The sequence below is a fragment of the Lepisma saccharinum genome, chromosome 28 (assembly GCF_977018435.1).
Source record: "Lepisma saccharinum chromosome 28, izLepSacc3.1, whole genome shotgun sequence".
In the NCBI taxonomy this organism is placed as follows: domain Eukaryota; kingdom Metazoa; phylum Arthropoda; class Insecta; order Zygentoma; family Lepismatidae; genus Lepisma; species Lepisma saccharinum.
This window is the reverse complement of record NC_139256.1, coordinates 10,160,560-10,304,738: the sequence shown is the minus strand read 5'-3', so window position 1 is coordinate 10,304,738 and position 144,179 is coordinate 10,160,560.

Genomic DNA, 144,179 nt, shown 5'->3' with positions numbered 1-144,179 from the left:
CAAACAAGTGTCTCAAGACATTTCTAAAAATGTGTACCAGTAACTTATTAGGATGAAGGTAGACAATGTTTCACATGAAAAACAATCTGGCTTTCGTAAGTTCACATGTTACAAAGTAGTTGATGACATCTTACGTTCCATGGAGGAAATACTGCAGATCTAAGGAATTCATTTGACAGTGTATGACACCAATCTACAAAGGAAAGCTTAATGAATATTCGTACATAACGCAGAATTTGAACCTGAAAGCTATAGCTTCATCAAATTTTTCGTTTAAGTCTACTTTGTGTTCAGATAGGCTAATCGGAACTGAACATGTAGGATCCGTACCACTGTGCCATATGCCTCCACCATCGATCGAACCCGAAACAACTTGATGACAAGGTGACAGCATTACACGGCATCGGAGAGCCCCCTTCCCCTGGCTTCGTAGTTAGCACGCTTACTAATCCATCACGGAGGATGCTTATTGAAAATAATATGTATTTTATTCTAACTCACTTTGGTTTCGTGCCTCATTTTCTCTGTTATTTCTTTCGAATTGTTTCCGGTTTTATGAATTTTCCATATTATGCTGCGTTTCGCTTCCCGTTTAATTGTTTCGCGGAAAACCTCTAACTAACTAACTAACTCTCTAGCCTTCTTAAACTCTAAGGTTTATGGCTGCAGCAACACAAGCCCCCGTCTCTTCCATCCTTACCGATTTCCTTTAGGTCCAACTTAACGTTAACCATAAGGTTCCCAACAAGAATCCTGTAAACTCTTCTTTCCTCTCCCATTTGTGCCATATGGCATGCCCATCTAAGTCTTCCTTATTTAATTATTCTACGAGGGTTGCTATTTATGTATCCGGAATAACAAACAAAAATAAAGTATGTATCATTGAAAATGTTCTATTGTTTTACAAAATATTCTCAATGATGATCGATGCACTTTTGTATTCGTTTGAACCAATTCTCATAGCACTTTGTCCATTCCGATTGAGGTATCTCGAAAACATGCATTTTGAACGCATCAGTCGCTTCTTCTGGCGTCGAAAATCGTTGACCACGTAGCTTATTCTTCACGTACGGGAACAAAAAGAAATCATTGGGTGCTAAACCAGGGCTATACGGCGGATGACTCATCACTTCAATGTTTTCACCGGTCAAATACTGAGTTGTTTGGACCGATGTGTGACAACTCGCATTGTCATGGTGAAGAATGATCCTGCGTCGCTGGTTGTTTTTTCTGATTTCCCCAAAGACTTCTGGTAAACAAATGGTTGTGTATCATTCAGAATTGACGGTTCAACGATTCTCTAGTGGCACTGTAGCCACATGTCCATTTCCCCCCCCCCCAAAAAAAAAAACAGGCGACCATTTGCTTCGAAGTGCTTCTTGCACGAACAACTTTTGTTGGGTTTGGCTCATCTTGGAACACCCAAACCGTCGACTGCTGTTTGCTTTCGGGCTCATATGCATAGATCCAAGATTCGGCTTTTGAAGCACCACGATTGTATTTTGTGAGTATTTGTTTGCACCAATCGACACGAGCCTTTTTTTGAGAGATTGTCAAATTATGCGGGATCCAACGCGAACAAACCTTCTTCACGGATAAATGTTCATGCAATATCTTATGTATGCTAGTCATACTAATGCCCATGGATGCCTCAATCTCACGATATGTCACATGACCATCTTGCATTATCAGTTCTCGCACAGCATCAATGTTTTCTGGCACAAGAACCGATTTTGGACGGCCTTCTTTAGATTCGTCCGGGAGCGAACGACGGCCACGATTGAATTCACTAAACCAGTGATATACAGTGCTTTTAGATAGTGCTTCATCGCCAAAAGTCTAAGTGAGTTGATAGATGCACTGTTGTTGAGATAATCCACGTCGAAAGTCGTAGAAAATCATTGCTCGAAAATGTTCTCGAGTTAATTCCATTGTTGGTCTCCGATGAAGTTTTCAAGTCCCTGTAAGAAACAAAAATAGCATCCGTAAGCACAATGTTCTGCGTACATATACCATAGAAATGTCCAACTTTACGATGAATATATTAGATGATACCTAGCAACATTAGTGTTGCCAGTTCCGGATACATAAATAGCAACCTATGTAATAATATCTGAACATGAATGCAAATTATGCAGTTCTAAATTATGTAACCTTCTCCACTCGCCTGTCTCCTTATCACTTTTAGGTCCAAATATTTTTCCAAGGATTTTATTTTCGAACACTCTCAATTTATGTTCCTCTTTGAATGTAAGGGACCAAGTTTCACATCCATATAATACTACAGGCAAAATTACTGTTTTGTATATTTTAACTTTTAGTTTCTTTAACCTCTTTTCTCTTTAATCCTTTTGTAGCTTATTCCTTTGTTTAGTTCGCCGTTGATGGTTTTTCCTTCCGCTCAAAATCTTGTGGCGCTTCTGTTTCGTACTTGCATTCTTTCAATTGATATTAGCTTCATTTCTTGAAGCTTCTATCCTCTTTGTTTTTTGTTACACGAGGCAATTCAGAGTAATGCTAACACCACCGAAACCACCTTCTAATTGAAAATGCTTGGTACGGGGGTGTAAAAGTAACATTTTCCTAGCTGGGAGCTACTGGGGTAACTGCTTACGGAGGCAAGTTTACCTCAACGCTACCCTTTTACCCATAGATCGGTTCCTGCTGTTTGAGCAAGGTGTGGCTTCCGACGTGGTTTGTTAATCTTCCCTTGGGAATTATTTTCCCAGAGTTATCCGGGATGCGCAGTTTGATGTTTTCAAGGCGATTTTGATGAACCCGCATCAAACAGTAGGAAGTAATTTCATAATGCATTATTACTATTATTACTTATCAAGTTAAATAAACCTTATATTTATCGTCACTGGCGTGATTTTTTCGGGAGGGGCTGGAATTGTAATGTGGATATTACATAGCTTCGTTCTAGGGGGGAGGGGGACACCTCGTACAATAAAATATTTCGTATGTTTGGAGCTTCTCACTCTGTTAAAATTGTACTCGAAGGCAGCAATGTAAATCAAGAGTCATTTTAAGGAGGTTTGCTTTTAATCTTTCGTTTTCTTGTAGTGCTAACGGATTTTATTATTTTTTTCAAAATTTCGGAAGGGGCTGTAGTCCAGTGATGTGCGTCTACGCGTAAACAACGCTAGTCTACATTCTACTTGTAGACTATTTTATACACGTAGATGACGTAATCTATGTAAACAACATGGCGAAAGGTATTAACTTAGCAAAGCGCGCCGTGGAATAAAAAGAATATTATACTGCGTATCAGTTGCTGATGTGTGAGGAGAACTTTTCATACTATTTCTTCCAAATTCGAACAATTTCTCACCTAGGAAGAAACCTAATATAGGTAATATTCTAGTGTTTTATGGAGAAAAGACCACTTTTGCTTCATGACTGCCATCTGTTGTTGTTTTTTGCATACTATTTATCTTCTTCCATAGTTGAGAGAAGAGAAGATATTTTTGTTGTAAATAGGATTCTTTTCAGTTTGTTAGGAACCAGTATAGTTGAAAATGTCACTTTTCTTTCATGAAAGCTTTGAAAATTAATTTTAATGGACTTTAGATTGTCTACGTAGTCTATGTAAACTACAACCCAATGTAATCTACGCGTAGATTACGTGTAGACAACGCATGTAGACGTAAACTTATAGTCTACGGCACATCACTGCTGTAGTCCCATCAGCTCCCCCCTGCGTACGCCAGTGTTTATCGTTATATTCAATAGTTACTTTTCGCACTGGAAAACGCTATCGTGATCGTTTTTTGTTTTAATATTCATGTTTTCTCCTTCAGGTGCTGTTCGAGATGATATATTCATGTGCTACGTATTTTTATCTCATCTCTTTCGTACTGTGTGCTCTTTCATGTTACATCCAGCGTAATAGACTGTTAAACCCATTAAAAAACTTCCTGTGCGATTACACTGTATAATTGCTTTTAGCGTCGTATCTTTTTTTCTTGTTGTCTCGTTTCGATTTGCTTCTCGTTGCCTTTTTTGGTATCCTTTTGAAACCATGTTCAAATACCAATTTTCATGGGATTTCCGAAGTTAAAAATTGCGATTCCAATCGCATTTTTTACTCTAACTGTCCTCCCACTGGTCTCTGTCACATTGTTCTAATTCCCACCTAATTTGCTCCGGCTTCATTGTTACAATGCGTGGCGAGTTAACAATTATGGATTTTGTTTGTTCCTTGACGCACAACAACTGTTCAAGCAGGAGAAGTTGATTGATTGATTTGATTTATTTTACTTAGCTTTTTGTGCCACTTTTGGCTAATTTGCGAAGATGAAGATGATATGATGAAATTGATGAATGGACACTCACAAATATCCACGCCCAGGCCGGGATTCGAACCCAGGACCCGTAGCGTCGTACCGCGATGTGCTAACCACTCCGCTACGGGGGCCGGTAAGAGCTGGAGAAGTAAACCTAGATCTTTTAATATGTAAGTGCTAATCAACAGAGTGTGCATTTTGACATATGCACATTTTTCCCTCGGCGTAATTTCGTATGTTTCAAATACATTACCTCGATTAGCCTATCTGAGTATAAAGTGGACTTAAAACAAACTTTAAATGAATTACTTTGTTTCAATGTATGTCAACCACCTTATCAAGTTTTTTTATGTACAGGGTGTTTCAGTGTGATATCTCCTTTTTAAAACAGGTCTATGTTTGACTGAAAAACAAGACATTAACGTATCGAACTGTAATGAGAGGTTAGTTATCATTGGGAAAATTACTTACCGTGCTGAAATTTTCCTCCATTCTTCTCGGAGATACACTTGAAACCGTTTCAACTTGTTATCTGATACTGGTCTCAACATGCCTTCGTCAACCTTAGAAACATATTCCAATCAGAACTATCATGAACATCGTTGCGTGTCGATAAGCCCTTTGTGTGGCAGTAAAAGAGTTGGTAAGCCAGTAATGCTTTACAATAACCACACGCTGCTGTGCAGTATGCGCCATCTTACAGCCTGTACTGTGATAAGAATGGACATATTAACAAGGGAAAGCGTTAAAGTCTAAACTAACACCATCTATTATCATCTAGAGAAAGCTCCTACATTTTGCGCATCGTTTGAACGGCCGCAGAATTATACTAATTAAAAAGTACAACATTGTGTAGTGTGCAACCTATTGATGTACATATGAGATGCTAGTGCATATTTTTAACTTCCTGTTAATATAATTGAATAATTTTGGTGTTATAGTTGAAGGTCTCCAGTGTAAAACATGGTAAATGACATTTTGGTAATTTTTGAGTTACAAAGTAAAATGTGCCATCCTTCAATTTTCGAGTGAAATTGCCTTGTCATACAATTTCCATTGGTCTCAGTTGAAGCCTTGTGAAATTGGTAAGCACAAAGCAAGAACAATTTATCTACAGTATAGCTTCTAATAATCTTTTTTCTTAATACACTCAGAAATGACCAAAATGTTACTTACCGTGTTCGTAGGCGTGCGTGGACCCTCAGGTTAGGAGAGGGGGGGGGCAAAAGCCTTGATGAAAGTTCAGTCGAGAAAAAAATTCACGGGGCGCCATGGCATTCTCTTTTACATTTTTTTTAAAATTTAGATCGTTCGGTGCCTAGGGCCAACTCCCGCCGTCCACTAGCTATGGCTCTGAACTTGACAAGACTGTAAGACAGGGATATATTGCAAGCGAAGCGAGCAAGAAGATTTTACAATATGTATTTTTATTTGCATAAAATTTGATATCGAGGGGGAAATTGCCCTTTGTGCCCCCTGCAGGTGCTCTGCAGAAATGCAAGAAAGACGTGAAAACTAATTCCATCTTGAGTACTATTAGATTTTACTAGTCTTGCTTTCTTTTAGCCATAGTAATTTACATGAATGCGATAATTTCAAATTGCAGTGGTGTTTTTTTTTAGGGGGTAACGATATTTTCGGGGTATGTACCGCATGGAAATGTATCTTGCTTGTTGCTCCGTGGAAAAAATCTGCAGATATCCATGATTAGAGGGGGAAATTTCTCCCCCCTGCCCCCCCTCCGTGCGCACACCTATGACGGTTTTTTACACTCGAGCCCTTCAATTAATATTCAGCCTTCTGGGTTTTAATATCTTGTTTTATCGCCAACTTATATTTCTATTTGCAGAATTGGGAGTGCATCAGCATAATGGAAATCCTCCACCATATTGAAACGCTTTGACCGGTTTGTCTGAAATGCAACACCCAACCACCCATTTAAGGTTTCTACAAGCTACAAAATTTTCGTCGCAAAATCTCTGAATTTACAGCAATTAGCGTGGATCATTAATTTCTATCTATCATGTTTGCGGTCGTCCCATACTTTATTTTTGAATACCGTTCACTTGGACATCTGCATATTAACAATTCAGAAACTAATGCACGAAACAGTAGGAAGTAACGGTGTTTTGTCATTCTTTTCAATCGCTTTGCATATACGGGAGGACTGAGGTTCAGTTCTGAAAGTCAGTTGTTCTGATTACGTCTTATGCTTGGTTGTCCTAAGTTATTAAAGCCTAACGTTTGGATGGTTATTTTAACGAAGACCAGGGGTCCCGGTTCGAATCCCGGTTTGGGCATGAGTGTTCTTTGTGAGTGTCCCTTCATGAGTTTCATCATATGATCACTCATCCTCAGCTTCGCGATTAGCCAAAAGTGACAGAAAAGCGACACTAAATAACAAAAATCAAATCCAATCAATCCATTGTTCTCCTCTCACATCTCCGTCGCGATTAACCTCGCTACACAAATAATTGACGTAATGTAATCAAATCATTTTCAGTGGACGGATTTAGCCAATGTGGAAGGTTATTATGAAAGGAAACAGCGGTGTGTTTCCGAGCGTACACGGAACTTTATTCCGCTCTAAAATCAAAACCACCACAAGCGTCGTCTCTCCTTTTATTAAAGCTACTTCAAAAAAGCGTCGCCTGCGTGTTTACGGCGCCTTTCTCCGTCCTCCATCCGTCCAAAACATCCATATCCAACTTCAATGCGAGGGCTATTAACGTAATGGGGTCTAATCCGGTGGACAAGCTCGCTGTCCGCGAGACAAGGACGTAACTAGATTGCGACACAACTGCCATCTGGAGAGCAAGTCGGTAGGTATAAAGCTCACACCCGCGTGTCTCCGAATTGCAAGGGAAGCGTCAAACTAGACGAAATTGTCCTCCCACTTCTACCTTTGTGAGGAAAGATCAAAGGGGAAGGGGTTTAATAACTTTAAAAAGTTTCCCAATTTGCAAGCGCGTAAAAATTAATGAATTCCTCGCCTCCCAGTAGCTCACTCGTCTTTGCGGGTCTCGTGCGTCCATTTCCCCCACACCCATAAAGATGTTCCACACTCAGGGTACGATTGATTTTCAAGTATATTTCTTCTGAAATATGTTTTTCTTGAACGAGGTTAAACATATGGTGCATTCCATGGAAAAGTGCCCCTGAAACTATTTTTTTGTAAATTAAATGTATTGCTGTAATTTTATCCTATCTTGTGAGTCAACAATCTGAATTTGTCTTTTGATAAAAATTCAAGTATTATACAGCGTGTCCCGCTTATACGTATAATAAAATAAAAAATCACAACTTTTTTATTTACCAATATTTTTTGTCCAAACTTTGTACAAACATGTAACAACTCAGAATTTTTTTTTACAAATCAAGAAAACTAGCACACTTCCACATGTAAACCGTTAGTGGCACGGCAAATGTCAAATCGGTTGTCAGCCTCAAGCCACACGTTTTGAAGCACGTGCGGGGTAATGTTGCTTACTGCAACCACAATTCTTTCACTCAAATCTCTAACCGGTGTACAGTAAACTTTGTCCTTAACACACCCCCACAACAAAAAATTAACACAGTGAGGTCTGGTGACCGTGTGGGACATTCAATAAAATTCGAACCTCTTCCTATCCATTTTCCATTGAAGTGCTCGTCCAGGAAGTCTCTAACGAGATTTGAGAAATGAACCGGTTTCGCGTAACTATTTTTCCCATTTCTTTATTGAAATGTACAATGGAACTACTTCTTTAGCACCCAAACCATAACGTGCACGAAACGTCTGTGCATAAGTGTCACAGACTTAACTTCAGACAACGTTAAAACACAAAACACCTTTTCTTGTGGCGACCACATGACGAATGGATACTGAGGAACTGATAATATCAGTTTTCCTGACATTCTGGCTACTGCGCATGCGCAACTACCACTGAATGTGTTGCTAAAAAAAATCTGAGTCATTCTTTAAAATGAAACAACAATCACATCATTCTGACAGTTTGTTTAGAAGTTATGAATTTTTCTTTTATTATACGTATAAGCGGGACACGCTGTACATACAGTAAAACCTCGTTAATCCAGACTAATGGGGGGATAAGTTGTACGGTTTAACGAAAGTCCGGATTAACTGAAATAACCTAAAAGAACAGTAGAAAGTGCATTAAAACTCCGTTTATAGCAACAAAACACGTTCATTATGGTGTATTTAAAGGGCATAGGCATAAATACACTATACAGCACAATACAAAGTCTGCGGGAAACAGAATTTCATCAGTGGTTGACTGCCTTTTTTTTGGGAAGTTCTCTTGTTGACTTCTAGCCACATTTAAAACCTTACAGTCTGCTCTTTTTTTCCCTTTTGCCTGTCCGGATTAAGCGAAGTCCGGCTTATCGGGCTCCGGATTAACGAGGTTTTACTGTAATTAAGTTAGAAAGTAGAAGATATTTTATATATTATTTGTTTATTTCAACTTTTTGATTTACTTGTTTTTCCTATTTTGTCTCACCAGTGATATCAAGAATCAATTAATTTATCCTTTAAGGTTATATTTCCCTCTCAACTCCACTAGAATATTCAAAGGTCAATTCTCTTCACTTTTTGTCTTAAATAATTTATTTTTCCTCATTTGACAATTCACAGAAATTAAAATAAATTTCTTATAAAGTGAAGAAGTGTTTTGCGTGTTCCACCCATGACACAAAATTGTTCAGTTATACGTAAATCTGGGAAAGTATTTTAAGGGTAGCTACGTTTAATCACTGTTAAGTTTCATATTTCATTGCACAGAAACTGTAAGAAAAATTTTACTTCACTATCAGAAGAATAGTTACTTTAATATTAAAAAGGTAATCCTGGTGTCCCACCAGTGAGAATGGAATGCCTCATGTGCAATTTAGAAGCTAGTTTGATACCCGGTGGAGGTACAATCACCAGAAATAAAAATGGGTCACCTAGATCCTGAAATACTAGCTTTCTTGCAAAGGCGTAATCTGTGTTGCCTAACTCTAAGGCGATAAGTGGATTTTAGTAGCAAATTTCCAAAGGCAACTTCTACCAACGCCTTGCAGAGGAGCGAATATTTCAGATTCTAGGTGTTTCATTTTTATTGCTGGTGACTGTACAGGGTGAGGCAGTCAAAAGGGAAGATTTAAAAAAATCACAAACAAGACAGAGAGCAAATATTTTTTTAACATGAATGTACTGTACATGAGTGGAAATTACTAGTGTACCTGAAAAAAAAAATCATTTTTTTAATATGGTGTCAGTAAGATGGCATCCTTGGTTTTGCACGCATTTTTCCTGCCTGCCCTGGATGACTACGACCCAGATGAAGAAACACTCTTCCAGCAAGTTGGTTTGAGTTGAGTTGGTGTTTTAAGTCCACTTTGTGCACAGTAAGGCTAATCGAGACTGGACCTACAGTTTAAAGTTGAATCCGAACCACTATATGCTTCCACCAGGTATCGAACCCGGGACCCCTTGATTACAATGCGACACCGCTACCACTGCGCCATCGGGGAGGCCCCCAGCAAGATGGTACAACTGGTCATACTGCCAGAGTATACCAGATCGCTGTAAGGGAAATGTAGGACATGCTGTCCCAAAATGTTTGTGACTGTCCCTTCACCCATCTTATCTTACCACCATCAATCCTCATCTTCGCGATTAGTCAAAGGGACAGAAGACGTGAAGTAAAATAAACGAAATCAACCAATCAATAGCAAAAATTATTTACCACAAGAATAATTTATTGCCCTTTTATTGACTTCTTGACCTACTTATTGATTTCTTTACCTTTTCTTGACTTCCATGACTTTCTTGACTGACAAGCACGCTGAAAAACTTTGTTCTCTATAGCCCTGCTTTACTATCAAATTATATTGAATATTGAATGAGAATGGGCAACACCTTGTTCCATCAGTATAAACCCTAAGGCAAGAAATTCTGCTCAGGCATTGAACAGTGAAGTTATCAGGAAGTGGTTCCAAAACTTTGTTCATTAATTGCTTCCGTTTGTTCGTTAACAGGACAAACTTTTTTTTGTGCAATGACTGAATCAAAATAAATGTCGCTATTGAGTTTGGAAGCGCAGTCCATAGACTTGTAACTTGCATGATTTTTTTGTGTTACGTATTGTCTTAATTAATATGTGACACTTAAAATGTAGGACATTTATGATATTTTTCAAATTCCTTCCGGGCGTAGGACATAAGGCTAAAATGTAGGACATATCCAGGAAAAACCGGACGTCTGGCAACCCTATGCCAGAGTGTCTATGGATGTGCTTAGACTCGCATTTCATGGTCGTCTCATCAGTACATTCGGCGATATTCCGTGGCCTGCCCATTCACCCAACTTGCCAGTTCCTTTGGGGTTACCTCAAATCCAAAGTATTCAAGGACAATCCTCCAAGAACCAGAGATGATTTGAAGCAGCGAATTCGGCAAAAGATCTACAACATTCCGTCGGAGATGCTGCAAGCGTCATGGGCGGATTTACTCTGAGACTCCGACAATGTGTGCAAAACCAAGGACGCCATCTTACTGACACCATATTAAAAGAATTAATATTTTTCAGGTACACTAGTAATTTCCACTCATGTACAGTACATTCATTCATGTTCAAAAAATAAATAATATTTGCTCTCTCTATTTTTGTTAATTTTTTAAATCTTCCCATTTGACTGCCTCACCCTGTACATATTGTTTCGAATCCCACTTTAAACTGTAGGTCCATTCCTAATTAGTCTTTGTGTGCATGTTCCAGATACCGTTACCTATCGAAAGGAACAAGTTTCAGTTAATATTTTCTGATGAAAGGGTTCCTAAGTTTTCCATAAGTTACTAATAAATGAATGTATTCCCCCTTTGCACTATTAATTGCAACATAAACATTGTGCGTATACACCTCTTGTTATTATTTCCTTAGGCGACTTTTCATTTTTCGTGCATATATTCCCCCAAACGACGGGCGCCACCCCCCCCCCCCTATTTCTTACTAGCTGATTGCCCGGCGTTGCCCGGGTCTTTATTTATCCCAATCTTCTATTAAAGTTGTCCGTGGGAGAAACTCAACATTACTTAAGAGACTGCCCCTGTGACTTGCTGATCGTGATCGATAAAAAGCAAGTCAGTCTCTATCCCTCTCTCTCTAACGCTCTAATGTCATCGTGAATGTCACCAATAAGCTTAGCGACTCCGAAAATAATGGATTCGACACTAATGTAGGTCGTTTTTGACATTTTATTTCTCACCCTCTCTCACCCCGCATGCCGATAGGTGATTAACTTGGAGTTGAATGGCATTCGTAGTGTCACTATTCATCTTAGCGACCCCACACTAATATCGGTCGTTTTCTATTATTTTTACATGTCACCCTCTTCCCGCCCCCGCTCGTAGGAGTGCCAGGGGTGCCTTACCCCCACTGTATTTATTTCTAGATTGTAAGTGATATGTGTACCAATTTGGTTGAAATCGCTACAGGCGATCGAGAGTTCTGGTGGAACAAATACACATATATACACACATACATCCATTTTATACGTATACAGGGTGACTTGTAATTAGATGTATTCCCTGAAAGGGGTTAAAGTAGAGACAATTTGCAATAAATTTGACCATATGATACCCCGTCCGAAAATTAGTAGTTTTCGAGATAATCGAATTTCTATTGTTTTTTAAAAAAATTACAATTTTCCACATAAAAAGATGAATGGAGAAAAATACTGCTCATTGTATGGCACTTATTTCAGCGTTTTCTGATAGCTAACAAATAAGTGGTTCGTTGAAAAAAAAAAGTTTGTCTCAAATAACAATCACATGTAAGTAACGGGCGGGTCTAAACTTACAAGTGGTGATAAAAAAATACACTCTTAGTTTACTAGGCAACGTATTAATAACAAAAATGGTATGACACGAAGCGTACAAATTACTTCCTTGTGTCATTTGCTATCCACCAAGGTACAAATGTTGCTAACATTCACATTTGTGTACAAGAAATAATACTTCATTCATCTTCATGTGAATGCAATCAATGAACAATACAATTAAAGAACATTACACGTCTTGCTCAAAGTGGGCACCTCCGTTACGAATGCAGGCACGGAGGTTTTTACGGACATTTGGTCTCACAACTCGTGATGTGATGGTGTCCTTGATGTGTTGACCAGCTGTTAAGATCCTCTCCCTGAGCTCTTCCTGCGAGTTTACCGGTGTCTTGTAAACTAAGTCTTTCATGTGGCTCCAAATGTAGAAGTCGCAAAGCACAAATCGGGGGATCGAGCCGGCCAGGAAATCGGGCCGCCTCAGCTAATACATTTCTTTGGGTAATTTTCATCCAGCCACTGTCGCACGCCCAGGCAGAAGTATGGATGGGCGTCATCAACAATCATTTGATCGAGCCATTTTTCCTGCCCCAAATCTTAAATGGCATCACTTATGAACATTTTTCGAGGAACGGGATGGCAATGTTGTTGGAGGATGTGCCTCTAGCTACAAGACGTGACATGATTTACCAGCATGATGGCTGCCCAGCTCGATCCCCCGATCAATTTGATGCCTTGCGACTTCTACAATTGGAGCCACATGAAAGACTTAGTTTACAAGACACCGGTAAACTCGCAAGAAGAGCTCAAGGAGAGGATCTTAACAGCTGGTCAACACATCAAGGACACCATCACATCACGAGTTAAGAGAACAAATGTCCGAAAAAACTTGCGTGCCTGCATTCGTAGCGGAGGTGTCAACTTTGAGCAAGACGTGTAATGTTCTTTAATTGTATTGTTCATTGATTCCATTCACATGAAGATAAATGAAGTATTTTTTCTTGTACACAATTGTGAATGTTAGCAACATTTGTACCTTGTTGGATAGCAGATGACACAAGGAAGTAATTGAAGTAATTTGTACGCTTCGTGTCATACCATTTTTGTTATTAATACGTTGCTTAGTAAACTAAGAGTGTATTTTTTTATCACCACTTGTAAGTTTAGACCCACCCGTTACTTACATGTGATTGTTATTTGAGACAAACTTTTTTTTCCAACGAATCACTTATTTGTTAGCTATCAGAAAACGCTGAAATAAGTGCCATACAATGAGCAGTTTTTTCTCAATTCATCTTTTTATGTGGAAAATTGTCATTTTTTTAAAAAAAACAATAGAAATTCGATTATCTCGAAAACTACTAATTTTCGGACGGGGTATCATATGGTCAAATTTATTGCAAATTGTCTCTACTTTAACCACTTTCAGGGAATACATTTAATTACAAGTCACCCTGTATATAGATTACATAAGCGTGACTGTTTGTTTATTGGGGTTCTTGTTTGAAGTCCACTTTATGCACAGAAAGGCTAATCGAGAACTGACCTACAGTTTAAAGAGGGATTTGAAGTAGAAGTGCTTCCACTGGATGCGTGGCTATTTGTTTTAAATGGTTGGATTTATTATTGATAAGAATAAACTGAAGTTACTGCTGCATAACATAATAAGTATAGCCTATTGCAAAATCATGTAGGAATTTTAGCTAAGATATTCCTGTTATTTTGCTGTTATTATGTAGATATTAAATAAACACATACCTACAATAAATGTGTTCTTTAACAGTAAGACTTGCAGTATTTTAAAAATATGGCTATTATTTGTCGTCATGGAAACTGTAAATATACAACATTGTTATTGAGGAAGTTGTAAAGTAGAAGGCGCCAAAAATCCACCTCGCTCGGGTGAAAAGTTTATTTTGAGTTGTGCCTGATATTATTTACAGTGTGATGAGTTCAGTGTGATTACTTTCTTGTTTGTCTTCTGGGTTCCTACTAAAAAGTCCGTTCTTTATAAGTGACCGTAGAGTGTGTCGAGTTGCTCGGTAGGCATGCGCTATATACATTTATAAGGATAGATCTGTTCTTTGTCTCTTCAATGGACTGGTTCTAATTATTTTAATATTTATTTTATATGTTCATTTTAAGAGTAATTTTATTATTAATTTCTTTAAACATATGTTTATATAGCTTATACACAAAGCCCGAAATGTATCAGACCAAGGTTGGTGAATCAATCGACACATTTAAACGTATAATTTGAGTTTGTTTGAAATGATTGAGGACTAAAAGTGGTAAACGTTGTAAGTGCCAAAAGCGAAAGTGTTGGGAAATCGCAACGTTCCGCACATCAGTCCGTAAGAACGTGCACACTAGTGACCTCTTTACACGCCCTTTGAACTACTTAGAGGGTTACCAGCCACATTTCACGTTTACCACATTATGAAGCATGGCACATTTCACAGTTTAAACGGTGTTCGAAATATTGTGGCACTTACAGCGTTTACCAATTGTAGTCTTCGATTGTGCCTGATCTTCTTTCTCAATTGATGCGTTTTCAGAGCATGACGCAAAACAGGAGCTGATAAAGTGTCCTTTCATGCAGTTCTGTGTATATTTTGACACCAAAAAGTGCATCAATAGCTCTTTATGCACTGTAATGTATCATTGAATTAAACATATTTGTGTCAATTGACTCATTTTGAGTTCTGTGTATAATTAAAGCATAACTTTGAAGCTGTTAGGAAAAATATTAGATTATGTAAACATTTACTTCTTGAATTACGGTATGTGCCAAAATATACAGTACTGAAACTCGCGCATCTCGAACACGTGGTTGCGTTTGTCGACGGGGCATAGCTCCAGCTGCACGTGTTCGCAGTAGTGAAAAGGAAGTTGTGTTGTGCAGTTGTTGTTGGAAATGGGTCTCTCGACGGAGGAAAAAGTATTCATAGTTCCGCTCATACGGAAGCGGTCGTGAAGGTGGACCGAGTTTGAAAATAGTGACAGGTCTATACGCAACCCAAATGACAATCGTCCACTCCACATGCCCTAACCTAACCTTAGGTTTCCTGACAGTTATGCAACCCAAAAGGCACGATTGTTATTTGGGTTGCATATAGACCAGTCACTATATTGTAACATGTCTTATACTTTTGTTCAGCTTTTCATTTCAGTACTGTATATTTTGGCGCATACTGTATTTAAACTCTTTTTTACTTTGGAAAAGGGAATGTAATTTTTATACCATACTCTGTCCAGGGAATATCTGGAGCAAGCGAACGAAAGCAAGTCTCTGCGTAACTAATCACTCGAGAGGACTAGACCAATGAATACGTGCGAGGGAACAGGATTTCGTGGAGGGGGAAAGCCACTGGATCTCCCAGCTGTTTGTATCAGCGTGTACTGCTTGGCTCCGCTCACCTACTTCCTATCTTTCTGCGCGATGTTGCTCCAAAGATTCCAGGAATAGAGAGAGCATAAATAAGTTATGTTGGGGGGGGGGGTCCGTTCAAATCATATTCTCAGATAAAACAGATAAAAAGCCTTTCTGCAAGAGCTTCGTAATAGTTTGTACGTAAAGGTAAAGCAACTGCATTCGTTGTACAAAAAGAGAGGAAAACATTTGGTGGTTGAAGTTATATTATTGCTTGTGGTAAATTTAATTAAAAGAGCAACAATGTTTAGTCTAGACACATTCCTTGCTCATGTTATCTCCGACAGTTGCGTAGGATTTTTTAGTTTTTCCTGTTTCCATGGCATCCAAACCGCAAAAACCGTAACAGTTCGCCGCGGATATCCTGCGGTAGTTCTCTTCGTAAGAGAAATTTAATATTTCGCGAACAAAAGTTAGAGCTATATAGATTCATGAAGTCAATCTCCAAATCAATTTTTATTTAAAATGTCGAACCACGTATGACACTTTTCCTGGCTTACGCTTCAACTTTCAACTGATGTATATACAGGGCTTAATCTAAATAATCGAGCTGTCTCTATTCGAGTCATGGCGCTGAGGCAAAGCTTAGCTGTAGATTTCTGGTGCTTCATTCAGTATCATCTCCACGGTATGTGGAAAAGATAATAGACCTGGATTGGCTTGGGTCAGAATTGGGGGTTGACCATAGGCGTAGCTAGAACTTTATATTTGGGTGTGCACAAAGAAAAGAAATGAGGTCTTGTACCTTTTTAATAACATATTTTGCAACACAATCACTTGGTTCATTAACTGCACTGATGTTTGTAAAGGAATATAAATTCACCAAATGACAGTGTTGAAAATTTCTGAATATATGTAGTAGAAAAAAATCAAATTGCATAGAAATTACACACACACAAAATGTTCATAAATGTTACAAACAAATACATCAAAATACACGTCATCTATAACAAGAGACGTCTGTCAAAGGGTACAATGTTCTTAAACTCATCAATAAATTCATTACATCCATAGACTAAGCTTTTTCCTGTTCCACAAATAGCAAGAGCAGGGCTTCCAATCTATCCTGCTTCTGAGTTGCTCTTAATTTAGTTTTAACTTGGGTAAGCTTGGAGAAAGCCCTCTCTCACACGTGCAGCTTGTGACAGGTATATAAGAAAAGCGCTTTAATACAGAGTAGAATGCAGTAAATATCTTCTTTCTCCAATGACATAAAAAAATCGAAAATCTATAGACATCAGCGATAATGCACACGTTTGTACCAAGTAATGACATTTTCAACTTCTTACAAACTGCCGCTTATTTTCTCTCTTATTGAAATATCTGTCTTTAATTCTCTTTGATAAAGCAGCCCAATAGGGTGTGCCTAGGCACACCCGGCACACCCCGTAGCTACGCCTATGGAAAGCGCAACAGGGAGGACTGTATGAAAAGAGGAAGCACAATTTGATATTCTCTCAAATGCAAAGAAAAAGAGCGTGCAAGAGGAAAATGTATGAATGAGTTTAATATTGAAAGGATAATGAAGTTGGTCACAAAAAATACCTAGGGAAAAGCGCAAAATGTAAATATTCCGAGAACACTCTTTCAGTATGTCTAAAAGTAGGGCAAATAAAATGTAGAAATAGGTATATCTACAATTCTTTATCAATAACTAATGATAAATTAGGACACATAGTAGAAGTGTAATTAAGGAGAGCAAACGAAGATGTGATGGTAGTGAGAAGGCTCGTCAGAAAGGCTAATGTTGAAAAGAAATCTTCGTGTATTTATAACTAGAGCTCGGAAGGTGAAGACTTATAAATTGCCAAAAAAGACCTTATATTTTAAAAAAAAAGGACATAAAAACGGAAAAAAGGACGTATAAATGTGATCCAAATTAATTAATAACTTCAGTTTTAATTATATATTTAATGAATATGGGCGGCACCTCCTTATCTGACTTGAGATCTTTGCAGGCGCGTGCTGTCTGAGCTTCAAAACAAGAGAAAGTTGCCACTTACAGCGCGACCTTCCAGACAAGTTACAGTTAAAGAACCTTGTACCGTACCTGCTTCAATCGTCCAAAAATGTTTTTCTCTCGTTTCAGGGATCGGTTCAAATATATTTCTTTCTTTCTTTTTTTTATTTCTTTACTACAGAAAGGATGTTTAAGAGGCGATGAACTGATTATGATTCGAATTGAGAATGGGCAGTAAAAACGTTCTTTACAGACCATGAGGAATATACTAACGCAGCTCGCCAAATCTTAGGTAACCACACTGTCCTCAAAGAAGTACCATTATTCCCTTAGAGAACTTCCATCCTAGTACGCAAAATATTCATATTGATATCAGTACTTCAAGGGAGAATACATTTCTTATTAATAACCAATATCATACGAACCCTTTCTTCATGGAATATAACTGAAACTTGTTTCGTTCATTAGAAAATGCAAACTTTAACTCGTTCCTTTAGGGAACATGAACTTAAATTACACTGGGAAACGCGAAATGAAACTTTTTTTTGGAACAAGAACTATTTTTTTTAAATTTCCTTAAGCGATGTCAAGCGGTACTTGTTTCTTTCATTAAGAAACTCGAACTGAACCTTGTTCCTTTCATTAGGAAGTGAAAACCGAAACTTATTTCTTTCATTAAGAAAATCGAACTGAAACTTGTTTCTTTCATTAAGAAAATCGAACGGAAACTTGTTCCTTTCATTAGGAAACGCGAATCTAAACTTGTTTCTTTCATTAGGGAACGTGAACTGAAATTTATTCCTTTCCGTAAGGGAAGCAAACTGAAACGCATTAATATTATCAGGAAATGCAAGCTTGAATGAGTTCCTTCTGTGAAAAAGCATAACTTCAACTGAAAATATATAAATTTTGGCAAAGACTTTCCAAAGATTGCTGCGAGATCTTTTGCTGTAAAGAAAAGTTGCTGTGAACCACAGCGTATCGGCAATCACATCACAATAACCATATTAGTTATAAATGTCAATGCCCATGCGTTGTAAACACGACCCCCATCTCTACAACTGCTATAAGAAGAGTTCTAGATTTAGTTGTTGGAACTGCCGGTAGAGGCACAACAGAAAAGACAGCACAATTCTTTCTTTCTTGTTCTTTCAATGATGAACAGAATGCTTTTGAACTCAGCTGAATAAAAGATACGCCAAAGCCTTGCTTATCATCTGCGAAATTTCTGAGATTAAATGTTCGAAGGATAGGGAGCTGGGTATGATGCAAACCAGCCTTTGATTCGTATGTCATTTATTAGGAGTGTGTTCGAGAGGAAAGAGAATCAACCAAGGAGAATTTAATAAAGATGAGCATTTCACAGCAGAACAAAATAAATGATGTGCATTCTTTCTCACAAGTTTCTAAAGGTCGCTTGGTTGATTCATCTATACTTTATTAACAGAATATGTAGAGCAATAAGTTATGATTTAAAAGCGTATAAGATACCAAGGTCGGTCTAATTGTTGTACACCGTATGCAAACCTGAATACAACCGTCTGGAACCGATGGGAGAAACGGATGAACAGCACATTTCCTTAATGCAAATCGTGCTCCAGGCACAAGTCCCAACACATTTACTCAAACGTTTCGACATGTTTCCTTGAATTCTCATTCAAATGTGAGGATCCAGAACAGGCTTGGTTGGTTGGTTGGTTGATATGGTGTTTTAAGTCCACTTTATGCACAGTAAGGCTAATCGGGACTGAATCTACAGTTTAAAGTGGGATCCGAACCACTATGTGCCTCCATATGGTATCAAACCCAGGACCCCTTTATTACATGGCGACGACGATACAGAACAGGCGTCGCGGTGGTTGTCCTTTCGAGAGTGATCCAGAGATGTCCATGGCTCACTGATCTCTTCAGATGCCTTGTATTGAACTCCCTCTCACCTACTTGGTCGTCTTTCTTTAGCGCCAGAGCTCATCTGTAATCTGAAACATTGTTGTTGTTCTTGAATTGTTGTTTTAAGTCCACTTTATGCACAGAAAGGCTAATCGAGACTGGACTTACAGTTTAAAGTGGGATCCGAACCACTATGTGTCTCCACCTGGTATCGAACCCGGGACCCCTTGATTACAAGGCGACGACGAATCTGAAACATTGGTTACAAACTTTGTAGCCACCCTGTGTAGTATGCAATGTTTTCAATCCAAGGAGAATATTTTCTGCACAGTTTGGAAATAACGTTTCTGGATGTTTAAAAAATCGTAAGGTGAGTTTACACCAAAATTACGGACCGTCTCGTGAATGAGACAACCTGTCTCTTTCTTGGTCTCGTATCGATCTGCCAAAGCTTGTCTCGCTTTCGTCTCGAGCGTAGAAATAATGAGAAACTTATTAAAAAATAAAGTGAACGTTACAAATAAAATCACATGACAGCCACTTCCTGGTGTATTCTAATAAGCCTCATTGTAAACCAATTTTAATATGAACCAACTTTCCATATACCTAGGCACTTTATTAAGGTGGCTGAGGCGGTCTTTTCAAAATCGAGACTAGAATCGAATCAGCTCCTTTAAGAAAAGGTGTTTGCCTCAATGCCATCTATTCGATGGGAATGTTTGTGCGGTAACACGCTGTATTGTTTATATATATACAAGGTTCATTCAATGAAACCGGAGATATGTTGTGGCAGAAATGCGATATAAAATAACCTAATTCAATTCAATCATTCAATCGAAAGAGAAAAGTATCTTTGATAAGTGTCGGACTCGTCTGGATTTTGGAGATCTCAATATACTCAATATCGTCTCCACCTTTCATTCTTGACCTTATTACTTATGCAGCTGAGGGCACGACCACTTTTACTTCTAACCCCGAAAAAAGAATAACGCAGAAATGAAATATATCTTCCGAAGGCAACACATCTTGTTATAAAAAAACAACAATAAACAACAACATAGATAACTCGGTTTTTCCGATGCAGCTGGTTCAGCAGAGGCAAACAAAATACTATCGCCGGTTAATGTACTTTCGTCGATTAACCTCCCCGCCTCCAATGTGAGGGTTGCATTAAAACATTTCCTCCCTCTTCGAGATCGGAACTCCAAAACAGCGTGAGATATCTTCTGCCTTTTTCGTGGAATCCCAGAATTGAATTCTTCTGAATGGCGCTTCAGAAAATGATTTAGGTCACCGAAAATGAAAGGAGCTTCCCATGCGAGAGAAAGTCCCCTGGATGTGGAGAAAGGCGGGAACAAAACGAGAGGTAGAAAAGCAGGATGAGTGAAAAATATAAGAATTTTTATCTTAAAGAAAACGAATGGTTGGGATGACATTTTTGTTTCCCGCATCGACGAGCTGTATCAGGGCAGTTTGTAGGTTTCGATCACACTAACTCTCTGGCACTCATAAACCCTAAGGTTTGTTGCTATCGCGACTCAAGTCTTGCATTTGTTCCTATCCTAGGCAAGGTTATTCCTATCCTTATCATCTATCCTGATTTTCTTCAGGATCCGTCTGAGTTTTGACCCATCTCCTTTATGTGTTAGATTTCACAAGAGTGGTCATTTAAATATAACAAGGGGTAAAATTGATATTTAGGTCGGTCGGAAAAGAATGAGACTGACTGTGTGAATGGAACTGTGGTGTGCGTAACTAGCAACCTTGGCCTATTGTTAAGCTGAAGTGCTCTGCAAGTTGGCACCACAGGGCGGGTGGTACAGTGTTTCACTCGCTCTCCGCCCCTGATTCTCGCTTATAAAAATCAAACTGTCGGTCATAGTGTAATAAAATTTACTACGGACGTACCTTGATGTATGAGAATCATGATGACGTCACAGCAAGTGTTGGAAGTGGTGGCCATTAGCATCAATGCATGTCTGCACATGCCTCTCCATGTTACAGACGGTAGCCACCAACACATCAGGGGCCACGGTGTCAATTTCTCGCCGAATGCTGTCTTGCACTTCCATGATAGTCCGTGGCTTGTTGCGATAGACCTTTCCTTTCAGCATGCCCATAAGAAGGAACCCGTTGTGATAAGGTCAGGCGATCTTGTGTTTGCCGTACTGTAACCACTATGGATAGGATTTGTATGACCTAGAAATCATCAAAATATGCAAAATAAAATATGCTCTTATAACCTAAAATAGTACAAAATATGCACTACAATTTGAAAAATATGCCCTTATAACTGGACTGTTTCAAACATCAATGTCCAACATATGCTGAGATATTTTCACATACGTACTATTTTCAGTTCAATTTATGGGCCCTGAGATGCAATGCATAATGAATATCTGTAAATTTTCAAATAAAAATTAAAAAGATTTTGCTGCAGTAAAAAAAAAACTATTGTGAACATGGGAGTAAGAACGAATCCACTTCGAAAATTACTATATTTCTTGAAAAAGTGAAAATATGCTGAATATGGCCGAAAATCCATCAAAATATGCTCTATCACGCAGAAATAGCCAAATATGTCAAAATATGCCCTTAAAAAGCACCTTAATTTAATTAGTTTCTCCATAATATGAATTTCTATATGTTTAGGAAACACATCATCCTTACCAAAATAAAATATGCTAAGTCATGATAATCCTAGCCTTAATAATCACGAACTACTGATTACAAGCACGAACTTTCAACCGAACTCGAACAAACACGAATAACTATGAGATGCGTCACAATAGCAGGGCAAAGAAAGAACTCGGACTGAAAGCACACGTCCTTTAACGCGGTGCTAGAGCCGCACCACTTGCCGGCGAGATCTGATATACGTATCTCCTGAACTCAAAAGCATATCGCATTTGGTAGCTTTCGAAGCCTGAATTCCGTCAAGTTTCTCTTCGGTATACTCTCTGAGGAACACTGCAATAGAGCTACCTCTGATCAACATGTTGTCAAGAACAGATCCATCGTGTCGGATGTGACACCTCTCTGTCTGTCACGAATGTTAGTATTTGCTTTCATACGAGTGGATGTGTCATGATGTTTTTAAAAGTTATATTAGCTTCTGTGTAGTTTGCTAAGGTGGTAAGTGATAAACCTATAAGTGTTGAGTGTTGATTTTTGTTATTTAGCGCCTCTTTTGTGTCGCTTTTGCTAATTTTACCGGGTACCGGATCCTGACATCAATTATACGGGCCGCAAGAGATTTTTGTGATTTTAGTTTTTGCAGACATTTTCACTAACAAAATATTTTATAATGAAAATATTTGTATTAATTGGATTTTTTTGGTGTTCAAAATGCAACATGCCAATCAAAAATTAGCACTTAACGAATTAATTTAATGATGTCCTGAAGAAACTACATCGAACCATTACTTTTATTATTATGTCGACATTTATTTATTTATATTCAATTAGAATTGTTGTTTTAAGTCGACAGATAGGAACTGGACTCACAGTTTAAAGTGGAGTTCGAACCGAAGACCCCTTGATTACAAGGCGACGACGTCATCAGTACGCCATCGAAGAGGCCCTTCTAGATAAGGTAAAGAAAAGATAATGGTACCCCTGTGCGTGTGCACACATGCCGTGATGACATATGGGATGATGTGGAGGTGTATTCTTGATCTCGGCCATAGTTGGGATGATGTGATCAGCATCATGCTCAGCCACCTTTACACGCCAGGTTCTCCCCAAGTACCCATTATACGAGGTTGGGAGGGCATCAGAGCCGAACAGAAAGCGGGAAATGAGTGGAAAAATTCCTGGTCAAGATCACCCTCCCCCGGATTCGAACCCTAGTCTTCCGCGTATAATCCAGATGCTCTACCAACTTTAGTATCCTCCGTCATTCACAATTTTCTCAACTTTCACACATATAAATTTTTCACTACATTCTCGGTTTCTCTCATTACGGACAAACACAAACATCCATGTCCTATCCGGGATTAGAACGCGGGGCCCCTGCCTTCGTAGCGCGGTGCGCTGAATTAATGTATAAATATTAAAATATTAGAAAGGCATTTAGGAGTAACATTTCTGGGACCAGGGGTCTAGTTTGCACGATATCACTTGTCTTGATTTTCTTCCATTTATTGACATATCCACCTCTTAGATTCTTCCGTGCACATCCAAAATTTCCTTCACCGTACGAAAAGTTGCATCGCGAGAGGAGGAAGAGACCAAACAATATTTACAGTCTCATTTACTTATTTACCCTTTGCGAGTTCTCTTCCAAGTCATACGACTGGAAGCGTAACGCTCGAATCCCCAGATGAGATTCCACCACGACTTCTCCCATCTGACTTGTTTGAATTATCGCAGCCGAATCGTATTTTTCATTCAAACTGACAAGCAGCATGGAAGAGTGACGTATTTCTGGGATGTGGGTTGGTTCTCTTTTATATATTTTTCTTTCTCTCCCACTGCAAGACTTCTGGGAAATTACACAAACGCCATTTTTTTCAATGCTAAACTCTACTGCCAAAAAAATAATAAAATAGATGTCGGTTTTTCAATTCTTTCTCTTGTGGTGAAAAGTTAGAAAGTTGATTCCAGCCGACTAGTATCAAGCGCTCTATGAGCTGGAATATGAATTCCACTTTGCGATGTCCACCCGGCCGTGTTCCATTCCGGGATGCAGTTTTCATACAGCTGGTGTGGTTTCTCTCTCTCTGGGAAAAAAAAACTATTTCACTAAGTCATAGAAATTTGCTCTGCTTGAAGTTGTGGAATTATTATTTTTATATGAAGTCATGTGAACTTTATTAAAAACTATTTGCTGAAGTGAATTTGTAAAGTTGTGGGTGTCTTTTTGCATGAAGTTAGGTGGATGAATTTTTTTTTTTTTTGCATTACGCTATGGTGAAACGCTCCCTTATGTAAAGCCGTGCAGAAACTTCTTTGTATATGAAGTTCTGATTAAACATTTTGTTGTTCGTCTAGAAGTTGTGAATTTTTTTTATGAAGTTAACACTATACCTAGTGCGTTGAACTGTGTCATTATGGCACAGCTGGATACGCCCCCATACATTCTTGATATTGGTCATGGTGATATAATTAGCATCACCCTCCATCACAAGTACCATTAATTGGAGGCTGGGCGAGTCCCAAAGTCACTTTATGAAAACACGAAAGAAATCCTCATTTGGTATCACTCACACCACGAATCGAACGCGGTTTTCCAGCAGGGTAGTCAGACCCAATATTGAATGTACCAACGCGCTTCTTTTGTGGTGTGAAAATCCAAATTTTTGAATTCGGAAACTTTTGTTATTGAAATTGCGGGGAAACTTCTATGTATGGAGTTGTGTACTATTCACCAACAGTTGCAGATGATGTACTTGATCCTATATTTGTTCTGCATGTGCCAGTATATCTGACTATACATCGCCATATAAGTTCTCGGTCACCAGTAAAAAAAACGTGGGTAATTTTAGGGAATGCAGCTCGGGAAAAGAAGCAGTTAAGTCAAGAAATTCAATTTTACTGCAAACAGTTATTTATGATTATTCTTTTAAAGCAAACATCAAAGACATAATATACATATTGGATCATCATTGTTTGGAATCTTTACAAGTTACCAACATAATATTTTCTTTGGTTTAATGAAAAGCGCATTTTCCAGAATACCATAGAATTCATCTGACGTTTTCTCCCCCCTAGTTGATAAGATATAGCAACTAATGTCTAGGTATTTAGCAAAAATCTTGAAGACTACAAATCTCTAATACAGGATGTCCACTAGTCAAGGAAGTCATGAAAGTCAATAAAAAGTCAAGATGTGGTAAAGTATGTTTGCTTCACAATGACTGATTATTTGATTTAGTTTATTTTACTTCACTTTTCTACCCCTTTGGCTAATCGTGAAGATGAGGATGAATGGAGGTCAGATAAAATGGATGAAGAGACAATCACAAATATATAGGGACGACATAAGATTATACTGGCTGTGAGTCCAGATGGCACTATTCTGCCAAATACAGTCCAGAATGCATTAATAGATAAAGTAAGTCTAATTCTCTTGTTAAATACAGCTTCAGTTTTCATCTTTTTGGTAGGTGTTTTTTTATTAAATAAATATTTCTTTTCTTAATTGCTTATTTCCAACTTTACCCAAGTAGGGGTCGGAAGAATGAAAGGTAAGAAAAACGAAAAAAAGGTCAAGAAGTCATGAAAAAGTAAAAAAGTTTGATATTTTGGTAGACACCTGTCATAGTATTAAAACAATAGAAAATAAACGGCCAAAATTTATTGGATCATGAAATAGCATCATTCCCGATTTATTACAAATATGTTATTTTTGCATGTAGATGTGCTTAGACTAGAGTTTCTGAAACTTTTTCCATGAAAGCGTGGAACATTAATTTCTTTGAATGAATAATTTGCATTACAAAATGCGCGCAGTTGGGAAACGAGCTTGCACATATCTTTTCCAGATCCTTCATGTAAAGCACCTTCATTTGGATTCCACAATGGATATATAACGGTAAGCAGCGTTTGAGAAGTAGAAAATCAATTGAAAATCCTGCGGTTCCGTCGTCAATGGCCTCCCACCAATGGCGTCACGCTCTCCTCCTCACCCTCCTGGCCGATCGGCTATCATTAAAGTATTACGGATTTTATCCCAGGGAACCTCCGATTACGTGAATGCCCAACACTCAGCGGCATTTGAACATGTTCTCGGCCGACCAGATGGAATTGAATTGCCGGGATTTTCCTGCTCTATCCGATAACCCCGTCTCTTGCTGGATTCGCAAGATTCATACGTCCCCTGTACACAAGGAAGATCCCATCTGATCCGCCCAGTAATATCCTAGTTTCTGGTTGTCTTTTCCTATGCATACTTGCTTCCATATTGTATTCTATTTCCTTTCATCTCTTCGACAAGTTTTCTAAAACATAAAAAATACGAACTCACTACATCCTTGTGTGTATATACACACACACAAGGCCGTATATACACAGAAATAAGAGAAGGGTTCAACATTCAGTAGTCAAAGAATTGTAAATTTTTTAACCTTAAAGTTATAAACTGTTAATACGGTAGTAATAGTTATTGCATTATATTAATAATTACATTTGTAAAAGCATTACATATTATTAATATCACTAAAGAGTTTACAATCAATCAATAATATATTTCCTTTTAAACACTTTCATTGTACATATAAATATGCACCTATCTAATATATAAAAATGTATGTATGTGTGTGTTTGTTCCAGCATAACTCTCGAACGCCTGGAGCAATTTCAACCAAACTCGGTACACATATCACTTGCAATCTGGAAAGAAATACTGTGGGGGCATGACACCCCTAGGGGTGAAGGTGGGAAGGGGGTGACATGTAAAAATAATCTAAAACGACCGATATTAACGTGGAATCTATAGTTTTCGGGATGAATAAGATGAATAGTGACACTGCGAATGCCGTCCAAGTTCATCACCCATCGGCATGGGGGGTGAGAGGGGGTGAAAAATGAAATGTCAAAAGTGACCTACATTACTGCGAATCCATAGTTTTCGGAGTCGCTAAATTCTTTGGTGAACCCACCCTTGAGCAAGCAACACTATAGTTATAATTCATTATTTTCCTGTCTAATGGACGATTGGCATAAATAAATACCCGGGCAACGCTGTTAAATCAGCTAGTTAACAATAAAAATCTCATCACCCGTACACAAGAAAACAGTATTCCGAAAGAAAACGAATTTTTAAATAAAAATAGGGCTACTTTTAATGTAATATTTATCAGGTATTAAAAACATGCAAGTTCAATATCCTTCACACTTCATTTCATCGTCTTGCGCTCATTCTAAACATTTTTACTTTCTTAAAGTTTTCCGAGAACTCACACAGATCAAATGAGGAAATTAATACCACAATTGATTTAATAGGTTCAGCTTGGTTTTGATTATTTTGTATAGTGGGGTAATGTATATACATTTTGCGTTTAGTTTGAGATCGTTTGAACGGCAGCATCTTGCTCGTGCCAAGTTATTTGAGTGAGGTTCAGTGGGTACAACCCTTTCGTTGGGGATTATGTACGGCTTGGCAAATATTTTGGGATACAATGTACCCCTGAACTCCCCGTTTTTTTGCCACGGACTGGGGCCTTCCCGAAATTTAGACAACTGACAGTACCCTACAATGATGCTTAAAGTAAAAACAGTAGTAGTGATTTTTTATAGATTTTAGTATGCTGAAACTAAAATAACATTTACTTTTGTTAGAACTTGTTTTAATCCAAATGAACTACTCAAAAATGTTGCATCGAATTCCGAATCCTGGATCCTGATTACCAATCCTGGCTCCAGAATTCTGGATCTTACATCCAAATCCTTAACAAATCATAATTATCTGAACGCATTGAGATGCGATATATGGGCAATCATTAGTTGTAACAACCCCAACACCATCTTTCGAACACGCCACTGCTTATTGCCCACGGATTGTTTAAATTCGCTCACGTGCAGGGACATGAAGACGTGCATATATACTTTCTTCCAAACTCTGCACTTTAGTAATCTTGCTGTTTACCAATCTTGACTCCAAGTTTCAAAAATAGCTGGAATGAATAATTTTTCTCGAGAAGAGAAACGTAACTTTCGTCGTATTTTTTCCAGATGTTTCTTGAAGGTGCCCCTTCTCACCTTCTACTGCGTGCAAGGTTCTTAAGAACAAGCAAAAATAATCTGCTACAGATCGTTTTACACGGGTTTGGTATTCTGCAGGAGGTATATTTGGACTACCTTTCATATTTTCCGACAGTTTCCGATTCCTTTCCGTTTGGATTTCTTTCGCCAGTTCCTGATTTGTTACTTCACGTTAAGTGAGTCGCACACGGGTTCTGAAACCATAAGGTTTTAGGCTTGGGCTTCACTTTTGGCACATAAATATAGCACAAATCCCTCCTTTAGCTGCATGACGTCACAAAAACAAATGTGAACATTTTAAAATATTAGGGTAACAAACCTAATTAGCCTAACCTACTAAAAAAACGTATAAGATCACTTACATTTTGTAGTATTAGTATGGTTATAGCCTCTGTTGCTATTCTTGGCGTTTTGTTTTCGTGACGCCATTTTAGGCAGTACTGTAGTGGAGGGTATACAGCGTATACCGTGCCCATTAGCTTATACCTTCTGCCAGTGGCGGCGGTTAGAGAGGGGGACCTGTTGCCCCCCCACACACTTTTTGCCACTCTTGCCTCCGCACTATGCTAAACCTATGTAACAAGGAAAATAAACTCTCCTTGCGCCCCCCAGTATTGGAACCCAATCGCCGCCACTGCCTTCTGCTACAGTGCGTAGCTACACTTTCTACTTTTGTTTCGTGTATGTAATTTGTCAAAAACTCCGGTGCTTACTCAGAAGTGCCTTTTGTTATCAAACCCAATGTGGAACTTTGACTTTAGCTACATGACTTGAGATTTCGAAGTATCGGGTAAGTCTTTTACGAAAGTCTCAGCAATGTTCTTGTTTCTCTTTTCACAACAATTGGCCACAGACTATAAAGGCTCTAATTGTTAAACGCTCCAATGGCATTTTTTTAAAGTTAAATCTTTTCATCCATATATTTAATGGAAACACAATTCAAAGTTAATGCAAATATGGTATCCAGTTAACGTTTCACGATTTAGCGTATACCCTGTGAAAAGTTTGGGACTACAGCACTGAAAATATGAAAAATATGAAAAGATATGAAAAAATATATTGTCGTGGGATTACATTTCAATATTAGCACCCAATTTCTAGAAACTCCTGACTGTATTCTGGGTATTATGTGGGCGTATACTTAGCCAACCCTTCATGTAGATGGCTAGCTGATGGAGAGAAGAGGGCAAATCAAAGGACATTACGTAAGAGAAATGAAAAACGAAATTGCTTCACAGCTGAGAGGACTTGGAAATCTTTTGAAGGTAGACGTTCATTAAAAGTCCTCTGCACAGAGGACCAGCCGCCAGGATTTCCGTGTATAAAGAGAGCGTCATATTTTAGTTGGGCTCCAAATTAGCTTCTTGTAATTCAGAGAAATGGGAGATTTCTTTTTGTGGAAGGAAGCATCTTTCCCTTTCTAGGAATGACCCGAATCTGGTTAATTAAAAAATATCTGTACGTAGTGTGTGTTTAAGCCTTTGTCACCATGAGATGCATTGGCAACAATCTCTAGTCCAGAAACTTGTAATGTAGTACACGAGTGAACTGTTGACACTTATGTACTTGAAAATAGAATGAAAGTAAGAGCCATGTACGTACAGTGTCAACCAAAAGTTTCAGGCGACGACATTTTATATAGGTAACCCAACTTACACAAGGTGTTGGTGGATTGCATATAGAGCTAGGATGAATTTCAGTATTGTCACATGCATAATATGTATGTGTGAAATACACGAAAGGAATTCAAACAAGTATTATGTATTTTGAAAATAATTTAGTATTATGTCGAATGCGATAAATTACTCTATGAAAGAAGTAGAGTTTCCCTACTTAAAGAAAATCGATTTCCTACTATTTCATCGCTGAGGAGTCTAAAAAAAAGAAAAGAAAAGGATAGCGGAGAGGGAAGGATAGGAGGAAGAGCAGAGAAGTGAAGAAAAGTGGAGATAGAAGAGAGGAGAAGATATGAGAGGGGAAAAAGGCGCTGAGAAGCAGAGAGGAGGGAAGTCGAGAGAAGGGGAGAGGAGAAGAAGAAATACGAAATGAGATTAGAGGAGAGAAGGTGAGAAGAGGGTAGTGGAGAGTATAGTAAAAAGAGAGAGATTAGTTTTCTAGTGCTTGTTGTTTCCATTGTTTCGCCATTTAATTGTATGTGTGTTACTTTTTTAATATTTCATTTCATTATTCCAATTGTATGTGTGTTACTTTTTAATTTTAATTTCATTATTACTGTTATTTTATGTCGCTGGTAGAGTAGTAATAAATGAACCTGTTGAATTAAAAATTTGTTCATCACAAACGTACTGTATGTGTGACTGATTGATTCGCAACAGACGAGAGTCAAGTTTGCAGTTCCTGCTAGAAAAAATAATTCCCTCAGCAGAAAAAAATAGTGCCATCGGTAAATCACAGTCATGCTACTAATCAACGATACTTCATTTGTCAACATCATTTAATGTAATTTGTGTGTTGTAAAGTTACCATACTGATTCGAATTTCAATCTTGTTGTTACAGTTATCATGTGACGATAATTATTAATATTTGTTTCATTTTGTGAACATTAATCTCACTCCTTCTACGCTAAATTGGACTTCAAACAATTTGTCCGCATTCAGTTACGAGGTTCAGCGCAACGGTGACCTAACTATTATTTTTATGTTGCATGCAGTACAAACAAGAAGGCAATTAATTTGTAACATAAATTCCAGGAAATTTTGAAACATATCACGTTACCACATTTTACATATTGAAGTTTGCATGTTACAAAAAAAGCTGCTTTGATTATTAGGGCACGGGTAGGTACGTTCAAAAATAAAGAAAGATTTATTTTGTGTGCTAAAATGTGAAAAATATGTACAAAATTTTTTGGCAACGTTTTAAAAATATGTTATGCATGTTGACGTATTTACACATAACAGTCAAGTTTTGTCTATGTTTACTGAATATTTCAACGTATGGGATGTATTTTTAGGAGAGTTTCTTTGTAAACTTCAAAGGTTTTCTGAACTTCTTAATTGTTATCAGATCAATATATGCTGATTGTCGAAACTGGATCATACCGGATTATTGTTGCTAGAGTTGTTCTTACCAGGTTACTAATTCGATTTCATAATTGAAAATCTTGAGACAAATTAAGATTTCTTTTAAAAAATTTAAAATTTGCTTAGGATTTTCTCAGCGAAATCTGTGTCTTATTCGACTGAGCAAATATTGAAACAAGTATAATGTTTGTTTCTTTGTAAACTTAAAAAGTTTTCTGAACTTCTTAATTGTTATCAGCTCAATATATGCTTATTGTCGAAACTGGATCATACCGGATTATTGTTGCTAGAGTTGTTCTTACCAGGTTACTAATTCGATTTCATAATGGAAAATCTTGAGACAAATTAAGATTTTTTTTTAAAAAAAAATAAAATTTGCTTAGGATTTTTTCAGCGAAATCTGTGTCTTATTCGACTGAGCAAATATTAAAAAAAAATTGTATAATATTTGGAAAATCCATGTTTTACGGCGAATCGAAATCTGTATTTAATCTCTGTTGGTTACCATGTTCAGAATTTGAAAGTCGAGCTTTCGCCCTAGTGATCATACAAAAACAAACTGTTGACTTGGTAAGACCATTGTTGGCCTGAAACCCTCAGTTTTGCTTTCTTCTTTATCTGTAATACTGTTTACAGTCTGTTAAAAAAATCCTCGCCGACTGGGTGGCAGAGTGCTTTAAGTGCTTTCAACCTCGGCAACGAAGTTCCCTGGGATCGAGTATCTATGTATGTATGGGTGTTGTTCGTGAGTGTCTCTTCATCAGTTTTATCTATTCATCGCTCATTCTCATCGCCGAGATTAGCTAAAAGTGTTAGAATGGGACACTAAATAACGAAAATACAAAAAAGCATACAAATACAAAGAAATCCTCACCATATATATACCTAGTCATATCATAAATACTGTCACAAGGTTCGCAGGAAATAGACACAAGATGGTTAGGGATATTGTAATAGTCAAAGAAAATGTGGTACATGATATGTGAGGAACACTATAGTTACTCAAAATGACCACCTTTAGCACGCACACAGTCATTCAGTCTTTGTGGACACGCATCAATTGCATTACGCACGACATCTACAGGAAAGTCCGCCACTGCCTTCACAAGAGAGTGCTTCAAACTGGCGATTTTGGGGTGTCTTTTCTTGCATGCCATTTCCTGAAGTACAGCCCACGATTTGTAGTCCAGAGGGTCATGATCGGGGCTACCAGATGGCTAATCAAAAGTGGAAATGAAATCCGGCACATTCGTCTGGAGCCACTGCTGGGTCGTCTTAGCCTTATGGGCTGGTGCTGGCTCCTGCTGGGAACTCCAGGCCTGAGCGCGAAGGAGAGTGTTCGTGTTACCCTTGACCACACCCTCAAGGACAGTCTCTTGGTACACCTTGGCCGATGTTTTGATGCCTTGCTTGCAGAAATGTAGCTCAGTGGTGCCCTCGTAGTTCACCCCCCACCGCACCATAACTGATGCTGGATGATGGCCCCGCTGGACCCTCGAAGCCTTGTCGGCAGTTTCTCTTAAACTCCTCGTATCTGCTCTGTCGTTTTGGGCATTGAATGCCTCATCCACATTGAACAGTTTCTCATCGGTGAAGAGGATTCGTCTGTGCCCATTTGCTACGTACCCCGCGAGCAGGCGCTTTGATCAACCTCTACAGCTTGTCACGTACCAGTTCCGACGACACAATGAAAAATGCAAGGAAGAAATGTTTCCCGAGAGCGACGATAGATGGCAGCGCGTCATATAAAGAACAGCAGAGTTAATTGTAGAAAATGGGACCGGAGAAGAACGATTATATATATTACAGTAAATGCAAAATACATAAAGGAAGAGTAAAAAAATTATAGAAGGAGTAAATAAAATGTTGTATATAGCCAATTAAGATAAATAAGAATATGCTCGTATATGAAACAATCAGGAAAGTTAATAAGTGAGCAAATGAATTCAGAAATCTCTCTCTCTCCTTTTTGATCCTCTGACGAGGAGAACATCGTCAGCTTTTGTATTTGTCCGTCCCTCGGTGGCGCTGTGTTCAATTAGACGCCCCGAAGCACTTACGGTTGCGCTTCCTATTAGACGCACTGGGCCATAGGCAGCGCTTGCTGTTAGCGATCCTGGGCTATTTCCCTTTTGGTCGTTACATAGGAGGTGGCGCTACTGTCAGTTTAGTCGACCCTACTCTTTCTATAAGTATAGATTGTATCGTTTGCCAAAGAAGCGGGGAAAGCGAGCGCATATATGTAATAAATAAGATTACGATTTAAAAGGGAAGAAATAAATTAGAAGAAGGAAAAGAAGAAGAAGACTTTTCCCAAAATAGAAGGAAGAAAAAGAAGAAGAAGTCTTCCAAAAACAGAAAGAAGAAAAGAAGAAGAAGTATTTTCCAAAATAGAAGGAAGAAAAGAAGAAGAAGCCTGTTCCCAAATCAAAGATAGGAAGGAAGAAGAAGCCTTTTCCAGAAATTACAAGAAATAAGAAGAAGATTTCCTTTCAAGAAGAATATAACCGACGTAAATTTGGAATCAGCATATATTTTAATGTATATACAAGCTTCGCTATATATTTTCTCTGTATTGTGTATAGTTTTTCAGAATATAGATCCGCATTTAACTACACTGCTGGACAAAGTAAACCGGACACTTGCATTCTTTATGATAACGCAATGGTTCGATAAAAGCTCTTATTCGAAGGCTAACTAAATGTTGCAGAAACTGAATTAAGTACGAATGCATAAACAAAGTCCGAGCCTATGAATGGTGCATACTACATGATCTGCCAAACATTCTGTGATATACCTGCGAGCTGTCGTTGCAATTCACATGTCAAATATTAAGGTGTCCGGTTTTCTTTGTCCAGCAGTATATATCCTCTGGCTATAAAACGCTTTCTTATTTGGAATTCTCGAATAAAGAACCTATCCCCTGAGATTAAGATATCTGTAGCCGTGGTATAAGTTTATTTTAAGAAGTGCACTAGAGGGACGTTGCACGCTTTATCGCATCAGTGAGGAAATGACCTGTACATCGTTTGTCAGCTTGCAGTCCCAGGTCACAATGTAACACACGAGACATGGACATTGTTGACATCTTATGGTCCCAAGCCAGGACTGACCGTCTCCTGACATGATTTCATGGCACACACGCCGCCACTGATTTCACAACCTCTGGAGTTTGTACTGTTCGAGCCCTCCCTGCGCTGGGCCGGTCGTTCACAGTTCCAACTTCAATGTGTCGCTGGATAGTGCGATACACGAATCTCTTTGAGATTTGAAGCTTCTGGAGAAGTTTGAAAATCTCACCTGCTTCTTTCCCTACCTTATGTAGTACAATGACAGCCTCTCGATTATAATTCTCGCCCCATTCCATCCTGATCTGTAAAACAATCACCTTCTCCCGTCTGCAGCTCACCACACAATGACTTAGGTCTTATAGCTCCCCATGGGCAGGTGCTGTCCTTGACCTGAGGGCGTTCAGCCAGCCTCCAAAGTTGTGACAGTATTTATTATATGACTAGGTATATAGGGTGTCCGACTTAGACCTTTAACATTACAAAAGAGCATAATTTTGCAGAGAAACCCAATTTTATTACCAAAATTTACCTTTTGGTAGAAAAACTCATGCATTTTTTTTGTCCCAGCACCAGCACTTCACACAATCTCGATATGACCCCCCCCCCCCCCCGTGGCACGGCAGATGTCGAACCGATATTCCAATTCCGTCCAGGTATTCACTAGCATTTGAGGGGTCACATTGTTCATCGCCTGACGAATTCTGTTACGCGGATCTTCCAAGTTCTAGACGGGCATACTGTAGACTTGGTCCTTGATGAACCCTCAGAAGAAAAAGTCTAGGGGGGAAAGATCCGGCGAGCGCGGAGGCCAAGTAAGTGGTTTATAACCTCTTCCTATCCATCTTCTAGGAAAATGCTCATCGAGAAATTCTCGTACAATGATAGCAAAATGTGCCGGGGCTCCGTCTTGTTGGAAAATGGTTTCTGGAGGCATTTGAGGCCCAGCGTAATGCTGAAGCATGTCTAAATAGTTCGTTCCTCTCACTGTTTCTTCAGCAAAGAAGAACGGGCCTATTATCTTCTATTTCATTAAACCACACCACACATTAACTTTTGGCGAGTCTCTCATAATTTCACGAAACTCATGAGGATTGTCACTTCTCCAAATACGGCAATTTTGCTTGTTAACTTTGTCACACGTGTGGAATGCAGATTCATCAGAAAAGCACACCTTGTCCAGAAAAGCATTCTTGTTCTCAATTTCGGTTAAAATTTTGAACGAAAACGTCTGTCTTTTAGGCTTATCATCAGGATCAATTCCTTGATGTAACTGGATCTTGTACGCCCGTAGACGTAACCTTTTGTGCACAATGTCATGGATAGTAGACCGAGGAATGTTGAGCTCTAAACTTGAACGTCTCATTGATTTTCTTGGACTTCTTGTGAATGCAGTGCAAATCACTTCAATGTTTTCCTCTGATACCTTCCGCTTCGCGTACTTCACGGCCACTGACACAACACATCCAGTTTCTCATAGTTGTTTATCCCACTTAGCAATACTCAAATAGGAAGGAACATTGTCGTGACGTTGAAGATTGAATTCACGCCGAAAAGCACGTTCAACAAGCTTCACAGATTCGTTTCCTGCCAGTGAAAGAATGCACAACACTTTCTGCTGAACCGTCAACTCCGCCATCTTGGAATTTATGCGTTACACGCGCATGCGCGTCACGTCCACTCGAAGTACTGGTGATTCTCGCAAATGGCCACAGTTGCCGGGCCCATGCAAACAATAAGTTTCATTTGAAATTGAATGTAACTAAAGTTATACTGTTTTGTAATGTTAAACGTCTAAGCCGGACACCCTGTATATAAAAATAGCTCTGCAATAAAATATTCGTTATTATGCAAATAAAATTAGATTACCCCTAACGAATTTACCCTAATGTTATTATCTAGCGATATATATATATATATGTAATAAAGTTGTAACGATCACTTTGATTTGCATAATTTGTTCTATCACAGTACAGCTATCGTGATAATACCATGCACCGTGTTAAAGCAGAACAATAGTTTAATTCCCTGGATTTGGTTGTGTCACTATTATTGTACAATGGAGGAATTATATTAAACTCTCAACAGACTGAACCAGTCGCTATCAGTGCGCAACGGACATTTCCTGCTGTGATTAAAAGTTTGGATTAAACCTTTAATGCTGCTGACGAGTGGTTTCAAATTGGTTTCTGATGGATACGAGAGTACTGGCCCTTCAACCACGGGAAAGAGCAGAGGTCAAAATATCATGCAAATCATATACACCAGTGTTTCGTAATCACGTTATTTTTGCATTCAATATGCTGATTTAACTGTTACCATACGTATGACGTCATATTCCAACGTTTCCAATCTTTGCTGCTTTTTACTCATTGCGAAAGGTCATGGCGGAGTGGTTAGCACACCGCATTACTACACCAGAGGTCCAGGATTCGAATCCAGGCCTGGGAATGGGAGTTCTTTGTGAGTGCCCCTTCATCAATTTTATCATATCATCACTCATCCTCATCTTCGCACTTAGCCAGAAGTGGCAGAGAAGCGAAGTAATATAAACCAAATTAATGAAACTTTGTGAAAGGTGTTATACTCATGTTTAAGTTACACAAACACAAGTCTGATCAATTTCTGATTGTGTGTTATAACTGTTATTGTTTCATATTTATAATACACAAGAAAATATGTTCGGAATGGGCGTCCTTTGTGAATGTCTCTTCATCATATCGTATAACCAGTGTCGGATCTACAAATCTTGCCCCCCCCGCAAAATATTGCCAAAGGCCCCCTCTACTTACCTACCTGTACACACACACACACACATACGTTTTTTTAACAGACGAGAATTGCTACAAATACTAATATCTGTAAATTTGACCATGCCTATTTCCTTTTGTCTAATAGGGTTTATATATATATATATATATATACACCCAAAAAAGCGGAACCTACGATTGCAAGATAGTGGAATTCAACAAAACGGTCAAGACTTGAATATGCTTTTATTGTTTGGCCCCACAAATTCTAATCGAAGTTAATTGGCAGGCTGGTAAATGCTAAAAGTAAGTTTCGAAGGTTTTGAAAATTAAAAATACTACACTGGTGAAAACAATTAAAGGGACAAATGGTTTTTAATGCAAAAACAAAAGATAACAACGAAATAACGCCAAACGTGCCCACAATATCATCCCAGAACAAAACAATAGATGAGAAAACAAACATGGGTACAACCGCCACCCATGAAAACCAAAAATACCAAATGTCCAGCACAGCAGCTGACCGACGCTCTGTCAGTGAGGCCAAAAAAAATATGTCTAATAGGGCGTATGATCGCCCCGTACAGCAATACAACTCTGGCATCGGCGACGCATACTGTGTACGAGGGTCCTTAGCAATTCCTGTGGCAACCGCACCCACTCTTGCACTAAGGCACACTTGAGCTCAGCGATGGTTGTTGGAGCTGGTTGGAGGGTTGCAATTGAGCGTCCAAGGGCGTCCCATACGTGTTCTATGGGATTAAGGTCAGGGGACATCGCAGGCCACGGTAATCGTTGAATATCCTCTGATTGAAGGTATTCATCCATCAACTGCGCCCTATGTGGACGGGCGTTGTCGTCCATAAACATGAACTGCGGTCCATATGCTCCGCGGAAAAGTCGCACGTAGGGTGCAAGGATCTCGTCCCTGTATCGCTGACCTGTCAGAGAACCTCTATCGAACACATGAAGGTCCGTACGCCCGTCTGCCACACCATCACGCCCCCTCCGCCATAGTGGTCCTTTTCGACAATGTTTGAGGGCCGATATAGACTTCCCGTTTCTCGCCAGATGAGAACACGTCTTGAGTCACTGTCCAGACTGAATCGCGACTCATCACTGAAGAGAATTCGCCCCCAATCATTATCCGTCCAATACAGGTGTTCTCTGCTCCATGATGACCGGGCCCTTTTGTGCTGCACAGAAGGGATGAACACTACAGGGCGCCTAGCATACAACCCACCTTCATGCAGTCTCTGGGCGACTGTTATGCGTGAAATTGATGTCCCTGTTGCATTATACAGGTTTCGAGACAGCTGCGTTGCTGTCGCGGACGTATCCCTCTTGGCGAGAAGTCGCAAATAACGGTCTTCAGCCAGCGTTGTAGCCCTTTTGCGGCCTTGACCACTGTTCCTGTGTCTGTGAACTGTTTCTACAGCGTGGACACACGTTTCTCGGAACCCCGAGGTCCCTACAACAGGTTGCCTGTGATTGGCCTGCCTCGAGTCTTCCAACTATCCTCCATCTTGTGGCATCATCTAAACGATGCCGACTCGCCATACTAACGATGGGTAAACACAGAAATTCAAAACACACGGATTGCCCAATGCTACGGTGTTTCACAATGTACTGCGGCTCCGATCCACGCCGAGCAACTGGGTACCTCTACACACATGCGATCACAGCGCCACCGCCGTACAACGTCATCGACAACTGCGTGGCACGGTTTGTGCGCAACACACGTAGCTATCGTCTGCTCCCTTCTTTGCTTCTCGCCGTTCCATATTTTTCTTTTCTTTTAACAAATACCATTTGTCCCTTTAATTGTTTTCACCAGTGTATAGGATATTCCATGTGGAACATTAAAAATGTAATTATTAAAAGTTAGACACTGAAAAAAAGAATTTCTTATGCACATACATGCACACACACAAATATACACTATTATCAATAAAAATTATTGTTAAATCATTTTCATACATACTGCTACACTGTGAAGTGAACTGTTCAATCCTTCCGTGTATACTACCCGCGTATTTCCGAAGTTTGACGGGTTGCCTAAATTCAAGGTGTTACTTTCCTAACCCAGATGCATTCCAAAACCATTGCATATCCTTAAAATCCGATTTGTATTAGATTAATATTTATTGGGTTAATTATGATTAGTACTGCTGTTAAGGATTTATTATATCAATATATATTTAATTGCATAATAGTTAGAAAATAAAGACTTACAATATTATGTTTTCAAGTAGAAATTAATTTAATATAATTTATTGCATTAATTTCGGCACCAAATAATCAACGAAATACAGAAGCTTATTCGTCAACGAGAGAACTTAATCAGTTTAAAAATAAAAAAAATAATTTTTCAATTTCTGCATTCATACCCATCATTAGGTTATCCTAACTTTAAACGTGAGCGAGCTGAAAATGGCACAATTAGGAGCCAGGATGATTTTAATGAAGAAAATGTTCCTTTTTTTCGTTGTGACCCAAAAGTTCTCTTCCTAGAATTGTGACTAACGGATCCCAACAGGGAGATGAAGCAAGGATTTGGTTTGTCAAAGGATGAGTAAGTGACAGTTTTACTTCGTTGTGCGCATAAATTAATATCCTGTGATAATATAGATTTAAAATTCAATGAATGGTAAACCAACAGTGTTGCAATAAGCAGGTATTAAACACTAGGAACATCTATTACAATGAGAAGGGGAGAGAGAGAGAGAGAGAGAGAGAGAGAGAGAGAGAGAACACAAAAATATAAGTATTACTTCATGTGAGACATAATTTGTTCCTTACATGTGACAAAGGGAACAACTTACATCAGGAATGAGTGTTTCTGTACGTGGTTGTGGGTGTCCAGTTGTGATATTTTAGATATATGCGTACTATAACACTACTACTGCATTGTTTTCGATGCCTTGTGTTTTTTTGTTGGCCACATGTGAATTACTTCCCTTTAGCTAAGGTTAGGCGAAACAGGAATTTCCTTCTCTACTAAAATTGCGGACTGCTATCCAATCTGATTTTCTTGTGCTGATAAGCCATTAGTTGAACGGGAAATTACTTCTCAAATATATTTTAACGGTTTCAAATTGACTCACGCTTAGAATACTCTTGTTTTATCCTACCGTGTATAATTGCATCATGGAGTTCGTCTCGAAATCTCATTTGTATAACTAATTATAATTTTCTGCGATGAAACGCAGTGATGAAGTTGTTCAGTTAAATTTTGATATTGTAGCAAAACATTACTGAGTGGATGACTCAATATCTCGCCACCGAGGCCCCAGTGAGCATGGCTGTCGCTTCATAATCAACATTCATCTACATCCTCGCGATTAGCTTAAAGAGGCAGAAAAGTGACGCAAAATAGTCTCAGAGTTATGAAGTATACATTATGATTAGCAGAGCGCGGTTGGACGCCATGGGTGCCAGGCTTGAATCCGGATGTTTCTTGTGATTATCCCTTAATTAATATCATCATAAAAGCACTATTTTTCATTTTTGCGATTATCCCAAAGTGGTAGGAGGCGAAGTTAAATATACCGAATGAAACGAAACGAATACAAATTCTCCTGGTTCATTTCCCGCGAGGATACAGTTTTTGCAGTTCGGTTTGATTGATTGAGTTGGTGTTTTAAGTCCACTTTATGCACAGTAAGGTGAATCGGGACTGGGCCTACAGCTTAAAGTGGGATCCGAACCACTATGCGCCTTCACCGAGAATCGAACCCGGGACCCCTTGATTACAAGGCGACGACGGTACCACTGCGCCATTGGGGAGGCCCTTTTAGCAGTTCGACTCTGACGACACGCTTTTATACTACAGTAAAAATTGCATATCCCGGAACCTCTGTAAGAAGGAAACCTGTAAATACGGAAAAAAAGTCCCCAGAACGGACCGATTTTATATCTGAAAATGACCTGCTTAAGGCGGAAACCTCATTAACGCGGAAACGGAACACTTTAAAGACCAACGAGATGTTTTTATTCTCAGTAAGACGGAAATTTCTTCCTTTATTTTTGTCCTTCGGAAGAAAACAATGCAATACTGTAAGTGGAACACGCCTCTGTTGCCACTCGCTTATCGGTAACATTGTCGATATGAAAGAATGCGCTACAATACTTTTAGCTGTTACGATTCCGTTTCTTTCTTTCATCTCTTACCCCCTTTCTCCACCTTTCTTTGTCTATTTCTCCTCTGCTCTTTCGTCATCTTTCTATTTTTCTTGTTATCTTTGTTTCTTTCTTTTCTCTTCACTTTTATCTAAGTCTTTCTTCACCTCTCTCATTCCATCTTTCAATCTTTCTCTTTCCCTCTATGCACATCGCGCTACGACGTCAGGGGTCCCGGATTCGAAAAGATACATACGTACAACTGTACGTTATTACAATACTGTAAAAAGTGTACCAACATGTTGTGTAGTTACATAATTGTAATCTCTGCTATGCTTATTACGACTGTATCGCATTTTTATTCATATATGTACATGCATTAGTACTCTACATTATAAGTAATGCGAAATGTAAATATGTCTTTCCATTATTTCCTTCAGCGCTCTATACTGTATTTAAAGTCAACTCTGTATAAGAAAGAAAACTGTTAAGACGGAAAATTTTGCTCGGGACCATAATGTTCCGAGATAGACAGGTTTTACTGTATAACGACATAGAGGTCTCGTAATGGTGGGTCATAATAGGCCACGTGTTCGTAATCTGCATGCAAGAGGGATTGGCTTTATTTTATTTTTGCGTGATCGTGGCGAAAAGGAATACTAGTTCTCTCGTCTTTCCGGCTCGTTTTAATTTTAGAATGAGTACAAATTTCACGTTGTTAGAGTGGACTTTTAACTGCGGAAGGGAAATGTTAGAGCCAGTCTAATAGTCCTTCACACGCACGCACGTGTAAGCGCTGCTCGCTACCGGTTTGATCAATGCTCGCGCGGTAAACGTAAGCAAGTTATTTATTATTGTGCGTAGCCGTGAGCGTGCGCACAGGGGAGCAAGCACACGCCGGAGTCAGTGTTGCCACAATGTGATGGCATAATTTCCCTCTTCAAGGGGAAAAATTTCCCTCTTTCGACTAATTTTTCCCTTCAACTAAAATAGTCATAGGTGTAATAATAATAATAATAGTTTATCTTAAGTGGTGATCCATATGTTCCAAGTTCGAACCTTGGCAAAGCATGAATGTATAATTGTGTTTGTTCCATCACTATTTCATGACGCTTTTAACCGATGATCTAGACAAGCGACGTAAGAAGCAAGATAGAAATTTAAATATATGTAGGCTTAAACTCAAAGAAATGGAAATAAGAAATGACAGCAAAAAAATGTGTAATGGAAGTAGAACCTAATATAATGTGCACTATTCAGTCTGACATCTTCAAATTTTCTTATTTTTTTCTGTATGTTTCATCGAAATTGTCTTTTCGCTTAAAATTTGGTCAGAATTTCCCACATAAAGGGTAATTTCCCTCCATGTGGCAACACTGGACGGAACGAGAAAACAGGTTTCTCCTTTTCCAGTCTCCCCGCGGGACAGAGTCATCTGGTGGCCGACGCGAGAAGCCCGGGAACGGCCGCGGGAACCGCCGTAGACCGTGCCGGCTGCTGGTGGTGTACGGTTGCTCCACGAGATGTCCCCGTGATCGAAGCCTGGTTCCTCTGGGCATGGAAATCGTGACCTTCAGTGAGGCGACGACCGCTCCGCCTGACGACGATGTAGAAGAATCATCCGCGTACTGGGAAGGCTTTCTCTGGAATGGCTCCGCTTCGACTCCCGGTTGGGACATGTCCGGGATTGACAACGTGACGGAGCTGGAGTACTCCGTCCTGGAGGAGATGCCAGGAGCCATGACCGATGGCAACTTCTCCGGTTTCGAGGAGGACTACGACAGGAGCGCGGATGTGTCCATGGACTACGACGGGAACTGCACGCTCGTGCACAATCTGTCTGTCTGTCCGAACGCCACTGGGCTGTCCGGTCTGGACGAGTCCGAACGCAACTACTGGGCCCTCATTCTTGTACTCTTCCCTGTGTTTACGTTGTTTGGAAATGTGTTGGTTATCTTGAGTGTTTACCGTGAGCGGACCTTGCAGACGGTCACCAACTATTTCATCGTGAGCCTCGCAATAGCTGATCTACTTGTTGCAGTCCTTGTCATGCCCTTCGCAGTATACGTTCTGGTAAGTACCTCACGTCCATTGCATGTAACAAATTTGTATCGCCACTACTTACCGGGAATTCCTTGAATTCCGCGAATTCTGCGCGAGTTTTTCTCCGTAGACGTGAAAATTTTGAACTTTATTAATCCAAATTCCATTGAATTTATATATATTTACTGAGGCAAGTTTTTCACCGTTTAACTTTTATTTTTATCGAGGAAGGAAAAAAAAAGCTGGTTCGAAAATAAAACAGAATTCTCTCAATCCGTGTACTTTGTTAGCGCCCTTTTCAGAACAGTCTCCATGACAGACGGAAGATCATTGCAAGATAAGATATCTTGAAGTTGATTAGTTTTGTCTAGAAATCAAAATACTTCACTGAACAATTTATTCTGACATATCAAGGAAGTATCTGCCTGATTATTTATAGATAGATCATACATTCTGTTCATCCTATTTACAAAGTTAATCCGTTACTGGAAACTGTGAGCCTGTGCGGCGTGGTTGCATACATTCAGAATAAGAAGCCTGAGTTAAGGAGAAAATTGTTCTTAGAGAAAAGATGTTACAATTAATGACCAGTATATTCTCTGAATGTTTTTCCAGTGCATAAGATGGAAACACTACATATTTCGAAACTCGAGACGAGACTCCTCATGAAGGAGAACGAGACAGAATCTTTATGATTGAGACGAGATCAAGAATGTAAATTATTTTCTTGTCTCCATACTTTACCCTCTTTCCGATATCGTACTCGTTCCACACTGCTTTCTGATATGGTACTTTTTAACGCTCTCGCCTTGTAGCAAAGTGGTCCTGGATTCGATGCTCGGTGTGGACACGTATTAGAGGTTCTCATCCCACTTTAAACCAATCTCGATGAGCCTGTGTACACAAAGAAGTGGACTTTTAACACACTTTACACTCTCCCAGGAACCCGGTACAAACCCAGAAACTGTCGGTTTGAATTCTAATTAGTAAGATTATCGTTGCGGCTAACCTAACAATTTAAATAAGAGACGAAGATGTGCTACTACAAACAAAACACACATTGCCATCGGTTTAACGAAGGGAGATTCTCAATGAAACGCCCATCGCTTCGTAGATCGAGAATATAACATTTAAACTAGTCCATGAGTCGACTATCGAACGTATTCGACCATCGAGAAATAATTTGTGACTAATATAACCACACACCTTATTCGACCAAAAAGAAAAATGTTAGTACAGTTATAGAGAATACGAGACGAATGGAAATCACACTTTCACATTCATTTGTGCACTTTAAGGTTGTTCTTGAAGCTTAGCAGGGTGCGAAATCCTGAGGGGGACAGGGGATTTCCCCCCACCAACAATCTTAGCCTCACAAATCCCCCCACCAAAAATTTACAGGGGGGAGTTATTATTAGTAGCAAACAAAAGATAAGCAAATACTTTTAATTTGAAATATACTTTTCTAAGAATAATATCGAAAACACACAAATTAGTTTGGTTGTGAGTGTTGAATGTTTTCTCTCTCAAGAGATCATTAACAAATCTACATCAATACGCACAATTAAAGTAAAACAAGAATGCAAGAAAATTATAACTATGAAATCTAATTGATTTATATGAACATAAAGCACAAACTAACAAAAATTTACACATAATAAAACCACGTCAACTATTTCATAATTTATTAACATCTATAACCCGTTAGTAAAGGAATTAGTTAGCTGCTTTGCAATATCTGATATGTATAAAAGTAACAAATTAATTTATTTTATGTAATTAATAATAATAGAAGCAGTAATAATAATAGTAATAACAATAATAATATATTTTAATTGAGTATTTTATTTTTACTTTTAATAATACACATATGTGGGGAGGGGGTTTGTAGATTAATAACTTTCTCCCCCCCAACAGTTTTCAATGATTTCGTACTCTGAGCTTAAGCATAAGTATACTAATTAGTGATAAATTTCCAAAAAGTAACGGAGTGATAGTTACTTTTTGGAGGTAGCTTATGCCTTGTCGATCACTAAGCCACCAGAAAAATATATCCTTGGCATGAAGGACACCCGGGTTCGTTCCCCGGTCAAGGTTCAATAATTCGATTTTGTAACTTGTAGATTCTCTCTATCATTTTCCCTGGGAATAAATTGAAGTCCTCTGTATCTATATTTGAAACTAAGGAAGATAATTACAATCCTTATGTAGCCAACACTGCGTTCACAATCTATCTCCCGAGAAATCAGTCAGTTTGTATTTGGATTCAGAAACTTCGGATTAATTAATAGAGGTATCCTTGATGGAGTAGTGGTAACGTCGTTGCCTTGTAATGAAGGCGTTCTGGATTCGATACCTGGCGGAGGCAGATAGTGGTTTAAATCCCACTTTAAACTGTAGGTCCAGTCGCTATTAGCCCATCTGTGCATAAAGTGGACTTGAACACTCAGTGGCGCAAAAGTCATTACCTGATTTTCTTAGCCTACAGCTTGGGTTTTAAATTAAACAAAGTAGTTTTTTTTGTGTTAAACTTTTATTGATACTTGTAAGTTTTATGTCCTCACTTTTTAAAGATAACAGCCAATAAATGACCACCATTCGATTTGATGAAAATGTTGGCTCTATTCATTGCGTTTTCCATGGTGTTGGAAAGAATCTGCCGGGAAATGTTTTCAATTTCTTGCTGAATATTGTCCTTTAGTTGCTGTAACGTCTCTGACTTATCACATAAACCAATGACTTCAAATATCCCCAAAAGGAAAAATCTGGAGCGTTCAAATCTGGGGACCTGGCCGGCCATGGCAAATCAACAAAACGGGATATTAATCTGCCCGGAAAAGTGACACGCAAAATTGTCACAGTTTTTCCACGTTCTTGTGCGGTATACTTATTCGTTTTCGCACACAATACATTTCGTGAGTATCTTATATAACTGACAAAACACTACTGATATAAACAACAAGATGTCAAATAGGATGATGACTTTTGCGCTACCCTCTAGATGATGCGGTACATACGTATTTAAAGTTTCCAGATCCGACTCTATTATGCATTAATTTTTAGAGTGACAGCTGAGCACGGAAATGTTGACGACTCAAGCGTTAACTAAACGACTTTAGAGTATTTTATCGACTCCTATCCCAGACAAACACGAAACTGGGTGAATTCAACTGACAACTTGATAAATATGAAGGAAACTCAGCGAGAAGAATATCGAAGCAGACCTTGACAATGTCTAGACTGTTTGTAGACATGGGAGTTGCCATGGTGCAATTTTTAAGAGAATATTCCTAAGGTTAACAAGGCAAATATTTTTCTCTCGTTTCTACGAATATTTGGGAAAAAAGTTAATCATGAATATGTGATGCTTGGTTGCGTGTATCCAAGTGAAAGATGCTCTTGTTATTCAGAACATTTACACGTCGACACTCACGTCGACAAACATACGCATGAGAACATACAAACATACGCTGATGGCGCAGTGGCAACGTCCTCGCCTTGTAATCAAGGGGTTCCGGGTTCGATACCCGGTGAAAGCACATAGTGGTTCGAATCCCACTTTAATCTGTAGAGCCAAAACCGATTTGCTTTTCTGTTCATAGGACAGGACTTAGAGACAAGCTGAAACAAAGCATGAGTACCACTTATTCTTTGGATACAATGAAATAACAATAACAAAAAGGTAAACGTACCCCTGTGCGTGTGCACACATGCCATGAAGACATATGAGGTGATGTGGAGGTATTGAGCTTTACATATTCTTAATCTCGACCATAGTTGGGATGATGTGATCAGCATCACACCCGGCCGCCTTTTGAAATATTGTTTGAAATAACAATCATACAATACAAACAAAATACAATAGCTACAATACAATACAAATACTAATAAAAATATATTAGTCTCGAGATGTATTTCATCTAGCAACCTGCACTGTTAGCAGTTACGGTCAAATTTAGCGTTAAAATTTAAGACTAAATTTACAGAAAAAGACGAAATCGTTATTTTTATTTTAATATTTTAAAATACTTTAACATAGATAATTATTATAAATTACAATTGCGTCTACCATAAATATACTTTTAAAAACTGAATAATTAAAATTATATTAATTAGGACATCATTTAGTGCACGTTAAGCATGCTTTTTCAAATAAGTAAGACGCGAGTAGAATTATATATATGTGTGTGTGTGTGTGCATTTTAGTTGTTTAGCGTCTCCTTTATTCCACTTTTGGTTAATCGTGACGATCAAGATGTGCCATGATATGATGACCCATGTCCAGGCCGGGATTCGAAGGAGGGCGACCTATTTATACATATACACATACATATATCACAACAATCAATATAAATACTAAAAGATAAAGTGTATCGAGAATTGCCAACTACTCGTGAAAATATGATAGAGCAAATCCAAAACGCTTGTGCAATAATTGAACCAGAGATACTTTTGAGTAGTGTGCATTCATTCGAAGCGCAGATCAATAAATGTATTGAAGTTGAAGGTCACCATTTTGAACACTTAATGTAATTGAGAAGTGAATGTAGTTTACTAGCCATCGAGATATCTAGAGGTAAGAATTGTCGAGTAATTTTGTATTTTCAAAATAAATTTATTTGTTTTACAACAATTTCAAGTCCTGGAACAAAAATGTTTTATTTTTTGAATTTAAATAAATTGCGAAATGAAATACATTGGTTTTAAAGTGTAAACATTCAAGAAATGAAAATTTGTCGATTATAGCGCCATCTATCACAAATCGAACAAATCGAAGTTTCAGACAAAACTTATGTATTTTTTCCCGTAAAATCCGAATCTGTAATAAAAATAGGGGTTTCTATTTGAAATTTCAAAGTTGCCCCCCGCCCCACCTACAAGAGGGGGAGGGGGTGTTCTTTTGTTGCATCACTAAACTTCCCCCTCCAAACTATCAACTTTTTATTTGGAACATTTTTTTGTAGGATGATTTTTTTCAAGATATTCAAATTATTTAGCTTAAAAAAATCACCCAGTATATTTGGTTGTTATTTCCAGCATTCTTTGTGCTGAATATAGAAGCTGAATAAATGGCGTATTGAACATCCAATCCTCCCCAGTTCTGTTCATTATGTTTATTGCTTAATCTTATCAGAGGCGAATTCTGATGTACTGTCGAATTGGATATTCCATACTAAAAAGATTGACTGAACCGTATCAGATCCTTCTTAGCATTAAAATGCTTTTTACCTAATCGCTAAGTAAAATGCTAATTTGCTTAATTTAGGCAACTTTTTTTTATCTAGCTTCCGTTTGGATAAATTGTAGGGTCAGATGCACGATAACGTTTTCAACAAATGTTAAGGTATTTTAATGATAATTTCTAATTTTCGCTGCTATGTACAGCCGCTGTTCACGGAACCAGTGCAATTCTAGGACGATTTAATTGAAGCGGCTAGATCGACTGCCCAAACTATCAATTCCCTCATAGCTGGCAGATGTTGCTTTCCACACAAGCGTGGGACAGTTGCGAATATACATTCCCGCTAAACGCTGCTCCTCTTGCGGTGCTGTGATTAATAATCACTTCCACGAAGCATAATGCCGTGCGCTGCTCGAGCATCAATTACATCTAACGCTGAAACGGCTAATGCAGAACTGAGAACAGATGTGTTGATAGACAAATTGTTTTCGGACGGATACGCAAGTTAGTATTAAAGAGGGAACTTGTGTTACACCTGAATATATTTGTGAAGTATTATTGGTTCAGCAAAAGGAAAGTGACACTCTCAACTTGAACAACTTGCATCCCAAAACCCGAATGTTTATATTGTTGCAGGAAGACAAGCACTTTCTCTCGCTCTCATGATCAGAAACTTGAAATCTATCTCAATATTGTCCTTATATCTTCGTCCTGGCCTTCGTGCAAGTCTTCTACCATCAGGCTATCCAGCAAGGAATGCAACATGTCTTGCTGGTCTGATTTCTCGTAATTTATTTATTCAAATAATAATCGAACCTGAATGTAGAGATCAGAGTTATGCAACTATTTCCACTTATGTGTCTCTTAGGAACGAATAGTTTTCTACGGGTTTTATTTTCAAAAACTCTTAACTAATATTAATTTTTGTGTAAAAGTCGTATCCATAATGCAACCGACAAATTACTATTTTCTGTATTTCAACCTTTCGTTTCCTCTTACGGTAAACGAGAGGATAAAATTATTAATAGGAGAGTAACGAATATCTTAATTAAATCGGCTTTTTTATTATATGGAGAATGACAATTATGTTGTATGCGGACACTTTTTCTGCTACTAAACTGCAATCATATTTTGCACACTGCAAGTCAGCGTATGGATATGTGAAATATAACTTCAATAAAGGATAATTGAATTGAATTGAACTTTTAGTTCCGACGCATATCATCGCTGTAGTTCGGTCTGATAGTTCGGCAGTAACGAGTCAATGGCGATAAGTTTTATTACATCAATATACGCGTATATATTCTTGAGTATGACCTATTTATTAGTGTCTATCTTCCTAGCACTTACAGGAAGACATCGATACACCATACCTGTTATTGTACCCCACTCATACAGACCGACCAATAGATAAAGTGTTATCTCGTTCTCGTCGCGCTAAGACGCCAGGGATCCCGAGTTCGAATTCTCGCCTGGACATGGGTGTTCTTTATGAGTGTCACTTTATCAGTTTCACCACATCATCATTCATCCTCATCGTCGCTATTAGCCAAAAGTGGCAGAAAAGCGACGCTAAATAGCAGAAACCAAATCAAATCAGATACAGTTTTAATTAAAATAGGCTACTATAAGGCTTTCCAATATCTTGTATTTCCTTGGATATCAATGTATAACAAATTGATTATTGAGATCCTTTGTTAACAATTTTGTCCTAAGATTAATTCTAAGTACGGTAGGTACTCCGAAGGCAGATCTGTTACAAGTAGGCTATCATGTGCTCCATATCAACAACAATATCATTGTCTTTATTATCTCCAGTTTCATCTATCGCAACAATTGGAGAGCAGAGAGAGATAGATCTGTTACAATCATCATCTACTCATTATCAACAACAATATCATCCAATCCCATCTGTCACAACAATTCGAAAGCAGAGAGATCTGTTACAATTATCATCTACTCCATTATCAACAATATCACTGTTTTCAGTGTCTCCAGGTAAATTCCTCGCAAGAATTCGTCACCAATTCATTCTCACAGATGATATTAACGTAGAGCCTTAGGAGATAAAGGAGAACAGACGCGTATGCGGCATTTAAAAATACATTAGATCAATTGGTATTGCATTCTGGAGCAAATTTGCGTGTGATTGAAATCCAACGGCACACGGTTGCTTGTGTCTATCCACAGCTGAATTTGACCAGTCTTTTTTGTGTAAATTTGTGCAGTTAATGAGGATCATGGTATTCCATTGTACGCACATGCAAATATTGTTATTTTACCTGCGTGAGACCGGTTTCTGCAATTATCTGTATGCAAAAACATTTGCAGATGCTAAAAATTCAAGGAATAATTTGAAAAAAACTGAACGCGCGTTTAATTTGTTCGTTTACTTGCACACAAAGAATTCATGAATTATTTGTTAAGGGCGTTTGTGTCTTCAAGATGCAGCGAGACAGGGTTTATACAGGGTTATGTACAAAAATTGGACAATAATGGATAAGTGATTAATTATAGCATCTTTATAACTATAGCCACACAGGAAAATGTCCAGATCTTTACCCGATTGTATCATGAAAGAATTTAGTAGTGTTGTCCCATCCATTCCTGCTATCTTAAGGAACTTGCGAGGACGCATAATAGAAGCTATCACACACAGTCGATCGGGATTCAGGGTTACGCATTTCACATGTGCACATTGAAATAGAGATTGGGGGCGTGGTTTGTGCGCGAATGCTCCCTATTGGCTAGCAGACTGCCTCAATGATAATCTACATTATTATATATTATTATCTGTATTATGGGATAGGAAACTGGCATTTCTTTCATTGACTTGGGCGAACACTTTTTGTAAACCACAGACTGCTATGCCCCAGCACAAGCAGAACCATCTGGTCGGGGAAGACAACGCACTCGAATAGTAATCAATATTCGGAAAGCGAATAGACTTTCTTATTGGAAATACTTTTAAAAATGTTGCGTTTGATGAAAATTCTTATACAATTACTAAATATATTGGGTCATTTTCCGGTTTTCGTCACATGCAAGCAAGAAACCTTAATTTTGACTATATAAGCTCGCATCTATTTGTTTTAAAAGGAGTTGTTAAAAGAACAGATAACAACACAAAATGAAAAGAATGGTGTTTCGAAATAGAAACGTAGATGGCAGCATAAGAAGAAAGAATGTAAATAAATCGTTGGAGGTTAAGTATCGATTTAGTGAAAGTGAGGCTGTAATAGGAACATGTACATGTACATGTACGTGGCCAGTTCAGGAGTCCCACAGGGGTCGAACCTAGGTCCCTTGCTATATTTAATTTTTATAAACGACTTGCCTGAACTACTCACAAAATCTGAGACATTAATCTTTGCTGATGATGTTAAAATATATAAAAATATCGAAAACGCTGAATGACTGTACAATATTACATGAAGAGCTGAATAACTTGCTTCAGTGGTGTGAAATTAATAAAGTCAGCCTGAACCTAAAGAAATGTAAACTTGTATCATTCACCCACAACAGACACCCTATTCAACATTCATACACTATTTCTAATGTGTTAGTACAAAGTGAGAATATCGTTACCGACCTAGGGGTTACTTTTGACCAAAAGTTAACATTCCAATCACATATTGCCCGCATTTTAAGCGAAGCTCACAGAAATTTGGGATTTGTAATGAGAATGGGTAATCAATTTAGAAAAAAGGAAACATTTCTCTTGCTGTATTATACGCTCGTCAGATCTAAACTCGAATATGCTTCTCTTGTTTGGAATCCGCAACTCAAGAAAGATATCGAAAAATTAGAAAAGCTTCAAAATAAATTTCTCAGATATCTACTATTTAAACTTGATGGTACATATCCAAAACTCACTCCTAGCAACATATTACGCGAAATCTTTAATATTCCGTCGCTCGACGAAAGGAGGCAAACAAGTCAAATAACTTTTCTCTCCAAGCTTATCAATGGTAAAATAGATTCTTTTAATCTGTTGTCGAATTTAAATTCTTATGTGCCAAACTGTATGTTAAGGCCCAGAACTGATCTCTTTCAAATCCCCCTTGGAAGAACCAAAATGACCGAAGCTGAACCCATGAGGAGAATGTGCAAGTTATTTAATTTAGTTTCTAAGAATAATCCAAGCGTAGACCTATTTAAATGTAATTGTAACATTAGATCTTTTTGCTGAATTTCTGTATGTTTTGTTTTGTTCATTGAATTTTGGTTTTCATTCAGCTTGAAAGGTTATATCCAATAGTTTAGCGTCATTTATTGTTGTTTTGTCTCTGTGTTCCCTATGCTTCTATAATCTAATAGTTAATTTCTCTCAATTATTCTTAAAAGTAAAATGTATATTGCATCATTCATATTTCTTGTTAATTTTCTTAGTTATGTTCTTGTTTATGTAATGGTGTCATCCCATATTGAACACTGTAATTGGGCATGCGCCTGTTGTGTTTTAATTAATTTTAAAAAAAGTAGATAATAGATGGGAGAGAAAAATATAAGTGGTTTTCAGCTTTCAACAAGTTCAAGGTTATAGTCAAATTGTAAGGCACGCCATAGAAGTACTCAATAAAGTGAAGGAAAGAAAAGTGACTCCAGCCAACCAGAAACTTCTCCATTACAAACAACGTCCCCAATCTATATTTCAATGTGCACATGTGAAATACGCTTCCGGGTTCGATATCTGGTGGAGACACATGTCACAGTGGTTCGGATCCCACTTTAAACTGTAGGTCCAGTCCCGATTCGCCTATCTGTACATAAAGTGGGCTTAAACCATCAATTCAAACAAACATAGTCGATAGGGAGGTAATGGATTGATTGATTTGATATATTTTACTTCGCTTTTATGCCACTTTTGACTAACCGCGAAGATGAGGATGAGTGATGATATGATGAAATTGATGGACACAAAGAACACTCATGACCGGGCCCGGATTCGAACCCTGAACCCGGGAGATACTGGAGAAAGTATTGGCTGAATCAGAATATCGTCTTGACATGTGTAGGGTTATCAGTGGAGAGCACATAGCGTGAAGTAAATTCTGTCATGTATAAACTTTCATTTCGTATTTACTTTTATTTGAATAATAGAAAACGCTTATTACTAGGGAGCGGAAGTTGATGAAATGTCATCTTTTTTCTGACATCTCGGAAACGATGCCCATTAGATACACACAATATTACACTTCGTCTAGAACCCAAAAAAGGTAATTTTAAAGTGTATTTTGTTTTGCCAATTTTCAGGTTTTAGGTCATTTTCCCCGATTTTCGGCATTTTCAGTTATTTTCCGCAATATTCCGAGTATTGTTTCGTCATATTTTGTCACTTCTTTTATTTTGATTATATCCTTGATTCAGTGTATACGACTTTTTCATTAAATTTCTGTAAAATTATTCGGTTGTTTCCATTGGAAATCCTTGTTGCATATTTTAATTGGATGTGCATCTGGTGCCTCTTTTTTTTAAAGAAAGATTGCATTTTGTTTAAATTCCTTTTCATTTCAATTTTTAACTCACAAATTTAATAGTAATTTTTTGCATTTTTTACGTCATTTTTCCTAATTTTTAGGGCATTCTATAGGTCATATAACTATATTTTTTAGGTCATCAACTTCCGCTCCCTACTTATTACAATAAAACATGCAGATTTGTCAATATCATTTTGAATGACCCTATAATATGACAGCCCTCAGTGGGCATACTGTAGACACATAAGAATTGTCACTTAGAAAGACATGAGTACACCTTCCCTCTCACTGTAATCGTAAGTACGCCATTGGCAAGATGAATGTCTCCGATGATTAATATGGTCCTCGTTCATTTTCCAATAGTCGACCGCAGAGATGTAGATTGAAGTTTCTGGAAACGACATTAACACATTTTCAATTTCCCTGTTCCAATTGATCACAGGCACATGCTGCTGGCGGGGGAAAATATCCAACTACATGACCGAACACTATCTCTCCGCCAGTGTTTCCAAATGTGTTCGTATAAAAGAGCCAAAATTCGTTATAAAAAATACTCTGGAAAGGCAACCGAGTAATATTAAATATAAGGATTAACCCATATGAAATATTTACTAGAGCTGAGCCGATACCTATGTCAGTGTATCGGTATCGGCCGATATATCGGAAAGTATCGGTTGAAATTCATCTACCCATACCAGCCGATACTTTTCCCGCATTTTGGTGTTTCACGGGATCCGCAAAAAATGCCGCGTGACATTTTCGCTGAGTATAATTATCCTGGAAATTATGCAAGATTCAAACTTTCATTTTATTTTGCACGAACACATATTCTTATGTAATTCTTGAATATTCTAAATCAAATGTCTTGGTAAATTGATACATAAAATTGTAGAAAAATATTTACACACCAATATTGATCAATATTTTGAACAATTTTTAATTATTCCAATTTTCAAGAATCGGTATCGGTGGGAATCGGTAAGAGTATCGGAATCGTTCAAAATGGCATCGGCTCATACCTTTAATATTTACGGATGTAAAATTTACCGATACTAATAATAGTGAATGCATTGTCCATCTCCTCCATTCAAAGGAGCCTAGCGTATCGTACTCAAGGTATTGGGTAAGAAGTATAAAGTCTTAGCATAGCAGGAAGCAGAGAAAGGAATGCAGAATAAGCAATTAGGCAAACGTTAGGGGAGTGACTTGAGAGACGGGGATGGAATGAGTGTTGGAATTGTCAGGAGGTGTGATCAGTTGGCGAGAATACGAGAGAGAGTAAGGTCTGCGGATTGTGAGAGAGAAGCAAAGTGGAGAACGATTATTGGACGATGGTGTGTGATAGAATCGATGTCTGACAGGGAGGTCAGACAAGTGCATTTGAGAGGACAAGTGTAGGAACAATATTCATATATTTGTAAGGCAAGTAATAACCTTTTCTAAACCAATCCATATCGGTTCAGTCATGGAGAGTATAGAACCTATATCTAGCTTGAGTTAATTTCTGTGGCCATTTCATTAAATGTAACCTCTTGCATTTATCACATTTAGGCCAAGCGAGTGATAACCATCTGAGAGATGAATGAGAAATAACTACATCACCCGATTCAATCTAGAGGTTCTTGGTTCGATCCCAAACGCAGCATGGGAGTTGCGTTACGCTAGTCTTAGAAAAAAAGAAACTGCATGTTAGAATTTTATTAAAAAAACAACAACTAAGTACTCGAATTAAATTTTTACATCAGTAAACAACTTATGATCACAGCAGAATGGTACAATCAATAAAATACACTTTATAGAAGTGTAGAATTCGTAAAAAAATTACATTTATTTTAGGTAACTTTGGAGCTTGCGAATGAAAACACGTCTCTACGCAAGTAGTAAATCGAGAGGTCTCGGCCAATGACTCGCGAGAAGGAAGTGAGTTCGGCTACCAGCCATTTGCGGAAGCGCGCACTACTTCTCTCCGTCAACTCTCAGTGTCCCCTTCTCTGCCTAAATGCGTGACCTTGCTCCAGAGATACCAAGTACAGAGTATAGGTTATTTTGCCTTTATCGACCAGTACAGGAAAAGGTCTAAATATGGGCCCCCTTTTTATGTTGTAATTTTCGGAGGAAAGAAATTAATATATTAATCGCCTGCCTTTTAAATGCATATCTATGAAATATATACTTAAATGTAATAGCATGCCAAAGTATAGAAGGTCTCCATTTTTCTTAAAAAAAAAAACAATTTCCAAAAAATGGTAAAATGATGGATTTCAAAATTGTGGTCTAAATATGGGCTACTAGTGGCAATATCACAAAAAGCAATTATTTTTTAAAAAAACAGTTATTTATCGCTAAAACATTATAAAATTCATATTCATGAATAATCTGTTGTTTTGAAAATCACGCGGAATGGGGAAAATCGAAATTAAGAAAAACATCCAAATATTTGTTGAAAATGTGATCTCAACATTAGATCTCATGTCATAGCCCACATTTAGACTATCACGCTATTTTTCTTCTTCAATTTATTTTCACTCCCTGTGATACATACAAACAAATCATGGCATTATAAAAGCCCACATTTGTTTTATGTACCGCTAATATCATAACCTATACAAAGCAGCATGAGAATTCAGAAAACGCTGAGTTAAAACATACCTGCAAAAAGTTTTCGGCGGTCGCAATTCTATAACAGCGTCCAAGGCCGAAACTTACCACCACTTCTCTTGCGAATTGGCGCCGCAACCTTTCTCCTTGACAGATAACCAGTTCCAATAGCCTCTGCCAGGCTGCAGCACCTGAGAGTAGTACTGGTAACTCCAAAACCCATATTTAAACCTTCACCCATATTCAGACCTTCTCATCTGCTCCTGAGCAGTGCTGGTCCAGTCGGAAGAGCGTCTGACTGTAACGCGAGAGATTCGGGTTTCTGGAGTGGATGCTACCAGTAGGGGATTCTTCCGATATTGTATAATTTGCATATGATATTGTGTCAACAATTCCAACTGAATTTGCACAAATATGAATGTAATAATGATGAAATCATACAGCAAAATTTCACAGGTTGAGAGACTAAAAAAGAACGCACGCAATCAAATCACGAGAAATGAATGTAATGAAATGTAGAATGGGAGGAAACAAAATTAGCGAAATTCATATGTAACAAAAGGACAAAACAAACATATGCAAAAATGTAGAGAATGAAGTTAACTAGATACTGGTAACAACAGAGAGAAACGTAACCTGACAAATACCACAATCGATTGAATGAAATTATTGAAAAAAATTGAACTAAATTTATGTGAAGGTGAAGGTTTCAAGGGGGAAATAATTAAACATGTATTGAATGATTTTTATGTTTGTTGATCATGTAGGGACTGGAGATAACCAAATAATTAACATGCTTTGAGCACTTTGATTGTTCAAGACTAACATACTCATAATAATTTCAATGTAAAATATTGTTGTACAGGGTGGCCAGAATTAAAGTTACCCAAATCAGAGCCCTCTGTAGCCTGTTTGAGGAATCGTAGAACTCTGATATTGGTGAATCCACTATGTAGACCATGGGGAAAAGGATGGCGATAAAAAATAAATAGTTCAATTTTCCGCCACCAGGTTGAAATGTGGCGCTCTAATAATGAATATTGAAAAATATAAGTCCTTTCGCATGACGATAACCTCCCAGTGCAGTTGCACTATTACTACCGTTCCTATAAAACAACTTCACCAGCAATGCACGTTCTTTCTTATTTAATGACATGGTGATCAGTTCCGAACTTTTGTTCAGCACTCACGTTAAGTGATTTAGCTGAGTTATTAATTAGAAAGACATTTGTTAGTGGCTGGAAGTTGCGAGAAAATACTCTCTCGTTTATTGCAAGATTGCAAGGTAAAGGCAAATCCATAATCAATTGGAGCAGTTTATACATTATTACAACCCAGCATGGAAGTACAGCGCCACATTTCAACCTGGTGGCGGAAAATTGAACTATTATTTTTTATCGCCATCCTCTTTCCCATGGTCTGCATAGTGGATTCACCTAATTTCAGAGTTCTACGATGCCGCAAACAGGCTGCAGAGGGCTCTGAGTTGGGTAACTTTAATTCTGGCCACCCGGTATATTGGTTTCGTAGAGACTGATCAGTCGAGGGTGTTGGGTCTCATTGGTAAACTCGTAGTTTTCCCTCAAAGTCGAAAGATACTGAAGACGAAGATGGAGGGATAACGTTGAAATGGACCTAAAGGAAATCGGTAAGGATGGAAAAGATTGGATTGATCTTGCCCAGGATATGGACAGATGGAAGGCCTGTGTTGCTGCAGCCATAAACCTTCGTTTTTAAGAAGTCTAGAGAGTTAGTTAGTCAAGAGATACTGGCTTCCCTACTTACACCAACATCGGGCTCCGTGGTGGAGTGGTTATCTCAGTCCGCTATGACGCCAGAGGTCCCGGATTCGAATTCCGACTTGCGTATGGGTGTTCTTTGTGAGTGTCCCCTTCATCAATTTCATCATTTTGCTTCGCTTTTCTGTCACTTTTGGCTAATCGCGAAGATTAGGATGTGTGATGTTGTGATAAAATTGATGAAGGTGCACTCACAAAGAATACTCATGTCCAGGCAGCTCTCGGTACCCGGGACGCGAATTTCACATGCGCACATTCAAATTGAGATTGGGGGCGTGGTTTGTGCATGAATGCTCCCTATTGGCTAGCAGACTGCATCAATGATAATCTACATTATTATATATTATTATCTGTATTATAGGATAGGAAACTGGCATATCTTTCATTGACTTGGGCGAACACTTTTTCTAAACCACAGAGTACTATACCCCAGCAACAAGCAGAACCATCTGGTCGGGGAAGACAACGCACTCGAATAGTAATCAATATTCGGAAAGCGAATAGACTTTCTTATTGGAAATACTTTTAAAAATGTTGCGTTTGATGAAAATTCTTATACAATTACTAAATATATTGGGTCATTTTCCGGTTTTCGTCACATGCAAGCAAGAAACCTTAATTTTGACCATATAAGCTCGCATCTATTTGTTTTAAAAGGAGTTGTTAAAAAAACAGATAACAACACAAAATGAAATCAAAGGAGTTTCGAAATAGAAAAGCAGATGGCAGCACAAGGTGATAGAATGTAAATAAATCGTTGGAGGATAAGTATCGATTTAGTGAAAGTAAGGCTGTAATAGAAACATGTACAAAAATGGAAGCGGTGTATTAAAAGTAGATAATAGATGGAAAATAAAAATATAAGTGGTTTTCAGCTTTTAACAAGTTCAAGGTTATAGCCAAATTGTAAGGCACGCCATAGAAGTACTCAATAAAGTGAAAAAAAGTGACCAGCCAACCAGAAACTTCTCCATTACAAACCACGTCCCCAATCTATCTCTATTTCAATGTGCACATTTGAAAAACGCACCCGGGACTCCTTGCGTCATAACGAGCTGTGCTGACCACTCCGTCGCGGATGTCAGCAAGAGAATGAGATAATACTGAAGAGTCCACATGTAGAATAAGATACAGAAAGGGAAAAGTGCAAAGGGATCCAAGAAGATAAAAATTAACAGAGAATGAATGAATAATATAACATTTTTTGGGGTACATCGCGACATATGGCCTATTTTGCACCCCTCAAAGTAAATGAGGAAAAATCCTCTTATCTAAAAAAATATAAATAAATAAAGAACAAGAAGTGGCAGAATATGAGAAAATATATTGTTGTAAGCCCGTTTACCTGGGCTCTGAGAGGTCACAGGGAAGTTTCATTTAAACATTTAGGTAGAGCTTAATAATATCTGATGGCTGAACCTGCTCCGTAGGAGGGTAGAGATATGGAAAGTTGGTGTAAAAGGTTATTCACGCTTGTTCATACCTGGTAGATGTGTGTGATGTCTTGTCCTAATGCTTCTCGCAGACCGAATCGTGACAGTTCCAAGGTTCTATCCAGCGATCCTCAGTTCACCAAGCCAAGCGATCCCTTGCGCCTTGTAGCATGCTAGGCAGCGGTAATTCCGTGTTCCATCGTCGTAGTTAGCAGTGTAACGTGTTGTAATGTAATTGGACTAGTTCTCCATGTAGCGTCGATGAGTGTCAGAATCAAAAGAGAGCGAGCTCCGGGTAGGAGCTTGCTTTTATCATTCTAGGCGTCGAAAGGTTGTTAAACCTTTCAAACGCGGTAGATCCTGTTTAGATCCACGCGTTTGCCTTTCCAGTTCCTGGTTTTTACGGAAGTTACAAGCTAGCGCATTCTTGAGATCGCTCGCTGGTCGGACAAGTGCAGGAAATAAACAAGTGTGAATATTAACATGACGAGGTTTTCTCGGTCTAATGGTCTCCATATCTCTACATTCCCCTTGTTGAAATAATCGAACCACTCTGTGATGGTCGACTACTTCGTCCGGAGTAGGTTATATTTAAAAATTATGATTTATTAACATATCAAACTCGTAGAAAACCAATACAGTAAACCAATCAGTAGAAGAATCACATCACCGTAAAAAAAAATTGAAATCACCAGAAGAGTCATATCATATCGTGGCACCAAACACCGTTGAGAAAAAAAATATAAAAACACGTAGAATAAAAAAAAAAATTAAATTGTAGGTCATAGCCTCTTATAAACTCAAAAAGTACGAGCACAATTAACTAAGTCTTGAGGCATGGATAAAAATAATTACATAAGTGTGACACTGAACTAGTTTTGATTGAGTGATGACAGCACAATAATAATAATAAAAAAAAAAACATGTCAGCACAGTGTGAAGAAACGCCGGGAACCGCACGCGGTTGTATTTACTGTTGGCTGAGTTCAAAGTACACTCGGCGGAACATACACGATGCTGGGCGGAGCCTTGAGGTATGTTACCTATGGCAACTCTGTAAACTGCATGCCGCCATAGGCTGGACGTTTTGTGCAGCTGACGATAAAAAAAAAAAAAACACAAAAGAAAGAGACGTATCTCTAATCCAGTATGGGCAGTACCCATGAGCACAAACTTTGGCACTGTAATGGACATGCGTGAATACTAATAGCGTGTGCCTTACGGTAGTTGAAGTAGCTGAGCACCGGAACACTTTTAGCCGATGAAAAATAACATATGCATCATATGACGTCAGGAAACAGGAGCAGGATGCACTCAGTGGGAGGGGCCTTCTGGAAGTCAAATTTTCGATGGCGCTTCGGGGCAAGAAACGTCCTGGGTAAAGCGCTCCACATCTGGGTCGCGGCGTGGGAGATGGAAAAATCAGCCATGGGGTCCAGACGGGAACGGGTCCTTTGGTGCTGGAATTCCACAAAATCGTTGTCGGTCTCTGCGATGAGCCTAGGTCTGTCGCTCGATGGTACAAGCCGTTGGTCGTCATGGGTCCGGTAGCATCCGTGGCGATGAGAAAATGAAACAAGCGCAAAAAGGGAAAAATTAGGAAAAAGCAAAAGGTAGTGGAGCAGAGTTACAATAAATGATGACGGGTTATAAAATCGATTGAAAAGGGACTTTCAGTTAAAACTGGTGAATTATTTTGGGGGGGAGGGGAGGTAATGTCTGATTTGAATGACGGCGAAGGGGCGTTGTTACTTATATGATGTAGAGTTTGTAAGGGGGCCTGTTTATGATTAACAGGTTTACCTGAAGAAAAGTTCGCCGGGGCAACGGGGGGGGGGGAGTAGGTGGAATAATTCCATGTTGTAAGGAAAGTTCGCCGGGGCGCAACGGGGGGGGGGAGTTAGAATAGTCGGCTTAGCCGGGAATGAAATGAGAAAAGAAAGGAGAATTCAGCGATGATAGAACGAACTAAGTGATTACGAGACATTTCCTTCTGTAATATGTGTAAATGTCGTTTATAAAAGCAATTGCAAGAATTTTACGTGTCTTGTGGACAAAGGTTTAAGCGCCTTCGATTCGCTGCTAATAAAAAAAAAATTGAAAAAGAAGTGAAAAAGAGTAAGTAATATATTTGTGTAAGAGTTCATTGAAAAATAGAGTAGGTTGTAATTTCATGGGATATGAGCTATATCATGTTGTATGCTATCAATATTTGAACTATAAAATTAAAGGAGAGAGTGGGAACATTTGCCTATTTTATTATATGCTTTATTAACATATTTAGTGCATTGCAGCTTTCAAAGAAGCAGTTCGCGTTACACCTAAGCGTAAATAAAAAAAAATTGCTATGGCCAAAAAGCCAATTGTTCAAGCAAGTTCTACGCAGTTCATTTGTTCTTTAAATCATTGATCTTGTTCTATCTTAGTTCATTCGTTCTTTATTTCTTTGTACTTTTTCTTCATTTGAGCGTATATGTACCAGCAAATGAGGGAAAAAAAAAAATATTTGCTAGTTAGAATCATAAACACACTAAGTACTTATTAGTCAAATCAGCTAAGTGATATGTTCTGACTATTACTATGCGTTTAATCGCATATTATAAAATAACATTAAAATATCAGTAAAAATAAATTATTAGGCAAGAGATGTATTATAAATGTTCCGACGATTGAGATAGCATTCTATAATCCTGGTCTTGTTAAAAATAAAAATAATCATGTTGTATTAAAAATAAAAATGAGTTCGTTCTAACGCAGAAATGCAGTGCGAGCACTGGAAGTGGAAAGAGGGGGGAGGGGAGTCGATGAGCGTGAGAAAATGCTGAATCAGGGAATGCTAGCATGTACGCAACGAGGAGCGAGGAGGCTAAAGTAGGTGACAACGGAGTGGCGTGTTAATGAATGTTAGTGGGGTTATCATGGCACTAGTCGTAGCGGGCTTTGAGTCTAGAAATAGTAATAGTGTCAGTCTTTTGTTTATTCCTGCCGGCGATGTAAGTTACTTCGTAGGAATTCTCATTAACTTTGCGAAGAATAGTTCCTTTGTACTTATAAGAGGACGCAAAAGCTTTTGACACGCCTGGAGTTGGAGTGGCATCTAGAATCCATACATGTTGTCCTGGTGAGTACTGTATTTGCCTAGAAGTGCTGTCTGCGTACTTTTTCTGCTGTTCGTAACGCTTGTTCAAGTTGTCATGTGCGGTCTTTCGTATGGAGGTCAGGAGTTCAAGTCTCTGTGCGTTCGTCTGGGAAACATTGTCGGGGTTCGAAGGAAGGACAGCGTCAGCTAAGATCCTTGGGTTGTAGCCAAATAAAGTAAAATACGGGCTCCGGAGGGATCCAGAATGGATTGTAACGTTGTGGCTGAACGCTGCGCTAGCTAAATAGTCACACCATGAATCCTTCTTTTCCAACACAAAAACTCTCATAGCTTTCTTCAAGTAACTAAATGAACTTTCAACTAATCCATTCGTGAAATGGGCACAAGTATCTACATATTTTAGTTGTACGCCTGTAATATTAGCTAACTCTCGTAAGAGTAAACTTGAATTGGGTGTTGAACGATCTAAATAGATCGTTTCCGGGATGCCATGAACTAAAAAGACTTTCTCAACTAGGGCTGTTGCTATGTTTTGTGCATCGTGATTAGCCAAAGGAGCTGTAATTACGTACCTTGTACAACTATCAACTACTGATAGGAAATATTTGTATTTGTGCGTTTTTGAAGAGACTAAAGGACCACATACGTCAATATGAATTCGTTGGAAAGGAATTTGGGCTGGTTGAAATGTTTGCAGCGTATGCGGCTTAGAACCTTGTGGTTTCTTTGAAATCTGACAAGGGATGCAATGTCGAACCTTATCGTACACAAATTTCTTCATATTAGGGAAAAAGTAACGCATAAGCATTAAATTATATGTCTTTTGTGCACCTTGGTGACTTCCATTCATTTTGTGTGCATGAATAAGATCGAAAACTTGATTTCTTAATGCATGAGGAATACAAAGTCTATCCCTATTACCAGTTTTGATTTTATTAGTCCTATATAAGACTCCATTTTTGAGTACATAAGAATACGAAAGCTTTTCTAGTTTAGGGTCACTAGCTTTATCTTTGTTTTCTAATACATCAATAATGTCTCTGAAATAGGGGTCTTTACGTTGTTCTGAACTAATATCAAAATCTGCTGCTTGTGCATGAAATACTTGATGAAAGAATAAGTCATCATCATCATCATCATCATTTTTCTTGTCATGATTAGTTTTGTCAAGCGGTAAACTTGCACGGGAGAGTGCATCCGCAAGTTCATTTTTACTAGCGCTGACATGCCTTATTTCGAAATCAAAATTCTGAAAATAAAGGGCTCTTCTTCCTAAAATAGAACTATGGTGTTTAGTTGAACGAAGATAAGATAAGGCTTTATTGTCTGTGAGAACCACAAAATGTTGATTCATAAGAAAAAATTTGAAAGTTTTCAATACATAATATGCACCTGCAATTTCGAGTGAAAATGTGTCAGCTCTTTTCTCTGTGTCTGTTAAGGCTCGTGAACAATAGGCACATGGATGTAAATTTCCTTCTTCATCAGGCTGTAACAAGGCTCCTCCAATGCCAATTCCGCTCGCATCAATGTATACATATGAGGGGCGTTTAGGGTCATAAGGGCGGAGGATAGGGGCGGACGTAATCATTTCTTTCAGTGTTTCGAAGCTCTTCTGGTGTTCATCAGTCCATTGAAACTTAACATTCTTTTTAAGAAGCTTAAATAAACATTCTGTTGGTCCTGCAAAACCTTGCACAAATCGTCGAATGAAATTGACAAGTCCTAGAAAACTACGAAGCTTGCGTTTGGTGGTAGGGGTGGGATATTCCAAAATAGCTTTAAGAATGTGTTCTGAAATCTTAACTCCCTTTTGAGATACCAAATTACCAAGGACTTTTACTTCGGTAAAAGCTAGCCTACACTTAGAGGGTGATAATTTAAGGGATGCTGTTCGTAACTTTTGAAACACTCTGTCCAGTATGTTAAGCATGTGGGGGAGATTTGAACTGTAAATAATAATATCATCAGTGTAAACAGAAAGTTCTGAACTGTCTATTCCGCTAAGGGCAAGTTCGCTTACGCGGTTCATTACACCGGGCGATGTTTTCAATCCCTGGCATAACCTAGCATACCTAAAACTACCCAGATTGTTAATAGAAAAGGCGGTAATGTCCTTAGAACGCTCTGTTAATGATACCTGAAAGAATGCAGAGGACATATCTAAAATTGAGTAATATTTCTTTCCAGCCATCTCTGTCATGATGGTTTTTATGTCTGGGGATTGTAAGGAAATCGGAGCTATTACCTCATTAAGCGCGCGCAAATCAGAAATAAAACGGTAGGTCCCATTGGGTTTCTTAACTAATAAGACTGGGTGTCGATAGGGACTCCCTTCACAGCGTTCTATAACACCTTGGTCTAGTAATTTCTGAACTTCCTGTTTCATGGGTTCTCGGTAATGAAAAGGAATAGGGTAGGTTTTGGCATACACTGGGGTGTCATCTGTCAGTTTGATATCATACTCCAAAACATTAGTTTTAGTCAATTTATCCCCTGGCCAGAGAAAAATATCTGCATACGTGTATGCGAGCTTTAGGATTTTTTCTCTTTCTTCTCGGGGAATATCAGGGTTAACTGTGAGGAGGGAGGGGTCAAATTTCTTTTGACTTTCACTAAGTTGCTGCTTTACTGTAGTATTTTCATTACAAGAGTATGAAAATGCAACATCTTCACTTTTATGTTCCCAAACGGAAGTAACGTCAGTTAAAATTTCACATGTCGATATTTCGCCTAATATTGTGTCACTTTCCAAAGTGATTGTGGTTTCCGTAGGGTTGTGTATGTGAATGACAGGTGACTGCGGGTTTACTGCAGCATTGGGAAGGACTACTGGATGCTGGCTCATAAGGGAAGCTGATGGTGTAAAAAGGACAGGCTTATGGGTATTAGGTGTCGTAGTGGTAATGTTCAAATTGATATAAGTCTTGGATCGTGGACTTAACTGAACTGTGTTTGAAAGGGTAGCTTTTCCCTCATACACATTTACATTCTCAATTTGGGTAAATATGTCATGCGACAGCTGGTGAGTCTTGTACTTTGATCTTAAAATACTATAATTAGGAGTACGTCCTAAATGATAAATAGTTATTGTATTGTCTTTTAGCGACATTTCGCACCTCTGCGTTCGTAAAAAGTCATTTCCTAAAAGGGGAGGGACGTTAGGTGAATCTACTATTCTAAATGGGTGCGAATATTTACGCTTTCCAATTATGATTGGAAGAACTACAATTTCAGACACACTCAGTTTCGATCCGGACACACCTTGGATTGTGGATTGTACCTTGTATGTTTTTCTTTCAGTAGGGAGAAGGTGGGAAGGATAAATTGAGATTTGGGAACCCACGTCAATAAGTAAATCTACCTGTTTTCCTTGTATGCTACTATTAATAAAGTATAGGCCATTTCTCTCAATTATAGGAACTTTATCTAATCTGCTATTATCTTCGATTTCGTTCCTGCAAGTCGAAGACGATTTTAGTTTAAACTGCTCTCTCGTTGTGGCTTGTAAAAGCAATTGTCGCTCTCGTGATTATAACGACCGCAAAACCTGCAGGCTGAGGTATTTGCATCGTCGCGATTAGCCTGATCTCGACGTTGAAACCTCTTGTTACTATTACCTCTGAATTGGCCTCGTGAGTTCGATCGAAAGTTACCTCTGTGATTAGCTCTATGATTATTATTATTTCTGTAGAAAGAGGACTTATTATTCCCCTTGTTGAAATCTCTGTTCTGTGCGTTTTGATTAGCCGTTTTCGCAAATTCCAACACATTTGAACAAAAACTAAAAAGAGAACTTGCATTCATCTGTTCGTTCGAAAAGAGAGACATGCTCGACATTTGTGACGAGAGTTTGTTTATTTCATCACCAGAGGTAGCATTTTGAGCGTGTTCCATTGTGGCTACGGCTGGTTCGCAGCGGGCACTATCAGAGCTCGGTACATGATACATTCCTTGATACACTGTGTGAGAATTATTTACGGGTGCGGGATTGGACTGTAGACTTTGGACTTGATGAGTCGATGGTGGGAGAAAAGAAGATGGACACTGGTTGTACGGTACAAAGTGCTGAGTCGGGTTGAGTGCATTACTGGGGAGGGGGGAATAGACCTGTGCATGCGAACAGCTGTGAAGTGGTGACGGGGTGAATGTCTGGGGTAAGCTTGCCTGTGCAATTGCCTGATCTATTTCCAATTTCTCCTCCAACATACGTGAATTAATTAATGACTGCTGGCGTTCGAAATTCTGTAGGTGGGCAATTAATTCTTCTGTTCTAGCAAAATGCTTGTTGGTTAAACAGCCAATGTATTTGGCTCGCAGTCCCGTGATGATGTAAGAGAGAGTTTGTTCTTCAGTGGCGTTCGGGAAGTAGTGCTGGACTAATGCCTTTTTAGCAATAACATAGGTATGGATCGGTTCACTAATCATCTGTTTCTTTTGGAGAATTATCTGTACAGGATCTGCTGAAAGGTATGATCCCTTAAATAGCGTACTTAGCTCGTCTTTGATATGGGTGTATGTCAAGTCTACAAAATTGGGTCGTTTCTGTATGTCATGAAAATAAGTTAAAGCGGTGTCCGTCAAAAATAAAGGTAACATCTCTTTACGCTTAGCTTCCGACCATCCTGCGGCGTGTGCTACATTTTGAAACTTGAGGAAAAATGAGTCAATGTCCTTAGGGTCATTTCCGCTAAATGGTGCCGGGTATAATGCAGTGGGGATTGGGGTGGCCATGTTAGTGGTGGAAATTTGTACAGCTACGTTACCAGAACTATTAACAGTGTTAGAGGAAGTTGAAACGGGAGCTGGGGTACTTGCTAAGGGTTGGGGTTGGTTTTTGTTGGGTGTTTGTAGTCCAAGGACAAATTGAGGGTAATTTCTATTAGCAGACCTTAACCGTGTTAGTGGAGGGGAGGGAATTGGGGATAAAGGTCGTGAATTTATTGGATTTGCCGTGATTGCAGTTGCTAACTCTATGATTTGGTCGAGGGAGGAATCTAGGTGTTCGTGCAACGCTATCTGTGACGTATTCATAAACGAAGGTTCGTCGTGCTGACCAAAGAACAAATGAAAGTATGGGCATACAGTTATTTATGTCATTAATATATCGCTGGTCAAATAAGTATAAGCAAGTGTTCTCATTCCTGTGTGAATGATGCTTGAATACATGTTATGCAGAAGAACTAGATTTTGTTGAAAAAGGGGGGGCTCGGCATAAAAGAAAAAGAGGGGTTGTTTTCCATAGGGTAATACACAAAATTGTCACTGGGTCTGACGCATCTTAAGCGTTTTGTGGGAGTATGAGTTGGAATTACTAAAAATTTACTTTAAAAATGCTCCCAAAGTGGGAGGGAGGGGGGAGAGAATAATTTAATGTAAAGCAATTCGTACAGGAGGGTACTTAATTGCAAAAAGGGCCTGAAGCACCTCCACCATGTTGTAAGCCCGTTTACCTGGGCTCTGAGAGGTCACAGGGAAGTTTCATTTAAACATTTAGGTAGAGCTTAATAATATCTGATGGCTGAACCTGCTCCGTAGGAGGGTAGAGATATGGAAAGTTGGTGTAAAAGGTTATTCACGCTTGTTCATACCTGGTAGATGTGTGTGATGTCTTGTCCTAATGCTTCTCGCAGACCGAATCGTGACAGTTCCAAGGTTCTATCCAGCGATCCTCAGTTCACCAAGCCAAGCGATCCCTTGCGCCTTGTAGCATGCTAGGCAGCGGTAATTCCGTGTTCCATCGTCGTAGTTAGCAGTGTAACGTGTTGTAATGTAATTGGACTAGTTCTCCATGTAGCGTCGATGAGTGTCAGAATCAAAAGAGAGCGAGCTCCGGGTAGGAGCTTGCTTTTATCATTCTAGGCGTCGAAAGGTTGTTAAACCTTTCAAACGCGGTAGATCCTGTTTAGATCCACGCGTTTGCCTTTCCAGTTCCTGGTTTTTACGGAAGTTACAAGCTAGCGCATTCTTGAGATCGCTCGCTGGTCGGACAAGTGCAGGAAATAAACAAGTGTGAATATTAACATGACGAGGTTTTCTCGGTCTAATGGTCTCCATATCTCTACAATATGAAAGTTTGGGGAAACAAAATACAAAAATTGAAACTAGGAAGAACATTTCTATATCTCAATAGTTATGAAGGTATTATACGAGTAGATTTCCTTTTCCGAGCTGAGGGGGCAGCGACCCCTTTCGTTTTGATTACTTGATTCGGTGTTTTAAGTCCACTTTATGCAAAGTAAGGCTAATCGGGACTGAACCTACAGTTTAAAGTTGGATCCGAACCACTATGTGCCTCCACTGGGTATCGAACCCTGGACCCCTTGATTACAAGGCGATGACTCTACCACTGCGCCATTGGGCCCTTTGGCTCTTCCTTTGGACTCCCATAGTGATGTCACTACTTATTCACTTTGAATAAGTTAAACTAGGTACGTTTGGTTGGCTTAGTATAATATATCCGCAATATCCTTATTTTGATTTCTCGACGCCGAAAAGAGGAGATTGAGTTCAATGTTTGTGTGAATAGGGAGACCAGTATATCCGCTAACGTACGTTACGAGTCCCTAGGTTATTCTGCACACATAAAGGGAACTGCAATGTTAAATTTTTTACCATGCCGTTCGGCATAACCGCTGAGGTCCCGATGACGAAGCGTGCGTTTTCGGCGAGACGCTCGTTCCAGGTTTCTGACGTCATCTGAAAAATATAGGCGCACTGGAAGCCACGTTTCCCTTTTACCAGAGGTCCTGTTAAGGGTGTACTACTTGCGCGATTTCACAAGACCCTGAGCTTTGAATAAAATGATTGAACAAAAGCAAAAATTAAAGATTTATCTCCACCACTACGGAACAGTACAATAACCCACAATTTAAAGAGATCATTGAACACACGACCTCATTCTACTTCAAAAATATTAACCTAAGAAAAATATGGTGGACTTGAAGATGGCGTTATTTATTTGTTTGATTAGAAGACAACAGGTGCATGCCCAATTACGGTGTTCAATATTGTGATTACACGATTTCATAAACAAGATCACAATTAAAATGATAATATAAAAGATGTAATCCACACTAGGCACATGACATTTCAATCTGCAATTTATATTTAATAACAATAGTGAAAGGGGAATTACTTACAAGAATGTTAAGTCAGGTAAAGTATAGTTCTTCGTGCATTGAGCACCGTCCCATGAAGGCACATTAAGTGGATGTGGATTCTCGATCGCGGTCATTTTAAAGGTGATGTGATCAGCACCACGCTCCGGCCGCCTTTACCCCCCTGGGTTGTCCCAGGCTCCCATTGATTCGAGGCTGGGTGTACCCCACAGCCGCTTTATGCGAGGACAAGACCGAAAAAATTCCGATCTTTGATCACCTACCCCGAGAATTGAACCCGGGACTCTCGAGTGGCAGTCACACGCCCTGCCCACTAGACCACCGCGGCCATTTTACAGAATTGTAGAGTAAATAATAAACGCTGAGGTAAGGTAATACAGTAAAAATAAAACTCAAGTTCTGGGTTTAACCTAGCACTGGAATGTAAAACGGTGGCGCCCTAATTCCATATATGAATTCAATGAATCTACAGGGTGTCCAGGGCGTACCCCTGGGTTTTCGTCGAAAAGTATGTTTAATTGTTGTTGATTTGCAATCGTTCGACCATGATGAAACACATGAAACTTCATTTAAAGTGCAAGCCGTACCGTCCTTGTCACGTTAATGAGCTCTCTGATGCTGATAGGACGTGACGCCGGAATATCTCCGCAAAACATCTGCCAGGACATGTGCTACGATCGTGATGGTCTCCATAAAGATATCCTGGACAATTGAACCAGCAGGTACGTAATCACATCGCTACAACAAAAACCACTGTAGTATCGGAAACAAAGGGGGATACGCCAACTTTGTGACCACCCTGTAGAGTGATATTTTGTCCTTTTTACCCACCCTGTATATTTTTTTTACGAAATTTTCAAGACCGTGAAAGTTTTCCACCTCTGGACTTGAAAAATGTTGTTTTCAAGCAGAAAATTTAACTTAGAAGAAACCCTCATCCCTTTTACCAAGTCTTGAATACCTAATTTTGTAGAAAAATGGTTTTGCGTTATGCATTGCCGTAAGGGACAGGTGCGAGGGAGGATAAGTCGTTGTGGTGTCCCGTGGTGCACCCAACGGAAATAACGTCACGAACTTAGTTAGTTAACTCACTTTGGAAGAGTTAACAGCGTTTACATCAAGCCTGAAAAGGAGGAGAGGGGGATTCTTGCTCAGAAGAATTCGCTGTTATCTTTGATTTGTGGAAGGAAAACTCCAAGTTGGGAAGAAAAGTTGACTGAGACCGTGGGCTACAGAACCTGAGACTCCTACCTCCCCCCCATCTCTCTCTCTCGTCCCTTCTTTAAATCAAGGTTCGTGAAAAATATGATGTCTTCTGTGCCTCCTCCAGGCGTTGTGGAAAGAACTTGTGGGTGCCTCATAGCCCGGTCCATCATTTAACGTGTTGCATCAGTAGGGACACAAATTTATGGTAAATAAAAACTGAGGTAAATAAAAGGTTAGATCAGCGGTGGAAAAAAAAATTGACACACACTTTTTCATCATGAGAGGAAACAACATACAAAAGAGCTATAAATTGATAAACTATTTCTTCAGTTTTATATACTGTACACATACACAAGTACTTAGCTGTCCAACCAAAAAAGTAAAACATCAACACAAAATCACTTCATTTCTAAATTGCATATTCGGGGGAAGAAAGGAATGCAGCTTGACAGGGAGCGAAGTTTTCGAACCGAGATTATGTGCATGGGAAATCACAATTTGCAGCGTCTTCCTGATGTGATCGAAGATAAAACGTTATTCAGCTGCAAGTGGTAGGAAACTTTAGGCAAACGTTTCGTTACAAATGGACAGTTTGCGCGCGCAACCTCAATTGCCGGTTTTTGCGTGTTTTCTACTTAATTTGATTTATATTTCACGGTTATTTCGCGAAAAAGGGTCCATTTCGTGGAAAAGCATACATTTCGAATTACTTCGCGAATAAAACTCATGCATATTTCATCATTTGGGGTGTAGTTACGTGCAGAATGTTCAAAATTGCATTTTTTTTTTCACATTTCGCGATTTCGCGCATCGCGAAAATTCAATGTCCTTATGCTTTGATTGATTGATTGATTTAGTTTATTTTACTACGCGTTTTGTGCCTCTTGGATAATTTGCGAAGATGGGGATGAGTGATGAAAGTATGAAATTGATGAATGGACATTCACAAACAACCAAGCCCGACCGGGATTCGAACCCGGGACCCTTGGTGTCGCAGCGCGATGTGCTAACCACTCGGCCACAGGGTCGGGCAATGTCCCTATGCACCAGCATTGGATGGTAATGCTTGTTGCGAAACCCCGTAGAGAGACACTTGCTCCAAGTGTTGGTTAGGGCCTTTAACTCTTTTCAGTTCTTACGGCGGGCGCTCTAGAAGCTGGAAGGGGGAGTGGGGAGCGGGGAAGCGACCAATCCAGCACGATAAGAAACGTAGCGGCCAGTAGAACGAGTTTCACGTAGTACTTTTTCCGGCCGCGTCGTGTCTCTCGGCGCCACTGCTGTTGTCTGGTTGGTCTGCTGCGTAATCCCCGCTGCCCACTTCCCCTGCCAGCTTCTTGAGCGCCCGCCGTAAGAACTGAAAAGAGCAATAACCGATACTGGTATATCAATGTATCATTATCGGCCGTTACCAGTAGTATCGGTATCGGAAAGTATCGTCAGATTTTATTTACCGATATCGGCCAATGTGGTTGCCCCTTGGCGCTACGACGCCAGGTGTCTCGGGTTCGAATCCAGGCCTGGGCATGGGTGGTTATGAGTAGGTCCCGGGACTTTAATTGGAAAATATGTCATGGAAAATTACAAATATGTCAGACAAATGCAGAAATATTCCCAGTAAAGCCAAAAATATGCACAACAGTACTCTCGAATTTCTCCCATACCCGATAGAGTAGAGTAGGGGCTGTAATGTACCGAATGTTATTTTTACTTTTGACTGATTTTTGTGAAAAGCGAAAAAGGCAAAAGAACGAAACTTCTTTACTTCCCGTGCAACAATGCGAGACAACATTTTTCCTCGTTAATGTTTGCATGGCTATCAATTGTCGGCGGGATAAAAAAGCGGATTATTATTGTTCTGTACTAAGAAAAGACGGCCCCTTTCTTCCTTCGTAATTTTCATATCCTACGAAGGAAAAAGTATGAAATAACCGATTATGAGCGAGAGAATTACGAAATTATCCAGAAATATGTCTTATTACAACAAAATTGCAGAAATATGTTGTAAAAACGTGAAATTGGTGAAATATGTCAAACTATGCTTTGTCAAGTTTGTCTATTTCGGCTGATTTTCATCAGATATGTAAAGATCTAACCCCAATATTAGATCCGAAGCCAAATGAAAAATATGTTATAACATTATGTCCCGGACCCTAATCATCACACATCACCATCTTCGAAAATTAGCCAAAAGTGGCACAGGAACGGAAGTAAAATAATGCAAATCAATCAATTTTCCGGTGTTTTTGATCGTTCGCAAGGTTCGCAAAAATGCCGTCTGACACTCCCTAGAGTCTTGTCAGTAGCGGTGATTGGGTGCCAAAATTGGAAGGGGGCAAGGGCAGTTTACTTTCTCTTGGTATATAGGGCTTGCCATTATGAGGCTGGGGGGGGGGGACGCTGCTTCACTGTGTCTAATTATAGTGGAAGTTTTGCAAGAATTAGAGGTTTCCATTGAGTTTGTACTAATATTATGTACTAATATTATTATGTACAATAGCGTGATTGTGATTTTTTGTGTTTGTATTAATGTAACACTCGGATGGTCAGGACCTAATTGTTTAACAACAAGTTTTTCTTGGTCACTCAATGTCTGAAATGATGTTGCCAACAAGAAATCCACTTTGTTCATAGCGAATAAAAGCCACCACAACGCTACACTACAACACGCGGGATCGAACGAACGCGACGCAACGGAACTAGCCCCGAATCAACTCCCAAACCCATTGCACTGCTCCCTTCGCTCTCTCTGCTAGCACGTGACCTTCACTGTAGCGTGTAGCGTAGACCACGCCTTCCTCTGCGACGATCCCCGAGACCGATAACTGACATCAATGCCGCTAGGAGCGCTGTCGTATCCATTGCAGCAGACGATGAACTTACGTGGGTAAAAATCGCCTTTTAAAAGATTGTGTGATAGTTATGTATTATGGTGATTGAAAATTACGTCAATACGTCCGTTTTTCTTTAGGGGCTAAGCCCCGGAAGCCCCAAGGGATGAGACGCCACTGACTAATATGTACTATGTAACGAACCTGAGCGTTTAAGGTTTTATATTTGTAAGAAGTTAAGATTTTTTTAAATGTTTGTTACATCAAATAATGTGCAAGCTGTCACAGACAACTATAGTTAGATTGATAAAGTTGTTGTTGGAACTTGTGTAATCTGTTCGTGTTGACGTCACTTTGTCATCTCAGCAGAGGAAGTGAACCCACCTGAATGTTTTTCACCTGACGACAGACTCAGTTAGAAAACAGGTGAAGGGGAGAAATCAACAGAAAATGCCCCCGAATAGTGTAATTGTGGTAATTGTTTTCGTTTCATTCTGGCTATACTCGGAAATAATAATTAAGTACAGAAGCTTTCGTGTATTTACGTTTGTCTTGTCCAACGTTAATTCTATATGCAAGTGATTGCGATGTGATTTAATATGCTATAGAATTGTTTCTCTTCAGGCAGAAACGTAAACAAATCTGTACCTTGCTTGTAAGTTCACATACGATAGGAAATATAAGCGATTATAAAACTGCGTTCAACTTTGAAAACAATGCTGTGTTTCTTTTCTACCCATCAAGCCCTGATGATTTCCAAAGATTCTCATGTTCCCGACTAAAGGAGTAGCGGACTAACTTTCTGAGGACTGGTGTACAACTGGAGTACGTTGCAACTAATTGTACTAATATTAAACAAAGTAGCCACAAAAGTAATACAATTACATATAGACCCTCTATTTTTTCGTATTTAAACAAACCTCCCTCTAACTCCCGGGAGCTTAACTTCCGAAGAACCACAATACTTTTCAATAGTTAGCACACTAAACTGGCATAAAACATCCCAGACCTAAATGCTGCTGGATACCAGTTTTTTCCCAATAGACTTAAACTCTAGTTAGATAATGTTCGAATCTTATTGAAATATACCTATCTCATTGAAAATGTATCATTAAACTGAGTAACCAACTAATAGTAACTTAATGTGTGTTCTTGGATTTCATTCATATAATTATTATAACTATTTAGTGTGATCATATTTCTTTGTGTCTTATCATTCTGCAATATTAATTATAATTTTATCTATTCAAACTCAGATGTTAATATCTTATGGAAATGTACGTAAATAACATACACCCTTAATATTAAAAATATAATATCAATTTACAAATGTCATAAAACAATAAATACGACTTGTTCTGGACACAAGAATGGTCTGGACAATCTTGGAGAGAAAAATAGAGATATATTAACTAAATAATATAGGTATGTAACTGAATTATCTATTCTTATTATTTGTATATAGTCTTTGTTTGATGTACATGTATGTAATTGCATGTTATAAATAAAAAAAACTATAAATAAAGGAAAACAAAGCGGGGGAACCGATAAATTCAGAGCAAAAGGCGTCCTGGTTTATTTAAAGGCACCAGGACATAAGCGCATACCCTCGAATTTAGGCGGGTGGTGGCGGTCTGCTTCGGAGGTTTCCCCCTCTTTATATATTTTATCGTTGCACATGAAATATTAATTAATAACAAAATTAATTAATTGTTGTGTAAATTATATTAATAAAAACGTGTGTGTATTCAAAATGCTTAGACTAAATAAAGATTATGTTATAGTATTATGTGAAAAAACTGTGTTTTATGATTACATGATTATTTGCATTCTGATGTAATCAAGGGCCCCGGATTCGAATCCCGGCCTGGGCATGAGTGTTCTTTGCGAGTGTGCCTTTATCAATTTCATCATATTATCACTCATCTTCATCGTCCTGATTAGCCAAAACTGATAGAAAAGCGACGCTAAATAATAAAGATTAATCTATCAATCATTAATGCGTCTATTCGAATTTGAATTTGAATTTATTACTCCATACAAACCATAGAGCTGCATTGGTATTTGGAGGGTTCAGTACAGTTCAACATAAAATATAATTGAAAAAATTCTATAATTTATAATTTAAGTTTTCACTAACGCTACAATATTCCTGATTTAATAATAGTTTTTTTCAATTTGTTTTTGACATCCAATATATATAATAAATAATAAAAATTCAATGTAAGAAAGTACTACCAAGCAGATTTATGTTTTACAAAGATGTTCATATTTCCTACACGTAGGGCCTCCCCGATGTCGCAGTGGTAGCGTCGTCGCCTTGTAAGCAAGGAGTCCCGGGTGCGATACCCAGTGGAGACACATAGTGGTTGGGATCCCACTTTAAACTGTAGGTCCAGTCCCGATTAGCCTTACTGTGCATAAAGTGGACTTAAAACACCAAATCAATCAATCAATCAATCAATTCCTACAGGTCTTTGCAAAATATGTACGATACTCATTCTGTAAATGTAATATACATGAAGTATACAAACACAACAAACAAGAGTCGTACGAGAAAATCCCACATAGAATTGGAAGGGTGCACTACGTAGAAGGGAGGTTGACATTAGGGTGTGTAAGAGTCACCCCTTACAGCGGTCTCCTTGACATCACTTATTTATTTATTTATAAAACTTCACACTACAAGTAAATGCCCTGTAGCCCTGTAGCTATGTATTCTAACGGGGAAATAAAAAAAAATCTATTGTAAGTGGTTAAGGAAACGAAACACCGTCCTAAACCTAATGAATACGCAGCGTTTATGGAACTCGGGGCTATCAATTAGCGACCGAGAAACAACTGTACTTCATGAGGTCGTAATCCTCCCCAAACGCCATCACCTCTGCGACCTTGGTGCTTGGCCTTATTGCATTCCGCCGGGCATCGACAACGCGATTCCGGGTGAGTCAATACAAGTGTTTACGTTGCGGCGTGGTTATTACTTGGTGAATGTCTTGCAAAGATGAACTGGTTGTTGAGCGGAAAACGACAGATGTCAGCTGATTGGTTCATTGATCAGCGACCCGCCCCCTTGATTGGCAATCACAGAGTAGGCATAATCTAGGTTGTTTATTGAGAATCCAACAGGAAACTGTCCAATTACGGTGGACTAATATAAAAACATATAAACGAGAGATTTACAACTCAATTTGATTGTTATACTGACATAAGCAAGTAATAAATTACACACAAAACCTAGTACCGTAAATTATAACAGCTTTTCAATATTTACAAATGGATGTACAGTAAGGAACGAAAGTTATAAATAGAGAACGCATATATATGCACAATAAAGTGTTAGATATGTAAATACATATTTAATTATTTTATCAAAATATGGACTTACACTTGCAAAGAATGGCAATTTTCATTTTCAGACGACTTAGGTAAATGAAATAGAATTACATGACATTAAATGCAAATTTCAAATACGAAATGTGCTTTATTATCTGTTGCCAAAACTATACTCAAATGACGTTATTTACAATGCATAATTCAAATACAAAATGTTGACCATTTTTTCTTACCACAACAATGGATAACTGAATTTTCTTTTAAGTGCTGTTCTGTTATCCCTAGACAGATTAATATTAACTGAAACTCCGTTGAATATCGAATGGAGTAAAATTCGCCAAGACTTGAGCTTGCATTCTTCATTGTTGACAAGAATGTTAGAATAACAGATGCATTGTTTAATGGACCAGACTGTACATTCACACTTACGACTGGAAGAGGAAAAATCAACAACAGGGCGATCAGAAACAAAGACCGAAGGATAGTTTTCGAGTTTTTTGGCGATATGCGACTGAACAGGGGTTTTTCATACGTGAGAACTGCGCACGTTATTCCTAATTGTACTTGTGTTTTTAGTTGATTGTGATGGAAATGCTTTAAGAATTGTACTTCAGGCTTTAACTGGCTAAACTAAAGAATGGGATATAAAGCTGTATATTGATTGTAAACTCATATACGACAGTAGTTATGCACCCCCGTAGAGTCCGATAAATCAATTGATTGGAAAAGATCGATCAAAGATCAATTGATGACCAAGCAGTGTGGGCAAGCAAGGGTGGGTGTTTTGAGCGTTTTGATTGGCTGTTGTGAAAAAGTGGGCGGGGCTTAATGATATGGATTTCCTGTTGTTAATGAGGAGATTGATAAGTGGGGGGCGTTTTCGGGACTTTGATAAGATTGCGGGTTTCCTGTTGTTATTGAGGACTTGATAAGGGTTTCCGGTGTTGATGAGATAGGTGTCTATTTTTGGGGGGCGTTTCCCGTTTGAGACCGTTGATAAGTCTGAGATTCCTGGAAATGGGTGTAACGGTTTTCTGTCTGAATAGAACATGTCCGAACATGTTTTGGGCGTAGGTTTGGATGAATTTGCAATTTCTGAGAGTCACGTGACTGTGACGTCACAAAATGGAAGTCACGTGACCAGATTATATTATTAAATTATTATTAATTTAAATATTATTATATTATTATTATGAATTGTTTTAATTCCTGTGACGCCATTTTGTTTTTGTTACGCTATTTTGGTGTGTGACGTCATAAGTACGTGTTTCCGGTGTTTGAAAACAGATGGCGTTGATGAGTCTGAAATTCTCCCGTTTGAGACCGTTGATAAGTCTGAGATTCCTGGAAATGGGTCTAACGGTTTTTTCTGTCTGAATAGAACATGTCCGAACATGTTTTGGGCGTAGGTTTGGATGAATTTGCAATTTCTGGGTGGTGTAACGGTTCTGTGTGAACATGCCCGAACATGTTTTGGGCGTAGCCTTGTAGTTTTAAGTCTGTTTAACGGAAATGGTGACGTAGGAGGGAAAAAGGTATAAATAGAAAGGAAAGAGGATCTTAGTATCATGTGAGGATGGATGTAAGCGGTACACGTTTGTCTGATAATGGTGTGAATTTCTACGAGATCAGCTACGAAGAGTTCTGGGAACTTGTTCGGTCTTGCGGCGATCTGGACAGCGATCGAACGGCCCTGGATCGGTTGCTGAGTTATTTCCCGTTTATGTATGTAGCGATACCTGAATCTCCCTGGTGTGGATGTCACGTGGTCAACGGATCAGGAAAAAGAATTCACCGTCGCTGCGAGACTTTGAAGGAGATAGAAGAGAGGAAAAGAAGAGGTGACGAGAGAACAGGATTTCCGAGTCACGGGTGTATCTGCGAACTACGTCGCAGGAAGGAAGAGTTGGGCGAAGCTTTGAAGAAGAGAGTGAAAGAGTGGCTTTCTTTGTTGGCAGACAGAAATTCCGTATGGTGTTCTGGCTGTGATCGTCCATTGTTACTTAACTTAGAAGGTCATCCTTGTTTCCCTGTGGTTCCTCCCGAAGGTTTCGATTTTCGCAGACGGCTGTTCCCCGACGATCCTGAGGATATTCTGGCTGAACCTTTATCGCCGATACCGAGGACCCCTTCACCTACAGTATCTGATTTTGAGACTATTCTGGCTGAACCTTCATACCCGATGCCTAGGAACCTGTCACCTACAGAACCCGATTTAATTCGTTTTTACCTCGTATGAGAGTGTTTACTCACCACGAGTGCTGGACTCGCACCGAGCCGTATGTTACATATGAGAGTGTATACTTACCATACTCGTCTGATAGCAGGCGGTCCTTTTACCACCGATTATATGTCGGTGAATGCGAGATACAAGACTTACAGAAAGTGGCCAATAGGATTACGTCAGACTGCTGAAGAATTAGTCACTGCAGGTTTTTATTATTCAGGATTCAGTGATAGGGTAATATGTTTCCATTGTGGGTACGGAGTGTGTGATTGGACATCCGAAGATTGCCCGATTCTAGAACATTACCGGGCAATACCAGACTGTAGTTACATACAGAGTGTTGCAGCGTTACACAGTGATTCGAAAAGTTGCAAATATTGCGACAGTGTGGAAACTACTGAAAAAACATCCGATAATCAGAGTGTGGATTCTGTGCTACTCTGTAAAATATGTTTTGAAAACTCTTGCAGTGTGGTAATTCTTCCGTGTCGACATTTTGTAGCCTGTGGTCTCTGTGCCTCTCAATTGGACAAGTGTGCGATATGTCGGGGCAGTATTGATGATACATTGACAGTGTTCACCTGTTGAACAAAATGGATGCCTGTTTTTTGGACATTCAAGGTTTTCGAGGAGTCGAAGGAGAATTTGTGTGTAAAGAAGTAGGAATTTTAAAATTTCCTTTCGACAGTGCATTTGACTGTTTAGTGAAACCTCCATATGGTTTACACTTGTTGAGTGAAAAGTATCGCCGAGTGAATTACTGGCTCCGTACCAACAAACATGGTCTCGATTGGAATGATGGATGGCTACCGTACGAGAAATTAGAAGATCTTCTGTATTTAGTGCTTATGAATCAGCAAGTTTATGTTAAAGGTACGGAGAAAATGGAATGGGTGAAAACATTAGTGGGGAAAAAAGGTGAAGGTAAGATGACTGTATGCAATATCGAAGAACTTGAATGTCCAAAGTTAAGCAGTGTCAAAAACAGTTCAGAAAGTTTAAAATGTAAAGAACATGGTAAAGGTGAAAAAACCTGTGCAGTTGAAAATGTCTGGAAAATGTACACTTTTTATTGTAATAAATAAAAGAAATGTTCAAAATATACAAATGTTTTATTTATAATTGATAGTATGGATATAGAATAACACAAATGTTTTATTTACAATTGATGATATAGAAGGTTTACAATACCTGAAGGGTTATACGGCCTCCCCGATGGCGCAGTGGTAGCGTCGTCGCCTTGTAATCAAGGGGTCCCGGGTTCGATACCCGGTGGAGGCACAAGTGGTTCGGATCCCACTTTAAACTGTAGGTCCAGTCCCGATTAGCCTTACTGTGCATAAAGTGGACTTAAAACAACAAATCAATCAATCAATCTGAAGGGTTATATTACAATACATAAAATAACAAAGACTGAATTACAATACATAAAAATAACAATGGTTCATTTACAATATGGAATAGATTTACAATGGATACTTTACAGCATCAGATACATAACGTAAGTTATTTACAATATCAATGTGTGTCCAAGATTGTTCTGAAGATATATTTCAATCATCAGTTCGTTGTACCAAAGTACATAAAAATAGTTCAATACATCGGGTATTTCTTTTTTTTCTGAAACCATATTCTTTTTTATACAATATACAAAAGCCTCCATTTCGGGTTGTAATTTATGATAACGTTCGTTCATTAATTTTTGCAGAGGTCTGAAAAGATTACACATAAATAAATGTAGTTCAGAGGCTGTGAAAATGAAAGCATCCGGTGAATGATGTTGATACATCGAGATGCAACGTTTCCCGAAAAAATTTACACCACTAACGGTGATATTTCCAGTAACCAAATAATTGAATCGTCGACCAGTGTCGACGTAATTCAGTAAGTCAGATTTTAAAGCACACAGTTCTCTAATCTGTTTAGAATCGATGCGTACGGGTGATCTCCCCTGTTGCGAAAACTCCCATACCAAATTGAAAGGGGATTCCTTTTCGAATCCTATGGCTACGTACTTGTTTTTTTCCTTGTTCAGAAAATATGTGTTTGCAAGATAGAGATCTAAACATGCATCTACGTCATGTAGTTTAGGACACTCGATTTTGTCTGTGGAAAAACCAATTTCCCTACGTCTCTTTATGAAATCACAGTCCGTAGTCACATCCATTCCCTCGTCAGCCGTCTCGTTCTTGATAGTAACGGTTTCTAATTTAATAGGTTGCACACGTTTGCGAGGTTTACGTTTGGAAACATCATCCTTATGGGTCATACGTGTCACAAGTTCGTCGTGTTTCTCCATTATAGAAGCCGCAGTAGGTTCCATGGTGTGTTCACTAGAACTGTCTCGATGGCACTGAGAGAAAGATACGGCAGCACATATTTTAATTAGATTTCTTCATGACGCGAGCCTGGATCGTGTGGATAGAACAACACGTTTGTTCCCCTCTGGAACACTTGGAATGTGGTAAACATTTGAAGATCTGACGAAAACGGTGTAGGATATATCCATCTTTACTGATACCTGGTGGAAATGTGTGGATGAAATCCTTGGTTGTAACGTGACGTGCTTTGTAATAAGCATACACGCAACAGTAATGACCGCATGTTGTGGCCAATACCCCCTGTAAGGGAATGTTGTTGTAAGTCCAGACCGAGGAATGGCTATTCAGGAAAGTTACGAATTCTTGATAGAAAGGATGAAATCCGTATGAATCGAAATACTCGGCCACATTGTTTTTGTCGAAATAGAAGGCCACCCAGTGTGTACCCCGGGAGTCGGACTTGTCAGTGTTTGCAATGACCAAGGCCGGCTTAGGAAACGTCCGAGGTAAAAGATCTCTCGGGTAAACACCGTAAAAAATGTTTCTGGTGGAACAGTTTCGAGATAGAATCTGTCTGATCTGCGACGTGTTCATGCTGCTTATGTTTTCAATAATGTATAATAATGTGTCTGTCTTTGGTCATTTTTATGCTTCCTGGGCTGTTGTCAAATAGTTCGGGAAACAATTGTATGTTCACAGGTTTTGAAGTTGTCACTTTCGAAGAAACACTACTATGCTTAATAGTACGGGTTATCACTTTGGTGGGTTTTTCCATCACAAGCAATATAATGTTTACATAAGAGCTATTTCGGTAACACTGGGAGTCAGAAACACAGGCACACATATTTATGGAAAATTCGGTCTCACTGATGGAGGATGACACTTCTATCTTTAGGTATATCTACTGCAGATTCAAATTCAGCATACAAAAGGCATGTTATATTTTCCGACAGCTGAGGAGAAAACTGCATCTCGGCTCCGATGATGCCTTGTTCCTGGAGACTGGTGTGCGTGTCGTTTCCTGAAGAGTCTGGTGTTATGTCGTAAATCAGGAAAAAGAATCCGTTCTCGAACATTTTCCGTGTGATCTGGTGTCCGTAATTGGCGTGGTGAATGCCTGTACCGGAAAATAGAGTTTGATAAGCACGTGTTATCAATCCGCTGTTTCCTCCTGTGGTGATTTGTAAAGGTTCGGAAGGTACGAGTTCTCCATTTTTCACAAGATGGAAAGAAGATAGGTTAAAACTTCTAAAGTCGAACGGATTTTTCTTACTGTCTCCGAGAAAGCTGGCGGTGGATACCATAGCAAAAAGAACAACATTCGGAAAAGGACCTTGAAAAGCATTATCGATCGAAATCTGCTGCGTTCCGGCGACGTAAGAATAAGCTTTGATGACGCTTCTGGTGAACGGATAATGAGCAGGAGCGTAAGTGAGTGCTCTGTCTATGGCCAAACTGGTGGTAGGAGTAGGAATGATGTGATTTATTTCGAGAACAGCCTTTAAAATTTTTATTCTTACTGTAGGTGATGTCTGGTCTCCCCAGATGTAAAAAGCGTCACGTGATCTAGCTAGATCTATGCGTACTTCAACACCGTTGAGCAGGTATTTAGACTGGTGGAAGAAATCTATGTGAAGTTTTCCCATAAGGTCGACCACGGCTGTCACTTCCGTAGGATTTCCGGTCGTCGGAACATACTGGAAAAATTTTTTTCTTGTGGTGAAACCTGTGTTGTCGGCAGTGATTTGATCTTGATGTTCAGGTGTGTCCAAATACCACAGGGCATTCGTGAGATGCGTGTTTGCGGCATCGCTTCCGTAATTGATAGCTGCTTCGAAGATTGCTTTATATGCGTAATTGTTATCGGCGGTTGTTACAGCAATGCCGTTGAGAGTCACTGTACATTGGGAAAAGAGTGAATGGAGAAGATAATTCACGACCCCGCAGTTTTTTGTGAGGGCATTTTCTGTTTCGGAAGCACTCATGGGACTTCCATCCTGTTTAACCATTTGCGTTTGCAGACGAAGATATACAGATGAAAGATCGAGAAAATCAGTTCCTGCCGCCGGTATGACAAACTGAATTATATTCTGATTATCGATGGAAGCGATAGGTTTGTAGGTGGCTGTGTACGTTTTTTCCACATTTTGCTGAATAGGTTTTTTCCGGAAGAGGTCGAACTGCGAGATCATGCACATGTTATCCTCCATCATTATCCAAAAATATCTTTCCCTGAGACCTTCTGTTTGATTTTTCTTTTACGTGTTCTCCTAGATTTTGCAGATGTTTTCCTTCGTTTTTTGGATGCTTGTTTTTTACGGATCGTAGATGTTCTAATACGGGTGGCTGAACGTTTTAACATCAACTGAGCAATTCTTGTTGCAGGTTTGGTTCTTATACCAGAACCTACCAGAGAGTCGATTTTCCGTTGTGCTTTACTTTGAAGATTTTGACCTGCTTCACGTACCCGTTGACGAACAATAGTTTTCGGAGTTTGTTGGGTTGTTGCAATGTCAGTGATAATGTTAGCTCCTGTTTTTAAAGCTTCTCTTCCGATCGTCTTTGCACCGCTCCAGAGTAGAGGTTTCACCATTCTAAACAGTCCTGCGAAAAGTGACCCCAATCCTCTCCCTTTTTGATTTCTAGTTGAACGGTAGATGGGCCCAATTCCTCCACGGATTTGGTTACTATAATATTCGGTCTGCGAATTCATGGTGATTCATTCGCTTTTCGACAAAGACTGAGAGAAATAGCTGTCTACTGTTTTTTAAAAGGACTTTGCTTTTCTACGAAAATGTAAAACAGCGATTGTGGGTACGGACCCAGTTCTCAAAGGTAAGAAATTTCCTTTTCTATCGTACAACGCAATTTCTATTGTTTCGAAAGAGGCTTTATCCAGAGGAACGTAATGAATCGGGTCGAATGTTTGATGGGCTACGGGTACTGTGCAAGACGTATTTGTGTCCGAACACTGTTTTCGGGTAAGACGCAAGAGACGTACCATTTCTCCCCCGACCAATTGTTGTTTCACCAGATCAGAGTAAATAAATATGTATGGGTTTTTATCCACAACACTATTGGACATTGCGTGCGTAGAATAAATAGATTTCAATATGTCATATCGAAATTTAGCATAGTCATCAGTTTCGTCTATGGGTGTAACGGTATTTGTTGGAGCATCGTCAGGTTCAGGCTTCGGAACTCCTATCACGGATAGATGTTTGTACACGGCCTGCTTGAAGAAAAACCTGAGATGAGTAGGAACAGCTACATTAGCAGGGTCTGTTTTCAGGAAATAAATCAGATCCTCTATCGTATATGTTGTTGCAGGAAAATAAAATGGTTGTTCGTTAATATAGAGTGTGTTATCCGTACAGGTAGTAGATCCAAATGTTCCCCATTGCGGTTCCGTCAAAAAATGCCAGAATTTCTCGAGAACGGATCTCCTTATTTCCAGGTCGTCGGGGAGAGATTCGATGATGGTAGAGACTAAGTCCTCAGCACTTGCATATGTCCGAACAGGAAGAGTTAACATTCCAGAATCAGTTTCCAAAACATTGTCGTATAGAGTTGAATAATGTAGTTCTGCCAATCCGACTTCCCACAATTCTGGAGACAGATCGATCCGTTTAGCAAGTTTTACGGTGAAATGGGTGAGTGTGTTGTCTGGAAAATATTCCTCCGATGCAGATGATAGGAGGTAAACGTAGAAATTATCATCCATTCTCGCCGAACACAGAAGACTCACTGGATCGCAGTACCGTTATATTTTGATATAAATATGTTTCGGAAATTATTTTCCCGATAACTGTTTTACGGAAGATGCCTTGATCCATGAATCGAAACTAGGTGGATATCCGAGCCAACGAACCAGGTATTCCAAATTTGTTCCTTTTCCCCGGGTGTTCAAAATTTTATCAATTTTATACTCTTCGTCAGGATCCGAATAAACTTTCTGCAGTTCATGTTTGTAAAATGTACCTTTTACTGGTTCTTCATTTAAGTCGTCTAATATGTATACAGGTACGGGTGTTCGCTGAACAAGGGCATGGATTTTGAAAAGTTCTCGTGACCACGTTTGTTCGTATCCTTTCTCAAAATGTCCTTTGACGACAGAAATTCGTACAATATCACCTACATTAAGATCTGAAGACGGTTGTGAAACATGTTTGTCAGGTTTGTTAAGACGTTTCCACACAATGTAAACGTTTGTTTCGTTGACATCTCGAGGGGCCATTCCTATGGAACTGTGGATTGCTGTATTGTAACCTTCGAGAAGTTGCGGTAAAATATCTACATAACGTCTTGTCTGTTTTGAGGTGAAATATTTCCACATCCGTTCTTTTAATGTTCTGTTGAAACGTTCCACTACACTCGCTTTCACAGGATAATTTGTTGCTGTCGAGAACTGTACATGTTGGTTTTTTAAAAATTTCTGGAATGTAGAATTTGTAAATTCCGTTCCTTGGTCGGTCTGTAGTGTAACAGGTTTCCGTCTGTTTTCTTCGAAAATAGTTTTGAAAGCTTCGGTTACCGAATTGCTTGTTTTATTTTTTAGCGGTAATGCAAAGGCATATTTTGAAAATACGTCGATCACTGTCAGAAGATATTTGTATCCGTCGTTATGTTTTTGTATCGATGTCATGTCGTTGAGATCGGCTTCCCAAAGCATGTCTATGTTCCATACATTGTAATGATTTCGAGGAAACCTTTTTCTCGCAGGTTTGTGGAGAGTGTAGGTTTCCTGATGCATCAACCATTTTTTCACCGTATCGCGGGATATATTTTTATCCCGTACCGCTTTCCACAGACGATCTACAGATGAGAATGAAGCATGGTGTCGGGGATCGTAATATATTTTGGTGAGAATTTTATCGTGTTTCAACTTAGAGACTCCCATGACCGATCTCTCTGTCTACGGCTTTTTCTCAGAGGAACCAGTTTGTAAGCGTCAGGTGTTCTCAGAAAAGGTGTAGTTTTCCTGGAAACACGGACGGTCACTTTCTTCTTCTTCTTCTTCTGTCGATGAGACGGTCCAGGGCTTTCCGTTGGCGACGATGAGAAGTTCAACGTTTTCGGATCCGGAAGTGTTTTTTCCTGACGTTCGTCTATCAAATGTTGTGCCGTGGATTGGTACTCATCGATGATATTCTGTAACTGATGACGTGTATTACGGGGTAATGTCTCTGCCAGATTCTGAGGAAAATACGTCGATTCTGGTGAAATAGTAGAAGAACCGTCGTTATCTTGCACAATAGGAATCTGTAATGGTTCTTTGGATTTTCGACTCAACCATAAATACTCGTCCAGTTCCTTTCTGTAAAGACGCCATTTTTGATCGTCTGATATATTTTTCATTTTTAGAATATCATTCATCTTCTTATCTAGAACGGATAATTTTTGAGTCACAGACAATTCGGAACCACGAATACGTGCTAACTGTTCCGGTGAAAGGACGATCATTTTTTTGTAAGAAGATGTCATTTCTCAATGAGGAATGAGAGTACCGAGAAGACCCGATAACAAGGAGCCTAGAAGTAAAGGTAGAAATCCTCCTTTCTGAACAAGAAGCTTTCTGCGTTTCTCGATGTTCACTTTCGGTTTCACTAGATTGCGTATGACCGACTTGTAAGGTGTCAGACGACGTTTTGCGGACGGTTTAATTTTCACGTTTCCTTTTAAAACGTTCAGGCAGCATTCGCTGATGAAACGTATCGTTTTTTTCGGAGCACTTTTCAATAATGATTTACGGATTTTGGGCGGCGAATTTTTCAACACGTGCAAGAAAGGTGAATGTTTCTTGAAAGAAGTGGAATGTCTATTCCTGTTAGAACGTGAGTTGGTACGTGTCTTCCTCGTTTTCCTCATCTCGATGTTTTAAACAATCCTGAGGAAGATATACAGTTGAGTAATTCTGGTTGAAAACGTCTGTTTGATAACGTAAAGGATCCGGTGTTGACTGTGAGAGATCAATATACAAATAACTGTAAGGTTGCGTGGTAGCATCTATATATACTTTTTCGAGTTCCTTCATGCGGTGAGGATGAAGTTGTCTTGCAAAAACAGTGAATTGGTTCATATCTCGAGGATTTTTAAAAATAACAAAGTGCTTCACGTTCAACGAAATGTCCCTGCAATTTTTTCCTTGGTGAAAAAGATTCTGTGTTATGAACACCACCGAAATGTTTTTGTGATGGCTGCCTTTTGTGAAAAGGTCGGCGACTTTTTCCCCTTGTGCAACCATCATAAGATCATCCAGGATTATGAGTGTAGGAGTTTTTCCGTTCCACGACTGCCAATCGACGATACCTTTATGATATTGCACATCTCGAAGACTTTGTGGAATACTGTTCTCCTGATCGTAACACCATATGATTTTCTTGACGGATCCTTCTACAAGATGAACGATGGAATCGACCATGTTTGTCACAAAAGTAGTTTTTCCGCTTCCTGATGCTCCACAAACCATCATGGTGAAAGGATGAGAAAGTTTAGGAATCATGCTGAAGAAACGTCTTACAGATTCTGAAGAAAAATGAAGGTCTGTCAGTCTGCGAACACGTTTTATATCAGCCCCGAAGGGTACGAACTCTGGACCGTTACAGACATATTTTAGTCTGCACAGTATCCGAAAGGAAACGATAAATGTTCATGGTCGAATTGTCGTTTCAACAATACTGGCTGAAACAGCTTTTTTTCATTTGTACTGATGACTTGGAACTGTTTTGTTCTTCTGATTCTGAAAATATTTTCGACCATAACTTCAGGTTTCTCATTGTTTATCATGTCGCACATGGTATCGAAATTAATCAATTCTGATGTGGAGGTATTCAATGTAATCCCTTTCACTTTACAGATATACTGTGCTTCGGAGAACGGTTTTGTTATTTTCATGCTGTAACTTTTCGGTCCCGTTGAAACAAACTGTTCACAAACCGCATCGGTGCCGAAATCTGCCAATTCATCGGTGAGTTCTCCTAGTGCGTCACCTGTCTGAGGATGGTATTCCATTTCAGGACTATCTATGTAAATTACTGAATCTGTATCACAATAACATACCCTGTCACCCAATTTTTCTAGAAGTTCATAAAGTTTCAGACGAGCATGACATGTTGTGAAGGCAGCGATAGGAACGTTTACTTTGCTGTTCTGACTGACTGCCTCTTCAACATATTTCCAGTTCACTAAAACGGTGTCCTGATTGATGAATACGACTCCTCCGATTACGATATTGGGGTCAGTCATTTTATCGAGGAAATCCTTCGATTCCTTGATGATGGTTGTCTGGGAAAGATTGTCCCGTTGGCAGAACTTGCCCCATAAAGAATTAAGGCAGAGTTTAGCCAGAGTACGTTTCCCGGGATTGACTTCGATACTGTTTTCTTCCAACAGAATACCCTCCTTATCGAAATATTCCTGTATGTATTTATGCTTATCCTCGTCGTTCTGACACCATGAAGGCCACCCGCTCGCTTCCTGTTTTATTTTCAAGAAGGTGTTGACATAACCGGAAAAAAGTCCTCCAGTCTTTGTGACAGGGTCGTACATCGATGTTTCATACTTCCACACTTCCAACACTGACAGCACTTTGTAGCCTAAACTGCAAGCTTTACGCACCTCGGCTATGACCCAAGTTCCTGAAAGTATACGCTGATCATCGGAATGGCTGCATGTACCTTCACATTTTAATCTAAAAGCACATTCCTTGCACAATACAAACATCAGTTTTCCGTGCATTTTTGTAGGTAAAACAGGATGTAAAAGGGTTTTCGGTGGCAGAATAGTACATTTGATGATTCCCTCCATGTTCAAAACCTCATTTACCGGAGGAATAGAATTTCCTAGAAATATTGTAGGATGTCCGACAGGATAGGCACAGTATTTGTTCACATAAGGGTACAAACTTGTAAAATCGTTGTACTGCAATTTCTCGTTTTCCTTGATCTTGTAATAAGTCCTGACTGTTTCAACTCTTCCTCCATATAAGGCGTCTCGTGGATTCAAAGGAATGCAGCAAACAATAGGATGTGTCGATAGATATCTATTCAGTTCAGGATCTGCTTTCAATATTTTGTTGAAATCGCATTCCCACATAGTGACGACATGGTATCCTTCAGAACGTAAAGCCGCAAGTTTACGACATGTTGTCTCGTATCTGAAGGCTGCAGTGTTCAACATGTCACTGTGTTTTTGACTGTTACTATCCTGATCGGTTTCATCGTCATCTTTCGGATACATATCCCTGTTAACGGATATGCAACGTTGACAACCATGCCAGTAACAACCCAGGGCCTCATACACTGTTTTCGTCTCCTCGTGATAACCGTCCACTCTGTAACGTCCTCCTATGACATATTTTTCACGAGTACGTCCGCCGTGAAGAAGTATTACATCATTCTGTTCTTCAACGTAGGTTAGCCATTTCAATGCAAACTTCGACATCTGATCTGCATGATGGTAACCTCCTTTAGGAATTATTCCTATAGTGTTAGCAGGCATAAATTTCTGTCTGTAAATTAGTGAACAGGCAGATGCTATTGTGAGGCAATCCTTGAAAATGTCTATTTTGCATATGTCTAGGAAATTCTGTCTCAGCTTCAGACATCCTTGTCTCAACAGGGTAACATCCTTGATGCAGTATTGGAGAAGTTGGTTTCTGTTGTTGAAAGGTACGTTTCGCATGCATTCGACGTCATACCAAGACATGAAACGGTGTTGATCTTCAACTGTTTTCATGTATTCATAACCGTATGCAGAAGGAGGAGGCATCGGTCCAATGTAATTTCTGTTCTTGTAGGTGTTCCACAAATGCGGATAATATCCTTTCTGAACAGGCAAACCGAAAAGTTTCGAAAAGCCTGCAAGATTTGTCTGAACGTAGTTGAGACTGTCCACAAAATGAAGATTTTGGTATGTCATGCTGATGAGTTTGGTACCATCTAAGATGACACGAGGTTTCATTTCTCTCTCCAACATTCTCCGTAATAAAAATGTGCAATCGTAACCTCGTGCATTATGTGCACAGATAATTATGTCGGAAAACTTATGCTGCAATTCCAAATAGGACAGAAATGTGTCTACAGGGTCATCCCAGAATATAAACTCTCTTGTTCCACAAACAGAACACGGAACTGTTAAATCCTCTTTTTTGTAACATGCGTGACAGGCCGTCTGCACCACAATAAGATTCGGAACGTGAAGAAAAGTTTTTTCTTTCTCAAAATAAGGAATGTCAGTGTAGCATTCAAAGTCGTAAAACACAAATAGAAATTTTGAGTTCTGTTTAGGTTTCGGTATAGACATGTAACAGAAATGATTTACAGGTTTCACACAATTACATACCGTACAATATTTCATGTTGCATCTATGTACTTTTTCATATCTATTGTTCGTGAGAATAATTCTGAAACATCGGGGACACTGTTGGATTTCGCTGCAGACAGTACCTTTTCGGAACGGTGTAGAAACATGATTTGTGAAGCAGTTCTCATTTTTGAAAATTCTGTTACATGTTTGACATATTCTACGAACACCCTGTTCAGGCACACACGGTGGAGTTGAACGGCACATAGAACATAACTGTTTACACAGATGGTTATGAGCTTTCTGAAATATGAGTTCGTTACACCCGCGACATTCTTGTTTTGCCGCAAATGCTCCAACACGGTTCACTATCACATCATAGTGCTGTCTCAGGTTATCGTAGAGAAGATATATAAATTTGGAAGCGTTTTCAACCTGTCCTTCAAACAAAACATCTTTAACGTCACGAAGATTGTTGTATACAATAATTTTATATTCTGAGAGAACTTGCTGAAATTTTCTCAGTTCGGGAATTCCACTTCCGGCACACGTATTGTCTGTCAGATCTACATCTGCTTTTCGCATAATTTCGAAAACAGGTTTGAGAAGATTTCTGTTTTTTCTGTATCGAGTATAGGAAGGATCGTTATCAGCATAGGCTTTCCCTATGACCAGCGCTTCAGCTAAACAGAGTGGTTTTTTTCTATTTGGCACACCGACGATACTTCTTTTCTGTGTACTTAACATGTAATTAGGTAAACAATATGTTCGATTACCCCCACCTCCAACAGGTATACTGACATGGTCTGCTCGTAAAATTAAACGATCTGTAGCAGTGAAGGTTTTCGCACTTTGTAGTATTTTGTACATAATGTTCCACACCATATCACTATGCAACTGATCACATCTATGCCACCCGATGTAAATATCTTTCACAGTTGGGTCAGATATGTTAGACAAAGTTAAACCTATTTTGTCTTCATCCTTGGTGTCTTTTTTAACGTAGATGAGAAGATTTTCAACACCTTCGCGAATCCAAGTGTGAGGATCGACATTTTCTGGTGGGTGTGAGAAACTGAATTCAACACGTCGTCCCTTGGAACGGAATTTAGGATATTCACGTTCTTGAATGTTATGTAATGTTATATTCCCTATCTGTTCACGAGACACTGAAGCACGTTTCCTTTTCTTACCTTTCCCATTTGATGACTGTTCTGCTGGGGGGTCCGGTCTCCATGACGGTCCTGGCAAAGGCTCCGGGTGTGATCTGGATGCAGCGTTTGTAGAAGTTCCTGTGTCGGATGCCTGCGTCTCCTTGATGACTCGGGATCCAGGATCAGGTGTCGATGGGGGGCCTGGGGACTCTTCGGGAATACCTGTCCATCCTCCTCCTGCTGGTGGGTCCGGTCTCCATGACGGTCCTGGCAAAGACTCCGGGTGTGATCTGGATGCAGCGTTAGTTCCTGTGTCGGATGCCTGCGTCTCCTTGGTGACTCGGGATACAGGATCAGATGTCGATGGGGGGCCTGGGGACTCTTCGGGAATATCTGTCCATCCTCCTCCAGAAAGATCGGGTGTGGATGTTGTCACTGTCCGTAGTAAGTGGTCATACTCCTCGACCAATGAGATATTTTCTCCCGCGATGATTTTGTGCGCAATGATCGCCAACACTTCCCGTAATTGTGCAGATGTTGTGTAATATCCGTCACGATATAGCACTAACAGATCGTCAGCGGATAACTGTACGTCCATGATCGTACAATGATTATTTCACGAAGACTGTCTTGTGGAGAGAACGCCGTTCTTTATATATGCAAGCATGACGCAACAGTTATCTCCGATCCTAACGGTTCTACTGACCCTATGTAATTATCCCGGAAATGGTTAACAGGCTTCACCACATGTTTTCCTCTTTGATATCACTATGTAACGGTTTTCATGTTTATCTGTAAACACAGGATGTAGATAAATGCTTAACGAAGGAACGTCTGAAATGTTTATCTACCAACAAAGGAAGAAGGACGTAGATAAGGAAATAGCTCGGCTCCTAATTGAGCTAGACCGGAAGTGATGACATATTCTCTTCACCACATGTTTTCCTCGTAGATATCGCTATGTAACGGTTTTCATGTTTATCTGTAAACACAGGACACAGGATGTAGATAAATTCTTAACGAAGGAACGTCTGAAATGTTTATCTATTGGTAAAGGAAGAAGGACGTAGATAAGTAAATAGCTCAGCTCCTAATTGAGCTAGACCGGAAGTGATGACAAATTTGTAATCTGCACGTCGAGACCTTTCAGTAGAGTGGTCGGAAGGGGTCTACGATTGAAAATAAACAAAGTAGGAAACGGCCGGTCCTAGAACAATGAAACCTGGTTCACCGGAAAGAGGCCTTCACTCCGAGTCCAACAAGCTATCAATCATCCTCCTAGGTCAATTAGGAGTCGAGATATAGCGATTTTAAGTTTGAAGGTCATTTCAAGGTCAAGTTGTCCAATCGATAGATCTCGAGGCGTAGAATCCGAATATGGTGTCATTTCCGGTCTAGCACTTCCGGTTACCAAGATATCCGGGTTTGAAGTTTCAAGGTCAAGGTCAAGGTCAAGGTCAAGGTCATCTCAAGGTCAAGGTCAAGGTCATCTCAAGGTCAAGGTCAAGGTCATCTCAAGGTCAAGGTCAAGGTCAAGGTCATCTCAAGGTCAAGGTCAAGGTCAAGGTCAAGGTCATCTCAAGGTCAAGGTCAAGGTCAAGGTCATCTCAAGGTCAAGGTCAAGGTCAAGGTCATCTCAAGGTCAAGGTCAAGGTCATCTCAAGGTCAAGGTCAAGGTCATCTCAAGGTCAAGGTCAAGGTCAAGGTCAAGGTCAAGGTCAAGGTCATCTCAAGGTCAAGGTCAAGGTCATCTCAAGGTCAAGGTCATCTCAAGGTCAAGGTCAAGGTCAAGGTCAAGGTCAAGGTCATCTCAAGGTCAAGGTCAAGGTGTATATGTATATGTAATATATATATATACTCTGACATATGTGTGTGTGTGATATATATATATATATACACTGTTATTAGCGGTCATTAACTTACGGTTACAAAGGTATACGGTTTTACACTTTAACTATGAGTTATGTGTGTTAGCTGGTTTTGTGACATACTGCGAATGGTTTGTCATTCTCGTTAGCAGAATATGATACCGCTATCCACCCACTTCCGTACAGAGATATCAACATCCACCCATTTCCTTACAGAGATATCAACATCCACCCATTTCCTTTTGATATTGCGAATGGAAAATGAAACTTGTCGAATACACTGACAGTGTTTGTTCTGACATCTTATAGAAGCCATCAAGAATATGGAGAGAGAGAACTTTGTAAGTATTCCAAGTAAATAATTAACATAATCATTTTTTGTATATATATTCAATATATGTTTATTATTTCCATTTATTCAAAATACATATATGGATTAGAAAAAACAGTGTTACTCTGCACACATGTCAAGTTATGTACATTACATATATAGAAATAACGAAAATTGAATAAGATGATTAGTGTGTTAGCATTGTTAGTTTCTAGTTATCCAATTTTCGTTTTTTCAAAATCTCTAGCATCCTCTTCTCCATTTCACCTTCTGTAACCCCCATTTTATCTATACCTCTCTGCTTCCGCACACCTTTGAAAACTTCCATCAGTTCAAAACACACTTTCATGCTGAAGTGGGATGGTACATAGACAGCTTTTTTTATATTTTCAATAAACCCCTCGAACACCGGACTTGTTTGTTTCTTCTCGAATATGTACGTGAACAGCTTGACGAGGTTGTCGAGCCTAACCTCCATATCCTTGCACACCTCTTCCAGATTTTCCAACAACTCTCCAGCTAAACCATTCTCCTCGCAAAAATCTACAAAGCACGCAATCTGCTTCTCAGCCTGCTTCGCATGGGTCTTGCTCCATAGATTCCTTCTCTCACCTCCACTTTCAGCTTCATTTTTAACATTCGCGTGTAGGAGGTCAAATTCGAACGGTAGGGATGCCATCTGGAAATAAGAAACAAAAAGTAAGACATATGTTTTTTTTGTTTTCAGCAAAAGTTTTTCACCATAGGCAACATGATGCAGACACAGTTCATATTAATGCAGATATTCGGTGTGATGACGGGTACGGAAGAGACGTTTCTCAGAAAAATAAGGAATATATTGGCGAAATATCACAGGATAAATCAGCAAAACAGAAATTTCTTCAAGCAACAAATAGACGTCATGAGGGGACAGTTGGACCAGATGGAAGAGGAGCTGGACCGGAGATTCGGTACTCATGATATGCAGAACGAGATTCTGGACGAGTGCCGTACCCACCAAAAAGGGTAAATACCATATTTTATAATACAATATTTTGACACGTCTATTATATTGGAATACATTTTTTCTGGAATTCTCAAATTATAATTTCTTATACACGGATATTTACAATTTTTCGATTAAAGTATCTGATAATTCCCGATTCACACATAGAAACATACTAAATTTAAACATTTTAATCATTACTAATTCGTTCTATATATTTTGATATGCATTTTCTCACAAAATATTTCTATCTATTTACAGGTTCGATACTCTCCGAAAAAGACATGTAAGACGTTACCAGCATCTAGAATCAGGGAAGAGTTTAAGACGAAAACAAACTTCTTCATCTTCCACAACAGTAAACCCCCCACCCCCTCTAATACCTACGTCTCCGTCACCTTTCGACCGTTCCAAACCTTCTACCTCTACTACTCACACTCTTGCTACAGAACCCGTGCCTCTCGAACCTGCAGCTCTTCCACAAATTCCCCCTCCGAGTTCTGCTCTATTGTTCGCACGCCTGTCCTCCCCCCTGATACCGAATGCTGGTAACTCTACTACTTCACTATCTTCGGGTGGAAATAACCCCCAACCGGAGATAGTGGAGATACTTTCCGGAGAAGAAGAAGAAGAAGCTCAACAGGTATAAGTACCGAATCTCCGGTGAGTTTTCTGTTTTTTTATATTCTATCGCTTCTAACTTTGTATTCATAGCTCATTTTAAATATATATGTACACGTTCATTACTATTTTTAAATATCGATCTTTTTTTATTTTACCCTCAGTTTCGGAAATTATACCCTACTCCGGAATACAGAACAAAAACAATATGCTTTCTCACCGTTCACTCTTCGTCAATTTCTGAGGTGTCCGTCTCTTCTATGATATCTGGGTACCGCCGTGTCGGTGGGGTTCTACTTCCGGAAAACTGTTCCTCCACTTTGTATATGCTGGAAAGAAAAATGAATATTCTTTTTAGTCCACTTATTGTCGGATCGTTACCGTACTCCAGTAATTCCGCAGGATCCAAAACATGGCCGTTCACACCCATTACCGTGCCCATCGAGTTGTTTAACATTATACCGGTGTGGAACCATTTGAAAATCTCGTTCAACGTTAATACAGAGTCTCGGTAACTTTTTCGAAACATCTGCATTAACGTTGAAACGTCACAGTAATCAACTATCATGTAGGACTTGTGGCACCCTACTCGGTAGACACGTGGGATTTCCTCACTAACTAGCTCCTCCAAATTCTCATAGCGAACCATCTCGATGCTTGAAACAGAATGTCTCAAATTCTCGCCGGCTAGCATCAGATATTTTGTGGCAACACATTGAGGAGGAACATGCAGATAATCTACATTTATATGCTCGGAATTTAACTCCGTCTCTGTTTCCTGGCATATACAGTTAGTTGAGGTAACCCCCGTAACTACAATGAACGGCCCTGCCTGGTACCCGTGTGCAGCTATATCATCTGCTACCTTCTCCGACCACACACAGTACGGTAAGTGGCTGTACACGGGAGCTCTCTCTGTAACAAAATGTGTCTCGCATAATCCGTGCGTACGATGTCGGGAATAGAACATACTGATAGCAAATCCGTCATTGTCCAATTCCAAACATCTTTCACGCGATACATTCCTGCTGTAATATGTGACCAGAAGAGATTCTCGGAATCTTACAGGTGCATCTATAATCAGCAACTCACAATTCTTCCCACCAGACAATTTTGGTTTGACCGACGACTTCACTTTCCCTAGACCAGAAATCGTAGCAGGGTATGCCAGACACGTTGTTTTACATGGAGAGTACTCCGTATAGCCATATAAGGGGTTAGACACAACATTCTTCAGAATATTCTGTTTCCTCCTCCTTGAACGTTTACCGTCATCATCGATACGTTTTCCTCTGCAGCGTTTTAGTTTCTCGTATACATGATGGGCGACATTTTTTCCCTCCCAACTACGTCGAAATTCTGCTTCGCTAATACAACTACCCTCATACCATTTCTCTTCCGTACTCCCACCTGGACGTATCGATGATTCCGGTAAACTTTCAGGAGCAGGTACGTCACTACTACAATCCGAAACTGGTTCAGCGGGGGATAATTTTCCAATCACCCCACCGAAAAACGTCAACACCCAGGACACCAAACCCATCATACTTACCTTCGAATAGCGGTTCTATCGCTTCCTCCGGTAACAACTATCTCCAATCATGTACACAGCTGAAGATGTCTGGTGAATAGTGAAATTCAAACACAACGGAACTTTTTATATACCTACCTACCCCTCCTCTTCCTCGCTGATAACTTCTCCCAGAAGTTCCTTGCGCATCCTCTCGCGCAGAGCGTCGAGTGCCCACGTACCTCGTCGATCCTCCTCCCCCGGTATCACATACACATCCACCTCTTCGGAGAAACGTACTGTTTTCTTTTCTTTCCTTCCGTTCTCCATCCAGCAAAAACAGTATCACATTTTCTCTATCTTTGCATAACCAGCACATGTTCCTACACAAATAGCATTTATCTCAACTAAACTCATAACCAACGCCCCTAAAAACCAATTACACACATCCGCTCTTTTCCTTTTTCCCGCTCTCCATTCCGCCGCCTACTAACGTATCCTGCACACAGTCATACCTTATCAACGTTCCCACAAACTTCTACACGCCCATTCCAAGAAACATCCGACATGTCCCAACACGTGTTCCACAATCTCTCCATATCACTTCAATATCCCAACACATTTCCTTTCCAACTCCTTTATCTTCTCAACAGTCCACTCTTATCAACTTCAACAGTCATTTACGCCCCCAACCGAAACGGAAACCCATATCATGGTTCACTTCCTCATTAACAACAGGAAACCCCAACCCATATCAACATTCCCAGAAAACCGTCACCTCATCATTAACAACAGGAAACCATCTTATCAATTCCCCAACCGACTTTTCCTCCTCCCCCCAATCAAAACACTCCTCACAAATTAATCACAACCCATTCAATGACGTCACACCAATCAAATCCCTCCTAACAAAATAAACCCCACCCATTTATGACGTCATCACCCAAAACACCCACCCTTGCTTGCCCACACTGCTTGGTCATCAATTGATCTTTGATCGATCTTTTCCAATCAATTGATTTATCGGACTCTACGGGGGTGCATAACTACTACGACGGTTGATATATGTGATTATATTTTTGTGTAACTTTGAAAACAGAATTGTCTTTGCCCAGCAAGCCTTGAAAATACAAACTTTGTCTCTGGCATCCCCGACATAGAGAGTAGGAGGCTGGCTTTGTGACGACACGTCACATGTTGGGCAGGTAAGTGTGTGGACTAAAATTAGGGGAAATATTTTTGATAATCTCAAGGCTTAAGGAGGAACGTTGCTAATGAAACGCATAAATGCATCGGATCAGAAGTTTCGAGCAGCAACGAACCAAATGCACATACGGTACCAATAGATGAATTTAAAGAACATAAAATAAATTTGATGCTTTTTCGTTTCCTAATGCACTTGATGCTCCCCAGCTGACGAAGGTAAGTGACCCAGCAAGTTACAGAACTAGTTTGAGAGAAAAGGACATGTTCCCGCAAACACTGGGACCTCCAAGGTAGCCCCATGACGCACAAAACTTCGGAGAAACATTTAGGAATCCACTCTTTGCGGTATTTACCAAAATCTTCCCCACCTCATCGCGATGGGGCTAATATAACGTCTGCATAAATAAACCCCGCTCGGTCTCGAGAGCGATCACTCTCTACATTAACGACGGCAAGAATGCGCTAAAACTCTACGAAGGACCTATTAAAGCCAATTAAACATGTAACCGCTCTTTGTTCCGTGCGGGCATAAAGTGAGGCTGGGACGGGTCAGGAATCAACGGATGAAGACACCTCATTGCGCGGGGCTATTGACCACCCGACCGTTGGACTTCATTGGGTTTATGACTTAACGAGATAGAACCACATCATGAAAATTTATGTGGCCGATGGGGTGGTACAAATAGGCTGGTTTTAGTCGCTGTCGCTTTGTAAGCGGAGAAATTGCTTTTTCGCGCACGTTAATCTCGCGTACGTGAGTGTTTTAAGATGAAAGAAATTCGGGACATCGCAAATTACAAAAGCCGCAGATTAATTTGGTTTGGAGAGAACCATAAGCTGGTGTCTCCGTGCGATATTGGCAAATTTCCACAATGGGAATTAAGGTGAACAAATTTTCCTACAAGGAAGGGTACAGAGGTTGTGGCGGAATTACGATTTCTGTGTAGGGTGTTGCAAGACAATATCGAAATGTATATGGAGTGGCGCAAAAAAGAACGCATGTTTTTGGGATAAGTGTAGCGTCGTTGATTTTCAAGATGCAAACGTTTTATTAACACCAAAACCATCGGTAAGAAATGCAGTTTGGATAGGTATATAGGATGATTTAAGTATGGAGGATGATGTCGGAAAGATGACGTCATTGTTGCTGTCCCCACAACGTAATCTCACGTTTTGGCGATGTCTCTTGGCCCCCACGCTCTGCGACATCTTTCTGTGGGGTTACCTCAAGTCGAAAGCCTCGTTCAATCGACGAGCTGAAAGTTGCCATTCGTGAAGGAATTACAGCTGTGTCAGACGAAATGTTGGCAAGGTCAATGCGGAACTTTGAGGAGAGGTTCCGGATGTGTGCAGCAACAATGACGTCATCTTTTCATACTTAAATTATCACTGTATACCAATCCAAACTGCATTTCTTACCGACGGTTTTGGTGTTAATAAAACGTTTGGATCTTGAAAATCAACGACGCTACACTTATTCCAAAAACATGCATTATTTTTGCGCCACCCTGTATACGAAAATTTATAGCTGCCGTGGACAATAAGTATAGGAGTTGTAAGTTTCAAAAGATAGACTCAATGTACAACAAGCAAGGAATCTTCCTACATATTGATGAAGCCAGCGGCTCAATGTTTTTGTATCCGGTTCTGCCGAACTTTTACACTGCTCTGTCCTGCCTGGTTTGATTGATGGACATTCTCGCTTTGTGGTAGTTACCAGAGTACTGCATGGCACTAATTCCTCTCGGTCGTGCGTGCTACTCTCGAACATACGCACGTCTGCGGGCGCGTAGAACATGAAATTGAAATTTTAACTCTGTCCGTCCATACCTTCCACAGTACATCCCTGTCGACTGTGGCATTGGCAGCCAGGAGTTCTGCACAGTTCGTCTTTGACATAGTCCCACCTCTCACTTCTCTGAAGGGAAGAATCCAGACAGAGAGTACAAGAAGATCTACAAATTCTATATTTCACGTAAAGCCTTAATTTCTGTTACTTAAACTTTAGTCCAAGGACTACCTACACGTTTCAACCTTCTTCTACATTGAGTTAATCTCTCAATTCTGGAACTTACCTCGTCAAATCTTTCTCGCCTCAAGAGAACATCTATTTTATATACTCTTTTACATCTTTTAAAGATTTTTGATATTTTTAACATCTTAATATTTTCTATTTTATGTCTTACATAATATATTTTATTATTTTAATCTTTTTGTGTCATCATATTGGATGGAAGATAATCTGCGGGAAACAACACACTAATAGGAGCCAAGGCAAGTATCAGTTTGATTATGATGTTTCTTTTGTATTCAAGGAGTTACGGACACTTACAACCTTAGTGACAATGAAGTTCGACCAGTCACAAATATAGGAGTGCGTTGTGAAAGAAGGAGAACACATGCATATGCTGAACATATTTTATTCAGCAGGCTACATGGAACAAAGGAAAACATAAATTTCCGCTACAACGCAGCAATGTAAGGTGTCCACACAAAATAAAACATTTTCGTCCATCTAAACGTGACATTGAAGTTCGACCACTGTTAGAGGGGATCCTGTTTACCATGGTGTGACGCCGCCCCGTCGGCGAATAACTGTGGCAATGCGTCGGGGGATGCTGCGGACGAGTCGTTCAAGGTATTCCACATCGATGCGGTGCCATTCTTCCTGCAGGCAGGCGATAAGAGCAGCCACTGTCGTGGGTCCCCTCTGTTGCACACGTCGCTTAGGAACACGCCACACATTATCAATGGGCGAGAGGTCGGGACTCGATGGTGGCCATGGCAGAGTTTGCACGTGATGGCGAGTCAACCATTCTCTTGTCAGCCGCGCTGTATGAGGCCTGGCATTGTCGTGTTGAAAGATGAGACGCCGCCTGTGGAACAGGTGCCTTCGCACTGTGGGATGATGCCGCTCCAGTATGCGTGTATAGGCGTGTGCATTCACAATGCCCTCACAGACGTGTAGTGGGCCAACCCCAGATGCCGTCATGCATCCCCGTACCATCACTGACGCAGGTTCTGTACCCGAAGTGCATAACATTTTGCTTCATTCTGTTCCTCCTTCCGACAAATGAATGTTTTCCGTATTTTCCCGTACACAACATTGAAAATGGATTCGTCCGTCCACAAACCCTGTTCCACTGCCGAAATGTCCATCCCCGGTACATTCGTGCCCACCGTAGTCGATTGCCTTTGTTCAACATGGAAAGGAAGGGTTTACGTTTCGCCTTGTACACTCGGTAACCGCATCGCTGTAGGTAACGGCGAATGGTTCTGGTTGACACTTCAATGTGAAAGCGTTCTCGAGTCCACAGTCGTAATTCGGCCACAGAAACATGATTGTTGGTCTGGATATAGCGCCTAAATATCCGTAGGTCACGCACGCTCAGCAGGCGTTTTCGACCGGGGGGCCTTAACTGGCTCTGTAGTACCCGTATATTGGTGGTGTTTGATGATGCAGTGGACGGTTGACTTGGGTAAGTTCAGTTGGCGCCCTATTTCCCGTTCACTGAGTCCATCCCGTTGCAACTCCACCACTCTTCTCCTCACGGTGTTGTCAATAGGTTTGCCCCTGGCCATGGTGATGATGCACTGCGGTTCCTCGGTGCACAGCACGCGCTTATATACTTCGGACTCCCTTATCGTGTCCGTGACGTCATGCTTCCGTCGAATGTGCCACTATCTGGAATTTCCGTATGGGTCTGGTGCCTGGTCGAAGTTCAATGTCACGCGTATAGTTCCCCGTTTTCGTTCTTTACGTGACCTTGGGTGCAACATGCTGGGATCACGATTCTTTCTTGCTCACACGCCTCCTCTTACACACATGCATCACTTTTGCGGGTCACCCATTCCACCGCCTATGCCTCTGTGCATTTAATCACGTATTCCTTTCTGGTCGAACTTTATTGTCACCAAGGTTGTAGGATAATCAATTATTGGGACTAACCGCACCCAGCGAGAAGAACGCAAAGACGTACATTAAGATCAAAGTCAAATAGAGATTACAAAGGAAGATGGTGCACCATCTTTCACAGTTTTATGGTTATTGTAGATAGAACTAAATTTCCATAATCACATATCAACCATCACAAAAAAGGCAATACGTATGCTAGGCCTACTTTACAGATTCACCGAAATCAATAACCCGAAAGCACTTTTCATTTACTTCAAGACATTTTTGTCCCCCATTCTAGAATATTGTTCACCAATCTGGAACATGGCTGCCCATTCTCATACCTCCAAGATCGACAGTGTTCTCAGCTTTTTCCTATCCATCGTTCGATATAAAGTGCCTGCCCTGAGACACCTGCCTAAGAGAGATCTGCTTGTAAATCTGCATATTAATACTCCAGAAACTCGTAGATACATTGCAGATATGAAATTGCTGTATAAGATCATAAATGGAAACTTGAGATGCAGCATCCCACTCCACGAACTCTCACTCAGAGTGCCTAGGCATAAAACACGGATCAAGGAAACTTTCCACACTACAACTCCAAGGCTCTCACTCATACAACGTTCACTGTTCCATAGACTACCGAATCAGTTCAATATAATCTCAAACCAAATAGATATATTCACTTCATATTCATTTTTTATCAGCAACATAGAAAAAATTGTACATAAGTAATGCTTTTGTGAAACTGATCTTTTTACCTTGGTACTGTTTTGGCTTGTTTTATTTTTGTTTATTTTATGTTATCCTTTATTTTGTTTTTAATCTTAGTCTATTGTTTTACAGTTGTTTCTTTCTGGTTTAAAATGGCTTCTGCTGTACTGGAAATTTTAATAAATAAATAAATAAGGAATAACGATTCCGAAAATACAGTACATTTATTTTAGTTCTGAATATGTAGTGTTTGTAGATTTTTGAGGTTATTGTTATTGATGACGTCGTTCCCTAACCCGACATGCGTCCATAATTGGGTTCCCTAAACCATTGCGCCAGGTGGACATACCCTGGATGCTGAATGTATTTTTTGTGAAGCACTTTATTCTGAAGATGCCGGTGGTGAATGTGCATCATGAGCAGTTGCAGAACATGACGTGTACGTTTGTGATTTCTGTAAATGACTTTATTTGTGTTGCCATTTAGGACTAAATAGACCAAAGAAATTACATTATCTTGTAAAGGAATTGCTTTATCCTGTAACATAAGGCATTAAAATATTATTACATGTATTTGTTTGTATTGCTTTGTAATTTAATTCCATATTTAAACTGGCATGTCGGTTTAGGGATCGATTTCATCATATGGCATAATCGTAACTTTCGTGAAAGAACTATTTTGTGAAAAGATGTTGTACTATAACCTGACAAGTTAAGTCCCAATATGCGCAGATCGCTGCGGAGCACTTTCTATTACGTCATCCTCCCCACCACTCTTCTACGTACTGGTCTGGCCTTGAGACTACGAGTGGTGCCAACTCAGCAAAATGAAGCTAAAACAAATATGACAAACAATTTTCACTGTTTAGCGTGACCTGGAGTGACTGTAGTATTACGCACGCGCGTTAAGGTTTATAACGAAGATAAACTACAGGGCGAATGACTTGATTTTCTGAATGCGACATCGAGCAGTGGCCTAGTTTTTCTAAAAGCCGAGTGGGGTGGGGGTTCTTTTGTTTATCGTACAACAATCACTACGAGAAGGCAATCTCATAACACGTTTGCCTGTGTTCTTTTTTAAAGCATTGAAATGTTCTTGCTCCTTACTCTTGGCTGCATATTTTTAAAATGCAAGTTCCTCTTTCTTTTATATCTTATCAATATCAGTATGCGAACAATATTTCACCGTTGTTTAACCCTATCTTTCTTTATCTGACGTCACAACTGTAGTTAGTATTTTCACACCCGTCTGACTCCATCATTCGTGTGGAAGAGGTTCTTGTTTTCGGAGGTGTTTCTCTGCTGTTGAAGTGGTGTGTTTCGTGTGTGTGTTTGCGTGTGAGAACAATAGTGAGTGCGTGAAGCGAATTATGTGACTGTTGTCTCTGAAAATCAAATCATGCCGGGTCCAACGAAATCCACAATCTGCTCTGGAAAGTCCCTTATAGGACAGGCCAGAGAAATTGTTTACAATGTTACAACATATTTGCGAAATCGGCAGGAGTTACATAAACATAAAAATAAATACATAATACATAAATAATAATCCATAAACATTCAAATTTCGTTAAAAATACTCAGACCATTCCGCTTCCTCTAGGTTGCAACACTGCGAATCAACGTCGCCGCAGAGAAGGGAGTAGGGAATTGTGGTGTGAGATGCGCAACAGCTATTTGCAGCGTTTTGTTTTTAAACTTGTCAAGTTACACAGCTTCTACTTGGGCAAGGAATTGATGTATTCCACTTTGGAACATTTCTTCTCTAATGAGAGTTAAGGGCAAAAAACAAAATGGTATGTCGGTTTTGGTGACTTCCCTCTACGTAAAAGACAAGGGATGAAATTGCATATGTATTACTCATCTTTCCCGAAACCGAACTTTGCGATTCATCGCACAATATTTACGTCCGAGGACGAGGTTTTATATTTGTTTACGTCTCCATAACGCGTTCGGTCAGCGTAACCGTCCAGCATCAATTCTCCTTCTATCACCTAAATTTCAAACCGATCAGAGATCTTGTGCTCGTAAACCAGCCTGCGATCCGCACCTAATAGCCGAGCCATTGTTCGCATCACTCAATGTTAATGCCTCCGTCGGGACACGAACCCATTCAATAGCGATGCGCTACGCAATATGACGCCTTGTAACGGCATCGATATATTATAACTGAGCAGAACGAGCGCTTTCTGCTATACGCGACGAATACGTGAGCGCGTATCGGAACAATTTAGGTATTTTCAGAACGAAAGGTTGGAATTACAAATGGTCCTTTGCATCCCAATTTATGTTCGCTGAAACCAAGAGAAGAAAACTGGGTAAACCCCTAATATTATCATAGCCGGCCTCCGTGGCGGAATGGTTAGCACAGCGCGCTACGACGCTAGAGGTGCCGGCTCGAAATTAGCGCTGGCACAAAACCTAAGTAAAATAAACGAAATCAATAAATCAGTAAATAAATAATTAGAAATACAGGCTCAACGTTAGAAATTACTGGCATTTCTATAGAGCATTTCGTGACATTCGCTACGAGACTCGGCGGCAGGCGGCCCGGCGTCAGCGCTTATTTTTCCCGGTGAACGGATCCGCGACAGTCGCACGCTACAGTCTGTATTTTCGCTCTTTTTCCCTTTCTGTTGACGTTGCAGACTGACGCCAGTATAATCCTCCCTCGGAAGTTGTGTTGTGTCGTGTCCGTGTGTTGAACATTGTGGCATAATATGGCACCACAAAAGTTTACATTACAACAAAGGCTTTATCTTGTCGAGTGTTACTTCGGAAAGAGGAATTGTGGAGAAGTACGACGACATTTTGTAACGAAATTTCCTGGTGTTCCCGTTCCACAAAGGACCACTATATTAAATCTCGTAAAAAAGTTTAGAGTAACAGGGTCAGTCTGTGGTTTTTATTTATGCCGAAATCTAAAAAATATAGTATACAAAGACAATCCGCACGCCATCCGTGCGATAAAAGACAGTATTGTACGAGAAATCGGGATATTACAGTAGACGAACTTGCACGTGTAAATGCCAATTTCCTTCGGAGATGCCAGGTATGTGATACACCTTCTGTAGTCAAGGTTAGTACACAATATGAAAACTGTAATTTTAATAGCCGACTCTAGCGACTGTCGCTGACCCGTTCACCGGGAAAGACAAGCGCTGATGCCGGGCAGCTTGCCGCCGAGTCTCGTTCCGAATGTCACGGAATGCTCTGTATATTACAATGAGCACAATCTGTATTAAGCCCACAACTTAAGGATCTATTTAAACTACCCAGACAATTTTAAATTCAAGAAAATAAAGAATAACAAAAGGTAACTAAAATATTCAGAGGATATCTACAAGATGGTGGGAAGTAATGTTGCCCACTAGTAGCCTAATATATTTTTATCATAGGGATTATACGTATGTAATGTCTTATCGACTTAAAATATCGGTAAATTTCTTATCGGACAAACGGATTTCTTCAAATTTACAGGGGAAATTACTTACCGAATGCAGTTTTTTTATAGATGTGAAAGTTTGGGGAAGTGTTTTCTCACATCGTTCATTGAATTTTGCCGGTAAATAATCTACTTTTTCGATATAAATGTGTGACCGATGCACGAAAGCTGTTGCATCCATTTCCTTCCAGCCGGATGTAGCCTGTGTGTGATGACGTAATCCCGGTCAGTGTTTCCAAACACGTGTTTTTGTAACTGAAGAAGGCACGTTTCCGCAAATGGTTTGTGGGCCTATGTGTCAATGATTCGTGGGGCTATGTGTCAATGGTTCGTGGGGCTATGCGAGAATGGTGTGTGGGGCTACGATTTTTTTTTTCTAAACCAATTTTTAACTATTGTAACCTAAACGTGACCCAACCTAACCTAACTTTACCGGAAATGGTTTTTGGAGCTACTAGGTATTTTTGGGTGCAGTGGGGTGGAAACACTGCATGCGGAGTACGGTAGTGAACCTGTGACCGCCATTTTGCGTGTTACCGAAGGCAAAAAAAAAACGAAGAAAACTTACTCGATATGTCGCAAATAGAGCTTATTTCCGTGAAATAAGCGAAATGCCACCTTCAACTGTTTCTCAATGTAGAATACGTAAGTACGAATATTCAAATTAAATGAAGTAGCAAATTTTAGCCGTTTGTCCGATATAAGAAATTTACCAAAATATCTAATTATGAATAGAGTCGAGTTTATTTAAGTCCAGTTTATGCTCAAATAGGCCATTTAGGGATGAACGAGATGAAATTTTTATGTGCGTCGGCATGTTTGCGCATTTTGCATCCTTCTAAGTATACGATAAAAAATCCTGTTATCTAAAATCCTTACCTTAAAGTTAAAAAGGGGGTTTAAATAATCGCCGTAGAAAGATTAAAAGTGCAAGGTTGTAAAGGAACGTGCACAGAACGAACACAACACATTAAAAAGGCAAGGACACGCTAAAAAATCCTCACTGACAGTTGAAGAGACCTGCTCTTCTCAAGAAGCTAAAAACATTGGTACTATTATAGTATGGGGGTGACACCTATAAATCATATATTTCGCACTTTTTTACATTGCTAACGTACTATTTTGGAATGACGAACATTTCCTAAGGTGAAATAATGCATTTCTAACTATGATAATGTCTATTTCTTATATTTACGAGTACTTACTGTTACTTGTTATTTCGATTCTCTAACACACATTATGGCGACAGTGTATTGGTTCATCGCGCGTTCTGAATGTTTTTTTTTTCTTTTTCTTTCTTTCTTTCGATTTATGCAGTGTTGCAACCTCGTTCACCGGAAAATACCTACTTTCGTGCCCAGATTTGAAATTATGCTAATACCTCGCAAACCATTGACGTTAACCCCACAAACCATTCACATTAGCCCCAAAAACCATTGACGTTAGCCCTAAAAAACATTCACGTTAGCCCCAAAAAACATTTTCCGTAAGATTAAGTTAGGTTAGGCAAGCAGTTAAAAAAAATACTCGACACGTCATGTTCTAGTGAAAACACGGCGAGTTTGAAACACTGACTACGGGGTTACGTCATCTAACACACGGAACATTGTGCTCTCGTGCAGAAAGCAAATGGCGGCAGCAGAAACAGCGTGTCGGACAGAGATTTTCGCAGAAAACAACATGTATTCGCATTAAAATGGATCAAAACTACATTCACGAACTTCCACAACGCTACAGAAAATGATTGCCGTAAGTACTTTCTCCTGTAAATTTGAAGAAATCCGTCACCTTTCTCTTTCATAAGAGAGAGAACGAGAGAGAGAGGATGGGAAGCGAAGAAAGAGAATGAGAGAGAGAGAGAGAGATCGTTTCATCTTTCTCTTTAGGAAGAGAGAGAGAGAGAGACATGCAGAGAGAGAGAGAGAGAGTGCCAGGGGTGTGATCTCTTCTCTCTCTCTCGGAGGGCTCACTTCTCTCTTCCCCTCTCTCTATGGGAGAGAAAGAGGGAGGAAAAGAGAAGAAAGGCGAGAACACAGGATAAGAAGACTCTCTCTCTTTCTTAAATAGAAGAGGAAGAGAAGATAGGAGGGAAAGAAAGAGAAAGAAAATGAGAGAGAGCGAGAGAGAGAGAGAGAGAGAGAGCATCTTCTTTCTCTTGTAGAAAAATGAAGTCTTCTCACCCTCCCTATCTCCCTTTCTCTCTATCCCAGGAAGAAGGAAGGAAGAAAGAAGAAAGAGAGAGAGAGAGAGAGAGAGAGAGAGATAGAGAGAGAGAGAATCGCCTCGATGGGGGTGACGACAGACGGACGTCATGCACCAATGGTGGGCTTCATAACACGAAGTTTGTTCCCCGTTACATCTGACTCTTCCTGCCAAGTGTCAAGAAGGGAACAATGAAACATATTCTACATATCCCTAGCTGGCAAGGGGCAGAGGAGATAAAGAATCCGCCCTCATGCCCCAAAGAATCGTAACGGTTGATCACCACAACGCTACCGAGGAGTTATTTAACCTTTAAACAGCCAATGGATCATATGTAGAGTGGAAATAAAAACCGGGCTAAGTGCCAAAACTGGAATTCCGAGAAAACGAAGAAAAACTGTTGAACTGTTACATTCCACAGCCGGTGGAACGCATTCTACTGGCTACATTGTGCACTACGAACAATACACATTTCAGATAGCACACTGCACAGCATATTGGGTTCGGCACATAGCACACTTTTCGAATCAAAACTGAAAGTTTGATGATTTGGCACTTAGCCCGGATTTTATTTCCACTCTACATATATGACCCATAGAAAGTATACGCGAAAACAGCCAATGGGTCATATATAACCCATGGTGCCGATTACAACATTCACGTGCTTTAGGACCTTCATACTTGTATGTGTGGTTGTAAACGCTGACAGATGTTGAGATAAGACTTTGAAATGTCATGTGGAATAAAACCAACCCCCCTCCCCCTTTCTCTAATATGCAAATTAGCTATTTTTAGCCAAAATGCAGGATTGTACATATGGCATCATATTTCAGCCTGTATGAGGACTAGAGACTTGAAAGAAGTTTCCCTTTGTTGCAAAGGTCTATTCTTTGAAAACAATGCAAAGGTTTGCGCCCTTTTTCCAAAATAACGGGAGAAGAGGGGATGAACGCCAGATGTTTTTTTTCATTGAAATTTGGGGACTTGGATACTCCCAACCGCGTTTTTCTCACTTGGGCTTTCTAAAGTGTACACAGTCGCGTGCTCCGATGTTTTTGCTTTGAAACAAAAGTTATCCGAAGTAGATTGCTCAAATAGTCTCAGAGATATAACGTTTTTTCTGAAATAAGTGCAAAAATTTAAAAATCGCGCGCAAAGACACCGGCTCAGCTGTTTAAAGGTTAATTCTATACACACTCGGTAGTACATAGCCCAAATACAAATCTTTGCATATTGCTGTTGTAGCCACAGAGGCTTCCCGAGATTGGTAACGTCGTAGCTTTGTAATCAAGGGGCTTGATATCAGGTTATCACATTGCACAGTGATCGCACTTTAAACTGGACCAGGAGCGTATATTCTAGGCTCGCTAGACTATCTGCGAAGCTTTAAGTCTAGAGAATAAAATACAGGAGAACAATCGATAAGAAATTGTAAATAATATTATTCATATCAGTGAGATGATGATGCTGATTCTGGAGTTGGCAACCTGATTTCCTATAGAGTTGGCAACCTGATTTCCTATGAGTTGGCAACCTGATTTCCTATGAGATGGCAACCTGATTTCCTATGAGTTGGCAACCTGATTTCCTATGAGTTGGCAACCTGATTTCCTATGAGTTGGCAACCTGATTTCTTATGGGTTGGCAACATGATTTCCTATGAGTTGGTAACCTGATTTCTTATGAGTTGGCAACTCGATTTATTATGAGTTGGCAACTTGATTTCTTATGAGTTGGCAACCTGATTTCTTAGGAGTAGGTAAATTTATTTCTATTCATAGCCTAGGACCACGTGACATACTCAGATAGCCCCGATCTTGGACTCAGTGTACGCCACTGAACTGTACTGAGGTGAAGTCCCGATTAGCCTATCTGTGCATAAAGTGGTCTAAAAAAATCAAATTCAAATGTTGTAGACACTAGTAAAACTCTAGAACATCTGGTAACTAGTGTTCCATTATGACAACGATTCAACACTTGCTTGCCTCCTGGTTTTTTTAACTTCTCAGATTCTTGAAATTAAGACATTTCAGACGTATTGAACACTATACTTATTTAATACAAACACATTTCGTTTAACAAGGACATAAAAAGGGTAGAAATTTAGAACAAACAAGCTCTTCCATCACCCCTCCCCCGAGTATGCCACTAATTATTGATATGATTGCAGTCTATGCTAAGAACAACATACCAGACATGTTATATAAGATATGGGGCAGACAATTGTGCCCGTTTTGTTGACTTTTCCATGCTAGTTTTCGGAGGTCATTCATTATTTTGAGACAACGAACACGTGACAGTGATACAGGTTCTGGACACAGCAACCGGAATTAGCTACTAAATTATCTACGCACAAAGAAATGCAGTGCAAACCCGTCAACAGTTACCTGAGGAAAAGTCAACAAAGCGACGGCCACAATTTCTCCACACGGTCAACGCAAACTTGATAATGTAATGACGTCAACATCTGCTCGCTTCTGCTTTAGGCGAATATGATTAAAGGGCAAGGTTTGAATAGGCAAGTAGGCCTGCCGCTTTAAAAGGAATTTGTGTTTTGTTTTTTTCTCCCCGCTCATCTCCCTCGTGGCATCGAATTAATTAGCCGTCTCGTGCCGGGAAGTTTTGACATGCACGTTTCCCTGCCTGACAACACAGGAAACTTGTGTGGTTGGGGAAAATATTTTAATAAATGGAGAAGGAATGGCCTTTGATAAGTCTCGTTATCGACTGGCATCCTTTCGATGAGTCGATAAATGAACCGAAGGACGAATACCACATTCGCGTGCATTTTGAATGTACAGTCAGCGGCAATACAAATGGTCACTTTCCTGCAAGGCGTTAAGTGTGTTGCCTAACTATACGGCGCTGATAGAAGTTGCCATTGAAAATTTGCTATTAAAATCCACTTATCGCCGCAGAGGCACTTAATGCCTTGCAGGGAAGTGAGTATTTTAGGATCTAGGTGCCCCCACTTTTTTTGCCGCTGACTGTTCACACTCGCATACTTCTCAGCGAATGCATAAAAACAGCAAATGGTACGGTAAAACCTGTCTATCCCGAACATGATGGTTCCGATCAAACTTCTCCGTCCTAATACTTTTCCTTCTTATACAGGGTTGACTTTAAATACAGTATAGAGCGCTGCAGGAAATAATGGAAAGACAGATTTACATTTCGCATTACTTATAATGTAGAGTACTAATGCATGTACGTACATGAATAAAAATACGATACAGTCGCAATAAGCATAGCAGAGATTACAATTAGTAACTACACAACATGTTGGTACACTTTTTTACAGTATTGTAAGAACGTACAGTACGTACTTGTGCATCTTTTCGAATCCGGGACCCCTGGCGTCGTAGCGCGATGTGCATAGAGGGAAAGAGAAAGATTGAAAGATGGAATAAGAGAGGTGAAGAAAGCTTGAGATAAAAGTGAAGAAAAAAGAAACAAAGAGAGATAACAAGAAAAATAGAAAGATGACGAAAGAACAGAGGAGAAATAGACAAAGAAAGGTGGAGAAAGAGGGTAAGAGATGAAAGAAAGAAACGGAATCGTAACAGCTATGAGTATTGTAGCGCATTCTTTCATATCGACAATGTTACCGATAAGCGAGTGGCAACAGAGGCGTGTTCCACTTACAGTATTGCATTGTTTTCTTACGAGCGAAAACAATAAAGGAAGAAATTTCCGTCTTACTGAGAATGAAAACATCTCGTTGCTCTTTAAATGGTGTTTCGTTTCCGCGTTAAGGAGGTTTCCGCCTTAAGCAGGTCATTTTCAGGTATAAAATCGGTCCGTTCTGGGGACTTTTTTTTCCGTATTTACAGGTTTTCTTCTTATAGAGGTTCCGGGATATGCAGTTTTTACTGTATCAAGTTTCATTATTAACCACACTGATATTTGTTCATTTCACGAGGGTCTCTTGTTTCTCGTAAATTCTTTCCAATCTTCTGCATCCAGATTATTTTCCTTGCTTTGGCCATTCCCTACTCCCTTTTCTTTCAGACGTAGCATCTTATTAGCTTGCAGTAGCAACTTCTGAAACATTGAGGAATGGGGCCATGGCAATAGGAAGCATGGGAGGACACAACAATTCTCCGAATTTCGAAAAAATATTGATATGGTAATAAAATTGTCATTATAAATGTATTGTCAAAATATTTTGCCTAAAACTTCAGAGGCACGGGGGAAGAATTTTTTGCGTGGGGGCTGTTGCTCACCATGGCCCCCTTTCACCGCCTCACTGTTAGCTTGAATATTTTTCTCGTTTTCCTCTTTAATCGTTGTATCTCTCTCCCTCTCTTGCATTCTGCGTCTCCTTATTTCTTTTCTTATCATTTCTTTACTGTTACTATTATTATTGGTCTCCCCGGTGGCATAGTGGTAACGTCATTGCCTTGTAATCAAAGGATCTAGGGTTCAATTACCGGTGGAGGTACAAGGTGGTTCGGATCTCACTATAAACTGTAGGAGTAACTTTGATTAGTCTATCTGTGCACAAAATTGACTTAAAACAAATATTCAAAGTCTTTATTTTGTCATTGCACGTTTCTGATTTAGTATTTCTTATTTAATTTTGTCTGCATTGCAGTTCCTGTTTCCTTTCTCTGCATCTCCAATCTCCTCTCTATCCTGTCTCCCACGCGCACACAAAATTCAGAATACTGGAAACTCCGAACCAACTTTTTGCGCAACAAAAACAGTACGTCACGATCGAAGCAGCAACAATTAACAAGTTGTTCGGACGAGAAATCACCCAGTATTGAAAATCCTATTTTACCTCCTCGGACCAATTTCAGTTCACCAAACAATTTCCTCCAAACTTTTGCATTTCCACAACGCACTCCCACTCGGTTTGTTTCCTTGTGGTATTCTGTTCAGAAGTTTGATCTGGGATACGGCAGCGAGCGATTGTGCCGTGCCCAGGAATATACGGGGTTTAAGGGCGAAGGGGGATACAACAAAACAACATATATGCTCTTGTAGGTAAAGGGGGTGGGGGGAGATAATTGGGGTATCGATCATCCCACTTGTTCTGTGCGGTTGGGGAACAAGACGTGTGGTCGCCTGCTCATTGAACATGGTCGTCGTGACTCTCCCATGTCAAGAGCTGGCGAGCGGATGTAGTGGGAAAAAAAGGGTCATTGTTGTCGTTAGCAGACACGAAGACCTTAGCGAATTATTTTTTTGAATTTGAATTTGAAGTTAAAATTTTGGGAGCGTCAGCACTTAGGCTATTTTGCTCCCGTCACATTATACGGGGTCCAGCCCCTTATCATTACAAATAACAACTCTAACGTTGAATAACTAAAAATCTTAAAATGTTCTGACTTCTGTTAAAAGCTGAGGCTGTAAATGGGCACTCAGCACACACAAGGACAAAAAACAGGACAACACACACAAAATTATACTGGCCATAGTGCCAGTCGCCAGAGCCTCGTTAGTCCCCAGTCCAGGGTGCACCACGTGGAAGTGAGGTTGACTCTTGGGCGCCTACGTGGAAGGTACCCCAGTATTTAGAAAGTTACTGTCTGTGTGGAAGTAACTAGTTAATTTTCTAAACATTTCAAGAGTAGGCTGTGGAACAGACTTTAAGTACCTTTTCGAGCAGGCCTCATCTCCAGGAAGGTACCAACTTGTGGCAAGCCGCGGCACCTACCGACCTGTTGGGTGAGAATGAGTCAAGGCAAGGACTTTAAGAATGTTTTCCTGCTCAACCCAAAATAGGCAATAGTTAGGCTGAAGAGTTCTATTGACTGAGCAAAGGATACTATAAACCTTTTACTGAACACAGGATACTATAAACCTTTTACTGAACACAGGATACTATAAACCTTTTATTGAACACAGGATACTATAAACCTTTTTATTTGTCGAGAAGGCCTCATGTCGACAAATAAAAAGATTTATAGTATCCTTTGTTCAGTAAAAGGTTTATAGTACCCTTTGTTCAGAAGTTATGGTTTGCTAAAGGATATAGAAATAACATTTTAATTTTCTTATGTGCACTTGTTATGAACAATTATTTGGAGTGACGTAAAGTATTCAAGTATAGTGCTTTGCTTTGAATTTTATTTCTTCTATACTTTTCTATTTAACCTATGAAGATTATTATATTTTATTCAAAAATTGTGTTAATTTAAGATTTCACACCAGTATAAAACTAAACTGCCATCTACAGTCTATCTCGGGAATCTATGGATCTGCCGCGCGTAACGGCAGAGAATGGGAGAAAGCGGGTTTGCGGATCAAAGCAGTGAGCGGTGACGCGAACGGCTGGTAGCTGCAGCTGTGTTTTCTTCTCCATGCCCTCACTTCCCCTCTCACGTGTCCATTGGTCTAAGCCCTCTCGAGTTACTACTTGCGCAGAGACTTGTTTTTGTTTTTCTTGCTCCAGAGATTCCCTGGACAGAGTATAACAGTGGCCGCCCGCAAACAGGTTTACGAGTTACACCTTAACTGGAATAAAATAACTGTAAAAATTAATTTACAGTTATATTTGAAGTAACTGAGTTACTTTCTAGGAAAAGTAACGGCAACATTAATCCGTTACTTTTTAAAAGTAACTTTCTAAAGGCTGGTCTTCGTTAACTCTAAGAATAAGAAGTCTATAACACAGTATCCTTGAGCTCCTTCGTACCGGGTTCGATTCCCGCTGGGAGCCCCTCAAAATTTTAAGTTTAGAAAGTATTTGGTTGTAACACAGTCAGCGGGTTTACACAACACTTCTGCGCCATGTATAGGCAATACATGAAGTAGCACTTTTGGGTTTAAATATTGTGATATTAAAGAAGTCAACATTTTTCTACTTCAAGGACATTTCAGAGGGATTAAATCTCTAAACCCCTGCTTGGCACGCGCTTGGGCGATACAGTCATTAAATTAATAAATTATACGATACCAATGTTTATCCAAGAGACAATACATTGTTTTCTGAACAATGATCAACTTATGTCTCTAAGCTATTATATTGATTGTTCTGTCGGTTTCAACTTATTCTTCAGTTCTCAACAGAAATTATTTTTTTTATCTTTTAGAGCTTGTTCTCGGGGTGACAGATACAGGGTGTTCCAAAAGTCACTTTACCGAAAGAAACTATATTTCGGTTATCTTCGGTAAACTGACTAACAGGATACTCTGTGTATCGTGGAAAGCCTCAAATCAGCATGAACAGGAGCAGCGTCGCCACCAAGGGGGCAAGGGTCGACTCTGGCCCAGTAAATATATTCTTAGCAATTCTTCATCCCATCCACATTAGGGATGGCCAGATCCGGATCCGGATCCGATCCGTTTTGCCATCCCACATGAGCGCTTCTTTGGAAAGTAAGAATGTGTTTATAACATATTGTTACGTACATACATATATACATACACACACACACACACACACACACACACATATATATATATATATATATATATATATATATATATACGATATAGTGTATGTGCGCGATTTGTAATTAATACACTTACAAGGGAGGTCTAAGTCTCCCCCTCCGATTTCCATGAAACTTGGCAGGTGTATAGAGAGGCCCAAAGGAAGAAATACGTGTTTTTTTTGTTTCCGCTAAAATACTGTTTTAGGGGGCAAAACCCTCCTCAAATCACCTCTCCAAATCACGTCTGCACGAGTGTGTTAGTCGATGCGTAGCAAAGTATTTTAGGAACAACACTTGAAAAAAATTATTGTAGGACTAACTAATGAAAAATTTCTTTGTAATCGAAGATCATAATACCTTTTAAGGTGTGGTAATATTATAATGGGATTGGGATATCAAACTCTCGGATCCGGATCCGTTTGAGCCATCCCTAATCCACATGAGAAATTGTCAAAATCGTTTGTAGTAGAATCAAGAAAGAAATGGGAATGAGGAAAGTAAGGAGAAATAAAGGGACTTGGTTTGATGGAAATAGAGAGAAAGAGAGAAGAGAGAGAAAAATAGGAAAGAACACATAAACAAAGCATGAAAGAGTCACCAAGAAAGAATTTTAAGAAACGACGACCAAACCAGAAGCCACCTGAAAAATATTTCGTCCACTACGACTCCACCTACGTCATTAATTCTCTCTTAGTTTCCACACGTATCATCCGTCTTGCTTGTGAAGTCTCTTGAGCTGGACCCTTTAAAGAACCCCATTCCTGCTTGAATTATCTCCTTCTTCCAGACACGCATGTTCTCCACAGCATGGGCTTAGACGTAAGGCTCTAGACACTCTCGTCCTTAGATGCTAATATCCTCATCACTTCCCTGCCAAGATTTCTCCCATGATATTAATGTGAAGGAGAACTAAGGATGCCTCAGAGGTGATTTGAGTACGCAACTGTTGGAAAGTTCTAGTCATCTCGGAGGAATTTCAATCCGAGCCCCTCGTGTGGAAGCTAAACGACCTTAAATTACCACTAATTTCAGTTTCAGAATGGCCACGGGGGAGAAAATAACTTGCTAGAGAGACAGGAAGATTTTTTTCTCCAGGATATTACAGAGTGTCCCACTCGTAAAGGACCCCGGAGAAAGTGTTATAAAAATCTTAATAAAAGAGGATATGAAACCAAATTTGTACATGACATACCTTTATGGTTTAGAAATGAAGGCACATTACAAGAAGTGCTGGAAATGACCTTCCCCCAACCTATATACACAGTTCAACACTGCGCTACATGTTCGTGAATGTTGCTGCCAGAGTATTCTGCGTGACTGCCTGGATTTCATGGCGGATGTTCTCACGTAACTCGTCGATGGTGCGTGGTTTGTTCTTTGTACACACTGCCTTTAAGGTGACCCCACAGAAAAAAGTCAGGGGTCAAGTCCGGTGACCTTGGGGGCCATAATCCTTTCGAAATCACTCGGTCGGGGAAAAATGATTCCACCAAAGCCATACTCGCGTCAGACGTGTGGCATGTTGCCCCATCTTGCTGGTACCAGCCAAGTGTCAGTTCCTAGTCATCCAACTGGTTCACAAATTCATGAAACAATACCTGTTACGACACATCATTGTTGACAGTAGTGTAAAAAAAAAAATGCCCGATGATGCGCCGCTGTGATAATGCACAGAACACGCCCACCTTCTGTGAATGAAGGGGCTCCTCAACGATTGCATGCTGGTTGTCACTTCTCCATAAACGTGTGTTTTGTGAGTTCACGTATCCTGACAAGTGGAACCACGCTTCATCACTGTACCACGTGTACTGCAATATCCCTGGCCTTTCAGCGACGAGTTACGTGAGAACATTCACCAACATGCAGCGCCGTGTTGAACTGTGTATACAGGTGGGGGGAGGTTACTTCCAGCACTTCTTGTAATGTACCTTCATTTCTCAACCATAAAGGTATGTTATCTACAAATTTGGTTTCATATTCTCTTTTATTAAGATTTTTATAACACTTTTTCCCGGGCCCCTTACGAGTGGGACACCCTGTACTTTCCAACCATAAACAAGGGATGAGGTACACATTTTTTTCACAACACAATTAGGAATACTGTTTTTACATTATTTATAATTCCATGCATAAAAAGCATACGCTATAAATAGTAATTGTAGTTGAGTTATATACACTTTATTATCTCACACTTCATGTTCCAAAGTAGAACAATTACGAAGCCAACTGTCTTAGATCCTAATTCAGGCTGTCATGTATGACCCTCGTGTAGTTTATTAGCATTGCTTTTTATCTAGAGAGAAATAGGAAAAATAAGCAATGGTACAAAGTTGGATTATGAAAACGTAGCAAACTCCTTGGTGTGTTCAGAAGACATTACTTAGCGTGAACTACCACAGCTTGGAGATGATGTCGAACTAGCGTGATGCATCTCTACTGACACCGACCGCCGCGATGGAGTGGTTACCACCATGTCAAGGGTCCCAGACTCGAATCTCTGTTCCTTCATCAATTTAAAACTCATCTTCATCGTCGCGATTAGTCAAAATTGGCAGGAAAGCGAGGTAAAATAAACCCAGTATCACTCATGCATGTCTACATGTAGAGGTAACCAAGTTTGGGTCAAGTGTCGTAGTGATACCCTTACGACGCTCTCTATCTTGTATTTTATGAGGTTTTGTGATTTCACCATCTTTAAAATGGCTGTTTTTGTCGTTTGCGGGGTTTTATCGTTGGAATATTATTTTTATCTTCTGGAGCTCTCAGCACCATCATTGAAGGAAAAAGCTACCGATGTTTACTGAATACTTTCGCTTGTGTTCAGTATTTGCTGGCAAACACGAACAATTCACGGTTTGCACCTCTTCTGAAACATTGAATTCCATGCGTATTTGGCCAACCTCCGTGGCGTAGTGATTAGCGCAGCGTGAAACAGAGATCCCAGGATCGAATCCCGAACTGGACATGCGTGTTCTTGTGAGTACTTCTTCATCAATTTCAAATCATGGCTCACCTTCATCGTCGCGATTAGCCAAAATTGGCAGAAAAGCCACCCTTATTACAGAAATCAAATCAAAATCCATACGTATTTGAGCTGTATACTCATGATCAGATAGTATCGCTTTTTGCTGGAAATCCTGGTGATAAATTAGCTACACTGCACAACAAATTTGAAGACATTTTCTGCCCTTTAGATGAAATCATGTGATTTGGACTAAACAAAGGATACAGAGTTGAAATGTGAAAACCGTATGCTTCTATCACGCATCATTTTTATTGGACAGCAGTAGTGTAAACTTATTGTTTCTAAGTAGTACTTTGTAGGTATCCTCTTTTTTTATCAATTGAATATCAGTTTTTGACATATTTTGACAATTTTTTGTCGATGTTTTAGCGCTTAGCGATGTTTTAGTACAATTTTCAATGCACTTCTTTTTTTTCCACCTCGTACTTGTTGGTATATCACGATCTTACAGATGTTTACTCATTGATGACTCCGTCGTTGTCGTCTATCAAAAACCTAAGTACCTTGGAAACAGTGAGAGAGTTATCGAAAAATCTCCTCCTTGTCGATTTTTTTTGGTGACGTAGAGTACGCGTAGAAAGGTCGGGTTTAGTGCGTCGGTCGAGTTTCGGTGTCCTCTGTCCACTCATACCAAAATAAACATAGGTCGTCATAGAACCAATTTTTCATCAATCAAAAATTTTCTAAGTTCAGCGTTAAAAAAATCTTAAATTGCAAATATCTCGAAAATGGTAAGAGTTATCGAAAAAATATATCGAAAAACACCCCCATCCGGTATCGTTAGATATCCCCCTGTCGATTTTGGAGGTGTAGAATACGTGTACCAAGTTTTGGTGGTCCTGTGGTCAAGAGGTAAGAAGTTAACCCACCCACCCTCCAAAACTTTATTCACTCGTAACTTTTGAACGAATAGTCGTAGAAAGGTCAGGTTTAGTGCGTTGGTCGAGTCTCGGTGTCCTCCCATACCAAAATAAACATAGGTCGTCATGGAACCAATTTTTTTCATCAATCGAAAATTTTCTAAGTCCACAGCGTTAAATTGCAAATATCTCGAATTTTTGACAAACAGAGGTGTCCCATAGGACCTTTGAGAAAAAAAAAAACACGTGAAACTCTACAGAGGTGTGGTTATCTAAACGCAGCCGTTAGAACCTTTTTTGGTTGGGCACGACGCACCCTGGCGGGGTTATAGGGGCCAGGAATCCTAAAAAAAAAACAATTATTATTTTGTTTGTTTGCTTGCGTCGCAATACGGAAATAATGAGAGGCGCGCGTTGAATACAAGGCTACCACTGCGCCATAGGGGAGGCCCGGTAAGGGGGTGGGGGTAGAGAGGAGGAAGCATTAACACCGCTATTGCCAGTTGGCGTCTTCTTCATCTTACTGCATACTTATCATCTTATAGAAGATTACGCCGTCAACTTGTAACTTGTAGGTTAGCCTCGCCTGTGAAATATCGTATGTTTAAAAAAAAAACAAGAGGTTTGTTAAGCAACTAGTCAGTGTTGCCAACTCCTATTGGTAGGTTAGCTTCGCCTGTAAAATATCACCATGGTGAAATTTTCTTGGGGTGGGTTGGCAACACTGAACCCCAATTAAGGTTGGTCAACCGGTCCACCTGCACTACTCTAAAGTAGGTCAAAGCACGTAGAGGCTCTCGTGTAGTTTAGCACGTAATAAAAAAAATGAATAGGTTAAGTTATATCACGTAAGATCGTGATATACCTACAAGTGTGAGGTGGGAAAAAAAGAGGTAAATTGAAAATTTTACTAAAACATCGCTAAACGCTAAAACATCGCTAAACGCTAAAACATCGACAAAAAAATTGTCAAAATATGTCAAAAACTGATATTAAATTGATAAAAAAAGAGGCTACCTACAAAGTACTATTTTGAAACAATAAGTAAGAAAAAAGGATAGGTTAAGTTATATCATGTAAGATCGTGATATACAGTAGAGCGTCGATTATCCGAAGTAATTGGGGGACATGGGTGTTCGGCAAACTGGTTTGTTCGGATAATCGAACTGTACATGTTTATTTGCCAAAAAGAAGTATACTGTACAGTAAATTTATTCATAAAAACAGGCATCTCTTTAAGTATTACAAAGTAACGTACAAAGGCAACTTTAGTAGGAATATATAGTATGTGGTACAGTTTATTAAACAAAAGTATGTACATATTACATACGCATTTTGCATGAACAATACATACACCGACAGAAGTGTGCTGATTGTTGAAACACAGCGACTGGCGGCTTGGCCGGTCAGCAGCGCCTTATGAAGGCCCCATTAGAAGCAATGTTCCGCCAGCGGTGGCTCAGTGCGGCGACTACTGTGGGAAACTTGGTTTGGGAGTGAGGGGGATGATGGACGGTAGGGTGGGAGAGTAACAGGTGCGAGCGAGTACACAGTTCGGTTAAGCGGTCGTTCGGTTGACCGACGTTCGGATAATCGACGCTCTACTGTATGTGTGAAAGGAATATTACAATACACTGTACAGTAAGAAAACACAGTAACAATACCTACAAACATGGTGCTGTGGAGCATTTACCCTTGTACATATCTGTAGGGGTCTCCCTGATGATAGACCAACAATAGTCAGCAAGCATACTGCCGTTCGAATGTCTTCTGAAGCGCTTTCCATACACAGCAATGTCCGGGTAGAATCTTTCCCCCATGTTCATCACTGACTACTGATGCTCCTAGGATTTTCGGGGGAAGGCCCACATGTGAGTCCAGAAAATTTAATTTGAGGTACATGTGGCACCCCATGATATGAAATCAGTGCACCATGTCGCGAACAGTGAGTTCATACTATTTGTGTGCTTTGACATTACACAGGAAACTAGAACACACGAACTTGAATGCCTGCCACGCTGCATTTGCTGGGTCAGAAAGTGTAGAATCAAACAGCTCTAATCTGTGTGCCAACAAACACACCTCCCTTAACCTTTGCCTCACTTAAGTGTGGGAATTTCGTACAGAGGTAACTGAAAGCTTGGTCTTCTCGGCCTAGTGCTCTGACGAAGATTCTCATCAAACCAAGCTTGATGTGTAATAGGGCAGAAAGACATTGTGATTGATTGATTGTATTAAAATGTTTGGTTGCGTCGGCATGTGTGACCATTGTGTACCCTTAAATATATACAGGGAAATGTCCCCTTATCTAAGATTCTTACTTAAAATGTTAAAACAAGGGTTGTATAAAGTGCAAAGTTGTAGGCAAGACAAAAACAATACATTAAAAAGTCGAATTAACTAAAAGCTTCCTCGCAGACTACCTAAAGCTAAAATCATTTGATAAAACACTATTATCACAGCCCCGTAGCCAGGCAGGGGCCAGGAGGGGCTGAGGCCCTCTGTAACTGCCATCAGTCCCATCCCTGGCACTGCCATCACCCCCCTTTGACATTAGGTAAAACTTTTTTGTATAATTTGTTTGAAGTGAAGAGTGGAAATGTAGATAGCTCGCAACTCTAGGGATAAATCAACACAACATGAACAGCAGCTATTACATTCGCTCATCTTGTTCATGAGCTGAAGTCTAAGTTGCTGCAAATATTTAGAAGATTCTCTTCTCTAGACTTTAGAAAGTTCCTTCATAGGGAAGCTTCTTTATCTGTTCTGTCGCTACCCCTGTTGCGACTTCCCGTTTAGACAGAAATGTGTGACTTTGATGTCATCATGCAAATTCCCTTCGCATCTGCATCAAAGGTCAACAACTCCCACGTTTCGGGAACGAAGGGGAGTTTTATTGCTTCGGCCGGGGGTAGAATGTACTGTAGGTACTGTTATTATATATTGTGCATTTTTTGTGTGTGATATAAATATCTATATGATCTAAACTAGTATGGAGTGTATAAGGAATGATTTCAGTATCAGCCAATTAATACTCAAAGAGCTGTTTTAAAACATGTAGTAAACCCCCTGGAGATCAATTCTAGCTACGGGCCTGTGTTGTCATCTGCCACATCCAACAAGAATATGTAGAATACTTAAAACGACATCACAAATACAGCACATGACGGTCCAACCTTCGCAACAAGTGACCATGGGTTAGACGGCTGTGTCCAATTCGTAACCCGCCTCGCTTCCTAGATTACCTGATTTTGTTTATGTTGCCCCGACCTTCATTCACCTGGTTCAAGATGGACCACCGCCGCTTCCTGTGTAAAAACCTCGTCCTCAACAAAATCTAGAAGCAAGTTCTGACAAGTCTGATCAAGATTCTACTCGTACTGATGGGAAGGAGGAACGCCATACATCTATGGTGGGCTTAATGGCGTGAAGCTTGTTCCTCGTTGCCGCATCCCACATTTTGGGGCTGCCAATTGGATCTCATGATACGTATGTTCTTGATGTCTGTCGTGGCAGTGTTTACGGACATAGTGCTTATCTCTGTCCCGACTGTCCCACTCACAGAGGAAGCAACATTATTCCATGTAACCTTGTTGCATACGTCTTATCCTGTCATACTAATGTATAAGTTTGAGCATTCATTCTTTGTAACACAGAAGAAACACACTTTCGGCTATTGAACCATACGTTTCTTATGTAACTTTCAAATTTTCTGTTTTTGGCTAAATGACACGTGATACACGGAAAAAAAATTGCAGATTCGTTTCTGTCATCCACAAATACATTGGAATTATCTAAAGGACAAATTTTGTGTTGTGCAGTGTAATCTCTATACATTTATAGTCTCGAAGTTCTCTTGTGGAAAACAAGTGTATAGTCCAGCCGGGAGAGCGAGAGGGGAGGGGATAGAGTATAAATTGATTCTCTTCCGTAGCACGCAATGTCATTATTGATTTTCATACATATATTACGGTGTTGTTTGGCGCTTTGTTTATCTGGTTTCTGCTGTTGGTTGAAAAACCTGCTCGCAGTACTGTCTCTTTCAGTGTTTCCCCAGCACCCGAGCAGAAATTCAATACTTGTCTGGGAGGAAAGAGGTGACCTGTGCATTCGAAGCACGTATCCTCACCTTTCCTAACGCTTCTGTCGTGGACAATTGAAGAACTTTTTTTCGGGTCATGGTTTGCCCACTGGTGGGAACTTCAACTCAAAATACACGAGTGGTTTTGTAACAAATTCGGAGCCTATTCGCTTCACGTTTAGCTTAGCGCAGGCCACAGACAGTGATGTGCCGTAGACTATAAGTTTACGTCTACATGCGTTGCCTACACGTAATCTACGCGTAGATTACATTGGGTTGTAGTTTACATAGACTACGTAGACAATCTAAAGTGCATTAAAATTAATTTTTAAGGGTTTGATGAAAGGAAAGTGACATTTTCAACTATACTAGTTCCTAACGAACTGAAAAGAATCATATTTACAACAAAATTTCTCTTCTCTTCTATTATCAACTAAGGAAGAAGATAAATAGTATGCAAGAAAAACAACAGATGGCAGTCGTGAGGAAAGAGTGGTATTTTCCCCATAAAACACTAGAATATTTCCTATGTTAGGTTTTTCCTAGGTGAGAAATTGTTCGAATTTGGAAGAAAGAGTATGAAAAGTTCTCCTTACACATCAACAACTGATACACAGTATAATTTTCTTACTTCTACAGCGCCCTTTGCTAAGTTATCACCTTTCGCCATGTTGTTTACATAGATTACGTCATCTACGTGTATAAAATTGTCTACGTGTAGAATGTAGACTATCGTTGTTTACGTGTAGACGCACATCACTGGCCACAGATCGCCAAACTCTTCAAACCATTGAGAAAATACTTGACGAGTTACCAAGGGTAATTTTTAATGATAATTGTATTATTATTTATTATTAAAGTAGGGTTACACTTAAGCTTACAATTTACATTACATTGATTCTGTAACTATCTACAGTTATGCTATTTGTTTATAAGTGTACATAAGATGGAATATTGTAAATTTATATGATTGAAAAACATAAGAAATTGAAGAAATTAAATATTTTTGCAACTACATTATGTGAAGGAGTCAACGAGGTGCATGAGGCTCGGTGTCAGAATTCATAGATTAATGTCTTAATTTAAATTTGGCCAAATTTATCTCCTTTCTGCAATTACAGGTACAGTAATTTCTTTTTTTTAAAAGTTTAAGGTGAAATGGGATTATACCTTTTAATAGATAAGACTGAAAAGGCAATACAAATTTATATCGCGTTCAACTTATATTTCCAAGATTGTTATTTTTTTAAAATTTTAGAATTTCATATTAACATATCGACAGATGATTTTGGTTTGATTGATGTCTCTCGATTGAGTTAATCATTGTTACCTTGAGTCATAGGCGCCGACTTTGGGGGGGCAAGGCACTTTTTGCCCCCCAAATTTCACGTAGAAGAACACATTTTATGTATATTTGCATATGTAAAGAATTGTTTATGCCGATCTTGCCCCCCCCAAATTTATCTTAACTTGGCGCCTTGAGTTACTACTTTGTAGGTATAATCCACTGAAATTTATCTTTATAGCTCTGGTAGATACTGAGCTGACAGCCATGAGTGGTGTACAAGGGTCGTTATTTTTAATGGCACGAGAGAGACCGTCAAGGTTTAGTTATTGTACATACAACATAAACAGAAAAAAAATGTACATCCAATAAAGAACCTTACACATGTTTGTACAACAACCTTTTGAAACGTGCCTGCTTTTCAAAAATGTATATTTGGCTTCTTAACTTGTTGAATTGGCTGGGAAGTCTATAGAGCAGTGAACGCTGTATGAGGCACTAACACTTGCATTTTAAAGTATATTTACATACTGAATTCTACTCATTTTACATATTTACATATTTCCTGACATTTTCATATTTAATACACATTAAATACTCTATGAACGTGCTTGCATGTATACACGACGGAACATATGGCTCAGAGCAGAGAGCCTTGAAATTTTTCACTCCACAGTCGTTTCTCTGGAAAGTGTACAAAGATCAGTTGATGCAATAGTTGTCTTCCGTTTTGGAGAAAGAACCAGTGGTTTTGATGCATAATTACCTTAGTCATGAGGAATAATAGTGAATTTATGGAATTTATGGAATATATGAAATATATTCATATATATATGAAATATATATGAAAGCAAAAAGCAATGAAATATGGTTAACCTTCGTTTTAAAAGATGTTAAAGACAAAAATTGTATCGGATGTCATATTAAGGGTTGTTTGATTTACGACTTGATTTTTGCACAGAACGTTACTGCTTTCATGAAAGGATTTTGATTTTCTCAAAATTTTGGGAAGGGCTGTGGCCTCATCAGCTGCCCCCTGGGTACGCTGGTAGATATATCGTGACTTAGACACATCGACAAGACACAACAATAGTTTACATCTCTGAAATCTGAAGCACCTGATATCACTCTTTTTAGTAGTTAATCTAACCAAATTGGATCCGTCACCTTTACAACTGATCGCAGGAATATAACTTGTAACGACCCTGCGTGGTCATCACATTTAGCTATCCTGCGTGATAGCCATATTCTTTAATATATAATTATTAACTTGAGAAATGCCCTGCGAGGCTTATGCGTTTGATTTATCTTTTATCTAATTTTGAGTGCATTGTTGTTAGGCATGAAACATATATTGTTGTAACACGCACGTTTTGGTTAAAGCAAGCATGCTAAATACCCTGCGTGGTTTACGCATTCAGTTATCTTTTGTGCAGTAATTGTTGTTTAATTTGTAACTTGCATTGTCGAATCTCTTTATCTTGTAATTTCTTTAATGTAAAGTGTTCAGTTTAGCACACAAGTGTTAAGTTTATATCGCCACATGCTAGTGGTTTTTACAAAGCTAAACTTGATATTTTATAACGCACGAGTTGCATCTCGTGAATTTGAAGGGAGTTTGCAACGCTGCAGCCGGCTTAGTTCCGATCTTCTCCACCCGCCTCAGTGCTGCCACCAAACAGTATATAAACAAAGCAGCGAGGCCCGGAGCTCAGTCGACTGCCAGATGCCGACTGCGAAAGATCTGGTTCCCCTACCAGGATCCAATAGCTTCCTTGAGAAGGAAGGAGGAGAAAAGAAAAGCAGTTTTCCTACCTACCTGGTCTGCCCCATAAGAGCTTGATGTGCTACCCTTGGGTAGTGGCGGCCCAAGCCCAAGTCTCCTGGGTGCTTCCAGACCTACCCTTTGTACCTTGCCGTCTCTTGCTACTGACTGGACATACCAAGGGACCGAACCGTTACCTTGTCGTAGCTGGATTGACTTTGCGGCGTCCTTTCACACCAACACCTTTGTGAAACCGCGGGCTCCTTGGCCCGTCCCTCGCTATTGACGCTTTCGCATGTTGTCCCCAGACGGCGTGGCACGTGACGGCTACCCAGGTTCCTATTGGTTACCTGTACTAGTTGGTTCCCCCCTAAATTAGATAAGAATACTAATACTGCCCAGGTACCTCACTGAGGAGGATTTAAGAGCGTATGTGCTAAACTGGTTATTTACATGCGTGTATAAATATAAATAAACTTTTACAAGTTGACCTTTCCATACTAAACCCCGCAAGCCCTGAGATACTTTGAGTCCATGTCTTCGGCTGGCTACAAGCTAGCATATATGGGTACACTTTTGCACCGCTCCGTGGTGTAGTGTGCAGTGCTCCGGCGCGCGGACGTTGCAAAAGTTTTGGCGCCCAACGTGGGGCCCGAATTTGCAAAAACACAGGGCTCGACTTGTAAAACGTGGGGTCGGATTGGTTACATAGTGAAGCCGTATATGGACTAGAAGTGGCTCACTGGTTGAAGTGCAAGTGCTAGTGACAGTGTTCGTCTATTGAATTCACGAAGGTAGTGAAGGTAAAGTGGTTTGGGATAACCATACAGAATTCACGAAGGTAAAGTGTTGTGACATATTCGCGTGTGACAAAATGGAAAGAGAAACGTCCGGAATGAGTCTACGGAGCAGAGGGAGAAAAACCACGGAAGGTGAGACTGGGTTCGCATGCTGTGATGATCCTGGAGCCGAGATGGAGTCCTTCCAGTGTTTCCAGTGTCTCAAGAATTTCCATTGGATATGCGAGGGGCAAGAAGAGACCTCAGAGACTGTTGCAGAGGCTAGGTGTAAAACATGCTTATCAGTACCCTTGGTAGCGTCCCTGCTTGAACCAAGTCTTCCAAGTAAGACCCAATCAGACCATTGGCTGCTGGAGTGGTTGATGAAAGATAAAGAGGAACGTAAGAAAGAAGAGGAAGAGCGTAGACAGATTGATGAAAAACAAAGAAAAAGGGAAACTACTCAATTAGAGAAAACTCGAAAGAAAGAGTTGTTAGAGCTGAGACAGGTGGTCGAATCCATGGAGGAGAGAAGACTCTTTGAGAAGGAAGAGGAGATAGCCCGTATTAAAGAAGAGAAAGCAGAAGAAGAAGCTAAAAGGGCCAGAGAGAAAGCAGAAGAAGAAGCTAAAAGGGCTAGAGAGAAAGCAGAAGAAGAATCTAAAAGAAAAGAAGAGGTACAGGAGTTTAGGACTCTGATAAAGTCTCTTGAAGAGAAAAGAGAGGTGGAGAAGAGAGAAGCTGAAGAGAAAAGAGAGGTGGAGAAGAGAGAAGCTGAAGAGAAAAGAGAGGTGGAGAAGAGAGAAGCTGAAGAGAAAAGAGAGGTGGAGAAGAGAGAAGCTGAAGAGAAAAGAGAATGGGAGTTAGAAGTTCTCCGTGTCCTGGTGGAAAGTCAAGAAGAAAATAGAAAGAAAGAAAAGGAAGAAGAGGAAGAAAGAAGGCAGCTAGAAGCCGAGAAAGGTAGAGAGGAGTTACGAACGCTTTTCTCTCAGCTTAAGGTTGACCAACGAGATAGTGTTAGAGAAGAGTTGGAGAAAATCCGGATCTCTTGCCAACAGGAGGTAGTAAGGGTAGTAGAAGAACAACTAGAGCCCTTAGCTGAGTGGCGTGGAGAGATAGAAAGAGAGCATGAGCAGATGAAGAGGAATCTAGATACCTGCTTAGAGCTGGTCCAGTCTAGAGGGGAAGCTACTAATGAAGATCCCGAGAGGGTTAAACATATAGAGGCCTCTGTCGAAGCAATGAGTTCAGTGGTAAAAGCCCTTGGGGAAAGGACCGAGCAGATGGAAAAAACTGTACGAGAGCAGAAGGAGGCTGCCGATGCATTGACGCGGAATCTCCGGGAAGAAGTTGTAACAACTGCTGGAGAAAAAGTGAACTCTCTCCGTGAAGAGACCAAGAGACTGGAAGTGTCCCTTCGAAGAGAGATCCATGAACAAACTGGAACTATAATTAGAAGAGTAGGTGAGCTGCAGGATAAGTTTCAAAGACTGCAGTTGCAAACCGAAGCCACTTCAGATGTACTCCCGGATTCTATTGAACGGGGTGGAAGCTTAAACCCGGAAGCGGTCACCTTTGAACCTCCTAGAGTAGTGCAAAGTCCCTACTGCGTCGAAAGAACAGTTCGAACAGATAGAGGTAAGCGACCTAGAGAGGGAGACAGTTCTGATGGATCTCCTCCTCGACGTAGAGCCGATTTCAAGATGCCTAGGATGGCTGATATCGCCCACATACCAAAATTCAAAGGCGATATCGAGGCACAATCGGCAGAGAAGTACCTTAGAGAGCTCAATGTCAGTTTCGAGCTTATGCAGATACCTGAGCACTATAGACTTGAGTTACTTCCTAGAGTATTTGCAGGCAAGGCTGAACATTGGCTGGCGGGAAACATAGATAGTTTTGTCAACTATGCCGACTTTTGCCTAAGATTTAAGGAGGAGTTTGCCTCTGAGAAAGCCAAACAGAGACAGTTAACTGCTGTGAGAAATCGACGATATTTTCGCCCAGTCCACGAGAATATGGAGAGCTTCGCTTGGAGCATCTACGCTGCCTATCGAAACTTGAGTGACAATTTCAGCGAAAGTGAAGTGCTGAATCTAATAATAGGATAGCTGCCGTATCGTATCCGGAACCTCTGCCTTGCGCATGCTCCGAGATCAGTTGATGAATTGACCAGTTTTCTCAAGGACTTCGACATCTATGACGATCCCGATGCCTGGAGAAATAAGGAAGACCCCAAGAGTAAAGAGCCTGGAATCAATAATAAGAGCTTCAAAGTCCGCAACATCGAGACCAGAACCAGCGGTAGAGAAAGGAATGCTGCGAGGACTCCAAAGTTTTATAGAAGACAAGGCTGGAGAGGAGCGGACCGCAGTCAGCAGGATGGTCAGAGGAACTTTAATCGACCTTATCCAGAAAGAGGTCGAAGTTTCCCTGATATGAGGAATTATCAGGATGGGAGTTCCCCTAGACGATACTCACCTCGGGATGCAGAACAGACTAGAAGGCAGTCACCAACCAGAGAAGACTTGACCTCTGAGCAGGAGGAAGCCCTAGAGACAACCCGGGACTTCTTGCATAACCAAAGGTCACAGTCTAGTCAAACAAACTAGAGCCTTGTCTAGGTGCTTCGTTCCCATTTAGGCAAGGGGCCTCGGAGGAGCGACCACTAAGATGTATCCAGGAATTAAAAGTAAATTTTCAATTGTCCGAAACAGAGGAAATAAATTTGCAAAGTGATCTGAAATCTGCACGAGCATCTAAGACTAGTTATAAATCACCAGCAGTGTCTGCCAAATTAATGGAAATACCGATAAACTGTATAATTGATACCGGAAGCGAATGTTCAATTCTAAGTCATAATGTCTGGACTAAACTAAAGGATCAAATACCAGGCATTCAGGTACAAAAGGTTCCAGAAATAAGATTAGTTGATTTCTCTGGTACCCACAGAAAGCGAGTTTTTGGAAGTAGGCGAGTAGAGCTACAAATAGGTGGAATGACTTTCAGTACTGAAGTATTTATATTGAAGGGATTTAGTACGGATCTTCTTTTGGGCATGCCATTTTTGAGGCAGCACGAGGCAGAGATAAATTTCAGGAAAAACTCTGTAAAGTTGAATTTCGGGAAAACTCCTGAACATGAGGAAGGGAATCCACTGGATATTGAACTTGTGAGGTATATCCAAAATGTCCAAGAGAGAGACAAGAAAAGGATGTATAAACCCGCGGACCTCAGGGAGAAGGTCGACACAGTAGATATTCTAAAAGATTCCCAGAAGCAGGAGTTGTTAAACGTGCTGATTCAATTTTTGGAAGTATTCTCAGAGAAGCCCGGAACAATGGAAAGTGCAGAGTGTGAAATCCTTCTGAAGAGTAATGAGCCAGTTCATCGTGCGCCGTATCCAGTACCGCTTTCAAAAAGGGCAGCTCTAGAGGAAGAGCTCAGCTTATGGAAGACCTGGAACATTATTCAACCATCTTTATCACCATACCTGAATCCATTGTTAGTCGTGGACAAACCTGATGGAAGTGTGAGACCATGCCTGGATTTTAGACAATTGAATGCATTGATGATAGTTCCCAAAAGTTCGGTTCCACCCATTGATGAATCCTTACAGAAGTTTAAACAAGCACGGTATTTCACGAGTTTGGACCTGGCCTCAGGCTATTTGCAAATTCCTTTGAAGCCAGAATGCCGAAGGTATACTGCGTTTTCATACAAAGGTCGCCAATACGAATTCTTGAAGATGCCGTATGGTTTATCTAACGCTGTATCTACTTTCGTATCTGTCATGCATCACGTTTTTGGCCCTGAAACAGAAAATTATTTGACAGTTTACATAGATGATCTTCTAATCTTTGATGCGGATTTCAGCAACCACCTTAAACACATAAAAGCAGTATTACTCAGACTAGAAGAAATTGGACTAAAAGTAAAACTTCGAAAGTGCAATTTTGTAAAGAGTGAACTAGTGTATTTAGGACATGTGATCTCGGGTGACCAGATAAAAAAGACCCGAAAAAGAATGAAGCCATCTTGAATTTTCCCTTGCCAAAGAACAAGAAGGATATTCGGAAGTTTTTAGGACTAGCCAATTGGAGGCGAAAATTTATAAAGGATTTTTCGGCTAAAACAGAACCTTTGCTGAAATTGCTTTCCAAAAGTGCTAAGTGGACTTGGAGTACTTTTCAACCATCAGCCTTCGACCTGCTCAAGCAAGAATTAGTAACAGCTCCTGCTCTAGCTCAGCCAGATTTAAATCAAGAGTTTTGCATACAGTGCGATGCTTCAACTAAGGGATTAGGATGTGTCCTGTTTCAGGAACTAGATGGAGAAAAGGTTGTAATCCAGTATGCGAGCAGAAAACTGAAGAATAATGAAGTGCATTACTCCATCCACGAGCTGGAATGCCTAGCCATACTTTTTGGTGTAAGTAAATTCGAAATTTATCTCCGAGGAAGACATTTCAAGATATATACAGATCACCGGGGATTGGTCTGGCTCCAAAATTCTAGAAATTGGAACTGTCGCCTCACTAGATGGTCTCTCAAATTACAATCCTACTCATTCGAAATTATCTATATACAGGGAAAGGAAAACGTAGTGCCAGATGTACTCAGTCGTTATCCTGCAGAAGTCAGTGAGGAAGATGAAGAACCAAAATTTTTCCATGTTAATTACATTTGGCAGGAAAGAGGAGAAGTAGACAATGTCGAGAATTGGGTGCAAGCTCAAGAGCATGATTCTTTCTGCCTTTCCATCTTGGAAGTACTGAGACAGAAGGAAGATGTAGACTCCCCTGCTGAGTCCAAGGTGAGAAGGTTGTATCAGTTGTACGGAAATCTCCTGTTTAGAAAAACTACGGGCGACGAAGTCTCCTGGAAATTGTGTGTTCCTGAGAAATTAAAAGATAAGGTTTTACGAGAGAACCATGATGAGTTAGGACATTTTGGCATGGCTAAGACTTTGAAAAGAGTGAAGAACAGATATTTTGGCCTAAATTAAAACAAGACGTAGCCAGACATGTTAGAGATTGCCTGACCTGTGCGAAGACCAAGATGGATAAACTTGGGATCATCAAAGATAAATTACACATTAACCAGACAGACCCGCATGAACTTTTGTCAATCGACCTAATTGGAAAGTTACCTATGTCTTTGGGTTATCAATACGTCTTCACCTTGGTTGATGTAGGAACAAAGTTTGTCTCTGTCTATCCCCTGAGGCGAGGCACGGCCAGAGAGATCATTAATGTGATGGAGAAAGGATATTTTACCCACTTTCCTAAAGTCAGAGCCATTCTATCAGACAGAGGAACGCAATTCACATCAGGCTTTTGGAAGGAATATCTGGATAAAAAGGGAATAAAGTATTATTTCACCACCGCTTATCATCCTAGCAGCAATACCATCGAGCAGATGAATCAGGAAATAGTAAGATTACTACGGCTATTCTGTCATCGAGAGCACCAGTCCTGGTCAAAATACTTAACCGAAATATCTTGGCTTCTAAACAACTCTGTTTCCGACACGACCGGTTACGCTCCCTCCGAGTTATTCTTTAACAGGCCTGTGCCTAATGAAGTTTTGGACCACTTCAACTGGCCCATAAATGAAGCAGATTCCCAAGTATCTAATTGGAATCAGAAACTATTTATGGCAAGGACTAGGGAAAGCACCAAAAGCAAGAAAAGAAGAATTAGGTTAAAAAGAAACGCTCTTCAATTAGAAGAAGGTGACTTGGTTCTTGTCAGGAATCACAAGTTAAGTTCCCGAAAGAATAGGACTATCGCCAAATTGTTTGAGGTATACATTGGCCTCTATGTCGCCTCGGATGTTCGAAGCAACACTGCCCTGCTCTTGAACCCGACGACCAAGAACCCAGTTGACCGAGTGAATTTTGACAACCTTCGTCTCTTCAGGTGTTCCCCCGAACGGAGAAGACAAATAGTGAATGAAGAAAAGACTTAGTGATTGAAAAAGTAAAAGAGATATAGACTCTGGTTTACCAAAAAAATTTCTGAAAATTTAAACTTTTTAATTTTCCTCAAAATTTTTGCCAGAGAGAGGGGCATATGTAACGACCCTGCGTGGTCATCACATTTAGCTATCCTGCGTGATAGCCATATTCTTTAATATATAATTATTAACTTGAGAAATGCCCTGCGAGGCTTATGCGTTTGATTTATCTTTTATCTAATTTTGAGTGCATTGTTGTTAGGCATGAAACATATATTGTTGTAACACGCACGTTTTGGTTAAAGCAAGCATGCTAAATACCCTGCGTGGTTTACGCATTCAGTTATCTTTTGTGCAGTAATTGTTGTTTAATTTGTAACTTGCATTGTCGAATCTCTTTATCTTGTAATTTCTTTAATGTAAAGTGTTCAGTTTAGCACACAAGTGTTAAGTTTATATCGCCACATGCTAGTGGTTTTTACAATGCTAAACTTGATATTTTATAACGCACGAGTTGCATCTCGTGAATTTGAAGGGAGTTTGCAACGCTGCAGCCGGCTTAGTTCCGATCTTCTCCACCCGCCTCAGTGCTGCCACCAAACAGTATATAAACAAAGCAGCGAGGCCCGGAGCTCAGTCGACTGCCAGATGCCGACTGCGAAAGACCTGGTTCCCCTACCAGGATCCAATAGCTTCCTTGAGAAGGAAGGAGGAGAAAAGAAAAGCAGTTTTCCTACCTACCTGGTCTGCCCCATAAGAGCTTGATGTGCTACCCTTGGGTCGTGGCGGCCCAAGCCCAAGTCTCCTGGGTGCTTCCAGACCTACCCTTTGTACCTTGCCGTCTCTTGCTACTGACTGGACATACCAAGGGACCGAACCGTTCCCTTGTCGTAGCTGGATTGACTTTGCGGCGTCCTTTCACACCAACACCTTTGTGAAACCGCGGGCCCCTTGGCCCGTCCCTCGCTATTGACGCTTTCGCATGTTGTCCCCAGACGGCGTGGCACGTGACGGCTACCCAGGTTCCTATTGGTTACCTGTACTAGTTGGTTCCCCCCTAAATTAGATAAGAATACTAATACTGCCCAGGTACCTCACTGAGGAGGATTTAAGAGCGTATGTGCTAAACTGGTTATTTACATGCGTGTATAAATATAAATAAACTTTTACAAGTTGACCTTTCCATACTAAACCCCGCAAGCCCTGAGATACTTTGAGTCCATGTCTTCGGCTGGCTACAAGCTAGCATATATGGGTACACTTTTGCACCGCTCCGTGGTGTAGTGTGCAGTGCTCCGGCGCGCGGACGTTGCAAACTCCTTTAGATGTTACAATATTAACACTCACAGAATCACACCTTAAAAAACATTGGTGATAAAGAAGCGATCACAGTTTAACTTGTGACTACAATATTAACAATCACAGAATCACACCTTAAAAAACGTTGGTGATAAAAAAGCGATCACACTTTAACTTGTGACTACTAAATTACCGTTTTACCAATCACTATGTTAGGATAGGTTGCGTGAGAGTGGATTTTCTGCCATCTTGACATTTACATTTGAATTACATTACAAAAGAATGGCAGAAAATAAATGATTATCTTAGATCTTGCAAAGTATATCGAACGAGTAAAAAATCAAAAGCATGTGAAGTGAAGACTTAGAAATGGAGAATAATGACAGATACGCTTGTGATACAGTATGCGAAAAATATACTTGGAAAGTTTCACTTCGTAAGTCACATAGAAATACTGTAAGCTGTCGACACATTGCAAACTTCTCTTCATGATCTGAAAACTTTGAGGCGAAAGTTAAAGGGAATATTGACCTTTTTTACATAAACGTTTCATAGAAACTTTAGCGCCATCTGTGAACAGTACGAACAGTCACTCCACTGCTGTAATAGAGTTCCAGCAAAGAAATTGTATTCATTCGAGCGAGATAACAGCGGCCGGAGTTAAATGTTCGTAATATGTCCCTCGCACAAAAGGTGGAGAAATCCATATGGTCGCTCTGACCTGAAAGGGATAGCGAATTGCTCTGTTTCCGTAAGAACATCAGCATCTGTGAGCATTCACATTTCGCAAAATTGAGCGCAAGATAGAGGTGGGAAAATTATGAAATCATATTTGCTCAGGTTCTGGCTACAGTGCAGAGTTGGTTCATATGGGATGGGATCATTTGCAACCTTTAATGACTTTACGTATAAGTTATGGATAAGAAAACACTGAAAATATCACGAAAGGTATTAATATGGATTGATATGTTTTATTTATTTATTTCAGAAACCGTGTAGTACAAATATTGTGCACACAAACGTCTCTGGATAATATATGAAACAACATAGTTCCACTTCGAACAAACACAATTACAGTAATACTGCTACTACTATTACTGCTACTACTACTACTACGCCTACTACTACTACTACTACTACTACTACTAATAATAATAATAATAATAACAATAATAATAATGAGGAGATGAAGAATTGATTACAAAGGATATTTGATCACCGAAAACAGCTTTTACGGTATGCTCTTATGCCCTTATGCCACAACACTTTGTACAAAATAAGAAAACGGAGAGACATAAATAATGTTCATTAGTTAAAATACATGCAAGTGAACTTTCATTGATTTATTTGCTTCTTTCACTTTCCTTTTTGTGCCACTGTTGGCAATTTTGCGAAGATGGGGATGAGTGATCATATGATGAAATTGATGAATGAACACTCACAAACATCCATGGCCAGGCCAGGATTCGAACTTGGGATCCCTGGCATTGTAGCGCGATGTGCTAACCACTCCGCCACGGGGGCCTGCAAGTGAACTTTTCATATTAAACATTGTTGTCATTGTTAACAAAGAAATAGGCTAAACCAATACTTTTTTAAAAATCCTTTTACGAAAATTAAATATAGTATATTCTTTTGTGTTGTTTCTGGCAGCAAAAATGAAAAAAAAAAATCTGTGAGGTTTTGCAACAATATATAGTTTTTTGCAATAAATTCAGTATGCCCTCTAAAAGTTCATTCATATTGAATATTTTAATGGTGGTATCATGGGCGTCCGGAAGGGGGGGCAAGGGGGGGCCGTGCCCCCCCCCGGAAAACGAAAGTCAACCAAAAATTACATATTTCACACATATAATTTAATTTCAGCCACAATAATGTGTGTTAATTATTGTACGAACATGATAAATTCAAATTTAAGTAATGTTTTTTCAGGAATGAACACTATTATTGGGGAAAATATGCCATGTGCGCCCCTCCTGGAAAAAATACCTTCCTTGCCCCTCCCTGGAAAAAAATCCTGCGGACGTCCATGGGTGGTATTGACTGTCGCAAACTTAATAATCCTTAGATAAGTTTTTTTTTGTTGTCGAAGAATTTTCCAGAAATGTATTGCCAACTGAGTCATGAAGCATTCCATTACATTTTGGTATATGATCTACACTCTTCTAGATGATGATGATGAATTAAAGTTTTTGGGCACGCCTGCACATGTGCTCATTTTGCAACCTTCAGTGTTTAAGGGGAACATAAAATCCTCACTTAAGGGTTTAAAGAAATGGTGCAAGAAGTTTCTTGAGATATGTAAAAAATGCAGTTTGTAAAGGGAGCTGCACGGGATATACACAAGACATTAAAAAAGTTCGAGAATACTAAAGAAAAACATTCTCATAGAAAGTGGAAGTGGCCAGCTCCTTTCACAAAGCTAAACACATTAGGTAAAACAGTCTCGTCATCTCCCAACATGGTTGATAAAACGCTAGAGAAAGTGTCTTTTTCTGAGCTCTTCTAGTTTAGTATTATCAACGCTCTTCTAGAGTGCAACTGACGTTATTCTAGTATACTATCGATCATCATAGTTTAAATCAGGGTGGATAAAAATAATGATTTTTATACGTATAAATATGTTTTTTCATAGAATGGCTGGCTTTTTCTGTTAAACTGTCCTGTAAAATATTTGTTAAGAATAATAGAAACACTGCATTCTATGATGTGCATTTGTTTGGTGCTGCCAACTGGTGGCTGAGTGTAGAACTTATCAATGTTGGTGAGTAGTATGTGTGGTACATCACGGAGTATTCTGTGTTAGCAGTCTCGACTGCATGGACGTTGATTTTCCTTGTTCGTTCTTTTTCTGTCTGTAATATTCTTGTACGCTAAACACAATAATGCTAGTGCTTGAAATTGATACTTTGACTATTTCTTCAAATAACTTTAACAGCACAGTTTGAATAAAGCAAATAAAAAATATATGTAAATGTACATTTTTCTGTTTCTGATACTATAACTACTATGGAAATGTTTGTTGAATGTGCTAATGATACTACAACAAATTCAGTAACTTTTCTTCCAGTGATACTCTACATAATTGGAAGAAAATATTTTTTATAAACTTTGTAGCTGAATTTTGGCAATTTTTTAAATGATTGTTTGGAAAATATCAGCTGCCATGTTTATTTATAGTTTAATGATAATGACACTATTTACGTTTTAACATGATTAGAATTTTCTGTATTAGTCTACACAAAATGTTTGCTATTTTTGCATACAAAAATTATTGAATATCAAATCAAGAGAAATTTAAGTGTTTTTACAGTTTACATTTACTTTCGTATGAGCTTCACCCCATCAGTGCATATAATTCGTTTCCTTTCATTTCCTTATTCTATAAATTATTTCTTTATAGCTGTTTAAATCCATCCAGCTTGGTTTTAACCCTTTCAGTCCCGAATTAGGGTTTATCATTAAAAAAAATATAAATTGTGTATATGCAACATATGAATATGAAATATCATGTTACTTGAATATTTTAATTGTTACCATGGCAACGGGAAGATGTACACAATTGTACACAAAATGACCAGAGGGTAAAGATAATACAGACTTTAATTTTTCATGGAATTGTTGTTTTTTATAATGCAATACATGTAATGTATAGCGATTTTTTCAAAAATTACCGCCATTTATCAATTATATTTTTATTTTCTTAATATTAAATTGTATTTTTACACATGAGCTCCCTGTGGGCTCTAAATTTCACACCAAATCCTAAAATATAGGTATAATAATCATATACTGTGTTACACTATCTTTTTCTAAATTGTAACCTTTATAAGCTACATTATTGCTTTTCTAATTAGCAATTGAAATCTACAATTGCAATAAAGCGTAAGAAATGTAATTATAGTAGGTTTTCACCTAATAATTACAAATATTGCTCAAAATTATATATATATCTAATATATAAAAATGGATGTATGTGTGTGTATGTGTTTGTTCCAGCATAACTCTCGAATACCTGGAGCGATTTCAACCAAACTTGGATCGCGTATCACTTGCAATCTCGAAAGAAATAATGTAAGGGTAAAACACCCCTGCCACCCCTGGCGGTAGGGCTGGTAGGGGGTGATATGTAAAAATAATCGAAAACGACTGATATTAGTGTGGAATCCATAGTTTTCGGGGTCGCTAAGATGAATAGTGACACTACCAAAGCCGTTCAATTCCAAGGAACCTCTGGCACCCCTTGAGGTGGGAGTGGGAAGGGTGACATGTAAAACGACCGATATTAGTGTGGAATTCATAGTTTTCGGGGTCGCTAAGATTAAGTGACACTCCCAATGCCGTTCAACTCTAAGACAGCCTTGGCACCTAGGAGTGGGGTGGAAGGGGGTGACATGTAAATTATAATCGAAAACAACCGATATTAGTGTGGAATCCATAGTTTTTGGAGTCGCTAATATGAATAATCCATTACTTTCCTGTCTAATAGAAGATTGGAATATATAAATACCCGGGCAACGCCGGGCAGTCAGCTACTTTTTTCATAAATCGTACATATTTTTCTTATTGCAATTCTCAATCAACTATAATAACAATGTTACACATTTACAACAATATAATAAAACAAGTGATTACAAACAACAAAATTGTTTATAATGTACAAAAAAAGCTACTTGAGACCTGCAATGCAGTACAGGGCTGAGTATGCTGCATTCACTAGCTCCGAGTACAAATGTGTACAATTGTAGACACCATAATTCAACAATAAATTCTTTCTTTACTATCAATTATAGAAACGTGCAATTATTCTAACATTATCTTCAGACTTTCATTATGCACACAACATGGAAATGAACCTGTATATGTAGTGATTTCAAATTAAAATACATAAATATAAGATGCACTAAGCTGCACTTGTTGACAGGTATGCGTCTATGCAGCTCTGGTGGGTTGTAATACTCTCGATTTCCAACAGATGGCAGTGGGTAGCATTTATTTGAAAAGAATAATGTCTACAAGAGTAGACAATTGTACCGGAAGGAGCACCAAATCTCTAAACAATACATTATATGGTAAATGATTCAATGTGTACAATTGTACACAAGGGGACCGAAAGTGTTAATACTAGATCCTCATCCACATATTTACACATGTCTTTATCGTGATTTTACATTTAATATATAGAGCATGAACATTTCCCTTACGTGGGAAGGAAGGTGACCTTTTCCACCAAGTTAACATATTTTTTCGGAAATCCCAGCGGTCACTGGCGATATCAAACAGCCAACCCCTCTTTTGCTAACCGACCGACACAGCATTTCATCATAATGAATTGTGTACGACGGCATACAATACATACAATATCTAGGTTTTACCGCCGGCCTTTCTAGAAAATGCTTTTCCAATTGAAATCTGAATAGTTTATTTGTGCTCCCTTTATTGTCACAATGCTCGCAGCCAGGGGGTTGCCGTGGCAACGGAATGTAACGTCACTTTGTATACTTCCAGCTCTGTTGTTGCTACTCTTGTTTGGTATATTATTTCGCGGTTCTTCTTCCTTGCCATGCATCATTAATCAGTGGTGCATTCATTTCTTGTACCTCTGTTCATCCAAAAAGAGAATAGCTTTTTATAATAGTAAATGTCCAGGATTAGAGTGTACAAATGCATGCTAAATGTTTGTTTCAATCAAGGAGACTTATTTTCGTAATTGAGTTCGTGCAGTGTGGACGCTGGCGACATTATTAACCCATTATGCAAAATCGTTCCAATTGGGTGAGATTTGTGCACAGAGAACTCGAAGTGCATCAAAGCGAATTTGATGCACTTTTAGTGCATCAAATGACACACCTAAACGTGTAATATTGGATTATTCGAAATTGTCTCGGGGTTTGATGCACTTTCACTGCATCAAATGGAAGTTCGACTGTGGAGTGTGTCTTTTGATGCATCTTAATATGTCAATTGCCCGTTCGATGTGATTTCATGCATCTAAATGCATATTTTTCAATTTATACACTTGCATGCATAATTCGTACTAAGCAATTATTTGGTGATTTTACTTACCTTATACAGAAAATAAATTTTGATCTTACGATAATATGAAAGGAATGTATCATTTGACACATTTATTTTGATGCATTTAGGTGCATAATTAAGTTTGATGCATTTTAGTGAATCATTTGACACATTTATTTTGATGCATTTAGATGCATCTTCCAGTTTGATGCATTTTTAATGTGTCATTGGAGTCAAAAAAATTATTCACTTTTGTGTGTCAATTGACACACTTTGAGTTCTGTGTGTGGTAGCGAGTGAGGGCATAGATTCTATTTCCCAACTCGGAACAATCGTTCGTTGTGGAGGTGGGATGATGATAAGCAATACAAGTTAGATACGCCTCGATACAGCAATATTTAAGAAGCCGCGGTGGTCTGGTCAGTAGGGCGTCTGACTGCCACACGGAAGACCCGGGTTCGATTCATTGGTGGTGATCTAAGGTCGGAAGTTTTCCCCGCAAAAAAGTGGCTCTAGAGCTCACTCAGTCACAAATCAATGGGTCACTGGGGGGCTTAAGGCGGGCCGAGTAAGGTGCTGATCACATCACCTCCAAAATGGCCGATATCGAGAATGTGTGGGGCCCTACCCTCACGCCATCTAAATGTGCCTTCATGACACGGTGGTATATCTACGGGGAACTTTGCCCGGGAGTTAAGAATGCCAATGTGCGAACGAAAACATGGATAGACGAAAAACAAATGTAAATAAAACACGAAACGAGGTTTGCCGACTTTCTGAGTAATCCTGCACCAATATCATCACTCACCCTCATCTTTGCGATTAGCCAAAAGTGGCAGAAAAGCGAAGTAAAATAAACCCAACGAAGCAAGCAATTCAACATGAAACAGGATATGTCTGTAGCTTCTTAATGGGTTAATAGTTTCTGAATGAGTAATAAATGACAGAACCTATCAACAGCAACACACATAGGACGAATGGAATGAATGTTTTTTGAACATGCATGATGTCCCGACTGAGTTGATCCAGTGACACATCTTTTGATATGTCTCTTAATTGTTGGAATATACGAAGGGGTATCAAAATGTTTTGCCTGTTGAGGTATAATTTGTTTAACAATGGAAAGATTGAAACCATGAACATACATATAGTTTGCCTGTAGTGTCCTCTACTCAAGAGTTACCCTTCCACACAGTTGCCATCACGTGCGATGCATTTGTGCCAGCGTTATATCCAGCCCTCGAAACCAGTTTGGAAAACTTCCACAGAACATTCCCTGCCACACTGTTCAGAGCTGTTTCAACCTCCTGTAGGTCATCGAATCTCAAGCCACGAAGCACAGACTTAGCTCAGACTTTCTGGTATCCCAAACTCTCAATCATTGCATGTGCTGCCCCATAGAACATGTGCACTGCATCAGAAATTTCCTGGATGGTGATGCGTCTATCCTCTCGAATTAGCTCATCATCCCTGTGGCGGTTGTCGTCGGTCAACGACGTTGATGGCCTGCCACTCCTTGTCATGTCCACACTTTCAGTTTCTCCCACTTTGAACTTAACTACTTAAGTCTGAGCTAAGTCTGTGCTTCGTGGCATGAGATTCGATGACCTACAGGAGGTTCTGTGGAATTTTTCCAAACTGGTTTCGAGGGCTGGTTAAAACGCTGGCACAAGTGCATCGAACGTGATGGCAACTGTGTGTAAGGGTAACTCTGAGTAGAGGACACTACAGGCAAACTACATGTATGTTCATTGTTTCAATCTTTCCATTATTAAACAAATTATACCTCAGCAGGCAAAACTTTTTGATACCTCCTCGTATATGTCGAAGTTCCCCATAATCTCAATCTTTAAATTTAAATGCAATGCTGTGACTTTATGCTATCTTGTGAATGAACAATCTAAAATTGTCATTTGGATAAAAATTCAAGTATTGTACAATTGATAGAATGTATAAAGGAACCACAAGCAAAAAGAACTGCGCAGACCCGCGACTCCTGTGCACCGTTCTCCCGCGTGGAGGGGAGGGTCAGAGTGGAGCATGCTTTTTTATGGCCCGAGTTGAACGAAAGAAGGGGGAGGTATAGTCGCCCCCATTTTACCTATTGTTCGTTTATTTGAACTTTTTGATTTACTTTTGTTTTCTATTGTGTCCCACTCGTGACACCAAAACACAATTAATTTCTCTTTTAATTGCTACATTTCCCCTTCAACTACAGTAGAATATTCAAAAGTAATTTATTTTTCATCATTTGAAAATTCACAGAAATTAAAATAAATTTCTTATTAAGTAAAGAGTTCGTGTTTTGTCTGTCCTACCCGTGACACAAAATTGTTCACTTGAAGCTATAAATCTGTGAAAGTATTTTAAGGGTAGTTATGTTTAATCAACAGCGTTAAGTTTAATATTTCATTGCACAGAAACTGTAAGAAATATTTTACTTAACTATCAGAAGAATAGTTACTTTAATATCAAATATGTAGTCAGCGTCTGCTGCCCGCAAAAATGGAATGCCTCAAGTATATTTTTGGTTTGGTCAACGGTTTTCGAATGATTGATTGATTTAGTTTATTTTACTTCGCGTTTTGTGCCTCTTGGCTAATTTGCGAAGATGGGTATGAGTGATGAAATGATGAAATTGATGAATGGACATTCACAAACGTCCAAGCCCGACCGGGATTCGAAACCGGGACCCTTGACGGTTTTCGAATGAGTCTCGAACATCGTAA